Source organism: Ochotona princeps, chromosome 11 (assembly GCF_030435755.1).
Source record: "Ochotona princeps isolate mOchPri1 chromosome 11, mOchPri1.hap1, whole genome shotgun sequence".
Taxonomy (NCBI): domain Eukaryota; kingdom Metazoa; phylum Chordata; class Mammalia; order Lagomorpha; family Ochotonidae; genus Ochotona; species Ochotona princeps.
This window is the reverse complement of record NC_080842.1, coordinates 49,394,676-49,503,839: the sequence shown is the minus strand read 5'-3', so window position 1 is coordinate 49,503,839 and position 109,164 is coordinate 49,394,676. Positions and strand designations below refer to the sequence as shown.

General features: G+C 44.0%; 3 protein-coding genes across 4 annotated transcripts; 1 reads left to right on the top strand and 2 right to left on the bottom strand.

Annotated features, from left to right (window-relative positions):
* Window positions 1-2,649: 2,649 nt before the first annotated feature.
* On the bottom strand, window positions 2,650-32,870 carry UGDH (UDP-glucose 6-dehydrogenase). 2 transcript variants are annotated; one of them, XM_004579149.3, is made up of 12 exons: window positions 32,245-32,854; window positions 22,732-22,900; window positions 16,350-16,451; window positions 11,848-12,048; window positions 11,547-11,744; window positions 11,027-11,174; window positions 8,466-8,560; window positions 6,456-6,586; window positions 5,702-5,835; window positions 5,238-5,329; window positions 5,027-5,137; window positions 2,651-3,258 (listed from the first exon to the last, which is right to left on the bottom strand). In XM_004579149.3, exons 2-12 carry the CDS (start codon window positions 22,891-22,893, stop codon window positions 3,148-3,150), a joined length of 1,485 nt encoding a protein of 494 aa, XP_004579206.1. In that variant the 5' UTR covers window positions 22,894-22,900; window positions 32,245-32,854; the 3' UTR covers window positions 2,651-3,147. The 2 variants fall into 2 exon arrangements, with proteins under 2 accessions (XP_058526169.1, XP_004579206.1); XM_058670186.1 differs by lacking the exon at window positions 16,350-16,451 and having other exon boundaries at window positions 2,650-3,258; window positions 32,245-32,870.
* Window positions 32,871-48,843: 15,973 nt separating this feature from the next.
* Window positions 48,844-107,591, bottom strand: SMIM14 (small integral membrane protein 14). The gene is made up of 5 exons (XM_058670185.1): window positions 107,270-107,591; window positions 78,259-78,368; window positions 66,387-66,435; window positions 52,957-53,099; window positions 48,844-49,565 (listed from the first exon to the last, which is right to left on the bottom strand). Exons 2-5 carry the CDS (start codon window positions 78,331-78,333, stop codon window positions 49,533-49,535), a joined length of 300 nt encoding a protein of 99 aa, XP_058526168.1. The 5' UTR covers window positions 78,334-78,368; window positions 107,270-107,591; the 3' UTR covers window positions 48,844-49,532.
* On the top strand, window positions 67,795-68,757 carry LOC105942600 (NADH dehydrogenase [ubiquinone] 1 alpha subcomplex subunit 5-like). The gene has a single exon (XM_036496875.2). The coding sequence runs from the start codon at window positions 68,157-68,159 to the stop codon at window positions 68,529-68,531; it is 375 nt and encodes a 124-aa protein (XP_036352768.2). The 5' UTR covers window positions 67,795-68,156; the 3' UTR covers window positions 68,532-68,757.
* Window positions 107,592-109,164: the final 1,573 nt, after the last annotated feature.

Below are 109,164 nucleotides of genomic sequence, written 5' to 3'. Positions count from 1 at the left end.
TTCCAACAAATTCGTATTCATCTTTTGACCCCAAATTCTGTTTTTCCGCTTATTCTATATCTCACAAAGGAAAAATTATGTTGCTGTATTGTAAAATACGTAGTCAATGTTCTTCTTGGAATGCTTAAATAAAAATACCAGTGTTCATTATCTAAGTAATGCAGCTGGAAATTAGTTACATTTTAATTTAACCTAGAGAAGGGTTATGTGTTTTCCTTACAGATCCTAATAAACTGTAGTGTATGCTTTTAAACCCCATCAACTTTTTGAACATTACAGCCACCTAAAAACTTGTTCCACAGGAAAAGTGGCTTGCTTTTTTAGACTATGGCTTTATGTTGCATTATTATCTACATTATTTCCTACTAGTTAGTACTTTTCCAAAATGCATACCACTGATGATGAAACATGTTTGGCAGGAGATTCACTTTGTCAGATGAAATAATAAAACCCCAATGAGAAAGAATATAAATGATGCTTTATTAGCAAAAATGTATGTTACGACTTCAGATTTATAGTTATTTTCTACAAAAAAGGAGTGAATGCTAACATGGAGCTGTTCTGCCTCATGCCAACGTGAACTTGGGATGAACTACGGATGACAGGTGCTGTCCTGGGTTAGCTGCAGTGGTCTGCTTATTCCTGTCTTTGCACCATATGGAGAAAAGTCTTCACTGTGATAATCATACACAAGACAGTTTAAGATGTATCACTTGCGATCCCAGCATTCTTCCAAGTTAAACTTTTTTTTAAGTTGAAAAACTTAGAAAAAAAAATTTACTTGAAGTTGTTGGAACCGGCACCCATATGGGATCCTGGTGTGTGCAAGGCAAGGACTTTAGCCCCTAGGCTACCACGCCAGGCCCTCCACTTAAACTTAATGCAGCAACTTGTAAGATAAATAACAGATGTTGGTATTTGAAGTGGCATCGCAATGTCAAAGTGATTTGTCACTCAGTCCTTCATTGCTGCCTCACTGATAATTATCCCATGACTACAGTGTGTGTAACCAAGTGTGTCCGAGTGTCTGGGTCTTACTGGGCCCCCGTTTGGTGAATGTTTGCTGTAGAGTGCGCTTACTTGCACAGCTTTACCAGAGCACACAGACTTGAATTTAAGGAAGACAGAACACAGCTTTTGGCCTCCTAAACGATGGTGCAAGAAGTGTGTGTAAATGCACAGAAGGGGCAGGAAATGCACCAACACCTGGCAGCACAAGAGATCATCCGTGGCCTCTGCCGTGCTGAGATCTGGTATGTATTGCTGATCAGTGCGCTGCAAGCTTTCTGTAACACAAACTACTTTTTTTTTTTTTAAACGAAAATTACAATTAAAAAAAATAAGGGCCTGGCATGGTAGCCTAGTGGCTGAAGTCCACATCTTGCATGTGCCGGGATCCCATATGAGTGCCAGTCGTGTGCCAGTGGCCCCACTTCCCATCCAGCTCCCTGCTTGTGGCCTGGGAAAGCAGTCAAGGACGGCCCAAAGCCTTGGGACCCTGCACCCGTGTGTGAGTCCTGGAAGAAGCTCCTAGCTTCAGATTGGCTCAACTTCGGCCGTTGCAGCCACTTGGGGAGTGAATCATCAGACGGAAGATCTTCTCTGTCTCTCCTTCTCTGTATATCTGACTTTCCAATAAAAATAAATAAATCTTAAAAAAAAAAATGCAGGGTAGTAACATTCATTGCCTTAGTTTTCCCTAAGCAGTTGACTATACATTTTTACCCTCATATAGGCTTGGTCATTAGTCTAAGAAAAACTAACCTAAGTAAGTTTAGTATTAATCATTAAAAGAATCATCTGCCATTATGTTTCTTAAACCCTAATTATTCTTGTACAATCTTAGCAACTCTTGCCCTTTCTGCATGAGAACCACAGAGCACATTTAAATAACTTACTGAATTTTAAAACCTTAAATCCCTCTAAAACGAAACTTGACATCTTTATCAACAGACTCTGAATAAATAATAGCAATAAAAATACCAGTGGATGCAAGGATCTCTCTCACTCTTCCCTTCAAATAAGTGACTAAGCTTGAAAACAAAAATGCCCTCCCTCTGTTCCATCACTGAAGGAGCGCTGTGACGCCCCTTTCTCTGCTAAGTGCTGTCATTCCTCCCCCACCTACTGTCACACTGCCGTGACTCACGAGTTACTGGTACCAAAAGCCACACCTACACGGTTGTTGGTGCAGAATATTTTATTTATGTAGATGTTAACTGTACAGATGCCTCTGTCCTCACTTTAATCCCAGTTCTTTCTTCCTGCAGGACAGCAGAACTTGTAAAGCTGTTGAGCAGTGTGTCCGCTCCCCGCAGAGCGCAGTGTCACTCGGGCCTCGGACACACTGCAGCAATGATCACACACAAGCAGTCCTGCAAAGATGAACTTAGAAGTCAACCAGACATCAAAAATCAGGCGGAAACACAAAACTTCCGATTTTAGTATGATGTTAGATGTAATTTATAAAACCTACTTTAAGCTGAGACTATACTGATTTTTTTATTTAAAGAAAAGAGGAAAATTACAACTACAAATAGAAATAAAATATGCAAAATCTAGGTAACATGTTTTTGGTTCTTGGACTACAAATATAGTGATAACAGGAAAAAAAGAGAGAGAGAGACTATTATTAATTTTATCTTCAAATTAGAGAACACCTTTCATATTGAATAGTAAATGACAAACTGTGATGATCTTGGAGCTTAAATCAGTGACATTATCTCACGGGAACAAAATGAACTTTAACCAGACCATACTACATTGTAAAGTCACAGTAATTTCTTGGTTTCAAAATACCCAGAGCGCCTTTTCCTTTATAATACGTTACTAAAGTGCTGCCTGTAGATTTGCAAAATAAAAAGTATCATTTGCATTTTACAAAATTGATGTCATTAAAACCAGCATGATTGTTTTTCACTAATCCAGTATCTGAGCTAACATTACAAAAATATGTAAAAAATATTCTAGATTCATTATTACCAGATATTCTAATATCCATACAGCTTATATAAATTTAATGATTAAAAAAATAATTTTCCTTAAAAACACTTGGTTCATTTACCATTGAATATCAGATAGATATTTGCTATCCTGAAGTACCAAAAAAAAAAAAAAAAAAAAAATCAAAACTCCAAAGGGCCATGTCTACACTTTAGGTTTCTTATTAGGTGGATCCTGAAGACTGAACTTTGGAATTTCACCAGAAGGAGCATATGGAATTCTCTTTGAAGACACCTTCTTGCCAATTGTTTCAATCTGAAGGGAAGGAAAAACAAGACAAAACAGAAGGTTTTGAAAAGAGAACTATTATTACAGTACACAAATGGAGGGTTGCTCAGTTGACTGGGATGCTATGAGAGATCTTGAGTTCACTGTACACGCAAATCTAGTCGCACTCCTGCCGCTCCCCAACCCAGTGCCCTCACGCTGCAGGCCTGTATCCGCTGCGTTCCAGTTAATTCACAGGCTCCCTCATGTATTTTCATATTCATTTCAAACTTGCAGAAACTGTAGTAGCACAGTGTGCATGGGTCTGGGCTTCAGTGTGAATGTTCCTGATCCGAATTCTGATCCACATCCGTCACCCGCTGAAAGCCTAGGGCCACTTGGACGAGGTGTCACGACCACCCACCTCGAGGGGCTGTGATAAAGACTAAACTAGCTGAAGTGCTCATCATAAAACACATCAGCTGGAATAAGTGAGAATTCCGGCTGTCCAGACACCTCTTTTATTCAAAATCATCAATCCTCTCATCAAAGACGCGACTTCTTGCACAGTTGCAAGATTCACTCTCCTCTACGCAGAGAGAAATACAACACTGAATTTTCCTATGACTTTTGGATTAATAAATTAATATTTGATTCTGACTCATATCTCAAAACACTAAGTGGCTTACAATTATGTTAGATGAGTGGGACAAGAACAGGACAAAATGTATCTGTTTCACAAACAGCCTTTTAAAACAACATTCCTGAGTTGAAGTGGTGACTGGAAAAACCAGTCATACTGTTGCTGATTTGGAAGGGGTGGGACAGGAGAGTCCCCAGGGTCCTGGATGGGCGTGTCCACAGACAGGGATGCCGCCAGGCCCCTGCTGCAGGAACACTCTCACAGTGCAGCAGTGGGCACTGAAGCGTGAACCCCAAGGGCCTTCAGCAGCTCTCGGGGGTCTGCAGAGCAGGGGAGGCCTAACTGGGATCTTTTAGGCCAGTTGGCGCCAGGCAGGTGCTTGGGCAGCTAGCCACTACCGCTCCACTCGTGTGGTCCTGCTCAGCACCGGCCATCTCCGGGTGTGTTTCGGTATCCTCCCCAGCCTCCCACACTGCTCTGAGCTAATAGACAAACAGCCCCTTCCGAATGCCCTGGGGACCCTCATTTCACAGAAACGAAGGTTCTGGGCAGAGGCCCCCACCGGCTTTCCAAGCATCCCACAGCTGACTGGTGTGGGGAGGGAAGAGGGCCTGTCCTGCTGGAAGTCCCTGCGGTTCCCTGGCTCCTCATTCAGGCCTGTCACAGCCCGGGCAGGGCTGAGCCTTCAAAGGAGTGGGATGAACACGTGCTGGCGGCCAAGGCCCTCTCCTCTGGCCACCCCGAGCTGTGGGGGGTGGCTCCTCTCCAGGCGGGGAGGGCAGGGCGAGCCTCAGTCACCCCCACAGTCCCACGCTATCCCTCACCTTTGGGCATCAGCAACAATGACACCATGACCTATGACAACTATATTCCACCCGACATTTTCAAAACACTCGCGTTTTTTCTGACTTGCTATTTGTGATTTGAGGGAAGAGGGCACCTTCTGCTCCGGCAGGAAAGGTGCCCAATGGCCTAGATACCACGGAGGGAAAACCAATACTGGACGAATGACCTCTAGATCACATGTTCAGGAACAAGGTGCACCAGCCATAAAAATACCACAGAGCTTTCCCAGGGACGGTTGCCCCACAGTTATGGAGCTGCCAAGGGAGAAAACCATGAAAATTCTAAAGTTCACAAAACAATGAGCCAACAGTCCAGGACAGTGATTACCTGGAAGCCAATGGCCTGCAGTTCGTCGTGGAGCCCATCCAGGACCCGCCGTCCATCGAAGATGAAGGCGGGCTTCAGCATCTTCTTATGAATGCGCTCATAATCCAGTTCCTGCAAAGACATCCCGCAGGAAGCGTTGGGATACACACATGAAAACAATGATACGGAAACACTTCCAGAATTTTCCTGCATATCATTTCTGCTGCCTCACCTTGAACATGTCCCACTCAGTGCAAATTACAACCGCATGGGCACCGTCACACGCATCATATGGGTCCTTGGAAATGGTCACAAGTCGGGTAACTATGGCAGCAACAACAGAAGCCAGAAGTGAGAAGAGGGATCATTTGAAAGCAGTCATTTTAACTTTAGGGCTGCAGCAGGACTCAAGCGGCTGGCGGAAGGACGGATGGGGGTGTCTGGCTCACTCCCCAAACCTTGCCCCAAGGGCATCTTCCTGGGCTCTCTCCTTGAGGTTTTGTGGAGTATGTTGAGGGAAAAAATCTGAGGACTGACCAAGTCACTGATCACATCAAATCAAAGTTAAGGACACAGAATACCTAAGACTTTGATTTTAGAGAAATGAGGTTGAGAACAGGGAACCCCATGACGGCATCGGGACAGAGGAATTCAGTGTCTGTCACTCAGAATGTGGCAGGAAACTTAAAGATTTACCTTGGTCATCCTCAGAGACACCTGGATGAGAAAGATCCACGACTATTTGTTCCCTGGGCACTTTAGGATCATATATATGGAGGTGCGCACCTTCATCCATTAAATATTTGCTAATATATATACTGGAGGATTCTCTGAAACCAAGAAAAAAGTAATGTTTAGCTTTACATGACAATATATTGTAATACCAGGTATTTTTAATGATAGGTAAGATTTTACTTACACTGCTGAACAGTAAGGAGTTAAGATTATTTTTATACTTTATGTATATATCCCTAATACTATATGTGTAAATATATACATATATGTGCATAGATATATACACAGACACATCTCTTATTTGAGAGGTAGAGAGAGGCAGGCAGGCATTTACCATCTGCTGGTTCTCCCCAGCTGCTCTCAGCAGCTCCGGCTAGGCCAGGCCAACACAGAGAGCCACGGACTCGATCCTGGGCTCCCGGGGTGGCAGGGACCTAACTGCTGATCACCTGCTGCCTCGCAGTGTTTCTTCAGCAGGAAACTAAAACTGGAAGCAGCATCAGGACTCACACCCAGGGGTTCCCAGAAGGGACGTGGCTCCCAAACCGCATCTTCAACACCAAGCCAAACACCTGTGCTTCAGCCAAATGCCTGCTCCAGCATGCACGGGTCTTCCCCCACCCCTGGCACACACACCCTCCAGTCAAGCACATCAGGGTAAGATGATGAATTAACACACCCTAGAAAGGCTTGAAATGTTCTGAAGAAGTGTTACCTCGTATCCCCGGTGTCCTTTTTGAATGCAAATCCCAAAATGGCTATCTTCTTATCTGTGACTGTATTGAACAGACTGTCTATGATCCGGGACGCAAACCTCCTTCTCTGGTAGTCATTCATGTCGATGACCTGAAATCCCATGGACAATTGCACAAGGATCAGTTCCAATAGGTGCAGCCTGGGACACACATTGTTCCAAGTTTTATAGTGAGTGTTATTTTATGAATACAGGTCAACATATTGAAAAGAGGCCGAGTTTAACAAAACACCTAGGTATCTAGACTTAGAAAGAAAAGGGTATACACACACACACACACCCTTTCTTTAAAGCCTTCCTGATCTTCTAAGCAGCAGGCTAGGAGAGATGCAAAGACGGAGAGCACAGCCGACTCTGAACTCTGAGAACACCCCTGGCCTGGCTGTAAGGCCAGCCTTGGTTAATAAACATGCAGAGACCAACACTCTCCGTGGGCGACTTTGCTAAACCTTGTAAAGCAATCAGACCCCACAGTACTCTCGTAAGCTAACGTCCACCCACAACCCACATTTCCCCAAATGTGTTTGAGTAGGAAATGGGAAGGAACAGCGTGAAAACGAAATGTTTCTCTTCCCCAGAAGACATTTCTTTCTTTCTATGTCTTTTTAAATATTTTTTATTTGGACGTGGAGCAGCTGGGACACAGACCATTGCCCACATGGAATGTCAGTTTTACAGGCGGAGGCTTAACCTACCATGCCATGCCACTGGCCGAAGACCTCATTTGTTTCTTTTATTTTTCTTAGATTTATTTATTTTTATTAGAAAAGCAGATTTCCAGAGAGAATGATCTTCCAATTGCTGGTTCACTCAAGTGGCTGCAACAGCCGGAGCTGAGCCAATCTGAAGCTAGGAACCAGGAGCTTCTTCCAGGTCTCCCACGTGGGTGCAGGGTCCCATCCTCGACTGCCTTCCCAGGCTATAAGCAGGGAGTTGGATGGGAAGTGGAGCAGCTGGGATGAACCGGCACCCATATGGGATCCTGGTGCTCAGAAGAGGAGAATTAGCCAATTGAGCCATTGCGCTGGGCTCCCAAGAGCTCATTTCTAATTTTACCCTTGTGGCTATTTGAAAGGACATGATGTTAAAAGATACAAACCATCACTAAGTATTATAATACAGCCTCTTCCTTTATTTTGAGTTTATGCCTTTGAAAATAGAGAAGAAGGGCTCGGCAGTGTGGCCTAGTGGCTAAGGTCCTCGCCTTGATCCCATATGGCTGCTGGTTCTAATCCCAGCAGCTCCACTTCCTCTCTATCTCTCCTCCTCTCAGTATATCTGACTTTGTAATAAAAATAAAATAAATCTTTAAAAAAAAAAAGAAAATAGAGAAGAAATGTAATTAAGGATAACAGGTTGTCTGGGAGCAAATTTAGTTACAATATAAAAAAAATACTGGAATATCAGAAACTTTTCTGGAAATTTATTATCAGGGGAAAAAAAGCTAATTAAAAACATAGGAGCCTTGGGGCCTGATGTGGTAGCCTAGCAGTTAAAGTCCTCGCCTTGCATGCACTGAGATCTCCTATGGGCACTGGTTCTAACCCCGACAGCTCCACTTCCCATCCAGCTCTCTGCTTGTGGCCTGGGAAAGACGTTGAGGACGGCCCAAAGCTCTGGGAATCTGCACCCGCATGGAAGACACAGAAGAGGCTCCTGGCTCCTGGCTTTGGATTGGCTCAGCTCCAGCCATTGTAGCCGCTTGGGGAGTGAATCAACAGATTGAAGATCTTCCTCTCTGTCTCTCCTCCTCTCTGTATATCTGACTTTCCAATAAAAATAAAATAAATTAAAAAACCCACATAGGAACCTTGCAAAAATAAATCCAAAACAAGCAAATTGAATATAATGTTTGAGTTCCTGGCATAAATATATTCCTGTTATAAGTACATCAAAAGCATGTTGCAGATCAGGCTGACATGTCTACCTAGAAACTCAACAGACATCATTACTGACTGGAAAGATTAATACCTGCTGCCAGTAACGAGCCACTTCCGGCAAATTCAGTGCCTCACAGAGATAGACCAAGTTCAGAACATCTTTCTGGAAGCAGCTCCCACCAAAACCTGAGGAAAGAAAGAGAAAAAACAAGCTGAAATTCCCACACAAAAACCAGAGCACTAAATCACGTGATAGGCAAATTCTTTTATACTGAATCAGAGTTTGTACTAAGATTTTAAATAAAATTCAGGTGCTTGAAAAAGTGAGTTGATAAGCTGTATGAAAATTACAGGCAACTCATCAACTCTAAGTAATTTTCTAGCAAGTTTCATTACAACTCCATCTGACTTTTTTTTTTCAGTCTGTTCAATATATTCACTGATTAAGAAGATACATATCTTGGGGTCTGCATTCAGAAAGGAGACCAGGGATACAAGGTATCATTTTTTAAGACGTTATTTTAAACATTTTTCTTCTTCCTCTTTTTTTTTTTTTTACGAAAAGCAGATCAGATTTACGGAGAGAAGGAGACACAGAAAGATCTTCCATCCACTGGTTCACTGCCCAATGGCCAGAACAGCTGGAGGTGAGCCGATCAGGAGCCAGGAGCTTCTTCCAGGTCTCCCATGCAGGGAGCAGGGTCCCAATGCATTGGGCCATCCTCTACTGCTTTCCCAGGCCACAAGCAGGGAGCTGGATGGGAAGGGGAGCAGCTGGGACACACAGCAGTGCCCATGTAGGATGCTGGCACTTGGAGGTGGAGAATTTAGTCACTAAGCCATTGCACCAGGCCCAAGACTTTTTTTTTTAAAGATTCACTTATTTTGAAAGTCAGAGAGACAGAGAGAATCTGCGAGTTCATTCCCCAAGAGCCACAAGAGCTAGCACTGGCCAGCCTCAAGCCAAGAGTCAGGAGTTTGTCCAGGTCTTCCATGTGGGTGGTAAGAGTTCAAGTACTTGGACCATCTTCTGCTGCCTTCCCAGACCATTAGCAGGGAGCTGGAGCAGCCGGAGACCAACCAGTGGGTCTGGTTGGGGCACCGGCAATTCAAGTGGTGGCTTTACCCACTACTCCACGATGCCCTTCTGTAAAACATTTTATCTGTGTGACTGCTCACATCTCTTAGGGTCATCAAACTTTCACAGTAAAGTGCCAGAGCATAAATATTTCATCTTCTGTGGACAGTCTCTATGGTAACTATTTAACTATTTGACTCTGCCTCGTAGCTAGAAGCAGCCATGGACAATATATGCTCAGTTAACCAAAAATCTTACTCCCCAAAACCGAAACAATTCTGGAGCCCTGATTCTAGTGCCACACAGTGGGCAGGGAGGTATGGTGTGGCCTTTGGAATCAGAAACCCTGAAAAAGTTCCAAAGAAATCTCCCTGGGGCCTGAATCTTCGCTAAAAAGGAATAACAAGTCAAAACAGCACCTTATCATCAGGTTAAAAGGGTTAAATAAGATATATTACTACAAAGTGCTGAACTAGAACCTGGCACAAAATAAGCCTTCAGTTTCATTAAATGATAACTAGAAGAATGAGGTCAAAAGGGGAGGCCAGGGAAACCATAATAGGAAAGAAATACAGGCCCAGAAATACTTGGATGTCTACCCAGGGCCTGATCTGTGAAAGACTAGTCTGTCAGTGTTCCTCATATGTGGGGATTTTTGCTCTGGAAAGTAACCAGAACCCCTGAGCACTGAAGCCCTGCCCCTCAGGGAGGCACCAGGACAGGCTCTGGCCTACTTCTGCTCATGCTGGTTTGTCTTTTCAGACCTATCTGTGTATGTTATGTATGCAAGCAAGCATATATGTTTGACAGAGAGAGAGAGGGATCCTCCATCTACTGGTTCACTCCCCAGGCAGCCATAAGAGCTAGCACTGGCCAGGGTAGAGGCAGACCTCCCACAGGGTGGCAGGGGCCCATGGACTTGGGCCACCTTCTACTGTGTTCCCAGGCACATTATCAGGGAGCTAGATCAGAACTGGAACAGCAAAGCCTGAACCCAGGCTCTGGTAGGGGATGTGTCGAAAGGGGTAGTTTAACTTGCTATAACACAATGCTGGCCCATTAGTTAGTAATTATTATTATTATTTTTTTAAAGATTTATTTTTTATTATAAAGTCAGATATACAGAGAGGAGGAGAGACAGAGAGGAAGATCTTCCTTCCGATGATTCACTCCCCAAGTTAGCCGATCCGAAGCCGGGAACCAGGAACCTCTTCTGGGTCTCCCATGCCGGTGCAGGGTCCCAAAGCATTGGGCCGTCCTCGACTACTTTCCCAGGCCACAAGTAGGGAGCTGGATGGGAAGTGGAGCTGCCGGGATTAGAACCGGCGCCCATATGGGATCCCGGCGCGTTCAAGGCGAGAACTTTAACTGCTAGGCCATGCCGCCGGGCCCTAGCTAGTAATTATTTAACAGTATTAAGCAATTACTGCCTTAATTACAAAGTCCTTTGTAGGTCCAAGTCCACATGTATAATAAAGTCTTTGGTTTTAAGAATATGATGTTAAAAAAAATTCTTTTTAAATTAGGACACAGCTAAATGAACCCATTTTATGTAGAGAAAAATTTCAACTGACCGACGCTGGCCTTCAGGAATTTATTTCCAATTCTCTGGTCCATGCCAATGGCGGTCGCCACCTCTTCTACGTCCGCACCTGTAGCTTCACACAGGGCACTGATGGAGTTGATGCTGCTGATTCTCTGGGCGAGGAAAGCATTTGCTGTCTTCAAAGAGAAGGAGGCATGGAGAGAGTTACACAGAGCAGCACTACCTGGCAGTATTATCTTTCACTGAACTGATGCTAATGACTGAGAAAGGTAGAAAAGAGTTTTAAAAAAATCGTGATTGTAACGTGCCCTCTATGTTTTCTGGCATTTGGTTAACTTTAGAATTCTGCATAACATTTCATACCTTGACATTCGATCCCCTCCTTGTAAAAGTTGTAAGTTGAATGTGTAAGAATGTAATGTTGGAAAATAAAAAGCATACTCTTTCCTTAACACTAAGCAAGTAGCTGAGTAGCTGATCATGTTTTAGAGCAATAAACCCTTGGCTTTTAGGTTCAAGGACAGCTGCATGCCAGGCTGTGTACCCACCAGTTTGGAAAGTTCTGAGGACCAAGTGTTGGTGGTGAGGATCCTCTCCTTGGGGACCCAGTGCTCATAAACAGCACACAGCGCCCGCACAGCCCTCTGGCCCTCCGGAGTTTCATCCCCTCCAATCAGCACTCGATCTGGGTTCTTCAGGTCCTTGATGGCTGTTCCCTCTGCCAAAAACTCGGGGTTGGACAGCACCTAGAATCCCCGGGCAAAGGACGGTGTTAAGCTGCGATCAGCGTACAGTTGAATTGCACTCATACCATTAGAACAAGACTAAAGGACTCCTGATGTTTCATACCTGCAAATTCAAGTTGGGTTTTGTGTTGGCGTCAAAAATGCGCCGAATGCTTTCCGCTGCCCGCACGGGGACCGTGCTTTTCTCAGTCACGATTTTGTACCCGTTGGAGTTCTGCACAATGCGCCTGGCACAAGCTTCGATGTACTTCAGATCCGCCGCCCGGCCTTTCCCCATCCCGTAAGTTTTTGTTGGTGTGTTAACCTGTGAGAGTATGGGAGACAAAGAACAGCTAGGAGACACTCAGTGACAGAAAACCACATTGTGGACGATCCACCAGCCAGGCCACTGAGAAGCTGACCACCCATCAGTGGCTCTGACTTAACTCAGTTGCTTAGTTCCACGGAAATAATATATGTTCCAGGTATAACCACCAGAAGAAATAACCTGAAGCTTCTGAGGAACTCCTCATAAAAACTTTTGTGTGAACCTGCTCCATATGTGCCAGACATCACGGTAGATAGGTTCCAAGGTAATCCCTGGAGATACAGATGTATTTTCAATAGAGAGGAATTCACAGTTTGAAAGTGTTTTTCTTCTTCCCTTTCATTACTGTAAATATGCTGTTGTGTTCTTTTCTTTCACTTAGGATTTGTTTATTTTTATTTGGAAGGCAGATTTACACTGAAAAGGAAAGACAGAGAGGGAGAGAAGAAAGAGATCTTCCATCCGCTCCCCAATGTCTCCCCAATCACTCTCCAAATGGCTGCAGTGGCCGGAGCAGAGCTAATCTGGAACCAGGAGCCAGGAGCTTCTTTTGGGTCTTCCACACGCCTTCAGGGGCCCAAGGACTTGGGCCCTTCTCCCCTGCCTTCCCAGGCCATAAACAGGGAACTGGATCAGAAGCAGAGCAATCAGGTCACAAACCCCTAGTGGATGCCATTGCTGCAGGCAGAGGACTAACCTGATATGTCACCACGCCAGTCAATACTACTGTGTTTTATAAAAATCAATTTTATACTGTTTTCTCACTTTTTTAAAATAGCACTGGTGTCATCATCTTGCAAAAATCTTTATAGAGTCATTGGTAAGGGCCCAGTGCAGTACCTAGTGCTAGGGTCCTTGCCTTGCATGAACCACGATCCCATACAGGCACTGGTTCGTGTCCTGACTGCTCCACCTCCCATCCAGCTCCCTGCTTGTGGCCTGGGAAAGCAGTCGAGGTCAACCCAAAGCCTCAGATCCCTGCACCTACATGGAAGACCCGGAAGAAGCTCTGGGCTCCTAGCTTTGGATCAGTTCATCTCTGGCTGTTGTGGCCAGTTGGGGAGTAAACCAGTGGCCAGATCTTTCTCTCTGTTTCTCCTCTCTATAAATCTTTCAAAAAAAAAAAAAGATTAATTGATAAATGCTATTTTGGTTTTACTATCTCATTATAGTCAGACATGATCTGGCAACTTCAGGATACAGAACACCATACAGACAAATACACTCAAATAGAAAAAAAATTACATTCTGAGCCAAGGTCTAAACATTCAGCATTGGATTGGCTGCAGAAGGTAGCCTCTGGAAAATGGCTGCCTCAGTGACCTCATTGGAAAGTGAGGAAAAAAATTCTCTAAAAACTAACACAGGGGGGCCTGGCGGCGTGGCCTAGTGGCTAAAGTCCTCGCCTTGAACGCCCTGGTATCCCATATGGGCGCCGGTTCTAATCCCGACAGCTCCACTTCCCATCCAGCTCCCTACTTGTGGCCTGGGAAAGCAGGAGAGGACGGCCCAATGCATTGGGACCCTACACCCGTGTGGGAGACCCGGAAGAGTTCCTGGTTCCCAGCTTTGGATCAGTGCGCATCGGCCCGTTGCGGCTCACTTGGGGAGTGAATCATCGGAAGGAAGATCTTTCTCTCTGTCTCTCCTCCTCTCTGTATATCTGACTTTGTAATAAAATAAATAAATCTTAAAAAAAAAAAAACTAACACAGGTGTTGTAAAACTTTGACAAAAATTAAAGGCTCTGAAAAATCTCAACTTCCAGAGGAATAGCAATTATTTTTGATCCAACAGTGCTTAGCTCCAATTCCCTCTTCTTGATGACTTCATGGGAAGCTACATAAAGGGACCAAGCCAAAGCAAATTAAAACCAGAAGACTGTGTTGAGATATAAAAACAAAAAAAGTTGTTTATATGCAAGGAGTGACTTGGCACAAGACTCAGATGAAGCTGGGGTGGGCTGGGCCACAGAGGGCAGATGGAGGGAGTGGACCATGTTGAGACAGCTGGAGAGGACAGGGACAGACAGCTGTCACTGGCAGAGGAGCTTGAAGGCAACTGACCGCCAACTCCTACTACGCAATTCCTGCCTGCGACTGGCTTTAAAATAATCCAGGGTAGGGAGAAGTAAGACCTACCCTGGATTATTCTTTCTTTTTTCCAAACCTGTAAATTCAAGTTAGGTTTTGTGTTGGAGCCACCATGAAAAGAGGTAAAATGGTAGTCATTCTATCACTGTCTTCATTTTTTGGTATAAATTTGGTATTTTATATGAGGAGAAGTTGAGTTACACAGCAATAAACCTGAAAGGCACTCAAAAAAAAGAAGGCTTGGAAAGATTCAGCGTACTTCAGTCTGGCTCAGCAGAAAGGCACGTATAAAATCAGCTGTTTCTGACCTTCACATAAAACTCTACTGCCTGAGAACAATTGTTAAATGTCTTTTTGTTTTTTTTTTACAGAGAGTTCCCTATTTACACTGTGCTCTTTCTACAGACAAGTACATGATTCCCACCATACACTGTGGTCATCTACAAATTGGTTATGTTAAAACTTTCAGATTTTCTCAAGTATCTTAGCTATTCAAAATATTGCCTCATTCTTCTATGCCCTACCCTAACTTTCTGCAAGTTTAGAGGATGAGTAGGCGAGTTACAGACACTACATCAGTTTCTCTGAAGTGACTGAGGCGGCCTAACACACAGGCTAACTTCCAAACACTGTTCCAGCACTCACTTCCTGACCACTCTTCACAGTTCACAATGCTGTCCTCGCGGCACTGCTCTGCTCACCACTCACAAAGCATCCTCCTACTCAACAATGTATAATCATTCACATTATAAACTCAACAGCATCCACCTCTGTGGACCCATGGTGTGTCTTTCATGCCAGCTCCACACCACTGACTTCCCAGCTTTGTTCCTAAGGCATGAAACGTCTTGCGTTGTAAAACACCCAAGTTTAGCTACCAGATGGTGACAGCTAAACCACTATCTCCAAAACGACTGAATGGTTACTATATGGCCACAAGTTGTTTTAGTTCAAATACTGCAACACTGGAGTTTAATTCCAAGTGTTGGCTCTGTTGCTGTTATTGTTGTTTTCAAATATAAAAGCACAGCTCAGCCATATTATGAGTTGAAGCTGTCTGTATTAGCAAGATAATCTAAGCAATACTCCAGGTTGCAAATAATTTCAAATGACTTTTGGAACATAATTCATTTAGGCAAAAAGATGTTTACAGAGTTGAAAAAAAAAACTTTCTAAATTTTTATTTGAAACGCAGAATTACAGAGAGAAGGAGAGACAAAAAGAGCTTCAGTCTGCAGGTCCACTCCCCTAATGGCCTCAACAGCCAGAGCCGTATATGCCTAAAGCCAGGGGCCAGGAACCAGGTACCCAGAGCTTCTGCTGGTTCTCCCAAGCAGGTGCAGGTGACTTCTAAGGCACATTTGCAGGGAGCTGGATGGAAGAGGAGCAGCTAGGACTCAAACAAGCACTCATAAGGGATGAGAGAATTAGCCTGATACACCATGGCGCTAGCCCCAATCTGCAAATTGATTCTTTTTATCTCATTTCTGCTTACCAGCAGAAACAAGAAACGATGAAATGTATGTGAAATATATATATATATGTGTGTGTGTATATATATATATACACTATCATCACATTTGCTCACATATTGTCAGCATGGCGTAGATTTATGTCTCAACTTAGAACTTTCTGAGTTAACTTGGCCACTGACTTGAAATGGTATGTTTGATTACAGGATTTGATGAATTTGCTGGACAAAGTGACAACCAAAATTCAACTGTGGTGTTGGGCATTTGGCCTGTTGGTTCAGACACTGGCTGAGATGCCCTCATCCTGCGTCAGAGTTCCTGGGTTCAAGTCTCGGCTCTGCTCCTGCTTCTGGCTTTCTGCGAATACACATCATGGCACACCATGGCAAGTGATGGCTTATGTAGGTGAGTTTCTGCTACCCACATAGGAGACCTGAGTTGAGTTCTTAGCTCCCGATTCTGGTTTGGCTCAGTCCCTGATGTTCCAGGCATTTGAGGAATAAACCAGACATCTTTAGTTGAGAGATCTCTCTCTCTCTTTCTTATACTCTCTTTCACACACACACACTCTTTCTCTCTCTCAGCCTCTTAAATAAATAAAAATTTTTTAAATCTCACGTGGACAGCTCTTCACAAAGCATGCTGTGGGTTGATGCTGACAGACTTGTGATTGACATACACTTTTGCATAGATGAGAATCCATTCAAATTTACCCAGCAAAAGAAAATACTCACTGAGATAAACACAAGATCAGCTTCTTGGATGGCTTCATCAATGTTGGTAGAAAAAAAGAGATTTTTTCCTCGACAAGATTCTACCACTTCTTTCAGTCCTGGCTAGAAAGAGAAAGAGTTGGAGAGACAGCTTATTGGTCACATGAGATAAAGTCCAGCATAATATTTGTAAAAGGAGAAGGGTATGTTGTGATTTAAAGGTTCAGGTTTGTGGGAAAGCCAGGCTCATGCCTGCTCGGTGCACGTTATATAACATGACTGACTGGAGCAGATCCGAGCTTGCACAACCACAGCAGCAGCTCACCTACTGCTCTGTCATTGTTTGCCATGGCCTGTTTCATAAGAGTTAACCATTAACGCAAGCATCAACCCCATCTTCAGAAAATTCAAATCCTTCTGTGACTTTGAGCGAACATGATTGTGCACTGTCATTATGAACACAGGTTTTTTTTTTTCCTACTCCCAGTAAGCCAGACATTTAACAGGTTGTGAAAGTCAGTATTTATTTCAAACATACATAAATACCGTAAGAAATGCTTACTGAAAATGTTGGATTGCTTCTTCTCACACAATTTTTTTCCCTTGTTTTCTCTTTTTTTTCTAACACAATTTAACTGGGGATACATTTATGTAAACATTAATTAATGAAGGGTGCAATGCCAATTAACAACTATTACAACCTCAAGGGGATGTAACCAGAAAACTCCAGGCTGAAAATTTCTAGAGGACAAACTGGTTTAACCAAACAATAAACTGAAGAGGGGAAATGGGGGAGGGAAAAAGAAGATTACAATGGGTAAAGCTGCCACTGGTTTTCCACATGGGTGCCAGCTCTTGTCCAGGCTGCTCCAGCTCTGCTACAACTCCCTACTAACAGCCTGGCAACACAGTGAAAGATGGTTAAAGCACTTGGGCCCCTGTCATGCACGTGGAAGACCTGGATTAAGCTCCTGGCTCCTAGCTTTGGCCGGGCCCAGTCCTTTGTCTCTCCCTTTCTGCAACTCTAACTTTCAAATATATTTATGTCTATATATTTATATATATATATATATATATATATATATATATATATATATATATATATAAAATTGTCAAACCTAGCATTGTGACTTAGAGGGTAAAGCCATTGCCTGCAAAACCAGCACCTCATATGGACAGGTACCAGTGAAGTCCTGCCTGTTCCACTTTCAATCCAGCTCCTTGTTAATAGCCTGGGAAGAGCAGCAGAGGACAGAGCAAGTGTTAGCCCCCACACCCACATGAAAGACCTGTCGCCTGGCTTTGGCCATACCCAGCCCCAGCAGTTGTGGTCGTTTGGTGAGTGAACCAGCAGATGAGAGGATCTCTCTGTCTCTCCCTCTCATTACTCTGCCTTTCAAACCAAATAAAATAAATTTTAAAAATTGCTTTAAAAGTAATATAAATTTATTGTGATGTATAGATCTTTTTGGAATCTAATTCAAAATAGCTCTAGAGGTAAAAATGTTTATAATTCTTTCTTATTTTTAATGTTTTTGAAAGAGTGACAGAGAGGGAGAGCTAGAAAGAGGGAGTTGTTCTATCCTGCTCCACTCTTCAAACAGGTGCAACCGTCAGGGGTCAGGAGTTTATGCTGGGTGTTCCAGGTGGGTACAGAACCCCAAGCCCTTGGGCCATCTTCTGCTCTTCCCAGGTGCATCAGCAGGGAGCTGGATCGGAAGCAGAGCAATCAGGACTTGAAGTGGTGCTCTGACGTAGGATGCTGGCAGCCCTAGCAGCAGCTTCATCTACTGCACCAAGATACCAGCCTCAAAGAATATCTGATTCTTGGGCCCGGCACTGTGGCCTAGTGGCTAAAGTCCTCACCTTGAACACGCTGGGATCCCATATGGGCACTGGTTCTAATCCCGGCAGCTCTACTTCCCATCCAGCTCCCTGCTTGTGGCCTGGGAAAGCAGTCGAGGACGGCCCAAAGCCTTGGGACCCTGCACCCATGTGGGAGACCTGGAGGAGGTTCCAGGCTCCTGATCGGCTCAGCACCAGCTGTTGTGAATCATCATCATGGGGAGTGAATCATTGGATGGAAGATCTTCCTCTCTGTCTCTCCTCCTCTCTGTATTATATCTGACTTTGTAATGAAAATAAAAAAATCTTTTTTTTTAAAAAAAGAATAATTCTTGAACCAACAGATTCTTTTTAATAGTTTCTTAGTAGTAATATGTTGACATGTTTATATATTTTAAAAAGAGTTGCCTTTTAGGGATACATAAACAAAGCTTTGTGGATACAGTTATAAGCAATCAGGATGGTATCAGTTGGGAAGCGGCACTTGTCATGTTGAGCTGCAGAAACAGGCACATAAAGATTCATTGAACGATTACCTCTGTTGTTCTATTGATAATAATAGAAGAAAAAGAAAAACCAGCCAAATCACTTAAACCTCTTTTTGAGGAAGAAGCTTCCAACAATTTGTAAATATGAATGTTTCAAGAATTATCTTTTTAAAAATTAATGATTGGAGATGGCATTGTGGCAGTTGGTTAAGCCACCTCCTGCAACACCAACTTCTCATATGGGAACTGCTTTGAGGTTCAGCTGCTCCATTTTTGATCTAGCTTCCTGCTAATGTGCCTGTGAAAGCAGCAGAGGACGGCCCAAGCACTTGGGTTCCAAAAAAACCCAAACTGGGAGACCCAGAAAAAGCTCCAGGTTTCTGGCTTTGGCCTGGCACTGCATTGCAGCCATTTGAGGAATGGTCCAGTGAATGGAAGAGACTCTGTGTATGCGTGTGTGAGTGTGTCTGCCTCTAACTTTCTTCCAAAAATAATAATGATAAATCTTCAAAAAAATATTGAGTGATTGACTTGAGAGGTATATAGGCAGAGAGAGGAAGGGAGAACTTCAATAGCTAGTTCACTTCAAAATGCGGCTAGAGAATGTACTTTAGGCAGGAGATCACAATCAGTGTGGGGCTGAGACTCAAACCGAGACCCTCCCAGCAGGACATGGACGTCTTAACACTAAACCGAAGGCCCACACCTAGAAAACAATCTACGTAGCAGAGTGAGAGCTAGTTTGGGGTTTTTCATCTAGAATTATATCTTGGGGGGGGGGGGAACACATTTCTCTTCATGGTTTTGAGGTTTTCAACATAAGCAGTTGAGGGAAGTATAAAACTGAGATTTCTATCAGTCTGATTAAAATATACACTAGGACCAGCAAAAATATATCAACCTTTACTACCATAAATATGGTATCAGATTTTCTTGGCTTTTTTTTTACTAGTTCTGGAAAAATGATAGAAAAAGTTACAGATTCTGAAAGGAAGATTTCATTCAGTCTTACATTTAATCAAAGCAATGCTAAGATTAAGTATGTATAACACATCAAAATGGATATGTATATAATTCCATTAAAAGCAATGGGATATGTGCAGAACTCCAAAATGGACACAGAAGTAATAAATAAAACAGATTCTATCACTTACTCAGTCTCTTATTTAATTATTGTAATATATATTTAGAATTTATACGGCAGTGAAGTAACTGAAATTCTGTATTGCAGTACAATTATCTCCCATTTTACTAGAAGGAGAGACAAACTATCTTTTTAAGTAGCTACTGTTCTGTTTGTTTTTAGAGGCACAGAAAAACACAGAAAAGTTGACTGGAAAAGAAAGCAAGCCACAGACAGAGGCCCTGTCTGCTGGCTCACAGTCAGGAATCCAGTCCAGGTATTCCAGTGCGAAACACCAGGTCAAATGCGTGTTCTATTTATGTGCTTGAGTTTTATTTATTTATTTATTTTTTAAACCTAATATGCTTTTTTTAAGATTTATTTTATTTTTATTACAAAGTCAGATATACTGAGAGGAGGAGAGACAGAGAGGAAGTGGAGCTGCCGGGATTAGAACCAGCGGCCATATGGGATCAAGGCGAGGACCTTAGCCACTAGGCCACGCTGCCGAGCCCAGTTTTATTTATTTTTTAAAATATTTATTTATTTGAAATGCAAAGTGATAAAGAGAGAGAGGAAAAAACAGGAGAGAGAGAGAGAGAGAGAGAGATGTTCCATTCACCAGTTTACTCTCCAAATGCCCACGGCACCTGGGCCTGGGTCAGGCAGAAGCCAGGAGACAAGAATTCCCGTGAGTTCTTCTACAAGAATGAGGAGGACTCAAGAACCCAAACCATCACCTCAGACTCCAAGAGCCACGAGAAGGGAAGTCGAAATGAAGCAGAACAGTTGTCTTGGTAACTGGTGTGATGTGTCAGAGAACACCAACAGTGGATCGGAGGCACCCCTCGACAACTGTTCCACAAATCCATGCTAAACTCCACCAACACAGATTCACTTGCCCATTTTTCAATTTTATAAAAATGGAATCACTCAGGACACATTCTTTTCTGTCTGGTAACATTACTTTGGTCAGAATTTTAACCCTATTTTCAACGCAGCATAGTATTTTATTTCACAATTATGTCATAATTTACAAAATCACTGTATTGCTGATGAACAGGTAGTTTGCATTTCTGCTGGGTAGGAATCAAAGAATGTGAATGTTGGGTCATAGATTACACATTCTTATGAGCAGTGAATAAATACCTGTCTACAGTGTTGATAATACTTGATACTGTCAGTAATACACTAATTTTAACCATTCTCATAATTTATTTTACTTATGTGAAAGGCAGAATTAGAGAGGGAGAGGAGGAGGAAGATGGAGAGACATTCCAGCTTCAGATTAATTTCCCAAATAATCACAAGGGCAGAGCCTGGGCATGCACCCTGGTCTCCTATGTGGGTGGAAGGAGCCCAAGAACTTGGGTCATCTTCTGTTATTTCCCAGGTACATCAGCAGTGAACTAGCCAGGAAGCAGGGTGGCGAGGAGCCAAAAGGGCGCTTATATGGGATGTTGGCGTCTTAACCCACTCCACCCCACTGCTAACCCCAAGTGTCCTTTCTGAAGACTAGCACACTTGGCAGGCATGATACTGAAAGCTTACACCTCACCTTGGCTTACAAGGCTTCCGTGGATTTGCAGTCATTTTATGGACATCAGAATTACAAACTCTCTATGAAGTTTCCTGTCTAAAATCTTTTAAAATTTTTTTCCCAAATCCAAATAAGGTATAATGTTTTACCTAGAAACAGAACACTATAATACAAAGGTATTTGAAGGACAAATACAAGCAGATCATCCTGCAAAAGGCAAAAGCACAGAGAAAAGGTAAAGGGACAAGGTAATCCCACAGGAACAAAGGTTCTCTTTTTAGTTCTAAATGATTCAGATATGAGTAATGTTGTAACACTGAATGGCCACATGAGCTTTACTTAAAAAAAAAAAATCTTACATCTTGTATGACATAAGTAAACATAATTAAAATCAGGTTGAGCATTCCTTCTAACCAGGCTTTTCTGAGAGGTAAAAAGACTGTATTAATGTTAGATTTTAAAAAATGCTCCCATCAGTTTTTCAGAGGCTTTCATGTTGCGTTTCAAATCCATAATATCGTAAACCTACTCTACAATAAAGTCATAAAAAAATGGGACCTGGATGGCCAAAGGCAAGCCAGAAGCAATTTTTTCTAATTATAAATTCCCTAAATTTCAGCTAAATAAATTTATGACACCAAAAGAGGTAAGATATCACTTATCCATCTAAAGTTGACCTGATGTAAGAAAAATCATCCAAAACTGTGTAAGATATAGATTAATATTATAAATAGTTTCATTTTGGGCCCGGCGCCGTGGCCTAGCAGCTAAAGCCCTCACCTTCAACACCCCGGGATCCCATATGGGCGCCGGTTCTAATCCCGACAGCTCCACTTCCCATCCAGCTCCCTGCTTGTGGCCTGGGAAAGCAGTCGAGGATGGCCCAATGCATTGGGACACTGCACCCGCGTGGGAGACCCGGAAGAGGTTCCAGGTTCCCGGCTTCAGATTGGCATAGCACCGGCCCGTTGCGGCTCACTTGGGGAGTGAATCATCGGATGGAGGATCTTCCTCTCTGTCTCTCCTCTCTGTATATCTGACTTTGTAATAAAATAAATAAATCTTTAAAAAAAATAGTTTCATTTTTACAGAATATCATCTTCAATTTTATTGTGATCCTGTGGTAACAATATTAACAGAAAAATGAAATGTAGAAGAAAATTACCCACCATTGCACTGTACAAGGACAGTCATTACTGATATTCTGCTCTACTTCTGTGCAGTTGAGTACCTGGACACACTTGGTATATTTGTGATTTACTGTCTAGAGCGTTTGTATCCAGATTCTAGTCACTGAGTTACTTAGCTGCAATCGTACATTTTAAGTTTAACAGTGCATATAAATTATTTAACCAAGAACTGTAAGACATCAAACAGTGTAAGAACACAGTTGCTTAACATACCTACCTCGTAAATAGGGAGTGTCGGAGAATTCCATGCATTGATTCTTGATTCGTTGACGTCAACAACAGTGACCCTGATCTCAGGGCACATCTGAGCGATGACGCTACACGTGGGCCCTCCAACATAGCCCGCACCGATGCAACAGATCTTCTTAATTTCAACCATGATTGCACTAAAAGGAAACAGCAAGCCTGTTCCAGTATAAAGAAACTACACTTCACATTTATCCACATATTATAAAAAGCACCAGCATGACTGATACCCAGAAAGATTTCACATGTTCATTCACAGGAATTATGAAAATAGTGACAAAAATAACATTCCAACTGTTTGACTCAGCCTATCTTGTCTACAATAGCATGAAATGTATGGAAGAAATTATTTACAGTAGCTCATACTACTGAAGAAAAATTACACTGACCTAGCAGTTACTTTTAAATTTTATTTATGTGACAAGGAGAGAAAGACCTCCTATCCATTAGTTCATTCTCCAAATGCCCTAAAAGCAAAAGCCTGCTGTCTCCTACATGAGTCACAAGAACGCAATTACCAAAGGGCTCGGCGGGATAGCCTAGGGGTTAAAGTCCTCGACCTTGCATGCGCCAGAATCCTATAAGGTCTCTGGCTCTAATCCCTGCAGCCCCGCTTCCCATCCAGCTCCTTGCTTGTGGCCTGGGAAAGCAGTCGAGGATGGCTCAAAGCTTTGGGACCCTGCACCCAGGGAGACCTGGAGGAAGTTCCTGGCTCCTGGGTTCAGATCGGCACAGCACCAGCCGTTGCGGTCACTTGGGGAGTGAATCATTGGATGGAAGATCTTCCTCTCTGTCTTTCCACCTCTCTGTATATCTGATTTTGCAATAAAAAATAAATAAATCTTTACAAAAACAAATTTATTTTTATTAGGCAGATTTACAGAGAGGAGGAGAGACAGAGAGGAAGATATTCCATCAATTGATTCACTTCCCAAGTGACCTCAATGGCCGGAGCTGAGCCAATCTGAAGCCAGGAATTGGGAGCCTCTTCCGAGTCTCCCACGTGGGTACAGGGTCCCAAGGCTTTGGGCCGTCCTTGACTACTTTCCCAGGCCACAAGCAGGGAGTTGAGTGGGAAGTGGAGCTGCCGGGATTAGAACCAGTGCCCATATGGGATCTAGGGGTGTTCAAGGCGAGGACTTTAGCTGCTAGGTCACCACGCCGCCGGGCCCAAAAACAAATAAATCTTAAAATAAAACAAAACAAAAACAATTACTTGAGTCATGACTGTTGCAGTTGGCTGGAATCCGCAGCCAGAGCTAAGCATCACACACAATTGCTCCCAGATGGGATGTAACTGATGTTTTTAACTGCCCTAAAACTTAAGCCTTCTTGCAAAAGAAAACTTTGCTTAAGCCTCTAATACTCCAAGGTAACTTTCCTCGCTGAGGGACAAAGTCCCTGGACAGTACAGGATAAATGCATTAGCACAATTCTAGTTTAAATAAACGCTACTGTACAAAGGTGACTGCTATAATAAGTTGACTGATATCATAGGTGTTAAGATAATTCCCATAAAATTAATCTCCTGAGCTTGAATTTTCTGCTGTGGTTTGAAAGACTCCTCAAAAGAGTATATGTTGGAACTTAACCCCCAATGTGATAATGTTGGGAAGTGAGACCTAATGGGATACGCTTAGATCATGAAGACTCCACCCTCATGGATGGGTTGAACCTGATTATAAAAGGACTGGAAGCCACAGGCTCAGCTCCTTGCTCTCTCTTGCCCTCTCTGCTCTTCAGTCGTGGGATGACAAAGCAGGAAAACCTGTGCCAGACGCTGCCTCCATGGTCTTGGACTTGCCAGCCTCTGGCCCCATAAGTCAATATATATACCTTCATTGTAAATCATCTAGCCTAACAGATTCTGTTACAGCAGTACAAAATTATGAAGACATTTCCTCCATGCATAATTTGACCTCAACATTGGTACTGGGCAAAAACTTTAAATTTTGTTAAACTTTAAAAAAAATCATGGTCTTGTTAAAGAAAAGTAATTTGTGTAGTTACCAAAGCTATTAATATAGATTTTGTTAGGTTTTTCTTTCTTTTTTTTTTAAAGATTTATTTATTTTATTGCAAAGTCAGATATACAGAGAGGCAGAGAGACAGAGAGGAAGATCTTCCATCTGATGATTCACTCCCCAAGTGAGCCACAACGGCCGGTGCTGTGCCGATCTGGAACCAGGAACCTGGAACCTCCCACTGAAATTCTAAATCAGTCTAACAGTTGTTTACAGTATAATGAAACACACATTCACATGTGTAGATTCATTTTTAGTGCAAGTCAGTTCACCTAATGGCTCTTGAAAAACCTAACAAAATCTGGGCCCGGTGCCGTGGCCTAGTAGCTAAAGTCCTCGCCTTGAACGCCCCGGGATCCCATATGGGCGCCGGTTCTAATCCCGGCAGCTCCACTTCCCATCCAGCTCCCTGCTTGTGGCCTGGGAAAGCAGTTGAGGACGGCCCAATGCATTGGGACCCTGCACCCGCGTGGGAGATCTGGAGGAGGTTCCAGGTTCCCGGCTTTGGATCGGTGCGCATCGGCCCGTTGTGGCTCACTTGGGGAGTGAATCATCGGATGGAAGATCTTCCTCTCTGTCTCTCCTCCTCTGTGTATATCTGGCTGTAATAAAATGAATAAATCTTTAAAAAAAAAAAAAGAATTTCAGTCCTTACCATGACCTCAGAAATCACCTAATCCAAGTCATTAATGGATTCCCAAGAGGAAGAAAATGGTACCTAGACAGTTTAAGAACTTATCAGTATATAACTACATGGAGTAGAGAAGGTACCCTGGGAGGCTGGTCTGATTACAATCTCTCGGTCAGGATCTGTATTAAACAACCAATGTTCCCAATAACAGCAATGAGCTGATGAACCCCTGAAAGTTCCTGATGTGAACCTCTAATTTGGCTTATACACTGACTGCTAGTGGTTACGGCTAGTAGATGTCAAATAATGGAGTCTGACTCCTAATGACTTTTGTAAAACCATGAAAAGAAACAATAAAATAATAGAAGTAGGCAGAATTTGGAATCATGTGATTCTACTGAAGAATATTCTAACTGATATACATATGAAGATTCTATTGGGGGCGGAAAAAAAAATTTCAAGGTAGATGTGGAATCTGAGCTGCCCTAAAGAATGGGTAGGATCTAGAAAGAAAAGTTACGGGACAAGCATTTGGCATAGGAATTTGCCACTTATGAAGCTGGCATTGTGGTACAGCAGTTTAGGCCACCATCTACAATGCCAGCTTCCCATATGGGCATAAGTTCAAATACCGATTGCTCTGATTCCAATGCAGCTCCTTGACAATGGTCTGGGAAAGCAGCAGAGAATGGCCCAAGAGTTTGAGTCCCTAGAAGAAGCTCCTGGCTCCTGGCTTCACACTGGCTCAGCCCCAGCCACTGTGCACATAAGTGGAGCAAGCACTTTCATAACTCTGCCTTTTCAAATGAGTAAATAAATATTGTAAAAAGATGCCACTTGCAGGGTGGCACTGTGATACAGGTTGAACTATCCATTGGGATGCCTGCATCTCTTATCGGAGTGCAAGCTCAACTCCTGGTTACTTTACCTCCAATCCGATTTCCTGCTAATGCATCTACAAGGTATGGCACAGATTCTTGGGTTCCTGACACTTATGTGAAGTACTCAAATGGAGGTCCCGGCTCTTGGCTTCAGCCAGACTGTTGTAAGCATTTTGGGGAACAAATCAGTGAATGGAAGATCGTTCTGTTTATTCATCCCTCCTTCTCATTTTATTCTCTGTCACTGTGCCTTTCAAATAACAAATAATTTCTTAAAATGTTGCTTGGGACACCCACATTGCACGTTGGAGTGCCAGGTTCAACTCTTGGCTCCTCTTCTGATCCAGTGTCCTGCTAATGCACACCCTGAGAAACAGCAGTGATGACTCAATTAAGTAGGGTTCCTGTCACACACATTGGAAGCCCAGGTGGAGTTCTGAACTACTGAGTTGGACTGACCCAATCCTAGCTGCTTTGAGCATTGGGAGGAGTTACTCAGTAGATGGAAGACACACACACACACACACACACACACACACACACACACGTCTCTCAAGTTATTTTTTTTAATATATTTATTTTTATTGGAAAGTTGGATCAACAAAGAGAAGGAGGAGAAAAAGATCATCCATCCACTGGTTTACTCCTCAAGTGACTGCAACAGCTGGAGCTAAGCCAATCCTAAGCCAAGAACCAGGAGCTTCTTCCGGGTCTCCCATGAGGATGCAGAGTCCCAAGGCTTTGAGCCATCTTTGACTGCTTTCCCAGGCCACAAGCAGGGAGCTGGAAGGGAAGTGGAGCAGCCAGGACACTAACTGGAGCCCATATGGGATCCCAGTGCATGCAAGGCGAGGACTTTAGTCATTAGGCTACTGTGCCAGACCCTCACATTACTTCTTTAAGAAAAAGGAGGAATAATAAAGATAAACACAGGAATGCATACAGAAAAAAAGAGATCTCTCAAGCGGAACAAAAAGTAGGTGTTGAGGGCCCAGCGCTGTGGCCTAGCAGCTAAAGTCCTCGCCCTGAATGCACCAGGATCCCATATGGGCACTGGTTCTAATCCCGGCAGCCCTGCTTCCTATCCAGCTCCCTGCTTGTGGTCTGGGAAAGCAGTCAAGGATGGCTCAAAGCCTTGGGACCCTGCACCCACGTGGAAGACCTGGAAGAGCTCCTGGCTTTTGGCCTCAGATCAGAGCAGCTCCAGCCATTGCAGTCACTTGGGGAGTGAATCATTGGATGGAAGATATTTCTCTCTCTCTCTATATATATATATATGACTTTGCAATTAAAAAAATAAATCTTTTTAAAAAATGTACGTGTTGAGTAATGAGAGGTCTCAGGAAATCACCATAACAACTCACGTGCAAGAATTCAATAAAATTAAAGCAATCCAGCTGAAAGTAACCATAGTAATCGATGACGTGAATTCAGCTAAAATCTAAACAGCTGCATTGATGCAGGAGGGAGGGGAAATGTACCATAAAGGGGAATTATAAGGTTGGAGACCAGAAAGGGGAGTCCAGAACAAACACAACGCAGTATCTGACACAGTAGTTTGAGGACTGTCCAGAGAAGGGCAGCATCAGAAGGTGGAGGTCAGAAGTCTTCCTGGTTTCAGAGAAGAGGGGAGCAGGAAAAGCCTTTCCATCCAGGACGACGCATTTCAGAAGAGGCTCTGCTCTGATCACACACTACCTCAGGAATGTGGATTCCCAGAAACTATCCTGCCAGACCGGGATGGCCTGGATAGGAGACATGAGGGTGCTCAGCCCTGTCCCCAGGGGTTCCAAATCCCCACAGACACAACCAACTGCAGATCAAAATGGAAAACAAAGGATTGTGTCGTTTGTACATGTATGGACTTTCTCCCTTATCACTGTCCTAAAAACAACAAAGTTTAGCACTTCCTTACATAGCATTTACATCGTATTAAGTACTATTGAGTATTTTAGAAGAATACAACAAGCTATTCTAGGTTACATGCAAATACTATGCCATTTTAGGAAAGGGATTTGAGCATACTCAGATTTGGGGTCCTGCAACAAATGCCTTCTGGGTACTGAGGGACTATTGTATTCCAGGACCTAAACAAAATCTTCCTACTGCAATAATCAAGTTCTTTTCTAGTCCATCTGCCAGTCTCCTAAGTCAACATTTAAAGTCTGGCTGTATCTGGGTTCATGGGGCAGAGGCAGGGAATCTACAATCCAGATATGCCAAGGTAAAGATCACATTCTGAACTATGAGCCTGCAGAACTACCACACTGTGTGCTCTTAAATGGACAACTAACCAGCGTCCCTCCCCCTGCCCCCTAATCCAAACCAGCAAAGTAACTTCGGAGGAGAGGACCACTGGGGGATGACTACTTGATTCCTATAGCCAAGAGGATTTTAGGGCTATACTGAGTCAGTCTATACCCTCAATCTCAAGCAGAGCAGGTAACAATAACATTCATATAATAAACATAGATTGCTTGACTACATGATGCAATTCCTGGCATAATGAGTTCAAAGTCTCATAAGGTGCACTAAAGGGCTTAGCACGGTAGCCCAGTGGCTAAGGTCCTCACCTTGCATGCACTAAGATCCCATATGGGTGCCAGTTCTACACTTGGTCTTAACTAAAAGGCTGAGAAGCGATGGGTGCTGGTTCTAATCCCAGCAGCCCCACTTCCCATCCAGCTCTCTGCTTGTGGCCTGAGAAAGCAGTCGAGGACGGTCCAAGGCCTTGGGACCCTGTACCCGCATGGGAGACCCGGAAGATGATCCAAGCTCCTGGCTTCAGATAGGCTCAGCTCCAGCCGTTGTGGTCACTTGGGGAGTGAATCAATTGATGAAGATCTTCCTCTCTGTCTCTCCTCCTCTTTGTATATCTGACTTTCCAATAAAAACATAGATAAATCTTTAAAAAAAAAAAAAGGTGCACTAAAGATAACCATCCTCAGCACTCAAACAGTAGCCTCTCGATAAATACCAAGTGAGTGATTAACTCTCCACAGAGCCTCTCTCCTTGAGATGGAACAGCTTTCAGATGGCTAATCGCTGTGTTTCAGGGACTGGACAAAATGCCATCACTACGAGCACGCTCGCTTTCCTATAGCCCATCAAGAACTTCAGTGTGTCTCCCAAGGGCTCCTTTCTATCCAGCTCTACTTCAGCTAGCCTTCCATAGCACTACTGAGGACAGCAGGATTTGTATTATAGAACTGGATGGATTTTAGGATTTGATTTTCTTTGTCTTGCTATTTTAAGATTTACTTATTTCTATTGTATTTGCAAGGCAGAGGGGGCCAGTGTGATGGCTCAATTGACTAATCCTCCTCCTCTGCAAGCACTAGCATCTCATATGGGCACTGGTTTGTGTTCTGGCTGCTTTGCTTCCAAATCCAGCTCCCCATTTATAACCTGGGAAAACAGTGGAAAATGGCCCAATACCTTGGGACCCTAAACCTACTTGGGAGACCTGGAAGAAGCTCATGGCTCCTGACTTTGGACTGGATCAGCTGCAGCCATTGTGGCCATTTGGGTAGTGAACCAGGGATGGCAGATCTTTCTCTTTATATATATATCTGCCTTCTATCTTTTCAATGAAAATAAATAAATCCAACAATAACAACAACAATAAAAGCCCAAAGGGAAAAAGGAAGACAAAGAGACCTTTCATCTGCTGGTTCATTCCCCAAACACCTGCACCAAGCAGGAAAAGGCAGGCCCTGGAATTCTGCCCAAGTCTCCCAACAGGTGGTAGGGATCCAAATGGAATTTGAGCTGTCATCTGCTGCCTCCCAACACGTGCATTAGCAGGAAGCTGGTTAGAAGTGTAGTGGTCAGAACTTGAACCAGGCCTTCCAATACGGGATGTGAGTATCCCAAGTGGCCACTTCAGTGCCACTGTGCGAAATGCCTGCCCCTTGCCTTGTTATTCCATATAAGGTTCAGCCTATAGGTGACCATGGGAAAATTACTGCAGCTGGATGTACAATATCAACAAATTCAAATAAAGTATTGCTTGGAAGCACCACTGAAGTTTGCCATATGCTTTAATATGGAGCTTAACACAGAGACATTCTTTGCATGACACAGATATCCTCTGATACCATTTACCACTCCTACTTTATTTGAAAGAGAGGGGGAGAGACTAAGAGAGACAGAGATCTTCCATCCACTGGCTCACTCCCTGAATAGCTGAACCAGGCAGGGCTGGCCCAGGTCAAAGCCAAGAGCCAGATCTCCCATACGGGTGGCAGGTGCTCAGGTACTTGGGCCATCAGACTCTGTCTTCCCAGGTGCCTTAGCAGGAAACTGAATCGGAAGCAGAGCAGCCAAGACTGGAACAGACTCCCTGATATGGAATGCTGGAGTTCCAAGCAGCAGCTTTAACTCACTGTGCCACAAATGCAGGTCCTTCCACTACTGCTTTATGAACTCTCTGATCCACTATTCCCCAGAGCAGTGTTTATATGCTACCACAAATAGGCAATGTCAAAGTGAACATTTGCCTCTGTCTTTTGAGATAGTCCCAACAGACTCATCCACTGTAATACCACTTTCTATGTAAAATTTCATTAACTCAGGTAAACATTTCAACCTGGATGATGCTGCAAGCAAATAACAAACATCCTACTGCAATCCACACAGAACACCACCCTGTATGTCCACCCTTTCCAGAGCCTAACCAATACATCAACTTCATATGCCATTTTAGTCAGTTCCAGCAATGAGATACTAAAGGTCCCTAACCAAGGAATACACGTCCCCAGTGAGTAAGAAGTATTAACTTTACATCTAGGCCCAGCATGGTGGCTCGACCGGCTAATCCTCCACTTCCAAGTGCAAGAATCCCGTTCCTGTCCTGGCTGCTCCACTTCTCATCCAGCTCCCTGCTAGTGGCCTGGGAAAGCAGTTAAGCATGGCCCAAAGCCTTGGGACCCTGTACCCGCATGGGAGACCTGGAAGAAGGGCACGACATAAAGTTTTGGAGATAGCAATACAGTAAGTTAGCAGATCAGCTACGGGCTGTAAGTTAGAGACAAGGGAGAAGAAAGGAGTGACTCTCTACCTTGGAGGTCTACCCTCACCTTAACCCAGACGCTGGCTCTGAACAAGCCCATCCCAGAGCACACACGCAAGTTCTTTCATTTCCAATCCTCCTCTGCCCTACCCCCCCCCCAAAGACACACACCAGCGGACTGCTCCGTTTCTGAGGGGCACTTGCAGGCCCTCAATGACTCTCTGTGTCCCTGACTGAGGCCGGACAGCAGCGGACAGTTACTTCTCTGTACACCCTTGGAGTAGCTCCCGACCGCACCCACCGAACCCTACCCAACGCCCAACCCCATCCAACGCCTAAATGGTTAAAAGGTCTCCCAGATGCCTGGTCTCCTGAATGCCCCTTCCCAGGTTCAGAACTGAACAAATCACGAACAAATCACACGGCGTGGCAGCCAACGACGCATCCCAGGACGGGCCACATGGATGTCACCAGAGAATGGCTTAGGATGGCGCCCTCCAAAAGGGGTTTGGAGCTCCCCTTTCCTCTGAGGAGGAGGAGGGGGAAAAGCAGAGGCGAGCAGCAGCCTTCCAGGTGGGCACTCTCTAAATCCAAACAAAAGACTCTGAAAATGAAGCCGGCCCGCCCGCAGCCCCCAAGGAGAGGAGGGGTGTGCTTGGGTGGGCGGGCAGCTGGAGGCGGCGAGGAAAGACGCTAGAAAGAAAACGGAGCTCAAAGTCTTTAGCAAAAAACAAACAAACAAACAAACAAAAAAAAAACAAACAAAAAAACAAAAAACAGGCTTAGCCCCATCTCCACAGGAGAAGGGGGGGGGAAGCGATTCCCAGAGACCCAAAGAGGACCCGGGGGACGCGGACGTGCAGCCCGGCACCGGCGCGCACCCTCGCCCCCTCCAAATCCCGCTGGGACCTACAAGCATCCCGACCCCGCTTACCCGCTTCCAAAGCCCCGAGCTCGTCTGCGGCCGCTCCTATCCCGAACCCTCGGACAGCACCTTCCCCGGTCCGCGCCGCCGCAGCCTCTGCACCCGCGCCCTGCTCAGCCCGCTCTCCCTCAGCGCACGCCCCTCCCTCAGGCTGCCCAGCGCCGCACCCGGAGTCCCGGGCCCCGAGCCCGTATTTAAAGGCTTCTGCCCGAGAAGGCGGAGGCTTCATTCCCCCGTAGCCAGGCCCTCCTGGACTCTGCCCCCTCAGCCGCTTTTTCCCTGCTCCACCTCCCCGTTGCGCAAGGCCGGCCTAGGGCCTCGATTTCCTCCACGGCCCACGGGCGGAGCGCCCGGGGCGGGGCTCGCCACGGAGGCCACGGCGCCAGCCACGCCCCCTGACGGAGCTGCACGAATCGGCTCGGGCCAGCTCAGAGGCCCCGCCCCTGCGGCCGGCGCTTGTGGGCGGGGCTGGGTGCGCGGTGTCCGCTAGGCCCTGGGATGGCGCCCGTGGCGGGAGCAGGCTTTCTTGAGTCTTTCTGGCCGTCCGAGCGCTCGGCGCTTCCTCCGCCTCGGGAACCGCTTCTCCCGCCACAAAACTGAGGAGTGGGCCTCTCGTGCGCACCACGACAGCCACGCTCTGGAGCTGCGGCTGACCGGAAGGTCCTGGCTCCCTTTCCGGCCTCCTCAGCGGCGGGCAGCGCGGACTTCGCCGGGCGGCTGACTCCGGTCTCCTGGGTCCGCCACTCCCAAGGTTTAGTCACGTCCCGCCCGCAGCCGCCGATTCTGGGAAGGACGATGCTCAGTTGCATCCCCGCCCTGGTCCCCAGCGGGAGGAGAGACGACGCACGTCCTCCCGGTCGGACTTCGCAGGGATCGTGGAACGCGAGGATGTAGGGTGGAGAGTGGCAGCAGGCCAGGCGTCGTCTGTGGCTTTTTATCCCCACTTCAATCGGTGAAGAATGATGTGAGATGATGATTCCAAGTTGAAGTCAGAGTTCATTTTTAAATACAGTCAGGCATGGACTAACTCTGGCCAGGACACCCTTGGCGATTTGTGTATTGGTGGAAACAACACAGAATGTGCTTAGAGATGGAGACGTCTGCCCTGGCTCTGGGGGACGTAACCTTAGAGGGCCTGCCGTCTGTCAGTTCACGGTATGGTTGTGATTAGTTTATAAAGGCGCAGCAACATACTACAGACTGTAGTCTTCGTGGAATCATGACAGCTTTAAGAAAATTATAGAACGTTGATATAGTTTTCTGGGGCATGTGGAAAATGGAATAAGGTTTTACAGGCTCAATGTGTTCTATGCTGCTCCATTCAGCCAATAAATAGTTATTAAGTGCATCTTTGTGCCAGACATGATCCTAGAGGTGGATTAAGCCTCAATTGTTTTGGACGCATTGCGATGGTTCAATGGCTAAATCCTCATCTTGCAAGTGCCAGAATCCCATAGGGGCACTAGTTCGTATCTTAGCTGCTCCACTTTCTATGCAGCTCTCTGTGACCTGGGGACATAGCAGAGATTGCGTCAAAGCCTTGGGACCCTGCACCTGCGTGGGAGACCTGGAAGAGGCTCCTAGCTCCTGGCTTCAGATTGGCTCAGCTCTGCCTGTTTTGGCCATTTGGGGAGTGAACCAGCAGATAGAAAGAAGATCTTTCTCTCTGTCTCTACTTCTCTGTAAAATTTGGTCTGCCTTTCCAATAAAATAAATCTTTTTTTAAAGCCTCAATTGCTTTGGCCAGCATGCACTGACTGGTGGTAGAAGAGAGATTTAAAAAAAGTAATTACAGTGCTCGTGACAAATACTATATCAAATCATTTTGAACTTGGCATAAACATAAATTTAGGTTACCTGTTACAATTGGCTTTGTGGTTAGAAAAAAAAGCTTTTCTGTTAATTTGCTTGATTTTGAACCCAGTGTTTTTCTGCATAGTATTTGTCTTCAGTCTTTGTTGGTGTTTTCATGACAAGCAGCATCTCCCAGTCATTAAGATCTCAGAAATGAAGTTGGAATATCAATGGTAGTAGTAGCCTGAGCTGTGGGATCTAATCTAATTAGATACAAGATAATGTAAAAGTAGAGATTGATTCTTGCTATAATTAAATGTAAGAGGGCATGGTTCCATTGTGTATATACATTTTTTTAGGAAAAACTTTTTAAAAAAAAATAGAATGAGAGAGGAAGAGGGAGAAAAAGATCGTCCATCCACTGGTTCACTCCCCATATGGACCCTCTCTTGCCCCCTTCCACCTTCAACCCCCTCCTCCATCCCAAGGTAGACTTGGACCAAGACTGAAATTCCATCCCAGAGGAATTCCATTCCGGGGGGGAGGGGCACAAGTGAGTGATCCACCCTCTGCTGTTTTTCCCAGGCACATCAGCAGGGAGGTGGATCAGAAGCAGAGCAGCCGGGACTCAAACTGGTGCTCCAGAATGGGATGCCTGCATCACTGGCAGTGGCTTAACCTGCTGGGCCATAATATCTGTCCCCACAGAACATAGCTCTACTCTCACAAGTGTTTGCAGGCCATACGTACAAAACTAGGTATACGTCAAGCCTACAATTTGCTTTTCTCCTTTCAGCTCTCTTCCTAAAATCCCTGCTTTGACTTCTCTGACAAAACAGGCCATCTCAGTTTGAAAGTGTTTAATTTCCTTCTTTTAAGATTTTTTTTTTATTTGAAAGTAATTTTTTTTAAAGATTTTATTTATCTTTTATTGGAAAGTCAGACATACAGAGAGAAGGATAGACAGAGAGGAAGATCTGGCCGATGATTCACTCCCCAAGCAGCCGCGACAGCCGGAGCTGAGCTGATCTGAAGACAAGAGTCTGGAGCCTCCTCCGGGTCTCCCATGCGGGTACAAAATCCTAAAGCTTTGGGCCATCCTCAACTACCCTCCCAGGCCACAGGCAAGGAGCTGATGAGAAGCAGGGCCGCCAGGATTAGAACCAGCACCCATATGGGATCCCACCACATGCAAGGCAAGGACTTTAGCCACTAGGTTACTGTGCTGTGCCCAAAAGTAAGATATATATAGAGAGGGGGAGACATTTGCTGGCTCGCTCCTTAATGACCACATTGACTTGGAGCTGGGCTGGTCTAAATCCAGATTTCTCATGTGGGTGCAGGGGCCCAAGCATCTGGGCCATCTCGGCTGCTTTCCCAGGTGCATCAGCAGGGAGCTAGATCAGAAGTGGAGTAGCAAGACTCAAACCATTGCGTATATGGGATGCTGGTGCAGGTAGAGGTTTAACATTCGAAGCTATTGCACCACCCCCTGGTATGTTTAATTTCTCCACCTGCAGGCCTCCTCACAGTCTCAGCCTCAGTGTTGCCACAGGTGCAAGGCCTGGCTGCCTGGTTTCGGTCTCTCTGCAGCTACCTTGAAGACCTGCTGTTCTTCCTGTGTTCTGCAAAACCAGCTTCCTCTCAGCAGCTTCAGTAAAAGCTGAAGGCTCACTGAGCAGGATGCTGTGCCTGACATGTGAGCCTGCCCCACTCATCTAGCTCTCCATCACACTTTGTCCTTTGTCCTCAGATGTGCTCCTTGGGATTCTGATTTGGCACCAGGCACCGGGACTCAGCTTTTGGTTACATTAGGATTACAGTTCTCAAAATATAAACTGAGGACCCCTGGTCAGTTCCTTAAACCTTTCCAGGGAATCCATGAGCTCAACACATTTTCATGGTAAGACTCTGTTTTTTTTTCCCCACTACTATTCCCATACAAGTGTATGATAACATTTCCAGAGGTTATAATGTGATTGAATGCAGGGGAAGACAGGAGAATTCAGCTGATTTAGATATTAGAGAATATCTGAGACAATACAAATTGTGAGATATTACCAATCAATAATTTGTATGTATGGCCTGTGTTGTGGTACAGGGGGTAAGCCACCATTGTGATGCTGGCATCCCATATTGGAGTGCCAGTTCAAGCAATGCTTGAGTTGATTGTTCTGCTTCCAGTGTAGCTCCCTGCTAATGTGCCTGGGAGGGAACGGGAGGACACGGTCCAAGTGCTTGGACTCCTGCAACACACATGGGAAAACCTGGATGGAGCTCTGGGCTGCAGGCTTCATCCTGGATCAACTCCCAGCTGTTGTGGCTCTTTGAGGAGTGAATTAGCAGATGGGAAGATCTCTCTTTCTCCCCTGCAAGTAAATAAATTAGTCTTTTAAAAACATGTTTATTTGAAAATAGAATAATTGGCATAAAATATGTATTTTTTAAAAATAGTATTTCTCATAATGTAGAAGTTTTCATCTTTAACATACTGAATATCAGCAGAGGTAATCCATATGAAGCATCTTGGAGTTCTTCAATTTTTCAGTGTGTGAAAGGGTCCTGAGACCAAATTTTGACGTTTCTTGGCGCCCTAGATTTTCTGGTGTTCTGTCAGTCAATGAGAGCAGATAATGAAGCAAGCCTGTATTATAGCAGGTGAAGAAGCCACAGCCTGGACCCCTGCATACCATATGGGCTCTGGTTCAAGTGCAGGCTGCTGCACTCTGATCCACCTCTCTAATGTGCCTTGGAAAGCGGTGGAAGATGGCCCAGGTGCGTGAGCAGCTACAGTCATGTAGGAAATCCAGACGAAGCTCTGGCTACTGGCTTGGCTTGGCCAGGCCTGGCAGTTAAGGCCATTTGGGAAGTGAACTAACAGATGGACAATTTCTCTTTGTCCCTCTTTCTGTAACTCTGCCTTGCGAATAAACTCTTAAGAAAAAGAAGGAATGGGAGATTAAAGACTGGCCTCCTGGCCATCCATTTCTCCCTCTCCATCTAATCAAAGTAGGTCAGCTTTTACCCGTCTGTCTGCTTTATATATAGATCTCTTGCAGAAGATTTAAATTTATAAATGAGTTCTTACAAGGTTGAGAAACTATTGATTCATGCAGTCCATAAGTATTTCTCCCAAGTGTTTACTAAGTGATAGGATTGTGCTAGTCCCTGGGATTATAATTGTGAGTAAAGAATGACATATTTCTTTCCTTTGTAAATTTCACTCTCTGTGGCAGGACACAAAACAATCACATAGCTAAAATGTGAAGTTACAATTTTATTGAGGAAATGTATATAGAGTCTTAGGAAAGAGTATATCCATTAGTCACAGATACTTTTTGAGTTATAGTTTGGCTGCCAAAGGAAATACAAGCATTAACTAGGAGAGATGGATAGAGTATTTAGAGGAATAAAAAAAGTGAATGTGGGGAGATCCACTCAGAGATTAAATCTAGAATTCAAACTAGCAAATCCAAGACAGTGGCCAAGTTGTTTCAGAGAAATGAACAGATCCAGGGAGTATGGGGGGAATTAAAGTAGCAAGACTTTGGTAATATCTCCCCAACTCTCCCACCTTGAATGACACTATACTGACTTCTGTTGGACAGACAGGCTTACAAGGGAGCCAATTTCCAGCTTTGCAAATCCCAGGTGCCCTTTCCTAAAACTGAGCTGCCTGAGAACTGTTCATTTAACACAAGGTTTACCGTTCCTCCAAACAAAACAGTTACCCAGGTGTGAAATTCCTCTGGAGGTCAGAAGGATGGACCAAATTCTGGATTATCATTATTTATTTCACTTCATTTGTTTCAAAAGGGGAGAGTGAAAGAAGGAGTAAGGGAATGAGTCAGAGAATATCTCTCATTTGTCATTTATCTCCCAAATGCCTGCCACCATTGGGGCTCGGTCTAGGACAAAACTAAGAGCTAAACTTCACCCTGGTCTCCCATGCTGGGGGCTTCATCCATCACCTGCTGCCTTTTGGCATGTACACCAACATGAAGTGAAAATGAAGAATAGAGCCAGGCCTGAGATGTGCATCCTGGCTCTCCAGGATGGAAACACCGAGGGTATGGGGCAGGCAGGAAGGCAGGCCTGAGGGAGCCTGGCAAGGAGAAGAGCTGGTCCCCTCAGACACAGCAACAGTGGTGCTCAGGATGGCCAACTGCTCTGACTGCTCACCGCCTCTATTTGTGACTTCCATCTTCAAAGAGTAACAATGAAAGGCTCTCCCCCGTGGCCCTAGACCCCCTAGCCCACTCAAGTGACTATCCCTTTTTCTCTGGCTAACCTGGTTCCTGATGTGGGAGTCAGAAAAGCTAACTAACTTCTCCAAAAAGGGGCAAAAAGTACGATCTGAACCGCAGTCAGTCCTCTACACTTGAGAGCTACAATCAGCCGCCCTCCTGTCTGGGGGTGGGGGATCACAGGTATTAGGTTTGGAGTCTCCTGCCTCCGGGAATTCTGAGTAATTGGCCCACTACTGACAGCAGTGCCATCTGCCACTTGAGGTCAAAGGAAAAATGTGCAGTCGGCTACATTTATGGATCGTGATCAATATATTTCTTTGAAATTAGAGCCACTCTTTACAAAGAAAAGCTCAGACATCTAAGCCTAAGAAGCTTCTGCCTTTGCTTTTATTTCCCTTTTCTTTTTCTTTATTGTTACAGTAACCTGTTGGTCTAAACAGCAAATCCCATGATCACTCATTTAGGTACAAACACAACGTTGCAGAAGTGGAGATACACTAAAAAACCAAATCCATCACTGTGTGCAACCCTGTCTCTGCTCTCGGCTGTGGGTTCTGTGCTTCAGTGACAATTTGACCTAATGCCATCTTAAAACCAACCAAGGCACTGTAGTTTCAATTTCAGGACTTCCTGGGGCTCCGCCCCTCACAGATTCTGATCCACCCACTCTGGGGAGGCTCCCTGGCTGTTTTGCTTTTAGATTGTGTGCTTAAGCTCTTGTTAAAACATAAAAATGTCCAGAAAACAACACAGTTATTAGTTCTTTCATGTTCCACACAATTGAGTCTTACTAATATCTCACATCAATACTTAGTATTTGTCACAATAAGCCAATGCAGACATGCTATGCTGAACTAAGCCCATGTAAATTCAGATTGCCTTTTTTTTTTTTTAACCTGAGGCTCCATTCCTGTTTCAGGATTCCACCCAGACATACAGTAGTCATGTCTCCTGAGGCTGAACACGTGTAGCTTATACAGTCCTCAGAATCCCCTTGCTGGTGATGACCTCAGTAGTTTTGGGGACTCCTGGTACGGTATTTGGTAGGATGCCCCCAACAAGGAACTGCCTGATATTTCTCTCATGGATAGACCAATGTCATGGTTTTGGGAAGGCCACAGAGATAGAATGTCATTCCCATGTCACTGTAACCAACAGTGCATGCCACTGACATGCCTTAACACTGTTGACAGTTCCCCAGATCATGTGGCAGATGCACCGGCTTCTCCAGGGTCCACTCTGTTTCCTTGCTTTCTGTATTATATGTACTCCTTGGAAGGAACTCACTGCACACAGCCTACCTTTTAGTAATGCAGTTTGTATCATCACCTTGTGGGTACAGTATCTATATAAATTATTTGTTGCTTCTCTATACAGGAGTCTGTTCTTGTCCTCCCATTTATTTTTTGTGGGAAAATATTTATTTATTTGAAAGAGTTACTTATAGACAGGGAAGAAGAGATAGAAATAGATCTTCACCTAGTGGTTCATTCCTGGCTATAATGGCCAGAAAAGGGCCTGGCTGGAGCCAAGACTTGAACCAGCACCCATATGGAATCCTGGTGTTGTAGGCAGTGGCTTTACCCACTAGACCAAAATAGCCCATCTTGCCATTCATTAATGTAAGTATAGACTCATGCAAACTTTTTTATGCTGTGGATTATAATCCTACAGTGCTTTAATTTACCATTCATATTGTTACAGCTTTGGCCCTAGAACCTCCATACTTCCAACAATACTGGGAGGAATGTGTAAAAATAAATTCCTGAGCATTTTCTCTATTTTTTTAACTGCAAAGTGTTCCAGGATCATCTTGTCTTATTTCCTAACCCAGTCCTTGGGTTGGCCATTTTGCCCAAAGAGCTCAGATCCCATTTATCAGATAATTGTGTTAGAAGCCATGATCTGGGTATGAGGTTGACTGTATCATTATGACTTCTGCAGGTGAGCCTGAGGCGGATGTCTGCCTTCAGCCGCGTTTGGCTTCTACTGCTTTTGGTGCCTCTCCCTTCTGGAAGAGTTTTAGTGGTCGGCAGGAAGTGCTGCTCAGTTGATTTGCTTGCATTGTTACTCTCCTCCAGGAAGGAGATATTCTCAGGAGGGTCAAGAACAAAATGAAATCCTTAGTGATGAACACAGTGAGGGGTCTTCTCTAAAAGATGGATTTTTTAGAAAAGATATTTTATGCATCGTTGGACATGATTAGGAGACACCTATGAAGGTGAACAGAATGTACCCAAAGCTTTGGGACCCTGCACCTGTACCCACGTGGGAGTCCTGAAAGAAGGTCCTGGCTCCTGGCTTTGGATGGGCTCAGATCTGGCTGTCGGGGATGACTCAGTGGACAGAAGCTCTTCCCTTCTGTCTCTCCTCCTCTCTGTGTATCTGACTTTCCAATAAAAATAAATAAATCTTAAAAAAATAATAATTTACACTTTTAAGAATTATCCATAGGGGTCAGTGTTGTGTAGTACTTCGATATTACCTGTGATGCTGGCATCCCATTATGAGAGCTGGTTGGTGTCTTGGCTGCTCCACTTCTAATCTAGCTTCCTGCTAATGTGCCTGGAAAAGCAGCAGCAAATGGCCTAACACCTTAGCTCTTGAACTCATGTGGAAGACCTTGATGAAGTTCCTGGGTCCTAACTCCTGGCTTTGGCCTGGTCCGGCCCCAGCTGTTGCAGCCCTCTTTAAGAATGAACTAGTAGATGGAAGATCTCTCTGTCTCTACTTCTCTGTCTGCAACTCTACCCTTCAAAGAAATAAATCTTTAAAAGAAAAACATCGACAGTTTGAAAATATCTACAATTTGAAAATTGAAGATTAGGGCCCGGCGGCGTGGCCTAGCAGCTAAAGTCCTCGCCTTGAAAGCCCTGGGATCCCATATGGGCGCCGGTTCTAATCCTGGCAGCTCCACTTCCCATCCAGCTCCCTGCCTGTGGCCTGGGAAAGCAGTCAAGGACGGCCCAAAGCTTTGGGACCCTGCACCCATGTGGGAGACCTGGAAGAGGTTCCAGGTTCCTGGCTTCGGATCGGCACGCACCGGCCGTTGCAGCTCACTTGGGGAGTGAATCATCGGACGGAAGATCTTCCTGTCTGTCTCTCTTCCTCTCTGTATATCTGACTTTGTAACAAAATAAATAAATCTTTAAAAAAAAAAAAAGAAAGAAAATTGAAGATTAGTTCACACCACTCAGCTCTTTGAATTTCTTCCCTTATGGTTTACTGAGTTACAAACATATTTGGAGAAGTGTTGGTCTCTTGAATTTTATAATAGCTTTGTAGTTTGGGATGCATTATTTACCATACACACTGCTGACCTAAAGGTGTCATCTTCACTCTTAGTAAGGTAAATTCAACCCAGTGGGAAAGTTTCTGTGCAATCTGGGGTTTAATATTCACCTTATTTTCAATTATTTGAAATGCAGAGAGAGAATCTTTCTACCTACTGGTTTACTTCCCAAGTGCCCATAATAGCTGGGTCTGGGTCAGAGCAAAGTCAGGAGCCTGGCATTCAATCCAGGTTCCCCACATGAGTGGCAGGAACCCAATTCCTGAGCCAGCACCTGCTGCCTTAGGATGCAAATTACCAGAAGCTGGAATAGGAAGCAGAGTCAGGATGTGAACTTAAGCGCTCTGAGGGGGGTTGCAGGTGTTCCAAAAAGCATCTTAAGCATTGCATGGAATGCCCACTCCTGTTCTGGATTTTGAAGGTGGAGGAATATGTATTAGCAGTAGTGGGATGGTGAAGGCCTTTATATAACCCTGTTTCTATGTAAAGCATTACAAAACACTTTTACAACCATTTCATTGGATTTTCATTATAGCTGTGCTGCAATGTATGTTGTTCAAGGGTCACATCACATAGCCTGGGTACGTGAGTCAAGGCGTAGTCTGCTTTATATACCACTAGTTGTTATTATTTTAAATTATTTTGTTTCTTTGAAAGGCAGAGAGAGGGAGGGAGGGAATCTTCCATCCGCTGACTCACTTCCCAAATGGCTGTAATGGCTGTGGGTGTGTCAGGCTGAAGCCAGAAGCCAGAGGCTTTCTCTGGGTTTCCCACATGGATGACAGAGCCTAGCGACTTTGGCCATCTTCTGCTGCTTCAAGGAGCTGGATCAGAAGCGGAGCAGCAAGGACACAAACCAGTATCTTAACCTGGACCACAATGCCAGCCCAAGTGTATTAGTTACTAAAACCTATAACAACATATTGAATGTCAAAGTGGAAATGATAATCTAGCTGTTCTCTATTAAGTCAGACATTAAAGAGATTTGCAGACATGTTTTATTAACAGTACTGCCTTCATTTTGGAAATTATTTTTCATACAAAATTTATATTTTCTGTTTTAATGATCACTACAGTAACTATAGTGACTACTGATAGAATAATATAACATGTTCAACCCAGCATGATGACTCAACTGGCTAATCCTCTGCCTGTAAGCACTGGCATCTGATATGGGCTGATTAATGTCCTGGCCGCCCCATTTCCCATCCAGCTCCCTGGTTATGACCTGAGAAAGCAGCACAGGATGGCTCAAAGCCTTGGGTCCCTGCACCCATGTGAGAGACCTGGAAGAAGCACCTGGCTTCGAATCAGCTCAGTTCCAGCTGTTGTGACCATATTGGATGTGAACCAGCACATGGTAGATCGATCTTTCTTTCTGTCTCTCTCTTTCCAATAAAAATAAATAAGTATTTAAAAAGAAAAAGTTAAGCAAAGCTCTTTGCATGGAAGGCCAATGTGGTGTAGCACATTAAACCTCTTCTTGGGATGCTCCCATTTGAAATCAGAGTCCTGATTTGGGTCCCAGCTACTCTACAGTTTCCTGCTAATCACATGCTGTGGGCAGCTGACGATGGCTCAGGTATTCAGGCCCCTGTGACATCCACATGGCAGACCCTGTTGGAATTCTGGGTTCCTCGGTTCACTCTGGGAATTTGAGGAGCAAACCACTGGATGAGAGATTTTTGTCTCTCCCTGTCTCTGTGCCTCTCAAACAAATACATATTTTTGAGTCATTAGAAAACCTAAAATCTTGGATTGTTAGCCTTAAAAAGGAAGGCTAGATTACACAAAGCCAGCTATATATAGAACTTTATCTCCTTAAGACTAAACACTACAGACAATACTATTTTTAATTTGTATTGATAAGATTGCTGAAGTGAAAAGAAGCTTGAGATTGGATGAAGTGTTGGGACTCTGAGTCATTATGCCGGGGCATGAGTGTCAGGAAAATTACAGCATGCCCGTCACCAGCCAGCTGTCTTCAACCAGAAACCTCTTTGAATATCCTTAATGCTTAAAGTCAGAGATTACAAATCACCAACCATTACAAAAGGGCACAAGGAATTGAACTATAATTGCTGCCAGTGGACACCTATTTGTGTTACTATGCTTTCTTGATATTGTGATGTAAGAAAACATTCTTTGAATGTTATAGAGGAAAAAAAATCTTAAGTCTTATCCATTCTATAATGGAAACATTGTGATTTGTAAAAAATGTTGACTCACAGGCTTGGTGCAATGGCTCAGTAGCTGAATCCTCACCTTGCATGTGCCAGGATCCCACATGGGCCCTATCTCATATCCCAGCTGCTGCACTTCTGACCCAGCTCCCTGTTTGAGGCCTGGAAAAGCAGTAGAAGACAGCCCAAGGCCTAGGAACCCACACCCGTGTGGGACACCTAGAAGAAGCTCCTGGCTCCTAGGTTCAGATCGACTCAGCTCTGGATGTTGTAGCTACTTGGGGAGTGAACCAGCACATAGATCTTTCTGACTCTCTTCTCTCTGTAAATCTACTTTTCCAATTTAAAAAAAAAGTCATTTATTTACTTACTTCAACATACTTGAAAGGTAAGGGGGGGAAGAGAGAGAGAATATGAATATGAATGAATGAATGACAGTATCTTCCATCTTCTGGTTCACTTCTCTAATGCCCTTAATAGTAAAAAGGTTGGCAGGTCAAATACAGGAGCATAGAACCCCATCCAGATCTCCTGTGTGGATGGCAAGGAGCCAAGTACTTGAGTCTTCATTTGTTGCCTTCCAGGAACGCATTCCCAAGAAGTTTGGCGAGAAGCAGAAGCCAGGCCTTAAGTGAGCTCTGGATATAGATGTGGGTATCCAAAGGAGCTTAATATATAACACTACCACATCCACCCTATGGTGTTTAATATTACTTGATTTAGCCCAGGATTTCCTTAAGTTTGATAGTTCTGATTTAGCTTTCACTGACAGAACCATGCTCAAAGTTTGAGACCATTAGCTTCCAACAGGCAACTGCTAGTGGAACTGGGAAGAAGGAAGGCTGCTGGTAGTGGTGGAATGTGAGACAGAACAGAATAAACAGAGCTGTGAGAAAAAAAAATGAACACATTTTGTAAGGACATATATATATATATATATATGTATAGGAAAGTCAGATATATAGAGAGGAGGAGAAACAGAGAGGAAGATCTTCTGTCTGTTGATTTACTCCTCAAATGGCCACAACTGAACTGATCAAAAGCCAGGAGCCCAGAGCCTCTTCCGGGTCTCCTACATGGGTTCAGAGTCCCAAGGTTTCGGGCTGTACTTGAATGCTTTACCAGGCCACAAGCAGGGAGCTGGATGGGAAGAAAGGCTCCCAGAATTAGAACCAGCATCTATATGGGATCCTGGGAGTACTGGGTGAGGACTTTAGCCTCTAGGCTACCACACCACGCCCAAGGACATAAATCTTAACCCATTTGTGTAGGGATACAGGCTCGGGTATCAGATCTGTATTGGTCCTGTATCTTTTTTTTTTAAGATTTATTTTTTCTTTTTATTGGAAAGGCAGATATACAGAGAGGAGGATAGATAGAGAGGAAGGTCTTCCGTCTGATGGTTCACTCCCCAAGCAGCCACAACTGCTGGAGCTGAGCCAATCTGAAGCCAGGAGCCAGGAACTTCCTCCAGGTCTCCCACACGGGTGCAGGGTCCCAAGGCTTTGGGCTGCCCTCGACTGCTTTCCCAGGCCACAAGCAGGGAGCTGGATGGGAAGCTGGGCTGCCGGGATTAGAACCGGCGCCCATATGGGATCCTTTCACAATCAAGGCGAGGACTTTAACTACTACACTACCGCGTGAGGCCCATTAGTCCTGTATCTTATAAACTGTCCTGGCTAGACTATTTTTAAGGAATCACCTTTATTGTTTAAATTTTTTTAAAAAAATTTTTTATTAGAAAGGCAGATTTACACAGAGAAAGATCCAATGGTTCAATCGCAAGCAGCCTCAACAACCAGAACTGAGCTGAGCTGAGCTGAGCTGAGAAGCCAGGAGCTTCTTCCAGGTCTCCCATGCAGGTTCAGAGTCTCAAGGCATTGGGCCATCATTCACTACCTTCACAGGCCACAAGAAGTGAGTTGGCTGAGAAGTAGAGCAGCCAGGACATGAACCAGCTCCCACTGTGATATTGGCGTTTGCAGGGGATTAGCCAATTGAGCCACTGCACCAGGCCCAAGGAATCACCTCTGAGACATGCAGACTACCGAAGCGTAATGTTCACATACTAACCTTGTATCACTGAAAGCTGTGCTCCATGCAGGGTCTATGATGACTTTCCTGTATAAAGCACGGCTCCCTCTGACACGGCTGCATGGCAGGTTCCTGCTGTGTGGTATCTGCTCTTTAATGCTGCTCAGTTCTTGAAAACTAACAGAAACAAAGCAATTCAAAACCATCAAACATCAAGACAGTGTGGAAGGTTAGTAAGATCACGGAGCAGTAAATGCTCTGGGAGAGGTCTAGCAAAGTACCTGGGCTGAGTTCCAGCTCCCGTTCCAATTCCAGCTTCCTGCTAACATGTGCTAAAGTACTTTGGTCCCTGTGTCCCACCTGGAGACCTGGATTGAGTTTTAAGCTCCTGGCTTCAGCCTGGCCCAGCCCTGGCTGTTGTGAGCATTTAGGGAGTGAACCAGCAGATAGAAGATATCTCTTTGTGTTGCTCTATGAAATACAGTAAAATAAACACCAAGAAAAAGAGGCAGAAGAAGAGGAAGAGAAGGAAAAAAAAGAAGAACCATAATTTCAATCTAATTATCTAATATCCTAGGGATTCTCAGAATCTCTTCTTCTGAATACCAGTCTGTCATATAAACATTTTCCTTACAATTCAGCATCTTCTTATATAATATTTATACTATATTTATATTTAGTTTTCATGAGTGATATTTCACAAAGAATGTTTAATACAGGATGGTAAAATTATTTACTAAGTAAAAGATACTTTCCTCTTCCCACAAAAGCCAAACAGAAAACAGCAAGTGTTACTAACATTTTCTATTTATTCATTAATAAAAAGTGCATAGTACAAGCCCTTTACCCCAATCCAAGTGCTCATTAAAAGCTTAACAATAAACCTCGGATGGCACAGACAGGATTTTCAACATCTAAAAACAGTAATTAACATTTCAGTCTATCACATGACCACTTTTGCTTTTGACAAAGGAATCATCAGACATAACAAAAACATGATTTTTCATTTAGAAATATTATAAAAAGGCCAAAACCCTCTTATTGCCAACACAATTTAATCCATTAGCTGTAAACTGTCTTCATTTTCCTTTCTTTAAACTGCTGCTCTGTGTCTTAAACTGATCTGGTCAAATTTAAGCACATCAAGTGACAGATTTTTAAGATTCCTTCACAAATTTAGGCTATCAGTAATCCAAAGACACTATCATCTCACAATGATACCGAAAGTAGCGACGGAATAGCCATGCCAACAGCTGCTCTGGAAAATCCCTGCTAGGAACACAATGTGACTTGCTGCCGGTCTGATAGTGCTTGGATGGATACATACAATCTTTTACTATACACAGTTTCACTGTTCACCTCTTCCATATGGAGAGAAAAGACCATTATTTTACATAAAAGGATAATAAGTGAGTATAAAATAAACCCTATTGGCATTTGTGAATTGTTAAAAGAGCAAAACGTGATAAAAATGTCGGGTTTATCTTATTACCACATATATTTTAAAAGTATAGCCATAGTTCAGATGAATGTTTATAAGCCAAGTAATTATTTAAGAATGTGCTCCATGAAAAGGCCGCATGTAGCAGCTGTAGGCATTACGGTATCAATGACTAGTTAGGTTCACAAGAGTTCTTTAGCTGCAGCACACTGTCCTTTTCGAGAATGCAGAGAAACTTCATTAGCAAAAACAGCAAGACTAAACATTTTAGTACTATCTAAATAGATGGTTCATATTGGAAAAGGCTATTATATTTAGATGTAATGTCAATTAAATGCATGTGATAGAAATGAAGAGCTATGAATAAAAATCTACATTTTTAGGTCTCTAATACTAGATACTCTGTATCCATGTTTTGTCTAATTCTCCATTGCTCAGCAGTCAGAGATTCAGTGACTTCTCTGCCAGAAACTGCTTTTCTAATACGATCAAGAATACACTGTTAGGACACTTGGGCAAGCCTTTAAAACCCAAGGGGCAAGGGCAAAAACACCAAGGGTAGGGGGATTTTGCCCTGACATTTGACTTAACTATTCCAGCCCTTTCTGTTTGAACTACTTCACCAGCAACAGAGCTGGGAAGACTTCTAGCAGCCCCCAGTAAGGGGAAAAAAACTGTGGTATTCATCTGTCTAGGATTTAACTTACCTGTATCAGGTCACACTCTATTAGCACAACTCAGAGTTGCTTATATTATCTCCACAAGTAGAGCACAAAGCCAAGATCACAAGGAGGATGCACACAGTCTGTGTTGGATCATGTAATGAAATGGTCAGAATGTACTAACAATGAGGGGGAAAGAGTCACATGATTGTTTCAGAGTATTACATACTACAGCGATGTAGAGAGGTTTGCTCAAGTCACCCAGATAATTTCTTGAAGCTAAACAATGAATTGCTGGACTGAGGTCAGGGGGAGTGCACATGAGGAAACCTTACATTAATATTAAAGTGTCTTCCAGCCCCTGTAAGTCATCTGAAATCAAGTGCAAGGAAAAAAGTTTCATAGCCACACGGGTCACACAGGTATTTTAAAACGCCACTTGTGTTTGCTTTTCTGTCAAACTGAGCAAGACAATGCAACCTTTTACTTCTCTCTCACACACACTGCAAAATTTCACTTCTATTAATGCCCCTTCCCACCCAAGGCCACACCATCATCAAACAGGAATGAGATAAGAGGGGGGGGGAAAAACACCCTTGATTGATCCTCATTGTCCATGTTTTTCCTTGGAATAAAGTAATATTTCATTAAAAATGTTTCTAAGTTGGAGGGATAACATGACACAAAAATTTTCTTCTGGAAACAAAAGAGGCATTCAAATGTTAATAACCTACCAGTCCCCAATACAAATTGAAGGTCATTTCATTTAACATGTGTTAGGACAAAAAGCAGCTTCCTGAGAGGCACTCATTTTAAAAATAAATTATACCATAAATTATTATACCCAGCAAAGGTAGAAAGAATGACATTTTTTTCCTCCTTCTGTGACTCCTGTAAGACTAGTGTACTGTGGCTTCCGAAAGTCACACAATGGACTGTAAGTCACCCACCATACTGATCAATCATGTTTATTTAAAGTTTTCTTAACATTAGACACTTATTTAATGGGGGAGAAAACCAATAAACAACCATTTGACTTCTTTCCTTCTCCTACTATAGCCACATATGCGAGTTCTAATGGGTGATATAGATTTTAGCTGAAATTTGTAAAATATTTCAAGAGCTACCACAATCCCAAATACTGGAGAAAACAATCACCCACAAATAAACTAGCAAGTTAAATGGAAATACAATGTAGTTCTAATTCCTTTTCATACAGCCCCAGATAACCCCAAATAACTTTATAAATACCTATGAAAAATTAAAAACCTATGAAAATTATTTAAAATATTTAAATGCAGATAACTCAAATTTCCTTCAATCAGGCCATAAATCAGGACAAATTATTATCACAGTTACCAACAGAACGAATGGAATGTTTTAAGTTTAGGACAACCAAAAAGCCCCATGTAACTCTTTAATATAATCATTTACTCAAATATACTGTCGATAGGAATGGTGATAATACAGGAAGCAAAAATAAGTTTGCAGGTGAAATTTCAGAAGCTCATGAAAACAATACCATCCCATACTGCAGATGCAAAAGGAAAAACAGTTCTAATGGGGTTAAGAGTACTCTGGTCATCTTGGTTCATCTGGTCGTGCAAGGTGTTAGCTGTTTTCACTTCCCGTATCACAAAGTTAATCCACAGGAGGAGCTGGTGGATCTTGTCCCTGGTATTAAAAATAAATAAGTTATTTAGCAGAATTCTTAAATCCCAGCGCAATCGCTCTAACATATATGAGCTTCCCAATCTCCCATCCCAGACGCTATGCTTGTTCGGACTTTGCACCCTCTCACCCCTCATTCTTCCCTGTGGTTTGGAAGACAGGGACTGGCCCAATGGTGACAGGACGCTCCCTGTCAGCTGCAGGGCTGACTGACAAAGCAAGAAAGGTAGTTTCATCCTGCGTGCTATTGGTTGAGTGCAGCTAATTCATTCACAGTGAAGCCAAGGACTTTGGTTTGTTAACACAGAATGTCAGCCATGAGGCACAGGGTGGCTCCACTGGCTTCTGGCCCACCCTGCTAGAAAGCTGAGAGCAAAAGCAAATCGGGTCTCTGAAAGTTCTGTGGAACTGCCTGTTGTTATTGTTTCTTAATCAAAAAAAGCCTAAACTTTTATTGAAGACTTTAAAAACGACCGAAATAGACATAGTTCACATATATGGAAAGGAATACTAAAAATGACAAACACACCAATTTGCTCAAAACTAAGCCAATGATTTTATGCAGTCCTAAAACAATTTTGATGGACTTTATGTAAATCTTTTTTTATTAAAGGTTTTTAAGTTTTATTACATAATTGAGAGGAATGCATACACATGTGGGCCTCTGATTAGGGTGGGGGAAAGTCAATGTGTAGAGGAAGGTGGGTAGATAAACGTTTCACTTTTTTTTTCTCTCTGCAGTGTCCACAGGACAGAGGGAAGGAGGGGCTGCTCCTTGCTGTCAAAACACATCAGCACCCAGGGATGGGGACAGACATTTGATGGTGCCTTAGAGACACCAATGCAGGGAAGGACATTCTGAGGGTGTTAGTTGAGTAGTTTTGATAGTTCTAAGATGTTAGATTTGTTGCACCAGGATTGAGAAAATCTTTCCCAAGTCCATCTATCCTTAGTGCATCCACTGTGGAGTTTTCTATACACTAACTCTGGATTTGTTCATTATAAGCTGATAACACCACTTTTTCAAATCAGTTTGAATAGGATTTTGTCACAATAGAAAGCACCTGAACTATAAGTAAAAGATCCTAAATTTTGGAATGTCCAGGAAGGTTTGATGTATATGCTGTATGAGGCCATAGTTAAGGGTAATCATTATGTCTGTGTGGAACTACACTACGTACATTTTTCTTATGTATTCCTGGGGCAGTGGAATTACCATTTTTAGAACCTCTAGCTTACAGTGAGCTAAGTTCTAGGGAGTGAAACCTTTCATGTCTGTCTCTTGAGAAAAAAAAAAAACAAAAAACAACCCACATTCATTTGAGACACAGTGTTCCTATCTGCTGTGTACTCCCTAAGTGCCCACCTAGGCAGAAGCCAGAAGCAGGGAATTCAATCTAGGTCTCCTGTGTGGGTGGCAGGAACCCAATGACCTGAGCCATCACTGCTGCCTTCCGTGGTAACACATGAGCAGGAAGCTGGGTCAGGAGCAGGAGGCAGTTACTGAGCTCAGATACCTGGTAAGGGATGCAGTTACATAGCTCATCTGAGAGAGGAGGAATGGAGAGAAGAGCGGGGAGAGGAGGGAACAAGAGAAGAAAGGAGAGAGAGTGGGAGAGGGGAAGGGAGAGAAGAATGAGCTCCTATCCATGAGTCATTTGTTTAATCCACAAACGCCCTCAACAGTAGGAAGGGAACAAGGCTTGAAGCTGGGAACTCAGTGTGGGTCTCCCGAGCGGGAGCGGCAGCAGCACCCGACAGCTTGCTCTGACTCCCAGAGTGTGCACTAGCAGCAAGGTAGAATTAAAGCAGAGCCAGGGATTTAACCCAGGCTCTCAGACAGGAGATACAGGCATCCCAAGTGGCATTTAAAGCACGATTCTTCTTGAAAGGCAGAGGGAGGGGGATGAAGCAGGAGAAAGAGAAACTGATCTTCCATCTATTGGTTTACTTCCCAAATGGCCACAACGGTTAGGACAGGGCTGGGACAAAGGCAGGAGCCAGGAACTCCATCCTGGCCTCCCACAGCGGTAGCCAATTTCCAAGTACCAAGTCATCTTCTACTGGCTTCCCAGGTGCACTAGCAGGGAGCTCGACTGGAAGTAGAGCAGCCAGGAAGTGAACTCTAACTGGAACATCAACATGGGATGCTGGCATCTTAGGAGGTTTAACCTACTGGTCCACAGCAGGATCCTCCAAGTGGCATCCTAAATGCTACAACATTTGCTCTTACGTGTTCTTACTTTTTAACATTTATTTGTTTAGATGGATGAGTAAAAATTACACAAATTTACAATGTACAACATGCTATTTTGAAATGTGTATACATTGTAGAATGGCTTCATTCAGCTAGTTAACATATGCATGGAAATTTTTAAAATTTTCAAATCAACGGCCTGGCAGCGTGGCCTAGTGGCTAAAGTCCTCACCTTGAATGTGCTGGGATCTCATATGGGTGCAGGTTCTAATTCCGGCAGCCCTGCTTCCCATCCAGCTCCCTGTCTGTGGCCTGGGAAAGCAGTCGAGGATGGGCCCAAAGCTTTAGGACCCTGCACCCGTGTGGGAGACTCGGAAGAGGCTCCTGGCTCCTGGCTTCAGATTGGCACAGCACCGGCCGTTGCGGTCACTTGGGGAGTGAATCATCAGACGGAGGATCTTCCTCTCTGTCTCTCCTTCTCTCTGTATATCTGACTTCGTAATAAAAATAAATAAAAAAAATTTTCAAATCAAATAGAAAAAAAAATGGAAGTTAACAGAACCTCTGTTCCATGAACGATAGTACAGAAAACTCCCTGTTGGGACACCTATCATACTTTGCGTTTAGAAGGTTCTAAAAGTAATTGTAATCATGACTGTCAAGATGTATCAGCCGAGGGATTTACCAGCTCAGATGACATATGGTGATACAAAACTGGAAAATGGGATTGAGGGAAACAGGAGAGGATTTAGACATACAGGCTCTGTGTCTCTACTGTATCTGCTAGCTAGGATGGCAGTGGCTGAAATGCTGGACCTGGGGCTAGGAAGGTGTAAGGGGCTGGAAGCGCAAGAGGCAAGGCATCCACTGGAAGCTGGCTAGAACCAGGCGATGCAGGGCAAGTGGTGAGCCGCGTCGTGTGGGTTATCAGAGGGATCATTTTGGGTATTTCTCATGTGAGTTACGATTGGAATTCACTTCAAAATTATTTTTGAGCCACTGGTTTATGCTGCTTTCTATGCTCAACTCCACAAAAATGAATCCATCTAGGGAAGCAAGATGTACTAGGGTTCCATAGGAAGACTTACTCCACAAGCTAGGCGATCCTTTTGTTAACAGTATTTCATCTCAAACTTGCCCTTCCCCAACCACAGACATGCCCCCCCTCAGGAAGGATTTATAATGCACGACACTTACATTGTGAGGACTGGTTGGCTTTCCAAGTAGGTTGGATCCTCTTAGATTAGGAGGTCGCAGTAAGAACAAGATCACTGCAATTAGCACCCAGGCCATCAAGATCATCGTGACACTGATGCCATTCTCACCAGCAGGTCCTGGCACTAAGGACAAACACAAAGCCTAGTGGTAACACATACTCAAACAGGATCAGAACACAGCTAAATGCAAAAACCAGTTCTCATGTTTAAAGTACCAGTGTCAAAAACTGCATTCATAATAAAAATTGTATTAATAATTTAGAAGTATAATTTTGAAGTAAAGCATCTTCAATTTCTTTTCCTCCACTGAGGACATGTACATAGTCACTGTTGTTCAATAGTCATAAATCAAATTCTAATAAATGAAGATTTAAACTAACGTAGTAGTTCTTAATATTTCTGAGGTAACAGAAACCTCTGAGAATCTGATACAAAATGAAGACTTATATATACCATAAACACTCAACAAATGTCACCTACCCAAGGAAAAGGCAATATCTAGCTTGCCCACTATATAAATTACTACTTTATATATACATAAAAAAATGTTTAAAAGGCAGAATAGGGCCGGCATGGTGGTGCTGTAAGCTAGTCCTTCATATGCAGCGCTGGCTTCCTGTATGGGCTCATTTCAGTCCCAGCAGCTCTCCTTCTGATGCAGCTCCATGCTTGTGGCTGGAACAGCAGAAGGGGATGGCCTACAGCCTCGGGACCCTGCACCCATGTGGGAAGCTCACGGCTCCCAGCTTTAGACCAGCCCAATTCTGGTTGTTGCAGCCACATGGGCAGTGAACCAGTGGAGGGAAGCTCTCTCTCTCAGAAGTAAAATAAATAATTTTTTTAAGGCAGAATGACAGAGACAGAGGTAGAGAAGGAGATCTTCCATCATCTGCTACACTTTCCAAATAGTTGCAACTGCCAGGGCAATGGTTAGGGTAAGCCAGACCCAAAATGACATTGAGGTCTCCCATGTGGGGCTGGGCCCAAGGACTCCCCAAGTGGGAGTAACAGGCTGTTCCATTTCCCATCCAGCTCCCTGCTTGTGGCCTGGGAAAGCAGTCGAGGACGGCCCAAAGCCTTGGGATCATGCGCCCACTTGGGAGACCTAGAGGAAGTTCCTGGCTCCTGGCTTCAGCTTAGCTTAGTTCTGGCTGTCATGGCCACTTAGAGAATGAATCAGCAGACAAAAGATCTTTCTGTATCTTCTTCTCTGTATATTTCCAATAAAAATAAATAAATCTTTTAAAATATGCAGAAGTTTGGGGTGGGTATTATGGCACAGTGTGTTAACCAGCTGTTAGGGACAGCCACAGTCCACAGGGCAGTGCTTAGGACCAAGTTCCAGCTCCACTTCCAATCCAGCTTCCCGCTAGTGTGCACTCTGGGAGGCAGCAGATGACGGCTCAAGTACCTGGGTTCCTGCAACCCACATGGACAATCTGGATGGATATCTGGTTGCTGATTTAGCCTGTCCCAGGCCCAGTTATTGCTTGTTTAAAAACAAAGATTTTAAGAATGAAAGATTATCTTTGTAAAAAATACAGAAATTTTAGCTTGCAATTAGCCAACCAAGGTGAATCTCTAGTTGTCCACTGCCCACATCAGGAACTGAAGGTAAACACCTTTGGTTCTCTCTCCTACACTCCAATGCATCCACGTATCGCTCTGTGCTCTCACTCCCCCAAGCTACCAGCACCTCTCGGGTGGTCTTCTGCAGCGGCCTCTTAGTGGCCCTCTTTAACCGGCTCTTGCCTCCCACAGAGTGATGATTTCTTGAAAGCAAATACTATTACTTTATTACTGAATAATAGTAAAGAATGATCTTTTTAAAAGATTTATTTATTTTTATTGGGAAAGTGGATATACAGAGAAAAAGAGAGACAGAGAGGAAGGTCTTCCATCCAATGGTTCACTCCCCAAGCTGCCACAATGGCTGAAGCTGAGCCAATCTGAAGCCAGGAGCCAGGAGCCTCTTCTGGGTCTCCCATGCGGGTGCAGGGTCCCAAAGCTTCGGGCTGTCCTCGACTGTTTTCCCAGGCCACAGGCAGGGAGCTGGATGGGAAGCAGGGCTGCCAGGATTAGAACCGGCACCCATAAGGGATCCCAGTATGTTCAAGGTGAGGACTTTAACCACTAGGCCACCACGCCGGGCCCAAGAGTTGAGTGATTACTTTAAATCAGGCTTTATCCCTATGAATCTTTTACATTTTACTTGTGAGATTACAATATATATAAATTAGCTTGAGAGAAAGAGATCCAATGTTTGCTTCCCCAGCACCTATGAGGGTCAGGGCACGGCTGGATGCTAGAGCTGGGAACTCAGTTCAGGTCTTTCAGATGGAGGCAGGAACACAACTGTTGGAGTCAACACTGCTGCCTCTCAGCCTGTGTGTCCAGGAGGCTGGAGGCAGGGGCACAGCTAGGGTGCAGGCTCAGACACTCTGACGTGGGCCATGGCCATCTACACTGCTCAGCAAATGCACACCACTTCTCTTAGCTCTTTTGACAATATTACTTTATGGTAGGTGCTATCATGCCTTTGCTTTGGCCATGAGGCAATTGGGAAATGTAATGCCAACATCATATAGCTTATATGTAGCAAAAGTGTAGCTTAAATAAAGGTAGTCTCATTTCAGAGTCTCTTCTCTTAACCTTTGGCTGTGTCATAATCTCAGACAATATTGCACAGTGAGACAATACTCCTAAAAGTATTAGTCATGGGGAAGGTAAAAACAGAAGACACAGTTTCAAAAAGATTTATTGTAAGTGTAAAACTGGTTAGGTAAATTTAGATTACTTAATGAAGTCTAACTCCAAGGCCAATTCTTACATTATAAAATTTGGAGAGTGAATTCCTTATTTTTTAATATGATTTTAAGTAAGATTATGAGTCCAACCTCAGATTGCAAGTTTGTATTAACAGACACAGCAAAGCTGAAAAAAAAAATCCTTTTTCAAGACACCCATGGTGATAGTATGACTCCTCATTCCCCAACAATGTCTCCTGGCTTGTTTCCTGTTGTAGCCTTTACTTCCTGCAGATCAGAGCCAGAAGAATCTGTTTCACACACATCCCTGAAGATCAGCCAATCCAGTGACGCACTCTCCACTGCCTACTGCTTCAGCCTGGAGCCATCAGTCTGGCCTTTCCTCCTCTGACTCGGCCCCAAACTTCGAATCTTATCTCTGACTACTTCTAAGAAAACACATACTCTGTTCTGGTTACCCCCACACTTATTCCTTCTTCTTCGTTTTCTTCTAAATATTTATTTATTTTTCTTGCAAAGACAAATATACGAGGAGAGACAGAGAAGATCTTCCATCTGATGATTCACTTCCCAAGGGACCAGAATGGCCGGAACTACCCTGACCGAAGCCTGGCACCTCTTCCGGGTCTCCCACGTGTGTGCAGGGTCCCAAGGCTTTGGGTTGTCCTCGACTGCTTTCTCAGGCCACAAGCAGAGGGCCTGAGAAATGGGCCCTCCAAGAGATGGGAAGTGCAGCAGCCAGTATATGAACCAGTGCCCATATGGGATTCTGACATATACAATGCAAGGACTTTAGCCACTAGTCTACTACGCCAGGCCCAACCCTTCTTCCTTTGTTAGCCAATGGTTCCTGGCCTAGCTGTGCAGCAGAAGCGCCTGTGATGTTACCCACATCACACTCTAAGGCCCTGTGCCTCAGACAACTTGAGCAGCTGAAGCATGCAGTCAGGAACCACCAGGATTTTTCACAAGCTTTCTGAAGCAACCTGTTGCAATAGTTCAAAGCTAGTTTGTTTGGTAGCCATGCCAGTTACACAACTCTGCTTCCCTGAGGATACTCAGGGTCTCCCCTGCCTGGTAGGCTATTGCAACTAAGTTCCACTGATTCACCTATACTGCTCAATTCTGCTAATCACTGCCTTCTCTGGACTAGTGCATTACTTCTGGAATGAAGAAATGATTTATGTTTTTCCTACTCAGATCGGCAACTTTACAATTTGATTATTTTTTAACATTTAGTTATTTTGAAGGTCAGAGTTATATATAGAGAGTGAAAGACATTTCTTCCAAAAGCTGGTTCATCGTTAAATGACTACAATGGCTGGAGTTGGGCCAGGCAGAAGCCAAGAATTTCTTCTGGGTCTCCCACACAGGAGCAGGGGCCTAAGTACTTGGGCCATCCTCCACTGATTTCCAGGCCTGTTAGCAGGGAGCTATATTGGAAGTGAAGCAGCCAGCTGTTGAACTGGTACCCAAATGTGATGCTGATATCACAGGTGTGGCTTTATCCACTATGCCACAATGCTGGGTTCCAGATAGTCAACTTTCAAACATTTCAGACCATCATCTAGCTGTATGACTGCACCAGCTCTTAGTTATACAATCTATGTGCCTCCATTGTGTCTTTTTTTTTTTGGTAAAATTTATTTATTTTGACTGAAAAGTCAGAAATACAGAGAAGAAGAAAGACAGAGAGGAAGATCTTCCGTCCAATGATTCACTCCCCAAGATCTTCCATCTGAGCCGATCCAAAGCCAAGAGCCAGGAGCCTCTTCCGGGTCTCCCACACGGGTGCAGGGTCCCAAAGCTTCGGGCTGTCCTCCACTGCCTTCCCAGGCCACAGGCAGGAAGCTGGATGGGAAGTGGGGCTGTCAGGATTAGAACCAGCGTCCATATGGGATCAGGGCACATTCAAGGCGAGGACTTTAGCTGCTAGGCCATGGTGCCATGCCCTCAACATTTTTTTTAATGGCACAATTCCATAGGGTCTGGGATTTCCCTGCCCCCTCCCCAGAAATTTTATTTTAAACAGAAAAAACAGGGTAGGTGAAGAAAAATGAGTAAAAAGAATGGGAGAAGCAGAGGTATTGTGGTTAAGCAGCTGACAACAGCCCAAGTCCTTGGGACCCTGCACCTTCATGGGAGACCTGGGAAAAGTCCGGGCTCCTGACTTTGGACTGGCACAGTTTCTGCCATTTCAGCCATTTGGGGAGTGAATCAGAAGATGGAGGCCATCTCTTTCTGTCTTTCCTGTCTGTAACTGCCTTTCTAAAAAAACAAAAATTTTTAAAAGAATTGGGGCCTAGTATGGTAGCCTAGTGGCTAAAGTCTTCACCTTACTCACACCGGGATTCATATGGGAGCCGGTTCATGTCCCGGCAGTCCCACTTTCCAACCAGCTCCCTGCTTGTGGCCTGGGAAAGCAGCTGAGGATGACCCAAACCTTTAGGACCCTGCACCCATGTGGGAGACCTCGAAGAGGCTCTGGGCTTCGGCCGTTGTGGTCGCTTGGGGAGTGAATCATCGGACGGAAGATCTTCCTCTCTGTATCTCCTCCTCTCTGTATATCGGACTTTGCAATAAAAAATAAATCTAAATAGCAGCAGTAGTCTGAAGTCAGTTTTTATTGTGACAATTTGGCTTCTAAATATTAAGCAGTGCAATCACATGGGAGACACAAAATCTGTTCCCTAAATAGAAATCCCCTTGCTTTAAGAAGTAATTTTGGAACTGTAAAATGGAGACTAACATCCAGATGTGAGGATACAATGTAGTATGCATTTCTACTTCCTGACAAAGATGGACTTACAATGAAACTGTTCACTATATCTTGACAATAGGATGCTGGACTCTCTGCCAGTGTCCATGCCCGCAATGATGGACATATGAAGAACTATATTTTAGTAATGACATAGAGGAACTAGGTGGGGGAGAGGGAATTGGGGAGGGGATAAGGGAAATGCCAGGAGCCTATGGAACTGTATCATAAAATGATAATAACAATAATAACAATAAAATGTAAACATTATTTATATATATATATAATGTTATATATATATATATATATATATATATAAAGAAGTTATATATATATATAAAAAGAAGTACTTTTGGGCTCAGCACGATAGTGTAGCAGTTACAGTCCTCGCCTTGAATGTGCTGGGATCCCATATGGGCGCCGGTTCCTATCCTGGCTGCCCTGCTTCCCATCCAGCTCCCTGCTTGTGGCCTGGGAAAGCAGTCGAGGACGGTCCAAAGCCTTGGGACCCTGCACCCGCGTCGTGTGTCAGATCCAGAAGAAGCTTCTGGCTCCTGGCTTTGGATTGGCTCAGCTCCAGCCATTGTGGAAGATCTTCCTCTCTGTCTCTCCTCCCCTCTGTATATCTGCCTTTCCAACAAAAACAAATGAATCATAAAAAAAAAAGAAGTTTTTTGCACTGTTGGTCTGAAAAGATATAAAAACATAGAGGGACTTTGTATATCAAAATGCAACATTCTCTACCATAAAGTCTTCAGTTATAAGGAAGCGTATGCAGAATCCATGGCAGAGGTATTAGAAATAAGCTGTCTAGTGGAATATTCACAGCGAAGCTGTTAACTCTCATGGACACCAGGAAGGTGAGGGAGAAAGGAGGGAAGGTCTCCGAGCAGCGTGAATCCCAATGGATTATTACTATAGTCGTACATAGGTTTCTAGCAGGGGTGGTGGGGTAGTAGAAACAGAATAGCAGTTCCGAGCAAGCCTTTAGCCGAGTTGATAAAAATGTCAATTAAAATGCCTGCATTCCATTATCAGAGTTCCTGTGTTCTAGTCCGAAGACCGGAGCATAATATGCTGCCTCCTCAGCACATCAGCAGGAACCTAGCTCAGAAGTAGGGGAGCCAGGTCTCAAACCTGGCTCTCTCGTGGTATGTGGGCATTCCAAGGGCCTATACTTCAAAGACACAGGATTAGACAGAGACCCTTCACTTGCATCCACACTCCAAATGCCTGCCAAAACTGGGAGCCAAGAAATCAACCCAGGCCTCCTACAGGGGTGGCAGGGACCATCCGCTGCCTGAGGGTGTGCATTAGCAAGAAGCAGGAACTAGAAGCAGATCCAGGGCTCAATCCAGGGCATGCCGGTATGGGATATGGGTACCTCAAGAGGTACCTCAACAGCTAACCCACAACGTCCAGACAGGGAGGTCTCTCTGAGCAGGTGACACTGGAGTAAAGATGCCAACAAAGCACAGTGCTGTGAGGCCATCTGAAAGGACACTCCAGGAAGCAGGTCCTGGGGGAGGAGCAGCCATGACTGCGAAGGGCAACAGAGCTGGAGTGCTGCGAACAGGGAGTGAAGGGTGGGATGAGATATTTAAAAAACTAAATCATATGAGTAACAAGAGCCAGATCACGTAGGCTTTCCAGGACAGAACGGTGTTGGCTTCTATTAAGCATTATACAGAAAACCTCTGAAGCGTTTTGCACAAAAATGAGGCAGTAAATGACTAATTTTGAAATTCGTGCATATGTGCAGTCTTCAAAACATTCATGGGAAAACTGATTAAAAACTACATCTGAGAGCCAGCATTGTGGTGTAGCCAGAAATACTACTGCCCAACAACACAGGCATCCCACGAGGGCACGAGTTTGAGTCCTGGTTGTTCCCTTCTGGTTCAGCCCTCTGCTCATGGGTTGGGAAAATCAGCTAAAGATCCAAGTACTTGGTCCCCTACCACCCATGTGGGACACTTGGATGAAGCACCTGGTTCCAGTTTAGCCTAGCCATCTAGAGTGAACCAGCACATGGATTATATATATGTATATATGTGTGTGTCTGTGTACCTTTTTCCCTGTAACTTTTCAAATGAGTAAAATTAATCTTTAAAAATATGTGTGAATTTTGATTTTTTTTTCCTCACAGAAATAATTTTAACTTTTAATTCCATTTTCCCATGAATTTTCTGCAGTGTCCTTGCATGCTGGAGGCAGTGACGGCCAACAGGCGGCTGCAGAGTGTCCGGAAAGGACGGGTCGGCGAGGACTCTGGGAAGTGGGGAGCCGCCCTTAACTATTACAGCAAAGAACACAAGAGGGATTAGCTGGGGGGACACTCAAAGAGCACAAATAGGAGATGCTGAATTTCAAACATCTGTAAGACACTGGGGATGCCAGAAAACAGTCATCAGCAGACACATAATGAGCCATGAGACCAGATGAGATCACCAAGGGAAGTCATGGAGAAAGGGAAGTGGTCCAGGAGTTGTTCTGGAACATTCTAAGGTTAAGAGGTAAGAGGGACAGACCAGGCACCAAAAAGAGGATAGAAAATACTTGAGTGCCTGGAACTGGGACAAAGAAGCCAAGTAAGAGCTAAATTCATATTTGAGAAGCATTCATGAAATTAAATTGTTACAGGTTACAAATAAATTCTTATGATTCTCACTTTATTAAGAAGCAGAAGCTAAAAGTATTAGAAATGTAAACAGCAGAGAAACACAAAGAGCTCCCAACTGCTAATTCACTTCCTGATGCCTGCAATGGCTGGAGTTGGGCCAGATCAAAGCTGGAAGATCAGAACACATTCCAGCTTCCCCACATGAATGGCTAGAATCTGACCACCACTGTCTCCCGCTGCACTGGCAGGAAGCTAGAGTCAGGAGCAGGAGCCAGACGCTGTGGTTGTGGTGCAAGAGGTTAAGCTGCTACCTGCAATGCTAGCATCAACACACAGGAAAGGCAGATTTAGAGAGAAAGATTTTCCATTTACTGGTTCACTCACCAAGTGGCTGTAAAAGCTGGAGCTGAGCTGATCTAGAGCCTGGAGCATCCTGCCAGTCTCCCATGTGGGTGCAGGGTCCCAAGGCTTTGGGCTATACTCTACTGTCTTCTCAGGCCACAAGCAGGGAGCTTGCTAGGAAAGTGGAGCAGCCATGAAATGGTGTCCACATAGCATCCTGGTGCTTGAAGTGGAGGATTAGCCAATTGAGCCATTGCACTGAGCCCATTAGTCTGAGTTCTTTTGCTCTGCTACCAATCCATCTCCCTAATGTGTCTGGAAAAGTAATGCATGATGGCCCAAATATTTAGGTCTCTGCCACTCATGTGGGAGACTACAGTGTAGTTCCTGGCTCCTGGCTTTGGCCTGGCTCAGATCAGACTGCTGAAGTCACCTGGGAACGAAGCCAGGGGCTAGCAGACATCTCTCTCTCTCTCTCTCTCTCTCCGTTCCTTTTTCTCTGTTGTTTTGCCTTTTGAGTTATAACGAACTAGAGGCAGGAATCAAACCCAAGTACTTGATCATGGGATGCAGACAATCTCAACCAGGAGTTGCCAAACTGCTACCCCAAATTTTACCCTTAGGAGAAGTGACTGACAGCTGGCATAGCAATCACAGATACCACACACGTAAGCAGCAATGCTTGTCCAAATGAGAACAGCAAGTAACATAAAAATGGGAGGGAATTAGCAAACAGAATAAACACCAGGTGCCTTCAGCAATCACTCAAAAAGAACAAAAATAATATTTTAATAATAAAAACCAGATCCATTCCCAAATGCAAAAGCCCAAGTAGATTCTATAAATATTTCTCCATTTATTGTTTGGTCTGTGTTTTTAACAACTTTAAATCTAACAGTTGGTTCTATGATTAAATAAATAAATGATTCTTTTCATAGGAAAAACAGAATTTGAAAACAACAAAGCATTCAAAATAGAAGCATAGGGATTAAAAAGGCAGAAAAAGAACAAAAGGAACAGTTTAAAAATGCAAACCACTACTGGAGAGTAGAACATGTATTTATTCAAGGCTTATTTTAGCTATTATGAAGTCTCATATTCCTACAGTCCTAAACCATGCATTACTTAATTTTAAAAAATAACCTATTAAAAAACTGAATTGTAATATATTGATCTAAACATGAGGGGAGCTACACACTGGAGAATATACAGAAAAGTATTCCTAGAGAAAACACAGCTTAAGCCAATTCAAGCTGTGGTGCTCAGAAGGGATTTCTACACCAATAGCTAAAGGAACTGGGCAGGAAAAACCAGCTGCCAACATGACTCAGCAGATTGCCAAGCTGGAGTTCATTCTTTCTCCTCCAAGGGAGGAAGTGGCCTTTCACCCACAGCAGGAGGAGTGTATATTTGATTTACAGGAGAGGCTGGCACAGTCACAGATGTCACACATATAGGACCATCTCAACCAGCAAAGCAGCTTTCAGCTTTACCTGCCGAGGCACGTACTTGAGCTACACAGTGTGGACTGATGGAAGCCCGGGGGAAGCAACGGAGGGCAACACAGAGTGCAGGAGCCAGCAGGCGCGTCCCGCTGTGTCTGCACTGCTGCTGCTTCCCTTCTGCAGACACGGGTGCCATTTCCCGGCAGCATCTGCAGTCTGACAAAGTTGCTGCTCTGGGCTAGGCCTTAGCCTAGCTCCTACTTTCCCTAAGTTGTCATACTTACAAAATTTAATGAGACACCAAGTTTATAAAATAAAATAATCGTAAATAATGTGATAAGCCCCTTCACAATGCTACATTACTGTGGCTTGGTTTTAGTTTCATATACACACTAAATCAGACCTTAGCCTCAAGATGTCAAATATAAGCAAGGAGTCTATTCATAAATGCAACTGGGGATAGTTTCTAACTCACTGTTACAGAACTAATCCAGAACCCGGACCTCACCCATTCCTACAAAGCAGGTCTTAATCTCTTCCAAGAGTGATGCTCAGGACCTAGTCATTTTCCATTAGGCCACACCTCCTACACAGTCACCACCTATCAGTGCGGGGTTAGACTGGGGAAGGACCAAGCTTCCAGCACCTGAACTGTGAGAGGACAAACCATCTGTAGCAGAAGTTGGAAACCTCTTTTCTTTGTTCTTTTTTCCAAAATTCACCGTTCTTTGTTGAAGATATATGAGCCAGAGTTTGAAGCCACTACTCTGAATTACTTTTTGAGGTTTCTTCCATGTTGCATGTACTCCATTTGCTAATAACTTGCTTAGTTTTTCCTCTCATTAATCTGTTTTTTAAGATTTTAATTTATTTTTATTGCAAAGTCAGATATACAGAGAGAGGAGAGACAGAGAGGAAGATCTTCCATCTGTCTTGATAATTCACTCCTCAAGCAGCCACAACGGCTGGAGCTGCGTCGATCTAAAGCCAGGAGCCTCTTCCAGGTCTCCCATGCGGATGCAGGGTCCCAAGTCCTTCGGCAGTCCTTGACTACTTTTCCAGGCCACAAGCAGGGAGCTGGATGGAAAGCGGGGCCACTGGGATTAGAACTGGCGCCTATATGGGATCCCGGAGCATTCGAGGTGAGGACTTGAGCCGCTAGGCTATTGTGCCGGGCTCAATCTGTGCTTTGTAAAAGGTGTTCCAGCTAAGAGGTATGATAGGGTAGGGAAAAAAGCATTTTACCTCCTGAACATCTAAATTCAAAGGATTTTTGCTCAAACATTGTCTGTAATATGAAAAAAGAAACCAATATCATGAAATTTTTAAAAAATGAATTATTTAAACTTTGGTATATCCAGTATGCTTGGCTAAATGCCAGAAAATTTGTTTTGCTTTTATCCTTTTTTTTAAATTTTAAGGATTTATTTATTTTCTTTGAAAGCGTTACAGAGAAAAGGAAGGGGACCAAAGAGAGATCTTCTCTCTGTTGGTCCCCTCTCCAAATGGTTGCAATGGCCAGGGCAGGGCCAACTGAAGCCAGGGGCTTCCTCTCGGTCTCACACATGCTTCGGAGGGCCAAGGTCTTAGGCCATCCTTTGCTGCTTTCCCAGGCTATAAGCAGGGAGCTGGATCGGAAGTGGAGCAGCTGGGACTCGAAGTGGTGTTGTCAGTGCCACAGGCAGAGGATGAGCCAGCAATGCCACTCCGCCAGTCTCCGTGAACAAATAGTTTTAAGATATGTATTAATATGCTTATAATATAGTAGTAGAAAACAACAGTGATAGCATTTCCACATTGCTTCACCTTGTCATAGACTTTCTTTCTCACGATCTCATAGCACAAGATTGGCTTTACCGTGCTGGCTGAGGAGTCCCTTGCAGTATTCTTCAGGCTACTTTAGAGTGTTCTAAATGGTCCCACAAGATTTACTGTGCAGGTTCCCTCTTGGTCTCATCCTTCCTCTTACCGTCACCACATGGAGCAGCACGCCAGCCCCACCCACATCCTCATGGGTATGAGCAGTGAACCTCCCAGGCACCCAAGCCTTGCAAAGGCTTCTCTGGCCCTCACGCACAAAGTCCCAAGCCAGCCAATCAGACACTAGGCAATGGGTAAGGGAACTGTTCTGGCTGCCTTCATGTTCTACTTCTACTAGCTCCAAATGCCCTGTCAAATGCTAATTCATCAAGCAAAAGCCCTGGAAGGAATATACAAAGCTGTCAACATTTATCTTTTTAACATTCTGGATTTTCTTCCTCTACTTTTTGACTTCCATCTATGACTTTATAATTTTATTCAATGTGATAAAGGTTTAATCTTAAGAAGGAAAAAATTATTTTTCAAATTAAAAAATGAAAATTTAGTTCGGGGCCAGAGTTGTGATGTGGCAGGTAAAGCTGCAGCTTGCGACACAGGCAATTCATACGGATGCTGGTTTGAGTTCCGGCTGTTCCACTTCCAATCCAGCTCCATGGTAATGGCCTCGGAAAAGCAGCAGAGGATAGGCCAAGTGTGTGGGCTGCTATACCTATATGGGAGACCTGCAAGCTCCTGCTTTCGGACTAGCCCAGCTCCAGCTCTGGCAGCCACTTGAGGAGTGAACCAATGAATTGAGGATATCTCTTCCTCTATAAACTGTCTTCCAAATAAACACATACATATGGAGCTGGCACAGTGGCTCAACAGGGTAAATCTCCTTTTACAGTCCTGGCACTCCACATGGGCACCAGTTCATGGCCTGGCTATTTCACTTCCCATCCAGATCCCTGCCAGTGGCCTGGGAAAGCAACAGAGAATTGCCTGAGTCCTTGGGCTTCTGAACCCACATTGGAGACCTGGAGGACGCGCCTGGCTCCAGGCTTCAGATTGAATCAGTTCAGTTCTGACTTGTGGCCATTTGAAACGCGAGCCAGCAGAAGGAAGATCGATCTCTCTCTCTCCCTTCTCTCTTTAACCCTGACTTTCAAAGAAAAAAATACACAAAACTTTATGTAAGTTGGGTCCAGCATGGTAGCCTAGTGGCTAAAGTCCTTGGCTTCTTTGTGCCGGGATCCCATATGGGCACCGGTTTAGTCCCAGAGACCTTGCTTCCCATCCAGCTCCCTGTCTGTGGCCTGGGAAAGCAGTAGAAGACAGCCCAAAACCTTGGGACCCTGCACCTGTGTGGGAGACCTGGAGGAAGTTGCTGGCTCCTGGCTTCAGATCAGCACAGCTCCGGCTGTTGCGCTCACTTGGCTAGTGAATCATTGGACGGAAGATCTTTTTCTCTCTCTCTCCTCTTCTCTATATCTGACTTTGCAATAAACATACATAATTTAAAAACACACACACACACACACACACATATAAATTGCAAATAACCACTGAAAACCATCTCAAAGAGCGAGCTGTCAGCATCATTTCGGACAGATACAGTCCCACGGCCTCTATTCTGCCCCCGTGCCAGCTGTTGCTGCTCCCAGCAGTACTTACATTCCTGGAGACACTCGGTATCTGTGCAGTAGGACTGGGACTGCCGCAGCTGTAACGAGGAAGAAAGTACAGTTACCTGGGAGACACAACTGCAGGATGACAACTAGTGACAAAGGCCATGTTTTGTTTTTTGACGGATGCTATCAGAGTATCATACCTTCAAAGTTAACTACAAACACAAGACACTAGTGGCTATCCAGCTGAGGGAGATTTTTTTTCCCTATGCAAAGTATTTTTCAAATACACTGTTAAGTGGTACAATCTATTTAAGTAAGATTTTTAAAACAAGTACATCTATTTAAATAAGATTTTTAAAACAATCACTGGTGACAGAAATTCTTGTAGCCATATGTAATTAGACTTCCCACGGAAAAGTGCTAAATTGCAGAATTACTAGAAATGAAAACTTTGATTAATGAGATATTCTTCTCATGAAAAATTGAAAGTAGACAAAAAGAGATTCTACATATAAAGTTCACCTCTGAAAGGGAGGAAGAGTTCCTCAACCTAAAATATGCATAAAGAAACCGTGGTTATAGATACCAGGAACCAACAGAAGTCATCACGAGGGGAAGAAGGAGTAACAAAGTAGAGAAAATCCCAACAGAGGTAGAAACTCAAAGGTTTCAATATCTTTATTTTTATAAAATTTTAGAGTCTGGTGATCAACTTTTTAAAAGGATTTATTTATTTTTATTGGAGAGGCAGATTTACAGAGAGGAGAGATACAGAGATCTTCCATCTTCAGGTTCACTCTCCAAATGGACACAATGGCTGAAGCTGAACTGAGCTGAAGCCAAGATCCCAGAGCCTCCCTTAGGTCCCCAATGTGGGTGCAGGGTCCCAAGGACTTAAGCTTTTATCCACTGCTTTCTCAGACCATAAGCAGGAAGCAGAATGGGAAGTGGAGCAGCCGGGACACAGACTGGTACCCATATGGGATGCCAGCATTCACAGGCAGAGGAGTAGCCAATTAAGCCATCACACCAGCCTCAGGTGAGCCTTTGTTTAGGAGCCAGCACATTGGCTCAGCTGGTTAATCCTTTCCCCTCCAAGCACTGGCATCCCATATGGGCACTGGTTTGTGTTTTGGTTGCTCTACTTTCTATTCAGCTCACTGCTTTTGGCCTGGGAAAACAGCCAAAGATGGCCTGAAGCCTTTGGACCCTGCACCATGCGGGAGACCCAGGAAAAGCTTCAGACTCTTGGCTTTGGTTTGGGCCAACCCTGGCTGTTGTGGCCATTTGGAAGTGAACCAGAGGACAGAAGATCTTTCTCTGTGTCTCTCCTCTCTGTAATTCTGCAGAGTGATAGACAGCCACAGGGAGAAACAGAGAGAGAGCAATACCACCTGTGGTTCACTGCCTAAATGTCTGCAACAGCCAGGGCTGGGCCAGACCAAAATCAGGAGTCAGGTTTCCCCATGGGCAGCAGGGACTCAAGAGTGCTTGAGCATCATCTGCTGCTTTCCCAGGCACATTAACAAGTTGGATTGGTACTAGAGTAGCCAGGACTTGAACCAGTGCTCTGAAATGGGAAGTGAGCATTCCGAACAACAGCTTTACCAATGGCATCATAAATTTAAAAGAAAATTTGTTTTTAAAGATGTATTTGTTTTAGGATTTGCACTGCTGGCATGGGGTCCTGCTGGTGGCCTGTGTCCGGGGGGTTGGGGGGGGGTGGCTGGAGGCTGGGGTCTGCAGGCTGCAGCGGGGCTCTGCTCAGAGGCAAGGGACACCCCTAAGAGCTAGCCTGGGAGTTTGGCGGGCAATGGCAACCCCTCCAAGCAGTGTGAACCGTTTTGTGTTTCCACAGCCCACTGGTTTTGTGGGCTTGGCTGTTTACAACAATCTGCACGAGAGGCTAAGAATATTGTATGCAAAGATTCTGGATGTTTTTCAACAGATGCCTAAAACTGCAGCATACAAAAAATATAGGCAGCAGATTATAAATGAGGAGCTGAATATGGTGAAAATGAAATTAGATGTTAAAAAATTAGAAGATAAACTTCAGGGTGGCCAAATAGAAGCGGTGATTCTTCAAGCTGAAAATGAACTAAGTCTGGCAAGAAAAATGATGCAGTGGAAAACACGGGAGCCATTAGTGGAAGGACCTCCTGCCAGCCAGTGGAAATGGCCAATATAAATAGGTTGATGGGAAATGAATGTAACTAAATGTGCTATTATTTTAAAATGTTTCCTTACTACTGACATTTTGTAGGTATGTACAAATGTAGAAAACTGATAGAAGATGTATGTAGGACGCTTGGTAAAATCAGTTATCATGGTGATAGAGTCGTGTGGCTCAGTTTTTGATTTATAAAGTATCACCCTGATTATTTCAAACACAGCATTTCTTTGACCAAAAAAGGTTGTGGGGAGATTTGAAAATTAACTGGAAAAATTCCAGTGAGTCTGCAGAACAGGAGCCATAATCCTAATGCCAAGTATCTTCAATGCATAATAATTCTTATTATTTCCCAGAAGAGTTTAAGAAGGAAATGTACTTAGCTATTATTGTCTAAACAAATTTCCAGGTCTTTTGTTAGGAGGAAGTAATAAAAATGAATATGTTTAGTTGTGAGAAAAAAAGCAAAAATAGTTGGCAATAAAATTTTATGTGGTTAACCTGAAAAAAAAAAGATTTATTTGTTTTATTTTCAAAGCTAGATTTGCAGAGAGAAGGTCTTCCCTCAGCTGATTCACCTCCCTTCTGCTTCCCCAAGTGGCTGCAGTGGCCAGAGCTAAGCTGGTCTGAAAGTGGGGGCAGGAACTTCAGCCAGGTTTCCCACACAGGTGCAGGGAACTGAGGACTTGGCTCATCTGCTGCTGCCTTCCCAGGTGTTGCCTTTGCAGGCCATAAGCAGGGAGCTGGATCAGAAGCGGAGCAGCCAGGACATGAACCTGCAACCACACAGGATGCTGGCACCACAGGGTGGAGAATTAACCCGTTGACTACGGTGTCAACCCCTAAAAGAAAATTTATAGAGACAAGGCCTGTAACTAGTGTAGCTGGTAAAGCCGTAGCTTACAACACCATAAAGGTTTCCATTTGTGTCCTGGTTGTTTTCACTTCTGATCCAGCTACCTGTTAATATGCCTGGGAAAACAGCGAAGAACAGCCCAAGCGCTGTGTCCCTGCGTGGGAGCCCTGAATGAACCTCCTGAATTCAGCCTAGCCATTTGGGGGAGGGAGGCAGCAGATGCAGGATCAAACTCTCTCTCTCCCTCTCTCTCTGTCTTTCAAATAAATAAATGTTTAAACAAAGGAGAGGGAGAAAAAAAAATAGGCTGTGTGTAACACAGGATGTTCTCTTATGAATGACATATACTATATATCTTCTGGTGCTTCTCAAAAATCTTTAAAAATTGAAAATCTCACAAATTTTCAAATAAGGAAAATGAGCACACAACTTCTGAAATCTGTTTCATTATTAACTGCATTGCCTAGCTCCATTAAAGCCAAGCTGGTTCCTGAGGCTCTTGGGGCAGCACTATCAGACACAGAGCAATAGGGCGGATCTGGCCAGACACGGTGCCACAGGACTGACCTAGATTTCAAGTGTATCCTGCAATGGTCTAGACTTTCGAGACCTTGCACAGGTTCTCTAACTTGGCTAAAATGGGGTAGTGTTACGATCTAAGCATTCATTCCCGTGGCTGGCATTTGGATACAAGGCAGGGCCAGGGGAGGGCTGTTCTCAGTGTACAAGTTAGTAAGGACATGTGACTTGTAAAAAACACCCAAGACATATTAGCTATTAGGCCTGCGACATGAAAACTGTCACCTCATTGAGAATTGTTGGGATTCATATCTCAACAAATCATTTTGGAAATTATTCTCTAAGATGCTCAATTTCACTCTGGTAAGAATACACCACTCAAAGCAGTCCTATTTGAATGAGAAAGCAGATCTTAAATAATGCATAAGCATGCTGTATATATTAACTCCTTTTAAATAGGAAAGGGACCAATACTAGATTACACATTTTAAAGATATCAGGAAAAAAACACTATTAAGACACTGTGGTCATAAAATAGACCCAGCAAACCTCTTACTCTGCAAATATAATATTTCGCTTACATTTTACATGTTTTACAATAAGTAATATATATACAACAAGAATTATGAAATACAAAATAGACATATTGTAAGATAAATCCCCCATTCTCTCCATTTGCCAGCTCCCTTCTCCCAAGCAATGTCCTTACATTTCACAAACATGGTAACGGGGTACTTCAAGAAGTTTGTGGAAAATGGACTTAAAAGACAGCGTATATCTATCTCGTACAAACTTTCTCAAGATCCTGTGTTGTGTGCATATGCATGTACAATGAGGGGTTTTCAAGAATTTATGAAAAATGAATAGATAAAAACTTATATTTTTTTGCACAGTAAACCATCATTTGTGCCACTTTCCATACACTTTGAGTATGCCCTTGTGTGTGTGCACATGTCTGTGTCCCAATTACATACCCAACTCCATGCAGCATTGTAGAGGGCATAAAACAAAAAGACAGCTGTTGGATAAAAAGGCTCTTAGATCAGGCAAGAATTACTTAACCACCTAAATATCAAATAAAGAGTAAAAGTAATCTTCCCACTTGATTTTCATGTTTACTCTTCAGCAACAATACAGTATATTCTGAAGTCAGTAGTTGAGACCTAAATGATCAACAGATTCATCAGTTCTTTGCACAAAAGTGCTGCCCTTGGCTTGAGGTCTGACTTGCTACAGCTCAGTGATGTCTATAAATGACTAGTTCTCTGTACGAAATGCCCCAGGGTTTTCCCTATCTGCTCACACCACTCCTCCACACAGTCCCCTCCGCAGCTGGGCTAGCCTACCTTCTCACGCGTGGCAGCCTTAGCCCCTGCCCAGAGTGGATCTCCTGGGTGCTCACTGTGTCTCCTTTCTCCTGCTTCTCATTAACAAGCCTGGGCTCTAACCAGTTTGTAGTCCATGTTACGAGTCACTCAACTACAAACTGCAGGCTTTTTTTTGTTTTGTTTTGTTTTGTTTTTTAACCCGAGAGACAGAAAGAGCTCTCACCCATGGGCTAATTCCCGATTGCCTGTCATGGTCCACGGGCAGCACTGAAGTTGGTTCAGGAAGCTCAAGTCAGGAGCCAAGCAAAGCACTGAGTCTAGCTAGTCTGATATGGGATGCATGCGTTTCCACAAACGCCTTCACCACTAGACCACTACCTGTCACCTCCCAACTGCTATGACTAACTCTGCTTCAGTATTCATTTAAATAATGCTGGGTCCAAGACTTTTCTTAACTTAAAACAAAATCGGGGGCCCAGCGCAGTGGCCTAGCCGCTAAAGTCCTTGCCTTGAACGCGTCAGGATCCCATGTGGGCGCCAATTCTAATCCCAGCAGCCCCACTTCCCATCCCGCTCCCTGCTTGTGGCCTGGGAAAGCAGTCAAGCATGGCCCAAAGCCTTGGGACCCTGCACCCAAGTGAGAGAACTGGAAGAAGCTCCTGGCTTCGGATTGGCTCAGCACCGGCTGTTGCAGTCACCTGGGGAGTGAATTAACGGACGGAAGATTTTCCTCTGCTTCTCCTCTCTCTGTATATCTGCCTTTGCAATAAAAATAAATAAATCTTTTTTAAAAAAATCACAAACCCAAAAGAATGAATTCATGAACTTGTCAGATCTAACTAGCTAACTTTATCTATATGTGAGACATTTTCTTTGCTTTAACGTAAGAAATCAAGTCTCGGGCCTGGCGGCGTGGCCTAGCAGCTAAAGTCCTCGCCTTGAAAGTCCCGGGATCCCATATGCTCCACTTCCCATCCAGCTCCCTGCTTGTGGCCTGGGAAAGTAGTCGAGGACGACCCAAAGCCTTGGGACCCTGGTACCCGTATGGGAGACCCGGAAGAGGTTCCTGGTTCCCGGCTTCGGATCGGTGCAGCACCGGCCGTTGCGGCTCACTTGGGAGTGAATCATTGGACGGAAGATCTTCCTCTCTGTCTCTCCTCCTCTCTCTGTATATCTGACTTTGTAATAAATCTTTAAAAAAAAAAAGAAATCAAGTTTCAGATAGCAAGGAGTCATTTTCATATTAAACAGGGCTGCCCATTTGTATGAACAAAAGTACTGAAACTGATCACTATATATTTTTTTTTTTTGGTAAGAAAAAAATATATATAATGCCTGAGGCTAGGGTCCCAGGTGTGGGGATGTCCCACTGCTGGCTTTTGGCTGGTCAAGGGCATGACATGGAGTCCTAGGAAGCCATACCTGTGTTGCACCACCATGCTAGGCCAGGAGCCTAAAGCGTCCTTGTCAGGCCACATCCATATCATTTTACAAATGGGATAGTTGTATGTTATTTTACTGTCTCCTTGCCACTCAATAATCAATAATGAATATGTGCAAAAATAGCTCTCCGTAACGTTTAATACAATATTCCATTTAATTCTACCATTTCTAAGTTTGGAAATGAGAAATAATGCTATAGTGGTTGACCCTAAAAATACATCCTTAGACATATGATGAGTCTTACAGGGCAGAAGAATGGGGATGGCATTATGATAGAGGCAGGTTAACTTGCCAAATGCCATGCTAGCAACCCACATGAACATGGATTCCAGGGCTGGCTGGTTTGCTTTCGATCCAGCTCCCTGCTAATGGTCTGGCATAGCAGCAGAAGATGGTCCAAGTGCTTGGGTTCTTGCACCCAAATGGGAGACCCAGATGAAGCTCCTGGTTTCTGGCTTTGGACTGGCCCAACTCCAGTTGTTGTGGTCATCTGGAGAGTAAGCCAGCGGAAGAAAGGTCTTTCTGTCTCTCTCTCTCTGTACACTCTACCTTTCAAATAAATAAAATCTTAAAAAATAAGAAATTTTGAGGACCACAATGTGAATTTAAGCTTCAAAATTTTAATCAGGTTAAAACAAGACTAACTGCTTTAAGTTTTTTTAATTAAAAACATTTATAATAAAAATATTCATTTACTTGTTTGAAAGTCAGAGTTAGAGAGAGGAAAGGACAGAGGTTTTCCAGCAGATGGAAAATCTCCTCAGATGGCCACAATGGCCAGGGCTGGGCCATGCCAAAGCCAGCAGCTACTACCAGGTTTCTCATATGGCAGCAGGGGTTCAAGTACTGGGCCATCTTCTGAAGCCATTTCACAGGCCATTTGCAAGGCTCATGATCTGAGCAGAGCAGTGGGGACACAAACCAGCATCCATATGGGCATGCTTGCATCACAGCTACTGACTTTACCCACTATGCCACAATACCAGACCCCAAAATATTACTTTAAAGTCTGACACTGCCTAAATGGCAGCCTAGTAGAGCAACCACTCTTGACTTTTCTCATTTACTTTTCATAATGCTATAACTTCTGAACTTGAAGTTAATTACTTTATTGAACCAAAAATCACCATGTAACTTATTGCCTCTGGACAAGTAACAGTGTAATTTAAAGCCATACACTTAAGTTACAGTCCATTTTGATTATATAAAAAGGTACATACGTGCACAAAAATATGTAGAAGGTTCATAAACTTGATGTGACCTCTGGCATAGCAAACAAGAGCGGCCATGAGCAGGGCGCAACAGGAACGTGGATGTAAATATCTTGCTCTGTATTTCTACATTATTGCAAGCTTTACTCAACATACTATTTGCACTATTAAAAGATAAAAATTCAATATTCTCTAATACTAAAAATCAGTCTCTGATTTGCTAACATAAGAAGACAAAGTAAACAAAAAACAGAACCAACCAAACTGGAGAAATGCCTTGGTCAATTATGGCTACTGAAGCTAGGAAACATTTACAACAGGCCCAACCACATGGCTTGCTGACCCTCTAGGCCGTGGATCAGAGGCTTTCAGCCGACTGCTGCAGAGGCAATGGCTTCTGGGAGGCAGCCATGATGGCTCCTCAATCACCTGTGAGGTCATTCTCCCTCCGCCTGGAAGGACACCTGACCTTCACCCCATTCAGTCTTCTCTCCCTTCCTGTCACACCCACAGTGTCTTGTAGGGTCTCTATCAGTCAGCCAGCCACAATCCTGGGATTCACTTCTCAACACGTTCTCTCACAGTCTAGAATATCACAGGCTGGGAATTTTCTAAATCTTTAAGTTCTGGTTTCTTTCTATTTAAAAATCTTTATTTTGCATTATTTTCTCTCTTCAGAGGTTACATAGTCAAGAGGAACCGAGCCTCTCTCTGAACACAAAGAAATCTTCTCAGCTAAACACCCAACCTCCTGGCTCACAAGTTTTGCCTTTCATAAAACACTAGAACACAAATAGAATTCAACCACATTATTTGCTACTTTGTAACAAATGTCACTTTTTCTTTCTTGCAATAATGTGTTTCATTTATATCTGAAATGGTATCAAAATGGCCTAGTGTTCCTACCTGCACCAAAACCTGTACATGACTTAGGTATTCTCTAAGTGGACGTCTTCTCTTCTGCTATTCTTTTTTCTGAGCCCTTTCAAAAACTGCATTTCATGTCCATGTTTCCACCAACAGTCTTTTCGCAGCAACATCAGCTTATTACGGTGTACAGCTAAATTCTCTTCCAGCCTGTATCTATGATCACATTTGTACCTAACTTGTCATAGCAGCATCTTACTTCTCTGTACCAATATCTGAGTTTAGGCTGCAATTACAGAAACAGATTAGGTGGCTTTTAAAACAAGCACTTAGGGCCCAGTGTGGTAGCCTAGTAGCTAAAATCCTCGTCTAGCATGTGTCTGAGATCCCATATGGATGCCAGGTCATATCCCAGATGCTCCACTTCCCATCCAGCTTCCTGCTTGTGACCTGGGAAAGCAGTAGAGGACAACCCAAAGCCTTGGGACCCTGCACCTGTGTGGGAGACCCAGAAGAGGCTCCTGGCTCCTGGTTTCGGACTGGCTCAGCTCTGGCCATTGTGGTCACTTGGGCAGTGAACCAGCAGACATAAGATTTTTCTCTCCGTTTTTCTCTCTCTCAGTAAATCTGGCTCCGATAAAAATAAGTAAATTTTTATTTTAAAAAAAGTAAGAAGAAACAAGCACTTAGTTTCATAATTCTGGAAGCCAGGAAGGCCAAGATGAAGTCAGTGGTGAATGCGCTCCTGTCCTGTGTCAACAGCGCCCTCACATTGCTTCTTATAAGGGGACTGATCCTATTGCAAGGGTTCCACCTTAATGACCCAATCACCTCTAAATATCAACACAACGAGGATTAGTGGCTCACATGAACTTGAGCAGACACAAACATTCATGTGTATGTATGTATGTAACTATATATATAACTATACATATATATAGATCACCTTTGTATGTAAAACAAGTTAGACTATATGCATAGGTATATGCATATAAACTTCTAGAAAGAAAAAGGTGGCTGACTGTGTTCCAAAAACAGCCGCAGCAGTGTTTTCAAATCTCTCCCCTTGAATCTGAGCAGGGCTGAGTGTTCTCAAGGTCACAAAAGGAAGACAGCTGCTCCGTGCTTCTGGCCTCTATCTTCTGCTCTCAGGACAGACCCTTGCCCATGGCACCAAGTTATGATGCTGTGAGGAAACCCAACAACCGCAGGAAAAAGCACTGAGCAGGTATTCTGGCTGGCAGGGCTAGGGTTTCAGCGTCAACCACAAGAAGTGGGCAAGCTTGCAGGAACTTCTTGCCCACAGCCTCCAAGTCATCTAGCTAAGAATAGACTCTGTCAGCCGACAAGCTGTGGGACAATGGTTTAACAGTTAATTCAGTGTTTGGTTTATGATACTGAGTTTGGGATAATCTGTTACACAGCCACAGTCACAAGAGCAGCATACAGGACACTGCTAATTTGATCAAATGGCAACGAGGAATTGAAGAATGTGGGGAGGTTTTTCATGTCTCATATTTAATACTGGCTTCTATTTTGTGCCACAACATCAGTTACTTAATCTTTTAAACAAAATGAAGCGCCATTACTTAAGAATACAGTTCCAAGCTGGCAAAAAATCAATTGTAACATTAACTAGAACTATTCAGTACCATCCTGGAGCTGAGCCGATCCAAAGCCAGGAACCCAGAGCCTGTTCCGGGTCTCCCACATGGGAGGTCTCAAGCTGCTGAGCTGTCCTTGACTGCTTTCCCAGGTCATAAGCAAGGAGTTGGATGGGAATCAGGACCGCCAGGATAAGAACTGATGCCCACACGGAATCCTGGTGCATGCAAGGCGAGGACTTTAGCTGCTAGACTACCGCACTGGGCCCAATATTTTACAAAATTCTTTTTTTTTTTTTAAAGATTTATTTATTTTATTACAAAGTCAGATATACAGAGAGGAGGAGAGACACGGAGGAAGATCTTCCGTCCGATGATTCACTCCCAAGTGACTGCAACGGCCAGTGCGCGCCGATCCGAAGCTAGGAGCTCTTCCAGGTCTCCCACGTGGGTGCAGGTTCCCAAGGCTTTGGGCCGTCCTCGACTGCTTTCCCAGGCCACAAGCAGGGAGCTGGATGGGAAGTGGAGCTGCTGGGATTAGAACCGGCGCCCATATGGGATCCCGGGGGGTTCAAGGCGAGGACTTTAGCCGCTAGGCCATGCCGTCGGGCCCATACAAAATTCTTAAAGGTATCTAGCAAACATCCATTTTCTACACAGAGATCTCTCAAACTTTTCAGGTACACATTTCTCTGCTAGAAAGAGCCAAAAGGCCTTGGTGACTAATTTGAGGACAGCTGACTTAGTCACAATTTACAATGCCATCAAGGTTATAAAGATGAATCTGACCAAGGGTTTCCCAAGTCACACACTTACAGTGTTTTAACACAAAAAGAAAAAACAAGAAGAGAGTTTCAGTTACATTATTTGGATTAAGATGTGAAACGCAAGAGCTCAACAATTTAAAGAAGAAAAGGGAGGATTAGGACTATCTGCATTCCAAATCCTAAATTATAGCAGAGAAGCAAAACACGGAGTTTTGCCAAGGCTCTGTTGCCTCTGCAACTTCTGTCATGAAGAGAAGAAACTGGGCCCAGCATGACAGCATAGCGGTTAAAAGTCCTCGCCTTGAACACACCGGGATCCCATATGGGCGCCAGTTCTAATTCCAACAGCCCCGATTCCCATCCAGCTCCCTGCTTGTGGCCTGGGAAAGCAGTTGAGGACGGCCCAAAGACTTGGAACCCTGGTACCTATGTGGGAGACCCAGAAAAGGCTCCGGGCTCTTAGCTTTGGATTGACTCAGCTCTGGCCACTGAGACTGTTGAGGCCGCTTCAGGAGTGAACCAACTGACGGAAGATCCTCCTGTCTCTCTTTCTCTCTGTATATCTGACTATCTAATTAAAAAAAAAATCCTAAAAAAATGTTTAAAAAAAAAAGTATGGTGTATAATATAAACACATTTTTACTTAAGCTCATAAAGTAGGAATGTCTTAACTCTCTGGTTCAAACCTCACTACAACAGATAAAACAAAACTATCCAAACGTGTTGTTCAGAAATATACCCCTGTCAAACAATTGATATGGATTTTAAAATGCCTAACACAGAATTTTTTTGTCATATCAGAGATTAGATGTAGTATTTGGACCACATTCTAACTGAAACTAAGATTTCACAGCGGCTTAGTAGGCCAATAAGCTCCACAGAGCTGAAAACAGTGTATTCACATTAACACAGTGCAAAACAGGCTACTCAAGAAGTATCAGATTTTCATTTGCCGTGGTGGCCAATTTCATTAACATGAATTTCCCATCAAGACTATAATCTGTTTCCACCTAGAGTTGTTGTCAAATATTTTTGCCACGATCACTTGAACCACTGTAGAATTTCCAGCATTTTTTCAGAGACAACGTTTTCAGAGACAGGATGTATGGGAGAGAGACCAGTCTGATTGTGACTGCCCCGTTCATCTCACCAGATTGATCAGCCTTCTCATTGCATGTTCGTGGGAGCAGACACATTCACAGGGATCGAATCCACCTTCTGCCATGATGACCCAGCTTGACTTCCTCTGACCGAGCAAATCTAGAGGAAAGGAAAAAAATAGTGTAAGACTGCAGTTTAGGGTTGTTCTTTTTCTTGAGCTATGAAAAAGTTATAGAGTGTGTTCACACAGATTTTTAGATTTTCTTAAACTACATCTAGCTCATATTTAAATAATGGCCTTTATCTATCAATTTATTTCTAATCCTAAATGAATTGTACATTGATCATACAAACTGTACATCAATAAAAGTGCCTACTCTTCTGCCCTCAGACCAATATCTTGTGAATGTAAAATAAATATCTTTAGATGCTATAAACTGCCTCCCCCTATAACGTGGATGGTACTATCCCCTCCTTAGCCCAATTACTAAATTATTTAATTCTATTATTATTTATTATCTAGTACACGAATTTCAAAGAAAGCCTTTCTTTATCTTACACCAAGTAAGCCTGACTGGAAAAAATAAACAGGTCTCTCAACATGATACTAAGGATTATTAAGGGAAGATGAACAAGATAGGAAAGAACAGGGCTATTCTGAAAAGCAAAGACAGACAGAAATAAAGAGAAATAAGATACCCAAGATACAATACCACAGGCATATTTACCCTTTTACCTAAAATAATTTTTACAAGTGGACAAAATACATGAAAGCAATGGTTTTTAAGACGCGAGTCATTGGGCAACTGAGAGACCCCCGAGAGATGGGAAGCCAACAGGAGTCCCATGCATGACCCAGTTTATTGTCCTGGGGATTTTCTCAAACCACAGGGAGGGGAAAGTCCAGCAGTACCAATGACAAAGCTCTAAGAAATATTCAACTGGATTTCCAGAAAACCGTAATTTCTGGGATGAAAGATACAACAAGTTAAACAATTTAGAAGAAAAGATTATTAACTTAAAAGACAGAATACCAACATGGAAACACAGAATAAAACAGATGAGTGAAAACATGAATAGGGACTATGTGATAACTTTAAGTGTCCTAATGAATATAAGCGAAGTATACATTTATCAAAATTGGCAAACTATATAGTTTCAAAAATATATAGTTTATTGTTGGGTGACTATACCACAATAAAGCTGTTTTTTTAAAGGATGGTAATGAGTGAGATTAATGTTATATAAAGAAACACTAGTAAAAAAACACTGATTAAAAAACAGAAGTTTCATTCATCAAAAAAATAGCTCTTGTGCAGTATAAAAGAGTAAAAAAACAAAACAAAGCTTAATGGCTTTTACATTCTAATGGTGGCAACAGATACTAAGCTTTCTAAAATTATCAATACAAGCTGATAAATGCTGCAAAAGACACATGAGTCAAAAATGAAAACACAATCCACAGAATGGGAGCAAATATGTCCAAGTTTCCCATCTAACAAGGATTTAATATCCAGAACACATAAAGCATCCCCTGCAAATATCAAAGGCGATTTTAAAATGAGCAAAGGGCCTGAACAAACATTTCTCTAAAGTATAAAAATGGCCAATGAGCAAACAAAAATTAATTAATGTGGAAATGAAAATTAAAACCACAGTGAGACACCACTTTGCATCTATTAGGACTACTACAAAAATGTAACGGAAAACAAGTGATGCAGAGATGGGAATTGAACACAACGGCATGGAAAAGTGGAATTTATTTGAAACTTATTTATTTGAAAGGCAGATTACAGAGAGATTGAGAGAGAGAGGGAGCTCTCCGACCCAGTGCTTGACTCCCCAGATAGCCACAAGGCCAGGGACAGAGCAGGCTTCAGAGGCAGGAATTTCACCCAGGTCTCCCACTTGGGGAGGGACTTAATCCTTGGAACATCTTGTGCTGCTTTCCCAGGTACAATAGCAAAAAGCTGGACTGAAAGTGCAGCAGGTGGGACTTGAACCACCACTCGTATGTGATAACAGCATTGTAGGAAGCAGCCTAACATGCTATATGACAATCTCAGCTCCACAAAAATTAAAAAGAAAAATATCAACTTCATTGCTTAAGTTCAGGACACTTTTTATAAGCATTAGAAACAGTCATCCCCAAAGAACTGAGGGTTCTCAGAGTGGAATCATGTCAAGGAAGACTTTTTTATTTTTTAAAAGATTTATCCATTTTATTACAGCCAGATATACACAGAGGAGGAGAGACAGAGAGGAAGATCTTTCGTCCAATGATTCACTCCCCAAGTGAGCCGCAACGGGTCGATGCGCGCCGATCCGAAGCCGGGAACCTCAAACCTCTTCCGGGTCTCCCACGCAGGTGCAGTGTCTCAATGCATTGGGCCGTCCTCAACTGCTTTCCCAGGCCACAAGCAGGGAGCTGGATGGGAAGTGGAGCTGCCGAGACTAGAACCAGCGCCCATATGGGATCCCGGGGGTTCAAGGCGAGGACTTTAGCTGCTAGGCCACGCCACCGGGCCCATAAGGAAGACTTTTTAACACTAAAAACTGAAGAACCATGGGTAGCACTCAGAGAAATTTTTAAGATTAGGAAAACAGAAACAAGTCAGTGTGGTTGTCCAGAGCTGGTGTGTGGGAAGTATGTGTCCACAGGAGGTTGCGGGGTGGCAGGGGTGCTCCTCACTGTCCAATTACATCAGCACCTTTCTTTCAGTTGATTAGAAAACTGATCATCTATAGCCAACAACAGAAAACCCTGCAGGTAAATACAATTTGCCTTTCTAGGTAGACACAGTTCAGCTTAGAAAGCCTGCTTTTCAGGCTCTGTGCGGTAGCCTAGCGGCTGAAGTCCTTGGCTTGCTCATGCTGGGATGCTGTATTGGCGCTGGTTCTAATCCCAGTGGCCCCACTTCCCATCCAGTTCCCTGATTGTGGCCTGGGAAAGTAGTCAAAGACGGCCCAAGGATTGGGACCCTGCACTTGCATGGGAGACCCGGAAGAGGATCTACCTATAAACAGGACATTTCTCAGTATTGGAACTTCCTTTGTATAAACTTCAGATATTTAAGCATTATTCATTTTTTTTAAAAAACGATTTATTTATAGGAAAGACGAAACAGATTTTACAGAGAGAAGTAGAAACAAAGACCTTCCAACTGCTGTTTCACTCCTCAAATGGCTTCAATAGCCAGAACCAAGCCAATCCAAAGCCAGCAACCAGGAGCTTCTTCTGGGTCCTGCCATGTGGGTATACAGGGTCCTAAAGCTTTTTCAGGCCACAAGCTGGGAGCTGGAGGGGAAGTGGAGCAGCTGGTAAATGAATTAGCACCCATATGGGATTCCAGCATTTGCAAGGTGAGGATTCAGCTAGAGTCGTTGAACCATTGTGCCAGGCTCAAAGCACTATTCAGTTTTCACTCAGCAGCTTCCATGTTAAAATCATCTTAGTTGTATGGATGAAAATATAACACATGGGCAAGTGGCACAGTAATAAGTTGGCATTAGGATGCTTACCTCCTACATCAGCATGCCTAGGTTGGAATCCTGACAATGCTTTGGAATTTAGCTCAAGTACCTGGGCTCTACCCACATGAGACCTGGATTAAGTTCATGGCTTCTGGCTTTGGTCTGGCATGGCCTTGGCTGTTGTATGGGCATTTGAGGAGTAAAATAACAGATGGAAGATATTTTTGCTTTTCTATGTCTCTGTCTATCTTCATTTCAAACAAATGAAAACTTTAAAAATTTCATATCTTATAGTATGCAAAATTACAACTAAAATGTCTTCAGAAATTTATATTATATATGTACAGAGGCTAGCAGTGAGGAACGATGGTTGAGTTGCTATCTGTGACAACAGCATCCTGGACAAGGTGATTCAACTCCTGGCCGCTCAAATGCCCACAGCTCCCTACAATGCACCTGGGAAAGCAGCAGAGGATGGCACAAGGGCTCGGGTCCTGTACTCATTTGGGAGACTTTTAGAAGAGGTTTCTGATTCCTGGTTTCCACATATCCCAGTCCTGGCCTATTAGGCCATTTCAGGAGTGAACCAGTGGATAGGAGATCTCTGTCTTTCTCTAACTCTGCACTTCAAATAAATCTTTAAAATATATGAACACACACACACACATGCACAAATAATGCACATGGCTATCTTTTGGTCAGGAATTAAGAACTACTGACTTGTATAAGAAGCTAAGTCCTCAAGCAAAATAACTGATCTCATCCCATGGTTGCCTAGTGTCCCAAGACAGTACAACGTTGTTCCATCCAGGGTCACATGCAACTAGGACAGTGACTCTGGTAAATCTGCCTCACAGAGGCCTTTGGTTGAAAGTAATTTAGGGCCGGAACAGTTGCTGCCTACAGTGCCGGCAGCCCACACGGCAATGGTCTGAGTTTAGGGCCGGCACAGCTGCTGCCTACAGTGCCGGCAGCCCACACGACAACGGTCTGAGTTTCGGCTGCTCTGCTTCTGACTCAACTCCCTGGTAATGTACCTAGGAAAGCAATGGAGGATGGCCCAAGTGCTTAGGCCTCTGTGCCCACGTGGGAGACTCAGAGGCTCTGCCCAGCACAGTCCTGGTAGCTGCAGACTTTGTGGAGTAAATAAGTGGATAGAAGATCTCCCCTTCTTTCTCTGTTTCTGTAACTGCTTTTCAAATAAATCTTTAAAAAGAAAAAAAAAAAGTAATGTAAACCAATGCTGGTGCCTTTCCTCCTGACAGTATCTCTGCTACTGGAAAACAATGCCTCCAGAGGCATGGGCTTGATCTTTGACAACCAGTTTCACAACCTGTTCCTCAAAAATGTACAGTAGGTCCCAAAAAAATTTTAAAAAACATGAACAGTGCAAGAAAACAATTCAAAATCATCTAAGGCGAGTGAGGAAAATATTTAAAGGGACAGATGAAATGAACTGATAATAGTTGAAGTTAGGTGGTAAGTACTGGGATATACACTGCTCTCATTTTCCACATTTTGAAACTCTCCTTAAGAAAGAACTTAACTAACTTGAATTTTTTTTTTTAACATACTGGTTACTCAAAACCATGTCAATTCCATAATGTTGCAAATTGCTGTTGATGTTATATTGGGACTCTTAATTGATTGGGATGATATTCTATGAGCTCTAACTTCAGACCAGAAATAGTCTCCCCAAGAAACTGTTCAATCCATCTGGACAATAAGTAGCTGGACTCTATGCTTGGTATATGTTTGCAAAGAAAGAATCTTGATTGAATTTGAACTGTAATGCTGCAACAAGATGGAGGAACCCACCAGGGGGGAAGGGCGTGGGGAGGGGTGGGGGGATTCCCAGAGCCTATGAAACTGTCACATAATGCAAAATAATAAAAAAAAAAAAAAGAAAGAACTTAACTTAGCCATCAGCCTCTTCCTAGCCATTACAGTAACGCGACAATAGCTCAGCTCTAGGCATGTGTACAATAAGCAGTTTACAGGTGATTTGTGTGGCATTAAATAAGTTCCAACATCTAAAACTCTCAAACCCATGCATTCCTAAGTAATTGGCAACACAGAAAAGCAGTGAAATTATGTTCTGTGTACGTTGAGAAGGCAATATTATTTCCATTCCACAACTCTGGTCCAACTCTCTCCTTTACAACTAGCACAACCCTTCCTGGTGGAGATGGGCAGAAGTCAGTCAGGTGAGTCACCTTGCTTCTTTACGTGCTGAGGGAATTTTCCAACACTGTTAATCAACTGGTCACTTGCTTTTTGAACCTTAAATATCCCATCTCAGGCAGCAGGTTCTACTTTACCTAATTTCACCATTGGGGCAGAAGAGCTTCTGGGTCAAACTTCATGCATGTATACAACTATGAAAAAGAAATATTGTAATTTTACCATAGTATGTTCTTTGCAAGTATGCTGAAGATTATTACATGCTCACAGGTAGGATTTGACTTCTTTGTAATAAACATACGGTGGCTCAGGGACAGGTGTTTGTCCCTGTGGTAAAGAGGTCCCCCTTTCCCATCAGGGTTGTGAGACTGAGTTCTGGCTATGTTCTCAATTCTAGCTTCTTCCAGAGATGGATCACAGGAGAAATGAGGTGGTGGTCAGGTAGCTGGGACCAGGCCACCAAAATCAAAGTCCTATGAGCCTGGCTCCCAGCTTCAGTCAACCTGGCCTAGCCCTCGGTTTCATGAGCACTTGGGCAATCATTCAACTGACAGGATTATCTCTTAGCCTCTCAATTTTTCTTTTTTTAAGATTCATTCAATGTTATTGTAAAGTAAGATATATAGACAGGATGAGAGAGCGGAAGATCTTCTGTCCATTGACTCACTCCCCAAGCAGTCACAACAGACAGAGCTATGCCAACTTGAAGCCAGGAGCCTGGAGTCTCTGCCAGATCTCCCACACAGGTGCAGGTTCCCAAGGCCTTGGGCCGTCCTTGACAGCTTTCCCAGGCCACAAGCAGGGAGCTGGATGGAAGTGGAGCTGCTGGGATTACAACTAGCGCATGCAAGGCAAGGACTTTATCTGCTAGGCTACCATGCCATGTCAATAATTTCTTAAAAGCCATAATTAGGCCACTCCTGGCAGCAAATAGTAACAACAGCAAAACTGTCAGTCGTACATTTTTATCACAACAATTGTCGTAAGTGGGTCTCCACACTATCTAAAGTTGAAAACATCAATTTCCCCACTCTCTAATCCTTGATTCTCCCTTTCCCTAGTGGTACCAGGGTTAACATGCTGTACTAATACTTTCAGGTCTCTTTATATGCACTTGAATCCTCATATATGCACGGGTCACTCTGCTTGGTTTTATGAGATCATGTTATACATGTTCTGCAACTTTCATCTTTTGTAGTGGTGTAGGTTGTTATACATACACACACACACACACACAAACACACACACATATATATATTTTTAAGGCTTATTTATTTGAAAGGCAGTTACAGAAAGAGACACAGGGAGAGTCAGAGAGAGAGGTCTTCCATCCATTTGTTCACTCCTGAAAAAGCCACAGGCCAGAGCTGGGTTGGTCTAGAGCCAGGAGCTGGTTTCAAACAGGAGTTCAGCGACCCAAGCACTTCAGTCATCCTCTGCTGTTCTAGACACATTCGCAGGGAACTGGATGGGAAGTGAAGCAACCAGAACACCAACTGGCTCACATATGGGATTCCTGTGCTTCAGGAAGCAGTCTTTCCACTACGCCAGAGCGCCCGCCCCGATTTATTTTCTTGCTGTATAAAAAATATATAATTTTGGGTCTGGTGGTAGTCTAGCAGCTAAAGTCCTTGCTTTGAATGTGCCGGGATCCCATATGGGCGTCAGTTCTAAGCCCAACGGCTCTATTTCCCATCCAGCTCCCTGCTTGTGGCCTGGGAAAGCAGTCAACCATGGCCCAAGGCCTCGAGGCCCTACACCTGCGTGGGAGACCTGGAGGAGGTTCCTGGTTCCTGGCTTCGGATTGGCACAGCAACAGCCGTTGCAGTCACTTGGGGAGTGAATCATCGGACAGAAGATCTTCCTCTCTGTCTCTCTTCCTCTCTGTATATCTGCCTTTCCAGTAAAAATAAATAAAAAAAAAAAATACAGGGGACCGGCGGCGTGGCCTAGCAGATAAAGTCCTCGCCTTGAACACCTGGGATCCCATATGGGCACCGGTTCTAATCCCAGCAGCTCCACTTCCCATCCAGCTCCCTGCTTGTGGCCTGGGAAAGCAGTTGAGGACGGCCCAAAGCTTTGGGACCCTGCACCCGCGTGGGAGACCTGGAAGAGGTTCCAGGTTCCCGGTATCAGATTGGCACAGCACCGGCCCGTTGCGGCTCACTTGGGGAGTGAAACATCGGATGGAAGATCTTCCTCTCTGTCTCTCCTCCTCTTTGTATATCCGGCTTTCCAATAATAATAAATCTTAAAAAAAAATACATATAAGAAAGATAAGACTCTGGGATGAATTGGCACAACAATGACACTGGTGGGGTCTCTGCCCATCTCATGGTGGCTCCAATTAAACATTTTCCAGTTACTTACAAGCAAACAAGTATGCAAATGTGAACAGATAAACATGAGGCAGAATCCAGCAAAGAAAACTAAACAGGCCCTGCTCCTGCTAGATCGTGGAATGACAACTCTTTTGGGTCCTCACAATGCACAACACTAACTTTCTTATCAACACCACCAGGCTGCTATTCATTATCTGTAATATTAAATGAATTTCTAACTATATTGGTTTTAAAATAAAAATTATCACAGCAAGAGATAAAGGCTTACTTGTTCAGTGAAAAGGCATACTAACTCACAATACAAAATGGCACACACATTATGGGTTCGAAAACACAGCATTAAAAAGAAAGGCTGGAGGTTCAGCGAAATCATGCTTCAATGCTATAAACTGCTAAAGACTAAAATTAAAATAGGCATGAGACAGCTGAAGAGCAATCTAAGCCATTTTAAGGTGTATAGAATACGGTTGAAGGTAAACCAAAATTGAAATATCTATGAAAAAGTCACAGGTTGTGGTTGAGAACCTGCATTTTCCTATTAACATATTGATTAATCAATACCATGTCAATTAATGCCACAATGTTGTAAATGGTTGAAAATATTATGTTGGGACCTTTAATTGATTGGAATGATGCTCTGCCGGCTCTACCTTCAGACCAGAGATGGTCTCACCAAGAAACCATTGAACTTACCAGGACAATAAGATGCTGGACTTTATGCTTGGTAAATACCTCCAATGAAAGAATGTCAACTGAATTTGAACTATGGAAATGCAACAAGGTGGAGCAATCCACCGTGGGGGAGGGTTTTGGGAGGGGCGGGGGAAATCCCAGTGCATAAAAAAATGTATCACATAATGCAATGTAATTAGTTTTAACAAAAAGGAAATGCAATAAAAATATATGAAAAAATAAATAAATAAATCTTAAAAAAAAAAAGAAGGGCTGGAGGAAAACACACGTTAGCAACTTTATACTCTTGAAAAAATAGAGTGGAAAACTCCAATTTGAGCAACTGAAAGCTCTACAGGAAAGTAAGGTTAGAACATTGGCTCTAGGTGATCCTAAGAAACTTCTTGTAATACAAAGATGGTTTCCGACACTCTATCTGCCATAAGGCATAACATGTCTCCAAATGATGTGATCCCCAGAGACTCCCTGCACTCATCCTTTCTGTGGCCCACCAAGAAGCTTACACATTAACACTGCCCAAGGGGGCACTGCAATCTCCCAAGCATTTAGTCCCTTTGTGTTTTAGGTTCCGCTGAGGTGGCAGGCAAACTTATTACAAGCCCTGAGAAAATCTCTTTTAAATAAGTCCTCTCTGCTGTCCACATCAAAACAGAACAGTGCGACTGTTAGTTTGTCCTCTATATACTTCTGATCCATTTTTTTTTTTTTTGATTTTCAAACAAGTAAGTCTTTTTCTGATCCATTTCTTCCAGAAAAAAAAAGTCAGTTTGAAAGACTCCAAATTACCACAAACTGAACTTTTTCTTAATTTTGCTCCAGGCTTTACTATAAAAACATGTACCTTATTTTACTGCTCTTTTTAGCTGATCCTGAATTTCCTTTCTTCTTTGGTAAATCTTAGGTCTTTGCTCCTTCTTCCAAAAGCAACGTTACTGAGATCTACTTCCCAGGCAAGAAATGAGTCAGAAGCTGAGTATGTTCAATGTGAAATGTTTGTGGTTAAAGGTTAAAAAAGAAAGAAGAACTGGTACATACCCAGGATCTAAGCAATAAAATGATTACACAGGTTCCTGTTAAGGTGGATCAGATGCTGGCTTTTTTCTTGTATTTCTAACTTCTCTGTACATTTCATTCTTTTTAAAAAATACATTCACATTTGGGCATACACAAATGTCTACATATATGCACAAATTTACCTATTAAAAAGATGTTACTCAAAGTAAAAAAATCAAAGGCTGGTGTTCAGACTGTCAAACATACATATCTTAAGAGTATTTATCTGTGGAACTATGTTAAATCATCTTAATCCTTAAGAATTTAGTATTTTGAAACAATTATATAATTGGTAGCCTCTGTTACAATGGGCTAGAGAAAAAAGATGACTTCAATGTGTCTTCTGCTTTTACATCATGTGAATATTTTAACTAATCCAAAAATTAACTTTTCAAACAATAACCCCACAGAAAACCACTTTCTTTCACCTACCAGAACTACTAGCACTTATGACAAAGTTATATCTCAACTTTGTCTGAAATTGAATATGCTAAGTTGTCCAAACTCTGTCTGACCCTCCATCACCAATGAAATTGCTGTAGGATTTAGTACAAAAATCTACCCTTGTCCACAGGGGTGGAGTTCCAAGCCTTGGAAGATGCCTTGAACTGAGATGATCAAACTCTACATACACTAGTTAGTTCCTAAACATATATATATAAAACATAAAGCTTGGGCCTGGCGCAGTGGCCTAGCAGCTAAAGTCCTCGCCTTGAACACCCCGGGATCCCATATGGGCGCCGGTTCTAATCCTGGCAGCTCCACTTCCCATCCAGCTCCCTGCTTGTGGCCTGGGAAAGCAGCTGAGGATGGCCCAAAGCCTTGGGACCCTACACCCACATGGGAGACCTGGAAGAAGTTCCAGGCTCCTGGCTTCAGATTGACTCAGCTCCAGCCATTGAGGCTGCTTAGGGAGTGAATCAACGGACGGAATATCATCTTCTCTGTGTATCTGCCTTTCCAATAAAAATAAGTAAGTCTTTAAAAAAAAAAAGATAAAGCTTAACTTACCAATAAATACAGTAAAAGATTTATAATAAACTAAATAGAACAATTCAACATTCTATAACAAAAATGTGACTCCGATTTCTCTCAAAACATTCTCCTTTGTTAAGACATAAAGGCGGGCCCTGTGGCGCGGCATGGCCTAGCGGCTAAAGTCCTCGCCTTGAACCCCCCCGGGATCCCATATGGGCACTGGTTCTAATCCCGGCAGCGCCACTTCCCATCTAGCTCCCTGCTTGTGGCCTGGGAAAGCAGTTGAGGACGGCCCAAAGCTTTGGGACCCTGCACCCGCGTGGGAGACCCGGATGAGGTTCCTGCTTCCCGGCTTCGGATTGGCATAGCACCGGCCCGTTGCGGCTCACTTGGGGAGTGAATCATCGGATGGAAGATCTTCCTCTCTGTCTCTCCTCTCTGTATATCTGACTCTGTAATAAAAATAAAACAAAATTTAAAAATTCAAAAAAATAAATAAATAAAGCTTAAAAAGACATAACAGCAACACTGGCATGAAGGGGGCTGGCGCCTCGTGCAGCGAGTGAAGCCCTGCTTGTGAGTCCCAGCTGCTCAGGTGTGCTCCAGCTCCCAGCTAATGCACCTAGGAGGGCAGTGAAGCCCGCCCAAGGACTTGTGACCTTGTCACCCATGTGAGAGATTGGAATGTAGTTCCAGGCTGCTGGTTTTGACCTAGTCCGGTGCCAGCCATATGGCCATTTAGGGAATGAATCAAAGGAAACAAAATCTCTTTCAAATCATAAAATGTATGTTTAAAAAATACCATCAATCTAAATATATATATGCATATAAAAAGACTTTTTTTCTTTTTCTGGATACACTGGACAAAGGAAGATTCAGTTTTTGGAATGACACACAATTGAAAACTTGTTTTACTTCTGCAATTTCCATCTAATATTTTCAGACCGCTATTACTTGCAGTTAAGGTGTACAAAATAAAACAAATGTGTGAGTTACAGAATGATCTAAGTCCCATTCTCAATGAGAAATTATGAACTACATATATAGACAGAGCCCTCCAGGTGGGCATTTGGTGCAGTAGTCCACATAGCACTTAGGATGCACAGAGCCGAGAGTCAAGCAGCCGTGCAAGTCCCAGCTACACTGCTTCTAACCCTGCTTCTTGCTAATGTTCTCCCTGGAAGGTAGGTCCAGCCCCTGCTGTTGCATTTTCTTTTTTAACTTCTTCTGTTTAAGTTTTTTTTTTAATTAATTAATTGAAACCTAGAATTATAGACAAAGGAAGAATGGGAGATAGAGTAGAGCTCCTCCATCTGCTGGTTCACTCCCAAACACCTGCGACAGTTAGGACTGGGCCAGGCTGAAGGCAGGAGTTGGGAGCTTCATCTGGGTCTGCCATGTGGGTACAGGGACAAGGATGACCCATCTTCTACTGCTTTCCCAGGTGCACTGTTAGGGAGCTGGATCTGAAACAGAACAGCCAGGACTCGAATTGATGTTCATACAGAACACTGGGATTGCAGGCAGCAGCTTAATCATGCCACAACACTGGCCCTAATTGCAGGCATTTAGTGTGAAGCAGTAGATGGAAACTCATGTTTCCTCTTTCTTTTTCCTCTGTGTCTTTTCAATAATGTGAGGGAAAAAATTTAAAAACTATAACAGATACTTTTTAAAATCAGCTTCTCATCTAAATATGAACCATTCATTTTTTGCAAGATCAGTTTTCAAAGTCAACCGCTTCCCTCCCCAGGAACTCTATGATGAAGTTTTAAGAATTAAGTGAGCAGTTTATACCACCCTTTATGATGCTAACTAGCATCCCATGTCAGATCACCTCTCCAAGTCTCTGCTACTCCACTTCCCATCCAGCTTTCTGGTAATGCATCTGGGAAGGCAGACAGGACTTGGGCCCTACCCACATGGAAAGTGCAGATGGAGTACCGGAAGCAAACCACAAGACAGAAGTGTTTTTTGCTGTTGTTTTTTTCTGTCTCTCCCTGAGTTCAATCCCCAACTTTCAATCCTGTCTACTGTTACCTGTTAATGCGAACCCTGGGAAGCAGTAGGTGATGGCTCAAGTACTGGGATCCTAACCATCCACGTGCAAACCTGGATGAAGCTCTGGGGTTCCTGCCTTAGGACTGGCCCAGCCTCTGCTGTGGAGACCATTTAGGAAGGGAACCAGCAGGTGGAAGTTCTCTGTCTTTCTCCATGTCTGTGACTCCTTTTCAAATAAATGGAAAGGAAAGAGATTGATCCTGATTCAAACAAAAAACCTAGAACAAGGACATTATGGGACCATCAAGAACTTTGAACACTGGATAATTTTAAAGACATTTACAAACAATATCAGTCATCACATTGTAAGAGTTTTTTATCTGGGACTGGCAGCGTGGCCTAGCGGCTAAAATCCTCGTCTTGAACGCCCCGGGATCCTATATGGGCGCTGGTTCTAATCCCAGCAGCTCCACTTCCCATCCAGCTCCCTGCTTGTGGCCTGGGAAAGCAGTGGAGGACGGCCCAATGCATTGGGACCCTGCACCTGCGTGGGAGACCTGGAAGAGGTTCCTGGTTCCCAGCATAGGATTGGCGCGCACTGGCCCGTTGCGGCTCACTTGGGGAGTGAATCATCGGACGGAAGATCTTCCTCTCTGTCTCTCCTCCTCTCTCTGATTATCTGACTTTGTAATAAAAATAAATCTTAAAAGAAAAAAAAAAGAGTTTTTATCTGGAAGAGATCAGTTAGTATTTTCAGTAAAAGTGATACTGCAGGGGCAGGTGTTGAGGCTCAGTGGGTTAATCTGCTACTTAGGACAGATGCATCCTAGTTCAAGCCTCAGTTCCTCTGCTTTTGATCCAGCTCCCTGCTAATGTGCCTAGAGAGAGATGATGGCTCAAATGCTTGTGTGCCTGTTACTTAGGTCGGAGAGAGGTCCTGGCTCCAGCGTAAACAGTCCTGCATGTTGCAGACATCTGGGGACTCAACTAGTAGATGGAAGATCTCTGATTCTCACTCCGTCACTGAACCTTTCAAATAACTCTTTTTAAATTATATGATGTCTTGAATCCTGTTTCAAATGATGCTGTGTAAAATGGAAGGGGTGAGAGACACGGGAAACAAACACAAGGTGAACAATTCTCACAGGTAGGTGTGGCTGCACATGCATTCATCAGAGCACTAGACTTCTTAGTACCAAAAATTTCAAACTCACATAGAAATCATTTAAAACAAATTTTTAACGAGAAAGAAAACAAAAATCTCCTCCCTTCCATCTCCACCCAATGCAAACAGAGGGCTCCTCCTGAGCAAGCAGGGATACCAAGGCTAATTCAAGGCCTGAAGATGGAAACGCCTTCCACTGCAATTTTAAGGATGTGAGTTATGATTAGATTATTTTTTCAAATAGCAGTCAAATTTTTAGAGTGAAAAGAAACAATATGAAAACTCTCCATTTAAAAAATAAAAACCCACAGGAAAAGAAAAATGCAAAGTAATACTTTACAGCACAAGCAATTTGTTTTTCTAAAACAGAAAACAGGGTTAGTGGTCAATAAATGTGGCGCTCAGCAGCAGGAACCTGCGTACTTTTATCTTAAAAAGCATCCATTACATTGAGTAAAACTCTGCAACTTCAGAACTAAAAAAAAAAAAAAGAAAAGAAAGAAACATGTCAGAAGTTGCTGGAACTGCCCCTGGGATGCGCAGAAACCCAACACTTGAATTTGTTGCTATTATTATTACTACTACTTATTTATTTAAAAGCAGGCAGGCGTTTGCGTTTTGGTACAGGACAAGTCACCACCTGGGATGCCATCTTCTCCAATGATGCTGTCTGAATCTCAGCCGTTCCACCTATGATCCAGCTTTCTGCTAATGCGCCTGGGTAAGGACTGACAAGGCTGGCAATGCAGCACAAAGTTAAGCTGCCATCTGTAACAAGATCATCCCATATAGGCACTGATCCATCTGGCAAAGTAGTGACGGATGGCCCAAGTCCTTGGTCCCCTTAACCTACATGGGAGACCTGGATGAAACTCCTGGCTCCTGGCTTCAGCCTGGTCCAGTCCTGGCAGCTGAGCTATTGGGGAAGTGAACTAATGGATGAAACATTCTCCCTTTTTCTCCCTTGTTCTGTAATTTTACCTTTCGAGTAAATCCTTAAGAAAGTTAAGCAAAGGCAGGCAAAGATATTCTTACCCTTCACTGCTGCATCCTCAAAATGCCCGTGACAGCTGGTGATATACCAGACTGAGTTAAGGAGCCCGCAGACAGCCTGGGTCTCCCATTTGGGTGGATGGACTCCAGGACTTAAGCCATGGGCTGCCTCACATTGCTTGCCTAAGCAGGAAGATGGAACAGAAAGTAGAAATGGAAGAGGAACCAGGCAGTCCGAGAGACACGTGTGTTCCAAACAGTATCTCAGCTAATGCACCAACCACTCACCCACTCTCTATTTTGTATTCTTTACCTTAGTCCCAATTACATAACATTTAAGAGTATTTTCTTTTTGGGATCCCCTCCCATATGGGTACTTGTTTGTGTCCCAGTTCCTCCACTCTCCTTTCAGCTTCCTGCTTGTGGGAGCAGCCTAGGATGGGCCAAAGCCTTGGGATTCTGTACCCACATGGGAGAAAAGGAAGAAGCTCCTGGCTCCTGGCTTCAGAACAGCACAGCTTTGGCTCTTGTAGCCATATGGAAAGTGAACTAGGGGATGGAAGAAATCTCTTTCTCTCTCTCTCTCTCTAACTGCCTTTCAGATAAATATTTTTTTAAAAAATTTAAAAAGTATCAACTGATTTTGTATTATTTTTTGCCTGCTCCAGGAGCAATTTTTTAATTTCATATTACATTTATTGACATACTTTTATATTTGCATCTCTGATAAGTAGTAGGAATGGAAAAGATGCAGGCTCACATTCCAGTCAGTCAATTATCATTTGTAAAAAAATTAAAGTTATGCCTGGGAGGAGGAGTTAAAGACTTAAAATGTAATATGTTAAATACACCCACTTATACATCCTAAATATCACAATCCCTTCTGTCTAGGAGTTAAAGCCCCTTCAATCATACAACATAACAAATTTTAAAAATTCAAAAAGCCTCCCAGCTATAGGCAACTGCCCAGGTTGTCTTGTACCTAGTCAAGAGTTACACTTCTGGGAGAAAAGCAGCCAACAGCTGGTGGGCATTCTGGGCCTGGTTAATGCCAAATCTGTGTTAACTATAGCAGTATGCCAGCATAGCTGTCTATTCTATTTTTCTTCTTAAAAAAAAATATGTGGGCAAGGCAAAGAACGCCAAACTGGGACACACCACCTTGGAATGTGCCACCCTGGCCCCCATGCAGGGGGAGTGTAGTGGACTGCAGACGGCTCTGAGAAGGGGGTCTGGGGAGCAGCTGAAGGCATATTTGATAGGGGAAGAATGACTTCTGGGGGGTTCTATAGACCAGGCTACAGCACTCCAAATATCACCTGCTGGCCCCTGGCACACTCAAAAGCTGGGACGGGCAGACATGACTGGTTGGACTAGGCTACAGTACCCACAATCTGTAGGGGACTTACAGGCTTGCTTCTGGGACTGTAGCACCCACCAGCTTATGCAGAGGGAAAGCTGCAGGTAATGCCAGCCAAGCCAGGCTGGATCGCTGAATTCACCAGACAGGAACATTTGAAGCCAGGGCCAGGCTGCAGCACCTGTTGGCACATGTGAAGGCCAGGACTGAGGTCTGACCATGCTAAGCAGGGCTGTGGTACCTAGTGGCACATGTGAGATCCTGGACCTGTCAGGGGAACTTGGGGAACACCCTGCTAGGCTGCAGCTCCCTCTGGGGAGTACAACAGCTGGGCTACGGACAGGCCAGGCAAGGCTGCAGCACTCCTCAGTACTTGTGTGGGCCAGGTCACAGTACCCACTGGCACTCAGGAGTGCCAAGACAAGGTGTGGGCTGTGCTGAGCTGGACTAGGCTGCAACACCTGCCAGCAAGAGCTGAGACTGAGGCAGGCCATGCCAGGCTGGGTTAAAGCACCTGCTAGCACGTGCAAAATCTGGGACTGGCAGTGGGTCTGGGAGTGGGCCTGGTAGGGAACTGTGGGCATTCCCCTGCAGGGCTGCAGTTCCCAGTGGTGACATGAGAGCCAGAGTTGGGGGTGGTAGGCAGGCCAGGCTGGTCAAATAACAGCACCCATCAGCATATGTGAAGGCTGGGTCTGGAGACGCAGTGGGCTGAGCTAAGTCATAGCACCCATGGGTGTGCACGAGAGCAGGACAGACTGGGCTAGGCTGTAGCACATGCTGTCATATGCAAAAAGTGGGGCTGGGAATGGGCCTGGTGGCAGTTATTGGGGGTCACCCAGACCAAGCCATGGCATCAGCTGGTGTGTAAGACTGGGCCTGTGGTGGGCTGGGCTGAGCTGGGCAAAGCACCCATCAGTTCACAAGAGATGGGGTTGGGGTGGAACTGACCAAGATGCATCCACTGGTATGTATGATGAATGGTGCAGGTGACAGACTGAACCTGACCCTGCACTGGCTGGTTCATATAAGGAACAGGCTGGAGGGTATTAAAGGCAAGGTTTCTAGAGGGACTTTCCAACTAGACTGCTGGACTTAGACCCTGGCCACAGGGAAAATCACAGGAAGTGTGGTCTGACCTTGGAACGCATGTATCAGCACTGGACCTCCTAAGGTGCTGATGTCTGAGCAATAGACAGCATGTCTAGATGCACACAGGGGACGTGACAGCCAGGTCACCTAAGCCAGCAGCCAGCTCACCTAAGCCAGCAGGGGATGCTAACTTCCTTGTCAGAGAATGGAAAGCAGAACAGGTTGGACAATTCTTCTGGTTCAGCTGGCAGTATGTTTCTGGGCCTGGGGATATTGTCAACCAACAGATCCCGGGAAGATTTTCTCAACCCTGGAGCAACAAAACTAAACCTCTCAGAACTATCAAAATCGCCACTCCTGGAACACCCTAGGAACACTTCCCTCCACCGGGTCTCTAAGGTAATATCAAATGATTGACGCTCCATTCCCAGGTGTTGATGCAATCTGACAGCAAGGTGGACCTCTCCCCTCCATCCCCTGCAAATACAGTACAATAAACAATCGAAACATTTGTCCCACTCCCATTCCTCCACACCTCAACTCTCCCTATCTCAACTGGAGACCCGCATGAGTGTGCATCCCTCTCAGCTATGTAAACAATGTTAAAGATGAAAAAAATTCTACCATTTGCAACAAAATGGTCCCAACTAGAGACTACTATGCTCAGTGAAATAAGCCAATCCTCAAAGAATATCAGATGTTCTCTCTAACATAAGGCATCTTCCATGCAAAAGACAAGATCAATAGACATATAGATAAACACATATATAAACACATATATATATATAAACACACACACACATATATATATATATATATACTCATCTAGAGGAACAGTACAAGGAAGACTAACATGCCAGGAAAGTGAAGACACAGTGCAGTATGCATCTCTACTTCTGAATAAAAGAGGGACTCCAAACGAAACTGTTAAGCAACTTTTGACAATAGGATGCTGGACTCTCTACCACTGTCTATGCCTACAACATCATGATATACTTAGCAGAATGATGGACTTGTGACTGTTGCTGAAGAACTATACTACTGCAGTAATATAGGGGAACTAGTAGGTGGGAGGGGACAGCAGGAGCGTAGAAGGGGAAATGATGAGCTTATGGAACTGTATTATGAAATAAAAATTTAAAAATATTCCTAATAGCCAAATCATTATACCTATAAATCTATTACAACAGTCCCTATATTAACCCAATAACACGATAGTATTCTACTTATAAGTAGCTATTTATACAAGTAGAATACCAAAATGATGCAAAACCTACCTCTGAAATCCTTATAACTTTAAAAAGGGAACTAAAAGCTAGACAGCCTTTCAGAGGGCACACTTCTCGGGAGGCAAAAGAAGCTGAAAACGACAACAAAAGCACTCTCCATAGAGTGGAATGGGAACAGACCCAACAAGTTGGCCTGGCCAGAAAGTCCAGCAAGCCATTGCCACAAGGATCAGACATGGACAGGGCCACCTTGAGTTCACCTAGTCACATCCAACACCAAGGAGTACTACCACAACTTTCAAGATGCAGCAGCTCTCACCCACTCCCTTTAAAGAGAGAAAACTGAAAACTGAGCCCTAGAGAGCTTCAGCAACTTGCCCAGAGTCACTGCATACAAAGGTGAGAGTCCAACCCACGTCTTCTTTCACTTCTCCTTTCCTGAAAAGGATGCATCTCCCAAGTGCTCAGGGCACTGAGTAACCGTAAAGGATGCGGTTCACAAGTCCTCAGGGGACCAGCAACGGTGTTCAAAGGGACATAGAGAAAACACACAGGGCAGCCCCAGACTTCTAAGAGCCTGCCACCAAATCATTACATTATTAAACATGATTACATACCGATGCATGATTAAAAGTCAAATGTCACAGAGGAAGTCTGTAATTTCCCTGCAAATAGCTCAAAATTCACATACACACACACATACAAACTGGTTCTGCCTTTAATCTTCCAATCCCTTTGCTGCTAGGTTATAAACAATTTCCTCATCTCCGTAATTCCCTCATTTGTCAGCAACACAGGATTCTGTTCATATCCACACCCAGTGCTGTCACTGCCACCACTTTTTCTGAAATTCTCATTTAACGTGACCCTCCCTAGTTACGTATCTTAGTCCTCTGTGCTACTAAAACAAAGCAGCATGCACAGGGTGAGTTACAATAACACGAATTCATTTCTCACATGTTTAGAGGTTAAGTTCAAGATCAAGAAGGCACAGGCAGATTCAGGCTGCTGAGGACCTACCCTCTAGTCATGGTGTCCACATATAGTGGCAAGGGCAAGCAGCCCACTGGGGCCTCTTTCGAAGGGCACAAATCTTATTTTGGAGGCTCTGCCTCTGCGACGTAATCACTTCCCTCAGGCACATCTTCTAATGTCACTGAACCAGTGATCAGGATTTCAATCTATGAATTTTGGGAGACATTCTGACTACAGTATTTTACGCCTGGCCCCCAAAACTCATGTCATACTTGAGTGTAAGATACACTGACTGTATTTCTTTTTTTTATTTTAAGATTTCATTTATTTTTATTACAAAGTCAGATATACAGAGAGGAGGAGAGACAGAGAGGAAGATCTTCCATCCGATGATTCACTCCCCAGGTGACCGCAATGGCCGGTGCCGCGCCAATCCAAAGCTGGGAACCTGGAACCTCCTCCGGGTCTCCCACGCGGGTGCAGGGTCCCAAAGCATTGGGTCATCCTCCACTGCTTTCCCAGGCCACAAGCAGGGAGCTGGATGGGAAGTGGAGCTGTCGGGATTAGAACCGGTGCCCATATGGGATCCTGGGGCGTTCAAGGCGAGGACTTTAGCTGGTAGGTCACGCCACAGGCCCCACTTACTGTATTTCAATAGCTCCAATAGTCTTTATGTCAAAGATCTGACGCCTAAAAGCTCATTTGAATGCATCATCAAACATGGATGAGCTCAAGATACGATTTGTCCTGGAGCTGACTGCTCTCCGGCTGTGAACCTGTGCTTCCCAAGGGCACTGGTGGGACAGACCCAGAACACACATTTCCATTGCAAGAAACAGAACAGGAAAGAGAGGAGCATAGGCCTCAAGGAAGCGCAAAACCCTTCAGGGCAGATCTCACTGAGTGCTAAGTCTCAAAAATCAGCCAAGTGTTGGCAGTGAAAATAGGGCAAGTGGAGATGCTAAGATGGACTGTGTCAGCCAGCTTGGATTCAAGTAACACCTCCACTTGTTACTCTAGCTTCCTGGAAGAAAAGAGCTAAGAGCTAAAATACTTGGAATCCTGTCATCCACATGGGAGACCTGAATTGAGTTCCCAGATTCTGGTGTCAGCCTGTCCCAGTCAAAACTGTTAAAGGGATTTCGGGAGTGAACCAGAAAACAGAGCTATAGGTCTGTCCCTGTCTTTCAAATATCATCTTTATTGCTGGTAAGATGCTCACATCCCTTATCAAGTGCCTGCATTCAAGTCCTGCCTCCCACTACAACCCAGCTCCCTACTAACGCAAACCTGGGAGACAGGAGGTAAGAACTCAGATAGCGAGTCCCTGCCACCCACATGGAGTCCCAGCTTGAGCTTCAGGCTCTGGGCTTCGGCAGGTAATGGGTAAGCCTCAGAAAAGAAAATATGTCTCTTTTCAAATCAATACCTAAATTAATAAATCACTGGTGTGAGTTATGAGGCAGCAAGTCAAACAGCTGCGTGGGAAGCCTGCATCACATTAAATACTGTCCATGTCCTGCTTACTCCATTTTATCCAGCTTTCTGCTACTGCTTCTGGGAAGATGACAGTTCATGGACTTGAGACCCTGCCATCTGTGTTAGGAGACTCAGACGGATTTCCTGGCTCCTGGCTTGAGCCTGGCCCAGCCACAGTTGATGAAAGAACTTGGGAAGTGAACAGCAATGACAACAACAAAATAGAAAATCTTGGACCCAGCACAATGACTCAATTGGCTAATCTTTGACCTGAAAGTGCCAGGATCCCATACGAGTACCAGTTCATGTCCTGGCTGCTCCACTTCACATCCAGCTCTCTGCTTATGGCCTGGGAAAGAGGATGGTCCAAAGCCTTGCAACCCTGCACCCACGTGGGAGAACTAAAGAAGCTCCTGGCTCCTGGCTTTAGATTGGCTCGGCTCTGGCCACTGCAGCCACTTGGGGGGTGAACCAGTGCCTTTCCAACAAAAATAAACAAATCTTTAGAGAAAAAAAAAAAAAAAAACCTGTCTTTCAAATAAATATTTTTTAAAGTAGCCAAGCAATATTTTAATTGTCCTCAGAGACTTTCCAATAAGACAAAGAAAGGGAATACCAAAAAAAAAAAAAAAAAAAAAAAAAGAGAGAAAAAGAAAGATAAGAAACTACTTGGAAATGGATTACTTAGCTTTTATATCACATTAGGAGTGATAACTAGGAGTGGTAACTGAAACGATTCATATAAAGGGGTGTGGCAGGACCAAGTGAAAAGCTGAAAGGGGGCTTTGTAAACTTAAACTTCTCCAGGCCAATTCAAATCTGAGATACCTTTAAGTCTCAGACCAAGTTCTCTGTATACTGCTTTGCATGTCTGTCCTGTGCACAAAAGGGAAAAGGGGCTTGTTACTGACGGTTCCTCATCTACTAATTTCCTACACAACCTTTCTGTACTTGGTCAAAGTTCAGGAGTAAAAGTTATCAAATCAGTTCAAACAAAGAAAAACTAATTAAATCACCTTTCTTTTTATTCAACTTCATAATCCAAAGTTTCAAATTCTGAAAATAATTTGTAAAATTTCTACAAGAGTATTAAGTATATTCTAAGTTTAAAAAAATTTTTTTAACTAAAGAAACAGCTGTTTTTCACAAGTTAAAAACAGAAATACTCAACAGAGCATGATAAAAAAAAAAAAATCCATATTGGGGTCAGTGCTGTGACATAGCACATTAACTTGCTGCTTACCAACAGTTAGAATCCTGGCTGTCGCACTTCAAATGCAGCTTCCTTAATGTGCCTGGGAAAGCTGCACAAGACAAGCCAAGTCCTTGGGCCTCTGTCATCCCTTTGGCATATCCAGATTGAGTTGCAGGCCCCTGGCTTTAGCTTGGCCCAATCCTGACTGCTGCAGCCATTTGGGCAGTGAACCCATGCATGGAAGATCTTGTCTGTCTGTAATTCTGCCTTTCAAATAAATAAGTAGATAAATAAGTAAGTACATTTTTTAATTAAATTTTTAATTTTTAAAAAAATCTAACTTGTAAGACAAAACATACACTAATCAGAACACTGAACCCTTAGCCTGGTATATGTATATACCATGAAAATGCTCACTGCGCCCCTATGCTAATTTGAAGCATCTCTATTAGCTGTTAAATTATGAAAGTTTTGCACCTGTAACACTTGTCAATGCGTGCACTGAAGCATAAACCAGTTTCACTCCTTACTTTCACAAAGTGAAAATTCACACCTGTGCTTTGACCTCAACTTAAAAAAAGAAAACGAGGAAATGAAAATTCAATATGAAAACAAACAACAAGAAGGCACTTTCTTTCTCCAAAATAAACATTATAGTGTAGAATGCTGTGAAAATGGTAAGTTATTCCATACACTGAAATGCTGGTTTAGAAAGATAGACCCTTTTCCAAAATGTTCATGCTTTTAAAAACCAAGTTAAAAAATTTAAACACCAAAAGTTAAAAACAAAAACTCAACAAGCTAGAAAAGTTAAACGTACTCGCCTGTCCCCAGAAATAGTTTCTATTAAAAACCTTCACACTGGGGACCGTGTTGTGCCTCGGTGGGTTAAGCCTCTGCTGTGATACCAGCATCCCGTATCAGAGCACCCATGTACATCCTGTATATTCTACTTCCGATCCAGCTCCGTGCTAACTCAACTGGAAAACAGCGGAAGAAAACCCAAGTGCTTAGCTCCTGCCACCCACATGGGAAAGCAGGATGTAGTTTCTGCTTCCTGGCCCAGCCCATGCTATGGTGGCTGTTTGGAGAATGAATCAGCAGGTGGGAGATGACTTTCTCCTTCTATCTTTCCTTCTCTGTCACTCTGCCTTTCAAATATAATAAATCTTTATGAAAAAAAGTATATGCAAGTATATATGCTAAATACATTTGAAGTTTGATTGAAATAACTTCAAGTCATTAAAAATTGTTTTAAATGGTTCCTTTTAAAAACTAGGTTGTTGGGCCCGGCAGCATGGCCTAGCGGCTAAAGTCCTCACCTTGAATGCACCAGGATCCCATATGGGCGCCGGTTCTAATCCAGGCAGCTCCACTTCCCATCCTTGGGGCCTGGGAAAGGAGTCGAGGATGACCCAAAATCTTGGGACCCTGCACCCACGTAGGAGACCAAGAAGAGGTCCCTGGTTCCTGGCTTCGGATCGACACAGCACTGGCCACTGCGCTCACTTGGGGAGTGAATCATTGGATGGAAGATCTTCCTCTGTCTCTCCTCTCTGTATATCTAACTTTGTAATAAAAATAAATAAATCTTTAAAAAAAAACCTAGGCTGTTGCTGTAATTATTCAGAATTTGGGTTAACTATCTAAAGCTGTAGTTCATCACAGTATTATTTATTATGGTGAAAAACAAACAGTCATGCCCAATATTAAATAAAATTTTCACTAAATCACTTTATTCAAAATATCTTACAATGTATAACCAGTTCAAAAGCTCCTGAAGACATACTAAAAAGCTCATTATGCTCAACAAAAACAAAAATCAGAACTCAAGCATATGCAGGTATAATATCTCATTTATACCAAATCTGTGTTTTCTAAAAAGACAAGACCAGAAGGAAATACACATGCAGAGATAACTTTCGAAAGAGTAAGATTCTACTTCTGTTAGCTTGATGCAGTGTTGTTTGCAACCTTGCCACAACAAACAGACATACACAACTACACAAAAGCACAAGGTGGGCTGACTACGGCTCTGCAGTGCTCGTGTGTGTCAGCTGGCTGGGCGGAGAAGCTAGCATCCCTCTGGGTTGAAATCCACCTGCCAAGGAATGCAACAAATGTTACTCTATCAGAACTCATTTGGGAAAGAGTCATACAGTGAGAAACTGAGGTTTACGGTCATCCAGAGGTGCTTTAACTCAGCAAAACACTGAAATCAGTAGAAAAAATGTAGGAAGAACACATACAACCACATCAATAAACAGAAAAGGAGAGATGGATGTGAGGAATATGAACACACAAGAAAGGGGAAAAAAACTCCACCTTTACTCACTCTGGTGAGTTTTCAGCACTAGATACAACAAAGCGATGACCCAGGAGCCTTTATAGAACATTTCTTAAGGTCACTAACCAGCTGTCCAATTTCAGGCAAGGCCAAACAGACAAAACCCCCAAATCATGGCCCATCTTAACCACAGTACTGTATATATTTATAAACACTGTAGTTCAAAGCCAGCAGGTACAGTGACTAAGAAAAGAGATATGTGTTCAAGTCCAAGATTTTGTTCACTATGTCTCAGTGTCCTTACTAGGAAAGTCAGAGCTGGGAAGCCTATCTCAGAGTTGCTCTGCAGTTAAATGAGAAATAAAGGGTGATTTTTAGCATAGGATGTGACATGTCAAGCATCTTTCAAAAGATGTTAGCTATCATGTCTAGTGAGAAGCAACCTCTCAAAGAGCCATGGAAACAGCAGGAGACATTCTCCATCTTCAATATATATTTAATCACAGTAAACATTTGTTGAAAAGGCAGATTCAGAGGACTCCTTGCTCCCAGGGATGAAGCCCATAGGTTTTCAGTAGAAAGTGAGTGTTTTTTGGCCCAAATTTGAACAGTTATTGAAGTTAGAGAAGTAACATGTTACTCTGCTATTAACAAAAGCTGAAAGAATCCCTTCACAGAATAAACTTGCCTAAAGTAAGAGTATATGCTCAACAGGGACCTGAACAATTTCATCAAGCTTTTTCACTTAATCAACATTCACGGAGTACCCACAATGCAGTGCAAAGGACAAATGACCAACACTGTGACACACCAGGTTAGGCTTCCATGTAGGATGCTGGCATCCCATAATGCAATGTGCTTCACTCCCACTGACTCTGCTTGCCATCCACCTTTTTGCTAATCTACCTGTGAGGCACTGTGTGATGGGTCCCTGTCACCTACATGGGGGACCTGGATAGGGTGCTGGGTTCCTGGCTTTGGCTTGGTTCAGCCCTGGTTACTGTGGACAGCTATGGGTATAAACTGGCAAACAGGACATATATCACTCTGATTTTCAAATAAAACAATCTTTCAAAAGGACAGAGAAGGCCCCCAGTTTTCAAGAGCTTAAATTCCAACAAAGGAGACAGGAAATTTAAAAAGGGGGCAGGAATTTGGCACAGCAGTTAGGATGCTGCTGGAGATACCTGCATCCCTTATCAATCTGTGAGTCCAAGTCCAGCTCTGTTTCCAAGACGGTCCCAGGTAGCTGGGTCTCTGTCACCCATGTGGGAGACTCACTTTGCCTGTTATAAGCAACTGAATAGTTACTAAGCAGAGAAAAGATCTTTCTCAATAGGATGTTGGACATTTTACCATTGCATACACCTATAATGTTATGATACACTTACATAGCAGGATGATGGACTTATGACTGTTATTGAAGAACTATACTATATGTAACAATTTAGGGGGAAATGGTAGGGGGGAGAGGGATGATGAGAGTAGAAGGGGAAATCCCTGAAGCTATAGAATTGTACAATGAAAAATGTTTAAAGATTAAAAAAAGATCTGTCTCTGCCCCTCAAGTGAAAAAAAAGTATTCAAATAAGGGAATTCCAGAGAATGATAATTGTTGTGAATTAAACAGAACGGAGGGCTGGGGCCATGTCTTGTCACACAGGCATCCCATAGGGTGCCGATGTGAGTCCTAGCTGCTCTTCTACTGATTTGCTGTTCATGACCCAGGAAAGCAGAGAAGAATGGCCCAAGTCCTTGTCCCCGCCCCCCGTACCCACAGGGGAGACCCAAAGAAGCTCCTTGCTCCTGGCTTCTAACTGGGCCAGCTCCGGCCACTGCAGCTCTTTGGGGCGTAAACCAGTAGATGACAGATATTTCTGTCTTTCCTTCTCTCTCTGTAACTCTTTGCTTTTCAAATAAAAATAATTTTTTTTTTAATGAAATGGAGACATGGGGCAAACTCTCAGAAGAGGTAATATCAGGAGCCAGACCTGCCACAGTGGATCATGTAAAACTGCGAAACTATTCAGGACACAGGAAGTTCAAAGACCCTCAAAGCAAAGCTGGGCTGGCAAGTGCCAGGGACAATAATGCTAATGGGACTGGAACTGAAAGAAGGAACAGATGTGATAAAATCCAGAATACTGAGCTGGGCAGAGAGGTGTGAGACAATGCCAAAACTTGTAGAACTGGGCAAGCCCAGGTAGGGAGTCTGGCTTGCATTCTGACCTTACATGGGAGACTTCCACAGGGCGTGACAGTCTGATTTACACCATAAAGGCTCTCTTAGGCTGGTCAGAGAAATGGTCCAAGCAGGCTCAGGGAGACCAAGAAGTGCAGACCAGACGGCAGACGGCGACCCTAACAAGTGGACAAATCTAGAATACACACTACATGCTGTACTTCACAACCAAAGAACCAAGCCACACACTGAGCAGTAAGCACTAGGAACCCCTAAAGTGAGCAAAGGAAAGAGATGGAAAGGTTCAAAAAGCTTGAAAAATGGACCCACCTGATTATTACCAGATTTGAGATATTTCAGGGTACTTATTCTTTAAAGTTGTTATCTCAACAACATTTGCTTCCACAGGAGACCCCTTACATACCACTGGTAAAGACATGGACTAAATGGCTACACACACGAGAACCAATGATAATAAAACATATGGCGAGATGTAAATTTTCAGGACCTTATTGCTGGCAACTTGGACAGCTGGTCAGCATCTGGAACACAGCAGAACGACGGGACAGAATTAAACCTTTACTTTAATCAAACCACTGCATCAGCAAGAACTCTGCAGATTTCCCATACCTTCAACCCAGGCTAGGCGCCTTCTCCCAAGGCTCAAACAAGCAAAGACTAACTTCGCCTTAAGCCACACATTAATTTCTTACATCATAACATATCTTTATAGTTACAGGGAAGGAATGCTTTCAGCACCACCATTTTAAGAATTATGGCTTTCTGAACACAGTGAATATTCCATAAAAGGCCTCAAAGTCGCTATCAGTAAATTTTAAGTCTTATTTAAAAAAAATTAGCGTTTGAACTAGGCAGGCTATAGAAAAGTTCATGCAACACAGTATCTGCACGATAGTTTAAAACATACATAAACGCAAAAAAATAAGTCTGGAAGGACATTAACATTTTCGTGGTAGTTTTACTGGTGTTTTCTGCTTTTTCGCTTGTCTGCTTTTATCATCATTGTCTCTAAGTATTTCTATAAGCAACAAATATTCAGCTGAAGGTCAACAGGAAAGGCAAACAGCTGAAACTTTCTCTAAACTTCAAGCAAGGAGGAAACTTGAAAGCAAGGAGGAAAAAATCCTAAGATCTCAATGGGACATATGAGAATGCAACTTCAAAGACGCATGCTATACCACAAGAATAAACTCACAGTCCCTGAACTTCATGAAGAACTCTTTCTGGATTCAACAAGGGGCCATCAACATACACGTCTATCGTTCCACAGCCAAATGTCCATCACGGTGCGGGGTATCCGGAGAGGGGGTCTTTGGGCGCCATGGAAGGGCGCGGAGCACCGTCAGCTCGGAACGCACACACGCGAGCAGACTCCTGAAGCGGGTGGCCAGCCACCAGCCCCCCCATCCCCGCCCCCCGCACCTCTCAAGGGTCTCCGGATGCAAGCGCCCCAACGCCCCACAGCTCTCCAGCTGGCTGCCTGGTTTTTGGCACAACAGGACAAGAGCTCTTCCAGAGTCCAAGGAGCACGCTGGCGTACAGCTGATACCAGCCTAACGTGTTCGGCTGTCCAGGGAACGTCCTCGCTGCTGCCAATTGGGGCAACTGGCGCCTCGGATGAAACCAGAAGGCATTTTAAACAGCCACTTTGCGAGGAAAACTCTGGGGGATGGAGGCGGAAGGCGATAACAGCTGCTGCCTGTAACCGCACGGTCTGGGTTCCAATCAGGGGGTGTCTGGCTCTCTACCTTCGGCTGGGGTCCCGCTAACTCCACACACAGCAGGAAAAATGAGTGTGTGTGTGTGTGTCGGAGGGAACCCTTTACTTTTACCAACACACCGCGGGGTCAGGCAGCTCTCGCTTTCAGGAGGACCGCAGCTTTTTCGTGTGCCGTCAGTCACAACAAAGGACGCATCCTAAGTGACTTCACCCTATCCAGAGGCGGCTGGCTGAAGCACCCAGGCTGGACTTGAGCGCGGTGCAGGCGCTCCATCCTGTAACACACTCTTTCTCTCTTTTAACTCCCTGGTGCGTTTCTCCACCCGTGTGCACGATTTAGCCCTTAAAAAAAAAAAAAAAAAGAACCACCCCGTGGCTACCGTCCACTTTCCTGTCAAGCCCCAATTACAGCTTCCTGAAGAGAAAAAATAATAAAAACACACAACTACGGGCTCCCTGTGTTCGCTCTTGGCCCGGGGCACGCACGTTCGTGGGGTGCCAGCAGGGTTTTTTCCCTCGGTGCAGCCCCAATTCTGCCGCAGCCGTCACAGTCCCCAAGAAAGAGAAAGAGCGCCAGAGAAGCCCCCCAACCTCCCCGGCAAACCCCGGGTGAGGCGGTGGGAGAAAAGACACTCACCCGCCCAGACAACAACCGACGGGGCGGGGAGGGTGGGAGCCGGGAGCCGGTCTCGGCAAGAAGGACCGCCCGGAGCTCCCGGAACGCTGCGGCTGCTCCGGACGCCGCTGCCGCTGCTGCTCCTGTGGCCGCCGGCGGACGGCCCCCCTTCTCCTGTGTTTGGATTCGATTGACCACGTCACTCTTAGCCACGAGACCCGGATCTGCCGGATCCCGCAGGCGGCGACGGCAGCGGCGCAACAGATTGCAGCGCCTCGAGACCCAAGCGGCCGGCGGCTGCCGAGCATGCGCACGCCCTGCGTCTGCCAGCAGGAGGGGCGGGCGGCGGGCGTCCACGTCACAACCACGCGCGGGGGCGCGGGGACTGAGGGATGTAGTTCCGGTCGCCCAGGGTGGGGCCAGGGACTGTGAAGGAAGCAGGGCGAGGGCCCACGTCGGTGGAGGTGGCCAGCGCTGGCCTTTGTCTTGGCTGGGCAGTCACCTCCAGCGTTGGCCAGAGCCAAGCCGAGGACTCGCCTCCGCGGCAGCCCTGTAGAATACCGGGGTCGTGGACACAGATGGGTATCCACTGAACCTGAGCGCACCTGTCAGCGGTTTGTGTCTTTTTTTTTTCGGGCACAAACACCCAGGTGAAAACTGAGGATCGAGGAAGACACATGTGGCGGTTGATCCCCGTAGCCCTTACTGTCGTTTTGTTTGTTTTGCTTTGCTTTTGCTGTTCTTGCATCAGAAAAACTGACCAAGGGATAGAAAAGGGCATTTGTGACAGAAGAGGAGAGGGTGGGGAGCAGGAGGGGAGGGCTGCTGTGAAGCAGCCTGCCCTTGCCTTTGTCTAACCCTTTGCTGTTCTGGTCTTGAGGGTCCGAATGAAAGATTCCACTTTTCTGGTTGAGACCTTCACATGCTGTTTGCGCAAGTTAGTCCTCCCTCTTTCTCCTATTTTGGCCTGGCGGTGTCCTCACTAACCCTGTAGGACACAGGGAATTTCCCAGCGTGGCAAAGGGCAGGGCTCCCCTTGTGTTCTCAGGTCGTTGAATTGACAATTTGAGCAATGGTTAAATGGAACTGAGTCCCAAAGATTTCCAAAAGGCGCCGTTATTGAATAAATACCAGGCCTGCCCCACCTGTGTGTGCTGCTGCTAGGCAAACACCAGATGCATTTTATGAGAGAAGAGAAGCTTTATTACCGGCTCATGAGGGCAGTGGCAGGATGGGGGGCGGGGGGGCAAAGAGAAATAAGGAAAAACAATATCCCTTTAAAAAGGAGCTTGGGGAAATGGGGTGGAGTTTAAGTAGGGGGGGTAGGGCAGGTGCCTCTGCAGAAGGGTAAATGGTGTGTGAAGTCCCGCCTACCATGAGCTGAGGAGGGCTACTGAGGCGCCCTCAGAGGTGTGTGTCATCTAACACAACAATGAAACCCTGAGGTTAACTCTCCACTCAGTCTCAGGTGACCTGGCCAGGTGCCAGTCACAACTTTGGCTCAACTGGTTCTCTGCCATATTTTCAAGGACCCTAAAAAAGCTCAGCAGATTCTTAGCAAACACTACTATTATGGGATAGCAACTTAACCACATCACAGGCAGGCAGATGACAGTTAGGGACTGTTTGCATAGGAAGTACTCTGAGGACTCTTGGTGAGCCTGCGGAGGAGGAGCCTTTGTTGCCCCCAGGGAGAGTTCCTCTTTGTCTCATAAGAAAAGGGAAAGGTCTAAGAAGCCTTCACTCAATTTCATGATGTTTTTCATCTACCCCAACAAAACCTCTAGGTCAGCCGTTTGCTTAATTACCATTTAGCAAGCTGAGTTAGCTTTAGCAAATGAGTATCGTCCACTAGGGTTTTTCAAATGAAAGTGGGTATTGAGCGCAGAGAAAAGTTTCTAGAAAATGAAAGATTT

Bases quoted from the DNA above. Each gene is read 5' to 3' on its own strand.
- LOC105942600 (XM_036496875.2), top strand. From the start codon at position 68,157: ATGGCAACCCCTCCAAGCAGTGTGAACCGTTTTGTGTTTCCACAGCCC.
- UGDH (XM_004579149.3), bottom strand. From the start codon at position 22,893: ATGGTTGAAATTAAGAAGATCTGTTGCATCGGTGCGGGCTATGTTGGA. The intron at 11,175-11,546 runs GTGGGTACACAG...TTCTCTTTGAAG, and splicing joins CCTCAGAACTTTCCAAACTG to ACAGCAAATGCTTTCCTCGC. The intron at 5,138-5,237 runs GTGAGGCAGCAG...ATGTCTTTGCAG, and splicing joins CTGAGTGGGACATGTTCAAG to GAACTGGATTATGAGCGCAT.
- SMIM14 (XM_058670185.1), bottom strand. From the start codon at position 78,333: ATGGCAGAAGGTGGATTCGATCCCTGTGAATGTGTCTGCTCCCACGAA. The intron at 66,436-78,258 runs GTGAGATGAACG...TCCTCGTTACAG, and splicing joins TGAGAAGGCTGATCAATCTG to CTGCGGCAGTCCCAGTCCTA. The intron at 49,566-52,956 runs GTAAGTGTCGTG...TTTTAATACCAG, and splicing joins AGCCAACCAGTCCTCACAAT to GGACAAGATCCACCAGCTCC.